The sequence below is a fragment of the Brienomyrus brachyistius genome, chromosome 18 (genome assembly GCF_023856365.1).
Source record: "Brienomyrus brachyistius isolate T26 chromosome 18, BBRACH_0.4, whole genome shotgun sequence".
Taxonomy (NCBI): Eukaryota; Metazoa; Chordata; class Actinopteri; order Osteoglossiformes; family Mormyridae; genus Brienomyrus; species Brienomyrus brachyistius.
In genome coordinates this window covers 11,432,121-11,554,121 of record NC_064550.1, presented here as the reverse complement: position 1 = coordinate 11,554,121, position 122,001 = coordinate 11,432,121, and the positions used below count along the sequence as shown (strand labels likewise).

At 46.6% G+C, this 122,001-nt stretch overlaps 5 protein-coding genes across 14 annotated transcripts; 1 reads left to right on the top strand and 4 right to left on the bottom strand.

Moving 5' to 3' along the window:
• Positions 1 to 10,674: 10,674 nt before the first annotated feature.
• On the bottom strand, positions 10,675 to 33,362 carry LOC125712760 (ephrin-B3-like). Of its 2 annotated transcripts, XM_048983178.1 has the most exons (5): positions 32,288 to 33,360; positions 22,748 to 23,043; positions 14,896 to 14,988; positions 13,412 to 13,477; positions 10,675 to 12,758 (listed from the first exon to the last, which is right to left on the bottom strand). In XM_048983178.1, the coding sequence occupies exons 1-5, from the start codon at positions 32,407 to 32,409 to the stop codon at positions 12,340 to 12,342; spliced, it is 996 nt and encodes a 331-aa protein (XP_048839135.1). In that variant the 5' UTR covers positions 32,410 to 33,360; the 3' UTR covers positions 10,675 to 12,339. The 2 variants fall into 2 exon arrangements, with proteins under 2 accessions (XP_048839135.1, XP_048839136.1); XM_048983179.1 differs by lacking the exon at positions 13,412 to 13,477 and having other exon boundaries at positions 32,288 to 33,362.
• A 1,358-nt stretch (positions 33,363 to 34,720) lies between these two features.
• Positions 34,721 to 48,834, bottom strand: LOC125712755 (GRB10-interacting GYF protein 1-like). 5 transcript variants are annotated; one of them, XM_048983167.1, is made up of 27 exons: positions 48,589 to 48,834; positions 46,001 to 46,351; positions 45,722 to 45,784; positions 45,399 to 45,528; positions 45,206 to 45,301; positions 45,006 to 45,120; positions 44,109 to 44,217; positions 43,768 to 43,958; positions 43,464 to 43,687; positions 43,227 to 43,341; positions 42,998 to 43,144; positions 42,772 to 42,908; positions 42,499 to 42,658; positions 42,240 to 42,406; positions 42,003 to 42,157; positions 41,772 to 41,872; positions 41,567 to 41,637; positions 41,367 to 41,477; positions 41,118 to 41,276; positions 40,824 to 41,023; positions 40,372 to 40,529; positions 40,033 to 40,196; positions 39,563 to 39,607; positions 39,078 to 39,222; positions 38,495 to 38,679; positions 36,400 to 36,492; positions 34,721 to 36,235 (listed from the first exon to the last, which is right to left on the bottom strand). In XM_048983167.1, the coding sequence occupies exons 3-25, from the start codon at positions 45,754 to 45,756 to the stop codon at positions 38,615 to 38,617; spliced, it is 3,000 nt and encodes a 999-aa protein (XP_048839124.1). In that variant the 5' UTR covers positions 45,757 to 45,784; positions 46,001 to 46,351; positions 48,589 to 48,834; the 3' UTR covers positions 34,721 to 36,235; positions 36,400 to 36,492; positions 38,495 to 38,614. The 5 variants fall into 5 exon arrangements, with proteins under 5 accessions (XP_048839124.1, XP_048839123.1, XP_048839125.1 ...); XM_048983166.1 differs by having other exon boundaries at positions 36,400 to 38,679; XM_048983168.1 differs by having other exon boundaries at positions 36,400 to 38,679; positions 41,118 to 41,273.
• A 93-nt stretch (positions 48,835 to 48,927) lies between these two features.
• pop7 (POP7 homolog, ribonuclease P/MRP subunit) lies at positions 48,928 to 51,930 on the top strand. 3 transcript variants are annotated; one of them, XM_048983209.1, is made up of 2 exons: positions 48,928 to 49,408; positions 50,856 to 51,930. In XM_048983209.1, the coding sequence occupies exons 1-2, from the start codon at positions 49,310 to 49,312 to the stop codon at positions 51,285 to 51,287; spliced, it is 531 nt and encodes a 176-aa protein (XP_048839166.1). In that variant the 5' UTR covers positions 48,928 to 49,309; the 3' UTR covers positions 51,288 to 51,930. The 3 variants fall into 3 exon arrangements, with proteins under 3 accessions (XP_048839166.1, XP_048839167.1, XP_048839168.1); XM_048983210.1 differs by having other exon boundaries at positions 48,941 to 49,408; positions 50,852 to 51,930; XM_048983211.1 differs by lacking the exon at positions 48,928 to 49,408 and adding an exon at positions 49,429 to 50,514 and having other exon boundaries at positions 50,852 to 51,930.
• A 2,273-nt stretch (positions 51,931 to 54,203) lies between these two features.
• On the bottom strand, positions 54,204 to 61,872 carry LOC125712775 (erythropoietin-like). 2 transcript variants are annotated; one of them, XM_048983207.1, is made up of 5 exons: positions 61,558 to 61,872; positions 58,060 to 58,190; positions 57,876 to 57,962; positions 56,965 to 57,129; positions 54,204 to 55,714 (listed from the first exon to the last, which is right to left on the bottom strand). In XM_048983207.1, exons 1-5 carry the CDS (start codon positions 61,574 to 61,576, stop codon positions 55,571 to 55,573), a joined length of 546 nt encoding a protein of 181 aa, XP_048839164.1. In that variant the 5' UTR covers positions 61,577 to 61,872; the 3' UTR covers positions 54,204 to 55,570. The 2 variants fall into 2 exon arrangements, with proteins under 2 accessions (XP_048839164.1, XP_048839165.1); XM_048983208.1 differs by lacking the exon at positions 61,558 to 61,872 and adding an exon at positions 59,770 to 59,844.
• Positions 61,873 to 70,206: 8,334 nt separating this feature from the next.
• LOC125712757 (neuroligin-2-like) lies at positions 70,207 to 116,797 on the bottom strand. 2 transcript variants are annotated; one of them, XM_048983171.1, is made up of 10 exons: positions 115,949 to 116,797; positions 102,028 to 102,871; positions 95,748 to 95,801; positions 92,454 to 92,603; positions 79,635 to 79,820; positions 78,933 to 79,204; positions 77,762 to 77,915; positions 76,050 to 76,079; positions 75,588 to 75,954; positions 70,207 to 74,728 (listed from the first exon to the last, which is right to left on the bottom strand). In XM_048983171.1, exons 2-10 carry the CDS (start codon positions 102,518 to 102,520, stop codon positions 73,885 to 73,887), a joined length of 2,550 nt encoding a protein of 849 aa, XP_048839128.1. In that variant the 5' UTR covers positions 102,521 to 102,871; positions 115,949 to 116,797; the 3' UTR covers positions 70,207 to 73,884. The 2 variants fall into 2 exon arrangements, with proteins under 2 accessions (XP_048839128.1, XP_048839129.1); XM_048983172.1 differs by lacking the exon at positions 76,050 to 76,079.
• Between the last annotated feature and the right edge of the window lie 5,204 nt (positions 116,798 to 122,001).

The following is a 122,001-nucleotide window of genomic DNA, read 5'->3' as shown; positions in this document are numbered from 1 at the left end:
ATGTGCTCCACATCCACCACATTCTCACTTCATTTCATTATTTATCTACATCAGCCTTTCATCTAATGACACTTTTTTTTTTATCTAGTGCAAAATATACATTTTCGCTCACTGCTTTGGCAACAGAGATTATTTGTTATGCTAATACAGTCCCTTGAATTCAAATTAAAATTGTTAAAGCACTATTTAAAGCAGTAAACGCAAGAAATCGGGGCTCATCAGATTAGAATATCGTGTGTTGTTGTTATTTAATGCTCACGCAGGCATCCTTACGTGTGTGTGTATAATTTCAGCTGCTATGTATAAATTGCTTCAGCAGCCCCCACCCTCCCCCTCCCCCCCCCCGTCTTGAACTGAAATGAAACATTTCTCGGTGAGTTTCACATTCCCGGCGTGACACTCTTTGCATGTTTCTCTTTCTCACCCAGACGGCTAAAAGCTTCACAAGCTCACAGACGCGCACACGCGTGTTCTCATACAACCCTCCGTGACTGATTCATACACTTAAAAACAATTTTCCCGGGCTGTTGTTCGATTGCCTTTTCTTCAGGGGTCAGGATGATACAGTCAGATTTCATGGATGATTCTCTCCGGACAATTACCTATGAAGGGTCTTAAAATTATTGGCCGGAGAAAACATGAAAATACATGAAAATATAGCAACCAGAAATATTGCGACCAGCGGACGAATGGTCAGCACTGTTGGTTTCCGGTACTTCAGCGTGCTGACTGCTTCTTCAGCTTTGTGCTGGCACGTGTTCATGTGCTGTAATTAATCACAACAGAGTGTGTTTAACTTAACGATCATTGTGCCGTTTCAATAACGACAATATACAGAAGAGAGAGGAAACAGACAGACAGGATGATAGTCATTCTGAAAGGTAAGCAGACAGACACACAGAGTTGCGTAAACAAATACAAACAGAGAATGTCTGTCAGCTGGCAGTGTGACTCTGGCTCAGGCTCCAGAAACGGGGGTCGATGACCTTCTCATAACCCCCCCCCCCCCCATCATCTAATATTCATGAAGCAGATTTGTCTCATTAACTATTAACCAGCTCCAAGTGGCTAGGAAGACACCCCCACACTGAGCCAGCCTGTCTGGCTGTGGTCTGCTAGGTGTGTGTGTGTGTGTCATGCCATCTGTCTGCTCCTCTTAGCATTTTCGTGCGTGAGTGTGCGCGTGTGTTTGTATGTAAGTGTGGCTTGGGCTGTCAGAACACGGGCGGAAAGCCAGTAGGTGAAGGTCTGTCGTCATGGCAACGCCGAAAGCGCGCACCGAGGGTGCTTTGCAACTACTACTGCCACCCCCGTTACCAATTACCTAATTACTAATTGCCAAATGAATGTAATTATCCAAACCACAGGCAGCCGTGTGCCGCGCTGCCTGCCGTACCCGCCCACTGGCTTAGCAATCAAGGTGATGATGAAGGAGATGATGAAGGAGATGATGAAGGAGATGATGTGGCAGACTGTGGAAAACCTAGCAGGACTGAGGCTGTTATTAAGCACATTTGTGTCCCAGCAGCTGCGTTCGATTCATGATGCAAACTCACATGGGACAGATGGGTGAGGGAATCGCAGGCGCCTCCCTGTTTCTGAAGGGGCTTAGACCCAATGTCTGTGGGTACCTACCGGTGAGGGTCTCTATGATGGTGCCAAGCAGGTCCTCCAAGCCTGTGTGCCAGAAATCTCTGCCACCCCTAACCTGCTGTACCCAGGAAACCAATAACATAGTGACTAGCCCTAACCCCGATGTAGCTGGAAATGCAATACCATGGTGACCTTCACTAGCCCTAACCCAGTGTAGCTGACCCTAATTTAACACACTGGAGAAAGAACTGACTGCTAACCAGTGCTACTGGTAACCTGCAGTACTCGGTAAAACGATGTGACATGTGCTATCCTAGCTGGGGGTGCCCGGTAAATTGAAAAACTAAAAATACCAAAGTGCCTAGTTGTCATCCTCTTTCGAATATGGGGATTTGCGGTTAAAATCAGCATGTAACCTGAGAGCCACTGACAAGTCCGCAGACAGACAGCAGCACAGACCTGTGTCTATGTTAGCGGGTTATTTCTGCTATGGCAGGGTGGATACTTTTTACTGCAGCGAATCGAGGTAATTCCCATGCTCAAGGCTACAACAGCAGGACCCCCTTGGAGATAAATGGCGGCCTACAGGTCACAGGTGCATGTCCTCAACCTCCATGTTAGCCGCTTCCTGTCCTCACTGCGTCACGTCTGTACGGTTCTCTGAAATCCCCTGGATGCTGTGCAGTGCCTCTTCATGATCTATCCACCTCTAAACTCTACAGCCCAACTTGTAGCCTGCTAGCTTGTGACTGGCGCTAGTAGCAGAGTCTGGAAAAGCCAGCATTGCTTTGCCTCTTTTGTCAGACAGATGGATGGACACACAGTTGCCAGGGCTACCAAGCTATTGTGCGTCCGGTTGCCAGGTGACTGATTGTGGTAGAAACCCCAGTGTGAGGCTCTGAGTATCTGATATAAATCTTCTACTCACTGGTTCCTGTCTTTCCAAAAACAAGACAAAGAGAAGCCCTCCTGAGAATGAAAGATGGATACAGATCTCCATCACAAATGGTCAAAATTATAACAAGGGAGAGACACTTGCTCACTGGTAATAGCAGAATTTTGTCCACAGTTTTGTTGGCTTGACATTTTATTTTATTCTGGATGCAAAAGCTGCACCTAGAACAAAGCCAGCGTCAACATCGCTTTTCAAACAAATTTCAGCATCGGCTGCTTTCATATGAATAATTGTGGGTTTATCGCTTCATTGTTGACGTATTTTCATTATTTTAAATTTCCTCTGTGTTCTTTGGAGAGCTGCAGTACCAGGAGGGAACGGAGGAAAGAACGGATGTCATAGAGGGACATATATTGTTGACGAAGGTCCTTTTTCAAACACAATTGACCGAGTGATGGAGGGTGTATCTGAGGTCCCGTCCTGCTTTCCTTGTCACAAGAGGAATGATGGAGAAGATGGATGAAAGGGGATGAAAATGGATTATTCCAGTGACGGGATAATCTACCCAGTTACCAAATCAGTAGTAGGACATAGCTAGAACATCGTCGCTTTCTCTCTTCCTCTCCCTTTCTCCATCTTCTTTTATCTGACTCTCTTTCCCGTCATCACGCTGCCTCCTCAGCTGTAGGTACCCAGGCCCCCGGGCTGATTAGAGATACGATGACCCCCTTTTTTCTGTGCTATAACAGGCAGCTCCGCACCTCTGGGGACCCGGCAGGAACAATGGAAGGAAGTGGGGCAGCCAGTATTCGGAGAAGCGAGACCAACCTCAGAGCGAGACCTTTCTTTTCACCTCTGCCACACTGCCTGGATTTCTGGCAGAAGAAGGCTTGGTGGGTGCAGGAACCCGTTGTTGAAACTGGGGACAGATTGATGTGGGCAACAAGTGCTGCAGTACCGTGATTGTCCAGCAGGGAGTGCAATGAGCCGCTGCAGAGAAGGACGCAGAGAACTCAAGACCAGGGGTATCCAGTCCTGGTCCCATAGGGCCACAGAACAGCCCACTTTTCCAGCTCTCTGTCAACCATAAACAACCTTAGGACAGAGCAAGAACCCAAAGTATTTCTGTTAGATAATGCAGAGCTTCAACAAAGACCATCCCTAACCCAAACCACACACATGGTCTGGTTTCACCAGAGCTTTGCGTTAAGCCCAACTTATCAACTAAGCTGTGTCTTGGTGTACTTGCTCGGTAAACTGGGTTAGCGCTTGGACATGTAGGACAGCAGTGCATATTTTGACATAGATGCAAAGAGACACTCAATCAGCTGCATCTCCCCCAATGTGAAGACATGAGCTTCCAGTCAGGTGCGCCTGTGTCACGGTGGATATTAAATACATGGACAGACTAATCAGATGGACAACGTTCACAAACACAGACATATCAGACAGACTGACAGTGTTTACGCGGACAGACATTAGTACTAAACACATGCCACTGAAGTTACTGCAATTTGAACACGAAAACATACATGAAATACATGGGTAACACAAAGAATACGACCTCACATACAAGAACACACAGGCAACACAAAAAAGCTAATTTTATCAAATATGCAGATCAAAACAAAAATGCAACAACCACACACTCACACATTTGTAATCATATCGTTGTGGGGACTCTTCATTCATTTCTTTGACAAAAACCCTAATCCAAACAATGACACCCTTAACCCCCTACCCAGCCCTAAGCTTAACCATAAGTAACCAAACAAAATACAAGACTTTTGGCATTTTTAGTTTTTTGATTGCATACACAGATTTTTATAAAATTGAGTCAAAATAATAGGACTCTATTGCATTGTGGGGACATTTGGTCACCACAATGTAATATATACATAACCCCCCCGCACCCCCACCCCGCCACATACACACACACATATGCACACTACTAAAGTGGCTGGTGTCCACAGGCATGCCTGGATCGATATAGACTGTCTGTGATGCACTGTTTGGCTCCTCCCCCTCACTCCCATTTCATAAGGTGTGTGTGTGTCTGTGTGTGTGTCTGTATAGTTTGTCTGTATAGTTTGTCTGTTGGCAGAAAAATGTCAACCTTTATGTACCAAGTGGTGAAATACAGAAGATAAGCTGAAAATTGCGATCTGGCTCAGGATCAATTTACTGTACAAAAGTTGTGAAACCGACTCCTTCATATCCTTTATTTTTTTTTTAGAATAACTAAAACGAGAGGGAAATGGAGGAAAGAATGCAAGTAAAAGAAGAGAAATAGAGGAGAGGGAGAGAAGAGGAAGGAGGCCTCCATGGCCAAAGTCGGAACAGCTTATGTCAATTGACTTGTTGAACTTCAGTGGACTCTCAACAAACCGTGACATTTAAAAACCGGAGTGCTTCATTGGGCAGAAAGCGGCATGGTATTTAAAAGCCAAAATATTTGATTGGATGGGGAGCAGCATGATATTTAAAAGCTGAAGCGTTTCATTAGACAGGGAGCCATGTGGCAGACTGCTGGATTGGATGCTGTGTTCCTCGGGCGCGTAGGTGCAGGCGATGGAAAGACACTATTCATGGCATCTTGGAAAAGGAACTACAACAGGTGACTGACATGCAAGCAAAGTGAGCCGAAGACACATTCGCACACATTCCCAAGCAAAGTCAAAACAAAGACAAACACACACCCAAAGTACCAGTAACCCCCCCCTCCCCTCAATGTCGGGCTCATGCCAGAGCCAGCTGGGAGGGTCATACTGGAGGTGTGCTTCCTGACAGGAGTCGGGGGGGGGGGGTGTGGGATACCTCCCGTGGACAATGCAGGTCAAGGATGTTTATTCATCCACATGGCCCTGCTGCACACCTAGATCTGCGTCCGCCTGCCCCCCAAAAAACCATTCTGGACGAATCAAAGTCAGTTTCAATCAGTGGCAGCTAAACAGCAGAAGAGAAAAATCTGAGAAATTGCTAATCACTGCCCTGTAATGCAATAAGGTAGCACTTTACTTAAGGCCATGTTTATAGTAATTTATAAAGACATTCATAATCCATTTATAATACATTCATAAAGCATTATAAACATAGCTATGAATTTTTATAAAAAGTAATAATGCACTATAGATACCTTCATAATGCAGTACAAACCATCCTTAATTTTTATAGCGACCATTATAATGCACTATGAAGGTATCTATAGTGCATTATAGATGAGAGCTTCATAAAGCATTCATAATGCATAATAAACATGGCTATAATGCGTTATGCCTTTTGATAAATATTTATGGTATATGTTCATAATGCTTTATGAATACATGTCTATTTGTTCTGAATATGTTTATAAATTACTAAAAATGTGGCCTTTAGTAGTGTTACCTCAAATACTTTTATATTCAGTAATGTATGCATGCATGTATGAGTGTGTATATAGTGTATATATATAGTATACATTGCTATGAAACTCTGACCTGGTCTATATGTATGTATTATGGTATATGTTCCTACAGGTCTCCTGAGTGTTAGATAAATGGAGAAATGGCAAACAGGTATATGGCTCCGGCTGATCTTCCTGTTATCTTTCTCCCATTTCTTTTTCCTTTGTTCCCCGAGACACTGCACTGCAGGTCTTCCATTAGGAGCGAGGTCTGACATCTTAATACAGTAGAGCTGTGTTACGCTAATCACTCCTGGTGCTAATAATTACTCACAGGCCTGAGGCCACGAACGATCGCTCCTCCTGTAGTTAATTAAAGAGACACTGTGGCAAGGGCTTCTGTTGTCTCCCTTACTCTGGGGTGATAAAGAGGTGAACAGATACGGGACACAAAGGAGCAGCATGGCTACACCGATACTACACCTCAGACAATGCATCCCACTATACTCTTACTGAACTTCAGTAACTATATTTCACTACACTACAGCTCAGTCCCTACACTTTACTGCACTAATACTATAGTTAACGCACTGCATTCTACTACACAAAGGCAAAAGGTCACAACATCTCATCGTGCAGATTTCTAGAATGGTCCTGCAGTTCAGTCACTTTATATAGAAAGGAGAGATAATTATTATATTTAGCTATACTATAATTAAAGTTCTGTCACTATACCCTATTGATACTCCAGCCAGTACACTTTACTACAGAGATACTACAGCTCAGACACTACAATCTACTATACCTTACTACAGCCAAAATTATTGTACTCTCCTTTAATGCACTGACACTGCAGCTCAGTCAGTAGATTTCACTCTTCTCCATATTTCTACTCCTTATCTGATCACTTACTGCTCTTTACTACACTGATACTACAGCCATGGCATGATGTCCCGTTTATAACTAAACTGCATTCCAGATGGTGGAGTGGATGGAGTGCATTTTCCTTCAAGGAACGTACACTGCCATGCCACTGCCTCTTCTCCTGCATAGCGAGTCAGGGGTCACTGACTGGCACTGACAGATTCTCAGATACCCCGATTCTCCTGAGGGGCCTCTTCCCAAGGTGGCACTTTCTCTCACTCACTTGCTCCGTCTAACTCTCTCCCCCCCCCCCCTTCTCCATCTTTCTCCCTGCCTCACACACACACACACACACATACACACCCATACACAGGCAATTAACTCTTCCCCCTGCACATTCCCTGGGGTGTCAGAGGAAATCAGGTTTTTATGACGGAATTGTGTGTGCGCGTGTAAAAGCGAGATGAGATTTAGTGAGTTATGGGTGAACGATGGAGTGGATGACTGGTATGCAGCCTCCCAGGGTTCCGCACACAGTCAAAATGCTTCTGTTCTGTAGACAAACCTCGGTTTGGAGCACATCTTACTCTCATTAGATTCCAGAGATAACAATGAATTAGAAACAAAGCGAGCTCACAACATTATTCCCTCTCTCTCTGTGGCTGGAATAAACACGATGTCATCGCTTCCACTCAGCAGAATAAGCACAGAGCTGCAGCATCTGGTGATACTGCACAGTTTTGTATGATCTGCTTGGATGTGCTTGTATGGAGGTGAAACCCAAGGCCCATATAAAGAACTCGTTTTCCTCCACAAAGGAGTTTTGGTTAAAATATATTTTAAGTGTAAATATAATCTTAGCGTACCATTTTGTACAAATGATTGCATAAATAAACATATAATTAATAGCCTTCAAACGATGACATTGATATTTATTAGTAACGCATGACGTTATTGTCTTGTCCCAAGACCGTGGTGCTTATTGAGTGGTTCTGTAGCACAAGCGAGGCGGACACTTATGCTATTCCCAGCAACGGGGAATAAATGCAGTGTGGATGTGGAGAGGAACCAGGAAGAAGATGTAGAAAGCAGACGGCCTTTGGTGACCCACTTCCTGCTGTGCTGACCTTGCTGTCCATGTCTCACGCTTCATCAGACAGAAAAACCACCTCCCTGAAAATTCACATACTCTGGTGTTGTCTAGTTTGCCTCTCATCTTATCATCAAAGTCTCCGCTACGTTTGTATGCAATAAAGCTGAATCGGTCTCATCCTCTGCCACACGGACGCTTTGATCATAGTTATACATCATACACATATCTATATGTTCCCTTTAATAAACCCACAAGCAAAGTTTTCTGGTCAGAGTATGTGTGACTGATGTTGTACTGTTGGTCCTCCGCGTTGACTTTCTGGTTACTGCTTACGGAAAGGCGCTGAGGGTGATGTAATCCCTCACAGTGCTGCGAATGCATGTGTTTGGCGCTAAATGGTCACGGTACGCTTGAATAAATGAAGACTAAACCAACACTCCAGCTAACACCTGTCTGTCTCCCCTCCCATGCACACAGACATGGATGACTGCTTCCTTTGTCTGTTTTAGTTTATCGGGTCATCTTTCGGAGGCAACCTTCCCCCACTGCTTATTCAGTGGGGGCCTCACGAATACTTTCTCAAAGCTAAGGGGTTAAAGGTCATGCTGACACAATATAAAATGTGTGTGTGTGTTGTTGGGGGGGGGTGTATTTTTAGTGGTAAGGAGGTAGAGACTGTTGTCCTGAGAAACCAGCCCCTATTGGTCAGAGCGCTAACAAAACCTACTCTTCTCAGTGTCTCAAGTCCGCACGTGAACAAAATCGCCCCTCTAAGTTTATGAAAACACACCAGAAGAAGCTCCTTGTTTGTTCAGCACTGTAGGCTTAGCTTAGCAGCATGCCATGCAGCGCTGCGGGGTTAGCTTAGCAGCAATAGCAGCATGCCATGCAGCGCTGCAGGGTTAGCTTAGCAGCAATAGCAGCATGTCATGCAGCGCTGCGGGGTTAGCTTAGCAGCATTAGCAGCATGCCATGCAGCACTGCGGGATTAAGCTTAGCAGCATTAGCAGCCTGACATTCAGTTCTGCGGGGTTAGCTTAGCAGCAATAGCAGCATGCCATGCAGCGCTGCGGGGTTAGCTTAGCAGCATTAGCAGCATGCCATGCAGCACTGCGGGATTAGCTCAGCAGCATTAGCAGCCTGACATTCAGCGCTGCGGGGTTAGCTTAGTAGCATTAGCAGCCTGACATTCAGCGCTGCGGGGTTAGCTTAGTAGGCATTAGCAGCCTGACATTCAGCACTGCGGGGTTAGCTTAGCAGCAATAGCAGCCTGACATTCAGCGCTGCGGGGTTAGCTTATCAGTATTAGCAGCATGCCATGCAGCGCTGCCGGGTTAGCTTAGCTTAGCAGCATTAGCAGCATGGAATTCAATGCTGTGTGGATAGCTTAGCAGCTCACAGGGTCTATGCTCCTCAAGAGTAGTGTCTCTGGGCAGGTGACTGACCTATAAAGAGCAGTGGAGAGGAGGACTTGCAGATTAATCTCAACAGGAAAGTTAATACTGTCCTACAGCCCAAGGCTAGTGATTGCCATAATGTGCGTGCATGTGCTATTCAGTCATAACAGAATGGGTGACAGTAACAACTCAATTAGTAGAACTGCCTCAATTAGCAGAAGCGATACCCTGCAGCAGTCCCCCTTCCGTGAAGAGGACACACCCCCTCTTTTAATGAGCCCCACCCACAGTGATCAAGACACACCCCTCTCTAGCACTGCCCTGTCCATAGGCCATTCCTGTGTGGGTGGAACACGCCCCTCTTAGGTAGTCCATCTTTCAGCCCCATTGCCAGCAATGCCCAGTCACTCATTCGCCCACACACAGTGACACATTCTCCCAGTGTTAAGTGCTGCTCCTTTTGAAACGACGGTGACTACATGGAAAATCTCAGCACGAATCAGCAGCTGAGCACTGGAACAGGTCAACCCCCAGAAGCTTTTACATGTATTGATCTGATGCTTTTATCCAAAGCCACTTAAAGTAAGAGGGAAGGGTTAAAAAAATTATGTGCACTTGGTGGGAATTGAACCCACAACCTTTGCATTCTTAGCTACAGAAGTTGCACAAGAGCTGAAGTGAAAATCGCTGTTCTCCGTTTAGCAGACAGCCAGCCGCCACACGAGAAACTTCCCGTTCCAGCGTTGCGGCAAACGTGCTGTACAGACATCGACGGTGCTGCTACACTTATCCTGCATGTGCAGATTAAGCACCAGACAAGTGAAAAAGTAAATATTAATGTGGGGAGCGATTAGAAGGCACGCTACGTGCTGTCCTGTTATAGAAGGCAGCACGGAGGGAGACTGAGAGAGAGACTGAAGAGAGACATGAATGGAGAGGAGAGACAAGAGAAAGTGAAGCACAAAGATAAAGGGATAAATAACAAGAGATGGAGAGATGAGATATAGTAGAAAAGAGACGTCATTTGGCCGAGAGTCTGGTGATGCTGCCTCCACTTGTTGCCTAGCAACTGCAAACAGTCCACAGAAGAGACGGTCATCTGATAAAACAAATTAAAGTGGACGCCGAAACAGGCGTGTCTTTCCTTTAGTGGGTGAAATAATGAAGGGAAAAGAACAAGAACGACAGTGGGAACAGGAGCAGCAGCTGGGGGATATTAAGATTCAGATGGGTGTCTGAGCTCGTGCGCACGTGCGTTCACACGCGCACACCACACACACAGACACACACACGGGGCCAGAAGGCACACGCATGTGCACACATGCAGCCAGAAAAATCACACACGCACACAAGCACAGCTACAAATCACTCACAGACGCAGGTAGAGCTCACCCACAAACACATGAGTGGATAGCAAATCCAGAAATCACACACACAAGTTTCAGGCCAATAGGTTTTCAAACAAGTCTGTTTATGTGATTTTCCAGGAATATACTAACTTTTTTTTTTTTTTTTTTAAATCTCTTTTCCAAAGGGTTGGTGAGGCTGAGAGAGAAAACGTTACATGAAACATGGAAACCATCTTAAAGTGTATAAGAGCACAGCAACACGTACTTGGCGTCTCCTGCCACATCCCTCACGCGCTACGCGGCGAACACGATCACACAGACCACAGCGGCGGGGAAGAAGCTACACGTTCCGCCTTTTTTCCTAGCCCTGCCAGACTGAAATTAAACACTTCGAAATGCAACTCTGACACTCCAACACTAGCGGTGACACGAAAGGTTATGTGCAATAATCCGAACGGCTCCACTCGGGCCCCCTCACCCTGACGCGAAGTGGGAGAATGGCAGTGCCGAGTGTTTCGCTGACCCAATTAAGCAGGTAAGAGAGGACATGCAGAGATCCACATGTGGGACATGTTGGGGCTGGAAAGGTGTATTCACACCTGAATGGCATTGGTGTGCCCCCTCCCCTTGCCCAATCTTCTCTCCCCGACACATCTGTAACCTCAAATTTCCATCTGTAGTGGAGGATTCTGGGTAGGTAGATGTTTTCCCACACTGCTGGCCCTTGCTCCTCCCATGCTAGTCGTTTTATCTGTGGGCCCTCAAGGCAGAGAAGGCAGCATCAGAGGGAGTGTTCAAGCATGTCTGTGCTCGTCTGGCCCTGCGTGGGTGCAGACGGGTATGAACGTGAAGTGTGCAGGTGAGAATCTATTACAAACATATCCTAGCATCTCACAAATCTCCCACAAAGCATCTGCAGAGCCAAGTCCCACCTTCTCTCCACCATGGAGCTCTTTCCCCAACTCTTCCCTCCAACATGGTCTGGTCGAATCCCTCTCATGCATCGTTTAATGGTGGGACGACCCTGTCGTGAACCTCCCTGACTGTGAACACTACAAAAGCTGTATCGCTGCACAGAGAACCAGAGAACATACAGGAGGCGAGTCTGGCAATTAACATCGATTAACAAAAAAAAAAATTATAAAAAACAACTAAACAAAACTGAATGGAGATCCAGCCAGTAACATTCACCAGCTGAGAAAAATGTATGCAAATGACAGCTACTTACTCAAACAGTTCAAACAACAACAGAAAATACAAGGAGTTACTTAAACTGTAATTTTAAGTGTGACCTCTGCGGTGATTGATCTTCTTCTTGATTCAGAACAGTCTAACCTGCGCTTCTGCGGCAGGCATGCGCCTTGCGCCATTGGTGCTATGGCATGGGATCAGTTCGGGATCTTTTACTGGCGACGGGAACAAACACACGGCAGATCCAGCGGATCACGCCTCATGTGGCTTCAACCCAACGAGACCCTGGAGATCCCTGTCCCGAAAGTCTGCTGCAGAAGTGGTGAGGACTGAAAACCCAGCGCTGGGCCGGGTCTTGCTACTAAGTCCCACTACTGGTTAGGACCCAGTGGTCAACATCTGGTGCAGACATAAGATCGTAATCGCCAGCCTCTGTCTGGAGGCCCAAAAAGAAACATCAGGAGCAAGAGGCCCCGCCTTCCTGACCCAATGGCCCTGATGGGCCGACCAATGGGGCGGGGAGCAGGGTACAGTGGGCTGGGCGAGAGGCGCACGACCCGCAAGAGGCCCTGCCCTCATACTTTGTAGTAGATGTTAGCAGGGTTCTGGGGCGGCATCTCCTGCACGATGTAGACGGGGTGGCCGTAGTCGCCGCTCACTTTCTCATAGTGTGGGCAGTAGGCCGAGTCCGAGGCTCGCAGAGGGATGATGATGTCGCTGGGCTCCGAGCCGTTGTTGTTGCCGGCGGCCATGGCGCCGCCCCCGCGCTTGGGGCTGGCCAGAGAGGAGAGGGAGAGCGGGGGGTGCCGCGACTCCGAGGGCTTGCTGCGGCGCCTCCGGTAGCACACCACGCACAGCACCGCCGAGGCCAGCAGCACGCAGGCAGAGCCGCCGGCCGCCCCCGCGATCAGAGCCACGTTGGAGTGAGACAGCGGGCCGTTCTCGCCCTCGCCCTCGGTGGCTCCCTCCGCGAGGCTGGAGTTCCCCGGTGCACCTGGAGGCATTTGAACACGACTCAGACAGGGTTCCCCCGGACAAAAGGATTACATCCATGCCTACTCAGCGTATTCACAGTTCCGGGGACTTAAACCTATAGCCTCTTCATCGCTCTGCACTCCTCAGACCTTATCAGAGACCAGTCTGCCACCTCTTTCCACTTCTCTTCCTCTCCCTCTCTTGCAGCCTCCTCTTCCTCCCTCCTGTGCCCTCCCCCGCCCCTGTTTTTCCATCCACCCTGTCTCTTCCTCCCCTTTCTCCTCCCTGCATCCCTTGCGTCTTGCTCCATTTCCTTTTACCCATAATCCTCCAGTGCCGGTCCAGAAGGAGCCGCTCTCTTCTCCCTGTTAAGCAGCGGGCGTAACCTGACCCGCTTCGGAGAAGCCACCGCTATGTACGGACGCGGTGACACTGGGAGTACTGCGGGTGGCTCGCTGGCAGAGCGCCACACGTGCCCGGGTACGCCGACACCGCTCGAGATGCTGCCGTTCTACCTCCATCCTCCCCTCTCTCTTCCCTTCTCTCCACCCCTCCTGCACTAATCTCAGGAGAGCTGGTTCAGACCCAGCCTGAGCGTGAGAGCGTTTCTATTCCTGTCTCTATCCGGGACAGAAAGGGGGGGGTGGTGGCACAGGAAGATGGCTGTCCTACCTGGTTTCCTGCTGTAAGGCTGACCTGAGTCTGGTTTAGCAGGCTTGGGGGGCAGTCCATACGGGTCTATGGGGGTACAAAATGGGGGGGGGGGCATCAAAACTGACCCCATACACAGTAAATTACACTGGAAGGCCCCAACCGTGAATCTGCTCCCGGGGAGTAATCAGTGTTTATATCACTCTCCTGCACCCTTCGTCTTAATGACTCTAACATTAGCATTAATGCGTTACCTTAATTCTCTGCATTACTAAACAAGTAGGCCATGGGTACATTGTCTTATGTGCACCTGGAAGTCTGAGAGCGAGGATGTCAGATGAGATGAGAGGCGGAAATGAGAGGCAAAGACATTTCTGAGAAATTCAAAACACTGGCGTGGAACAGACGCGCATCATCCAGCGGCTTCTAAAACACCTACTGACTCTGTTCTGCTATGATGCAACAAGAGAGAAACAGACAACCCCGTTGCACCATGTGACATCACAGGTGTAACAGATACTGGTGTAACAGACACTGGTGTAACAGACACTGGTGTAACAGACGTGTGACATTAGAGAGAAGGATATATCACGTGTATTATTGTTATTGTCATTATTTATTGTGCGTGCTTGATGAGCCGTGCGATGTCAAACATCACAGACACTCTACATCATATCACGTCCCATCGCACACATAACCGACAGACGCGCATCCTTACGAAGCCGTTTCACATCAGGAAGGTAACGTCACAGATGCAACAGGCACAATCAGACGCGAGCCTCACTGCCGCACTCCACACACGCTCAAAGGTACTGCATACCGTTGCTCATTTTGTATCTCGACATTTCTGCTGAGATGCTGATTACATGCTGGACTAATAAAGACCGACAGTAATGAGAGACATTCATACGAGGACACTGTGGATGGAGGACTGTGTGTTACCCTCACTTTTCTCACTAATTATATTGTTCTGCTCTACTGTGATGATCTATTAGACAGACCAGTTATTTTTTACACATTCTGCTAAACTTCCAGGCCAAAGTCTCCACAATGATTCACCACTAATCATGCGGCTAACTGTTTGTCTACATCCATGTGCTAAAAATTTCATATTTATATACCTGTCTTAATATTTTATTTACTAATGTTAATAATGCTGATACTTTATTGATCTCTGTGGGGAAACTCTCTTTTCACCTACCAATCTTGCTCTCCATGACACACAGACACATATGTAGGTGAGATCAAGCTTGGCAGCGAAGGGCAGCCACCCCTAACACCACCTATGGGGTTTGAAGGCCTTGCTCAAAGGCCCGCAGAAGTGACTATTCTGCCGTGGCCGGGTTCGAACCGGCGATTACTTCGCCTTTACACTATGACCAAGGTAAGCGAGATTTCAGCTCCAATCATCATACTTCTGAAGCCGCCAACAAAAGAAGCTTCAGCTTTTCCGTGTTTTTTTTTTTAACCCGTCTGTGACAGGACAGGAAGGTGGAGATACTTACTCTGTCCCACTTTGAGCACCACCTTCATCCCTCGCGTGAGACACACTCCACCCCTCATGCTGTCCAGGCCCTGCCTCGTTCCATCAGAAGTGGCTGAGGGGAAGAGAGGAAGACAGACAGAAAACAGCCAGTCAGCCATCAGCTTCGGAACAACAGCGTCATCACAGCACAGAAGTGGTCAAAACAGAAAGACACGACAGTGGGGGGGGGGGGGGGGGTGACTAGCCAGCCAATCACGTAACTTCCTCGTGTGCATAAACAGTTACCCTCACAGGTTTAATTTATCAAAACACAGCTCCAGATGGTACGTCGGAGCCCTATTCAAGCTGTGCACTTAATTACTGCAGCAAAAAGTCACTGAAGTCTCTACCCAATGACATTCTCCACTGCAGCACTGAACTGCTGCTGGATAACCAGTGCAAATCCATCCCATTAACGCCGGGTAACCAGTACAGCTTCAGCACTGCCACTGCCCCCCGCCCACGTAAAATGCCCCGCGTGTATTTTTAAATGAAATAAGCCCCATTTTACATAGCATATGGAATATAATACAACTAATGAAAAACCCAGTGCATGATCAAATATTAATGAAATATTAATGAAAATAAGACCAAAACAACAAACAAGATTAATTTTCTTTGGTCACCCTGTATCCCTCGGGCTACGGCGAGGCGATGGAAATTGAGCAATTTAAATTTTGATAATTTAATAACTTAAGAAAAATATCAAGAAAAAAATACGGGAAATTTACTTTCGCACTGTAAAGTAAGAGCATCTCTTCCCCCTCCTCTCTTTTCTTGCACCTCCTGCTCTTTGTGGTGCAGAACAGGCCCTCGGCTCCAGGCCCCCCTGTGTATGTGATGCCCCCCCCCCCCCCCCCCATCTCCACACTGATTCAGGCAGAACCAGGCTGTTTATTAATTGTTATGTGTCAAGATAATTGCATGCAGAGCAGAAAGCGATAATTTGCAGAGAAGACGTCTCACGCGAGACATTAATGGCTGCTTACAAGCACAGGCTGACGGCGGACTCTGCGGATTCAGGGGACTAGAGAAGACGGTAGAAGGACAGAGGGACGTGGCAAAGACCAGCAGTGCAGCAGATCTGAGCGGAGGGGGGTGAGCAAATGTGAGATGTGGAGCGATGTGGAAACGACTGAGCACGGTTTTTGCTTATGGATGTGCCTTGCGTGCAGCGCCGTCAAGGAGCCCAGCGAAGGCGTGTCGGAGAGCGGCATGCTGGGAGATTCTGACACAGTCCTGTGTTATTCAGAAGACCTGCTTATACAGCAGGTGCAGCATTCACACTTGACAGACATTTTGTGTAGAGCAGATATACCTCCACTCACACGGTCGGCATTTGCTGAAGCAGCTCACTGCCCCGACAAGGGATTTGATGGTACCCCTGTTCCCTACCCACAATGCCCTAGATACAGCAGTGGCGATAGGGCATTCACAGACATTGCTCTTTTTGTGCAGGCGTCTGAACACTCAAGTGTTGTGTATTCGGGGCCCTAAACTTGCTCAAAGAAAAGGCCTGGAAGTAAAAGGGTCTATGTGGAGTAATTAACAGCCTCATTGCAAGAGTGGTCACTCCCCAGGCCACAGCAGAACAAGTCAGTTGCTGGCTCTCTGCTCCTCCAATCCGGCACGCTCCCGGGGTGCCACTCCATCCAACCAAGGTCAACCGCTCAGGCATCTGAGTGACAGCCGTGCATTTACATACCGCTGAAAAGCATGCTGGGTATTCAACTGAAGGTCAAGCCACCATAAGAGGGACCTGTTTGCCTTGTTACAGAGTCTAACCCACACAGACACATTAAAGAAAAATACAGGTTGGCAGGAGAAAACATGTAGGTCGGTCATTTAGGTGCTGGAAGGAATCCACACTTTCGTCACAGATGAAGGTATCAGGGTCGGCGTCCTTCTCCTGCCAGCGTTTGCCTACACAGGTGGCCCTTGGTGTGCTTCCTCATTGCTCGAGGCAAAGAAAAGGGAAATACGAAACAGACCAAGGCAGCTCCCTAGCTCAGCCTCTCTGAGCTGTATGTTATGCTAAAAGGCTGCCCCCCCCCCCCCCCCTTCGCAATCGGCTCTTGTTTCCTCTCTGGCGGATGTGAAACCGTGGCCAAAACTTGGTGTTTTGCCATTAAGTATCACAAACAGACAAGCTGAAACATCACAAACTTTTCAGAGAGGAAACACAAGAGGACAAACAAAAGCCAGAAGCCAGGGGGGGTGAGTCACCGTTGAAAGGGGGTGGGGGACGGGGGACTCTGTAATCCCGAATCTACGGCCTCCCGCGTGCTGCCAGAGCTCTCCCTGCCCCCTCTCGCATAAAGCGTCCCGTCCCATTCCACGGGGTCCTGCTCCATCAAGGTGCCGGCTGATGCCACCGCTCTGAACTTGGAGTGGAGATAGAGGAGTCCCATTGACCTACATAAGGATCGTCACCACTGTCCACCAGACCAGAGCCTTAAAAAAAAAAAAAGGAGAGCTGAGAGAGAGGACAGGACAAGGGCAGGTACGGTACCCGGCGTCAGTGTGGAGAAAAGTGGAGTGTTCAGCAGAGAGCAGAACAAACTCACACTCAGTAAGCAGAAAGAAGCTCTGGGTCCTGACCTGCCAGCTGCCGAATGGGAAGATGGAGGTGGGACAAATGCAGCAGAATGAGTTACTGCAGGTCTCTCTCTCTCTCTCTCTCTCTCTCTCTCTCACTCACTCAAACACACGAACAGGAAGCAGGATGTAGATAACCCCACGCTATCTGATACCTCGAGACATCAAGATGACATTCTCGCCTGGGCAATATAAATTCAATCACGCGATATACAACAACCCATATAAAACCCACAATCCCGCCCAGCCCCACCCACACTCTACCCACAACTAGGACAGATCAGAGGAGGACGGGGGGACAGAACATGACGGGGAACAAGATGCGACAAATCCTGTGTAGCCCTTTAAAAGTTCGTTTTCCTTCTAAATACCACTTTGACTGATGTGATATTATCACGCCATCCCTAAGCCTTCTGTCAACATGTTACACTTTCACATAATCACGCAGCAGTGTTTTAATGAAAATATCTGCAATTTCCGATTACTGAGTGGCTTATGATCAATCGCCCCACCCCTTTCTTAACCACTATGCCACCTATTGGCCAAGCATGTACATGCAACAAGATGCCACTTTCCACAATAAAAGTGTTAAAAAAAACCCTACAGATGCACCTTTTATGATCACAGTGCTGGATGATGCCGGCCTTAGTGGCGTCGATACTATAACGATACCGTCGGCAATAAAAGTCACCAAATTTGGGGAAAGAAGCTGACAGGGGCCAGTAAAATCTGAAGTGAGGAGAGTTTGAGGAGAGCCAGTGTGTGCAGGAGTGTGGTGTTGTTCCTTTATATGCGTGAGATGTTCGCTCATGAATCGATACCGGGAATTATCCTCATTTAATGACGCCAAGAGCGTCAGCGGAGTGTGAAACATGATTTCAGTAAATGACCATCTGGCTGCAATCATCAGTGCCTTTTATTCATCATCACTTCCTCCCCTCCCTGCTCCGTCTCTACATCCATCTCTCTCTGTCCTCCTTTTTACATTACTCCTCCCCCCTTTTCTATCCCTCTTTCCTTCTCTCTCCTTTTCCCAATCACTCCCTCTTCCTCTCTATTAATAAAACAGCTGCTAACCCCCCCCCCCCCCATAATCCCAAACACAATCATTTCCATGCCCCCCACACACACACACATTTCTATGGGCAAAACCCTAATCCCAACAATGACATCCTTAACCCCCACCCAGCCCTAACCTTAACCATAAGTAACCAAACAAAATACAAGACTTTTGGTATTTTTAGTGTTTTGATTGCGTTCACTGATTTTTATAAAACTGAGCTTACTGAAAATATGGTCCCCCACAGCGTCAAATTAACAGGTTTTTATCACATTGTGGGGACTTAACCCAAGCCACGTGAAATGGAACTTTGCTGGCTCATATGGGCCGCTGTGTGGCTCAGACAGGATCACAGGTAGATGCTTCTCTGCCCAATTAGTCTGGGCCTCATGCCGCATGACATTTAGTGGGAAGATTAAGAACACACGCCCCCACGCTCCGCACACACACCCCCACGCTCCGCCCACACACCCCCACGTTGCACACACACGCCCCCACGCTCCGCACACACACCCCCCATGTTCTGCACACACGCCCCCACGCTCCGCACACACACCCCCACGCTCCGCACACACACCCCCACGCTCCGCACACACACCCCCACGCTCCGCCCACACACCCCCACGTTGCACACACACGCCCCCACGCTCCGCACACACACCCCCCATGTTCTGCACACACGCCCCCACGCTCCGCACACACACCCCCCACGCTCCGCACACACACCCCCACGCTCCGCACACACACCCCCCATGTTCTGCACACACGCCCCCACGCTCCGCACACACACCCCCACGCTCCGCACACACACCCCCCATGTTCTGCACACACGCCCCCACGCTCCGCACACAAACCCCCCATGTTCCGCACACACACCCCCCATGTTCCGCACACACGCCCCCACGTTGCACACACACCCCCCCACGCTCCGCACACACACCCCCCATGTTCCGCACACACACCCCCCACGTTGCACACACACCCCCCATGTTCCGCACACACACCCCCATGTTGCACACACACCCCCCACGCTCCACACACACACCCACGTTGCACACACACCCCCCACGCTCCGCACACACACCCCCACGTTGCACACACACCCCCACGTTGCACACACACCCCCCATGTTCCGCACACACACCCCCACGTTGCACACACACCCCCCATGTTCCGCACACACACCCCCACGTTGCACACACACCCCCCACGCTCCGCACACACACCCCCACGTTGCACACACACCCCCCATGTTCCGCACACACACCCCCACGTTGCACACACACGCCCCCACGCTCCGCACACACACCCCCACGTTGCACACACACCCCCCACGCTCCGCACACACACCCCCACGTTGCACACACACCCCCACGTTGCACACACACGCCCCCACGCTCCGCACACACACCCCCACGTTGCACACACACCCCCACGTTGCACACACACCCCCCACGCTCCGCACACACACCCCCACGTTGCACACACACCCCCCACGCTCCGCACACACACCCCCACGTTGCACACACACCCCCCACGTTGCACACACACCCCCACGTTGCACACACACACCCCCCATGTTCCGCACACACACGCCCCCCACGCTCCGCACACACACCCCCCATGTTCTGCACACACGCCCCCACGCTCCGCACACACACCCCCCATGTTCTGCACACACGCCCCCACGCTCCGCACACACACCCCCACATTGCACACACACGCCCCCATGCTCCGGACGCACTCCCCCCACACTACATAAGGGTCTCTCTCTTGCCATCATCTACCCCCCCCCCAGTGGATACTATAACCACTTTCACTCCTTCCTCTCACTCCTCCCCCCTCACACCACATCAGTCTCACCCCAGGGGTATTTTTTCCTTCCTCTTGCCGCCGGTGTGACGGTCACCAAGAGCGTAACAGTGCCTCTCCGCACGCGTCAAATGTCCAGTGTGCTGTCGGCACGCACTTAAAGACACGGGCAGGTGATATTTAAATACACAAACCAGGCCTCCCTGATACACACCTCACCTGGCGTGCCGTTACAAAACACACACAGATGCAAAAACAGATCCATAGGCACTCATTCATCCATGGCGGCACGCAAAACCACTCTCACCGGGCACAAACTGTCCGATAACCCCCCCGCCCCCTCGGTGGAGCGCCTAACACAACACGAGAGGCACCCAAAGAAGAGGGAAGAGCTGCACGGCATGCAGGGACCCCCACCATCTGCCCCCCGGAGCTTTATACTCACTGAAAAGCACAGCAGATGAATGCAAACGCACATTAGCTCGCGGTTGCACATCACGGTTGACATGTACTCACACCACCATCGTGAATACAGGTACGTGTTCACCTAAAACACACTGCTCTCATTCAGCAGGTCACCGTGTGACGGGATGCCGACGTTCGACGCTGCGCTCGTACACGTCACATGGCAAAGACAAAGACAATGTTCATACCCCAAAAGGCTGCTTACCGACTGTCATTTCAACTTAACCTTGATAAATAAAATATCAGACACTATTGAATTATTGAAACCTTCCAGATTTCTCTAAACAGCCAGCATGAAAGGCAGCATCTCTCTCTCTCTCACACACACACACACACACACACACACGCACATGTAGGGTATACCTATCCTTGTGGGGCTCACTCATTCACTTCTATGGGAAAAATGCTAACGCTAACTATGACAACCTTAACCCCCACCCTGCCCTAACCATAACCATAAGTAACCAAGCAAAATACAAGAGTTTTTGCATTTTTAGTTTTTTCATAGCAATCACTGATTTCTATAAAATAGAGTTTTATCCTGTTAAGGGGACATTGTCTCCCCTTAAGGATAGGTATACCCGCTCTCTCTCTCACACACACACACACACACACACACACTAACCATAATTCCCATCATGACACCCATAACCCTGACCCAGCCCTAACCTTAACCATAAGTAACAAAACAAAATTTCCACACTTCCAAACTGAAAAAAATGTCCTCAGAAGGCCAAAATGACTGGTGTTTCTCACATTGTGGGGACATTTGGTCCCCACAATGTTATGTATACATAACACAGACAAACACACAGTCCTGTGATCACACGATACGCTATCCGCCATTCAGCCATCTAAATAATTCACGGAGCCTGTTTGCTTTGATAATGACGGCATCGGACCCGAATCGCGTTTTGGGTAAATTCCGGTTGAGCCCTCCCATGGAAACAGGAGCAGCCAGTTCCGCCGATGCCGCCCGCACCTGTTCTGACCCCCCCGGCACGTGAAGGTGCTCTACACTACGCTGGAATCGCTTTGTGCCGAAATGAGGGAATCTGGAGACTCCCTCTCCTCCGCTTGTGTTTCAGCTCATTAATGCTGTACAGAATAAATGAACAAATGGCAAGTTAGGTTAATTACCAGTAATTTCCCAGAGGGGGAGTTTCATTAACGTACATGTGCACACGCACACACACACACACATGCATGCACGCACACACACACACACACACGCACGCACACACACACACGCACACACACATGCATGCATGCACACACACACACACACACGCACGCACACACACATGCACGCACACATACACACACACACACACACAAATACTGGTACTGATGCTATTTCCCTCCGACACTTTTTTCTTTTTTGAATCTCATCAACAAGAAGGCATCTCTGGTGCCATTTTGGTATCTAACATCTACCCACTGACACACACCACAAAGGAAGACACCCAGTTCACCCATCCACATGGGTTAGTTCACATAGGAACACCAACCAGATGGGTTAGTTTACACTGGAACACCATCCACACTCAAACATCCAAACTTGGCTTGAGGAGCTTCTGGTTTGCATTATCTCTTATGTTCTCACAGCAATGCTGCTCATTTTCTTTTAGAAAATTGAGGTTTATATTGTAGGGACCAGAAAGATGTCCCCGCAAGCTGAAACATAACAGATTTTATCGCATTGTAGGAACATTTGGTCCCCATAATGTGATAAATACAACCCCCCCCCCCCACACACACACACACACGTGCATGTGATCCCAAGACTAGGCATCTCCCATTCAGCTATCGAAATAATTCACGGAGTCTGTTTGCTTTGATGGTGACACCATCGGACCCGACTCGTGTTTTGGGTTAGTTCCAGTTGAGCCCTCACCTATGATGTAGTAATCCTGCATGGTCTTGAACTCATGCCCCCACAGGTTTGGCGAAAATTCCTGGAACTTGATGGTGAAGCGCGTATCGCTGCTGGGCTTGTCGCAGGTGAGCAGCAGGTTGGGGGGGCCAGTCACCTCGCAGTGGTCTGCTTGCTCTCGCGACGACAGCAGGTACAGCTTATAGTATTCATACTCTGCCGGCGCCAGCGGTCCAGGACGGTCCGAACCCGGGCATATGAGGTCCAGTCGGTCTCCAATCTGCGGATACAGAATGTATCCCCGGCTGTCTGTAAACCTGCGGGAAGATGATGCCAAGTGAGTGGGACTTTACTGCCGCACCAATGATATCCCATAACACAGCACACTAGGATGCGAAATAGGGTTCCCCAGATCGCGGTGCTACATACCGTTCATACGTAACATACGTGGACAGGCAGGACAAGTGCAGAAAATACGACACTGACACACAATGTAAAAGCAAACAGTGATAGAAGCAGCCAGAACACATGAGTGTGATGTAGGTGTAGCTGCTGCGTTCAAATCCCAGAATGCACTCATACATTGTAGCACTTCCCTCTACTGTAAGTCGCTTTAGATACAAGTGTCAGGTAAGTGAATAAAAAGGTAAAATAAAGGTATATAATAAATCCATCCATCCATTTTCCAAACCGCTTTTTCTACTGGGTCGTGGGGGGTCCGGAGCCTATCCCGGAAGCAATAGGCACGAGGCTGTGTGCGGGAACAACCCAGGATGGGGGGCCAGCCCATCGCAGGGCACACTCACATACCAGTCACGCACATATGCACACCCACAGGCAATTTAGCAACTCCAATTAGCCTCAGCATGTTTTTGGACTGTGGGGGGAAACCGGAGTACCTGGAGGAAACCCCACGACGACATGGGGAGAACATGCAAACTCCACACACATGTAACCCAGGCGGAGACTTGAGCCCGGGTTCCAGAGGTGTGAGGCAACAGTGCTAACCACTGCACCACCATGCCACCCCGTATATAATAAATACCAGAGACAAATAATGAGTGTTGGTAACAGTGGCAGTGACTGTGCAACGGCAATAATAAGACAAAGTGCTGGTAGACGGCAGAGTCAATGTAAAGTGGAAATCTGTGGGGAGGGGGGCGGAGAGGTCAGGACCTTGGAAATCGCGGAGTCTTCCTCAGCATAAGGAATCCTGTTCCCCTGACCTTCAGAGACGCGTGACGCTCAATATTTACCCAAAGTTCTGTTCTCCTCACACTGGGTGAAACTGAGAGCTTGACATTTTGAAGGAGCTCTCTTCATCTTGCTTTCATTGGAGCCGAGAGTGTGATATTTACCCCAAGGCAATACTGAGGGCTGCAGATAGACAAAGACCTCGCAGACCGACATGGCTGTGTACGGCCGCCTCATCAGGGCGCTCTCAAGGGAGCGCACCGCCCACAAAGCACGCCTCACGTTTTTGACTATGGGCTCTCAACATGCGGTGGGGACCTTTCTGGAACGATCAACCACCTGATGGCATTGGGATCTGTGTGCGCTTGTCAGTCACACACACACACACACACACATACACACGCACTGGAGTCTGGAGTATCAAATAGCGCCTTTTGTTGACGGGCACTCTGCTGTGACTGAGAGAAACTGCCAACATTCCTATCAACCGTGAGCACGGTGGGGGGGGGGGGGTGCATGGATGGGCGGGATCTCCTACTGCAGGAAATGGGAGAGCCAGGACATAAATAGAAGGCATGTGACAGTCAGCCACTGCGGGGGAGCCTCCCCAAATGTGCGCACGTACACGTGTGTTTATCGCTGATGCCGCTGCCACGACTAAGGCTCACACATGGTCTGTTTAACCACCAACTTGGGGTGCATCTCCCCTGTGAATCCAAAAGCCCTGCCCGCCAAGAACCGAGCAAACGCTGCAAATTTAGCATGTAAACACGGCTGTTTGATTCAGCAGCCAATCCCCTGGTGTGCCCAGGCGAGAAACGGCCTCTCGGGCACTCTCGCTCACGTGTGCACGCTCATGGCCGGGGGAGAGCAGGGCCCATGCCAACAGGGCCACCCGGTACCCCAGAGCGGGCCAGCATGGGGGGTCTAGCCCCTCTCCTGTCACAGCCTAATCCTGTCTGCTAATCTGTTTGTGCGGGAAGGAGAGTGTGTACATGGGGAGTTTGGCCATTCATGCTCCAAAATCGTCTGGTGATCGTCTCACATCATTGTGAATATTATTATCACCACTCCATCCATCCATCCATCCATCCATCCATCCATCCATCCATCCATCCATCCATCCATCCATCCAACCATAGGAAAAGTTTGATATTGGGGCACACACATAAGTTAATAATAATTTAAATACAAAGGTCTATTTATTGGGGAGGGAAAATGTAACCAAATTAAATATAGGAGGGTCGGTCGGTCAGTCGCTGTGCATGCAGTATACAGGCTAGCTGTTCCATAGACACATACAAACACAAGTTATGGGCAACTGAGAGATCTAGTCATCCCAAGTGCTTCATTTGGGCTGCAGGAGAAGACTGGAGGACCAATCAGAACAGCACAGTCTCCCTTTCACACAGCTGGATATTCTACTCAAGCCCAGTGGTATGGTATTGAATGCATCTGGCCAGCAGTGCCTCAGCCCTTTTGCACGGGGGGGTCGTATAAATTTTGGTAGACACATTCTTACCACGCCTGTGAGCCCACAGACCGTCCCCGATCAACCTTGAGAAGTATAAATATTACCCCCCCCCACCCCCACAAGCACCCAGACACTTTTCTGTTAAATCACACACCATAAATTTTTTTCAAAGGTTTCTAAGATTCTTTTATTAGCTCATGACTGATGAAACTGGCGCACAACCCCGGCCCGTCAGGGCACAGTGTCTGTTCCCGTCTCACGCAGACGCCCGCCGCAGCTCTGCCACCGTCCGGGCTGACGGAGACGCAGACTTTCAACTCTTCAGATCCTTCCACGTCTACGAGCAAACAGACGGGGAAACCGCCACCAGACAAAGGAGGGATCAGAACTGCGCGTAAGTGCCGCGAAAACGAGCGCAGGAATGAAACTTCTGGGCCCTCAGGAAAACAGCCTTGGGGGAGCAGTGGAGTCAGACAAACAGGCATCATCGCAGTAATTAAAAATGAAAAAGGTCTAAAAATACAATTTCCCCTTTGTTTGTGGAAACAGCACTTCGGAAGAGCGCTATTCCCGGCTCCTGTTTCCCCCACTGTTCTCTCTCCCTAAAATGAATGCATTTGTATTCTTCACCACATGTACCAGCAGCCGTTGGGCTTCCACAGCCATGGCGGACGCTGTAGAGCGCTGGGCGGAGTCAGCGCCAGGGTGGGGCTGAGCTCCCCGTCACCCGCCAACTCCAGGCTCATTCTGCTCCTTACGTGGCAGACAGAGGTACAGCTGCAGGCTTTGTAATGGCAACAACGGATAGGAGTGCCAGGAGCAATGGCTCCTGATTACCGCCCCCTACAGGACAGACCCCAGCACAACCAGACAGACTGGAAGACATACAGTCAGATTATAACCTGCAATGAAACGAACGGAAAGATCATTCTGCCGTCAGACACTGAATAACTTCTCAGTCCCTTTTCATGAGTTTTACATCATCCATCCATGTACTTTCTATGCCCGCTATGCTGCATCGTGGGGAATCTAGAACCTTTTACAGAAGCTACGGGGTCAGCGCCGGGAAAACCCAGGATGGTTTGTCATTCTTACCTACGGACAGTTTGGTAACTCCAGTTCACCTTAGAGTGTTTTTGGACTGTGAGTGGGGAGGGGGGGGGGTAACCGGAGCACCTGGAAGAAACCCCACATGGACACGGGGAGAATATGCACACATGGACATGTAGAGCTGGGGCGGACATTCAACCCCCCCAGAAGTGTGAAGCAACAGTACTAACCACTGCCCCAGCACCGTTTCCTGGCTAAAACATCAGCCTTCACTTTTTGAGTCATGCCAGTGTAGACTCACGTTCTTCTCCAGTGCTACGTTCACGACGGACGGCACCTACGCGCACGCCATCACGCATTACTCCGCACCTCCCTAAACAGGCCAGCGATTAGCGTCTCCTTTAGCCCACCCAGGTACAGTCACGCTAACCTTCCTAACGCCCTTTGCAGCGGCCAGCCGACGATGTGAAAATCACGTCACGCTTATGTTGGGCCCGATTCCGAGACACTGATAGGAGAACCAATGAAAAATTAAACAGGCTGAGTGCCACCCCAGCTGCACACCTAACTTGCCCCCGTGCCAGGACTTCCTGTCCAGTGTGGGCGCTCCATCCCCGCCGCTGGCCCGTCTGCCGTTGCTAAGCTACTCGCTGTCGATTTGAATTTGAATCTAATCGCTATCGGCCCATTCGGGAAAACGCCCTGGCTCGCTCCAGGCTCCATGTGACTGCGGAGGACGCTAAAGACTCCCCAGTCGGCGCTGACCCCTGCGCTCGCACGCAAACAGAGTGATATTTAGGGTATTGCTGGCGACAGAGTGTTGGCACGGAGCACGGAGCACAGACTCTGCCTGTACGGCTGCCTTCGCTGAAACGCTGTGCCAGAATGGCTCCGGTCGCCGGCCCGGCTCATGAATATTCACGGGCAAATGCTCTCCCATGAATATTCATGAGCAGAGGCTCCGCTGATGGATTTTCTTTCAGAGTGACTGGCAGCTACAACAATGCGAGATGATTAGAATCAAACATGAAATGGTCTCAGGACTAAATGATACTGGGAGGGTGGCGGCAGTCTTGGGATGGAGACCTCGCGTACAGGCAGGCCGGGACGGACCTCTCATGCGGGGGACAGCGAAGGGGAGATGGAAACAGATCCACTCAAACAGAAACGGACACATGGAGACCTCTCAAACGCCCGAGAAAGCCCACACAGCTGCAACGTCCCCCAGTCGCCATGCTTGACATGATCATGCGTGGTCCAGTGGCCGCTGGTCCGGGCCAAGCCACCCCTCCCCCCGGGCAGACAGGGGAAAAGGCACGGAGAGGATGCAGACACAATCTGCGGAGACAGAAATAGCTCATGCCGGCAATGTCAGGCAGGGGAACGATGGGCAGGGTGCTCCACAGAGCGGGTCGGAACCCTCGCGGATCCCCGGGACCTATTCACACGCTAGCGAGTGGATGGACATGGACGCATGTGACTCATACACACGGCTTCTCGGCACGAGGCAGCCGGCGGAGCGAGACCCGGCGACTGTGTCACGGCGAACAGCAACACCGCAAAGCGGGGGTTAGGCAAACCTCAGCACTACGGCTGGGCGACGTCCACGAGAACATTATGTGATATTTCAATTTTAATATCATTGATAATATCGAGCTGTCCAACAACCCCCTACACAGACAGCACATGTTTTTTAGTCAAAAGAAAAATGTGAAAACATGGGGGGGGGGGGGGGGGACGATATATGGGTAATCTGCTAAACTGCCCACGTTGAACCTTGCCTACTTGGGGAGGGGGGTGCTGATCAGCGGGGCTGATCATCGATTTTTAGTCTCGGTGGAAGTCAATCGATCGGCGGGCTGGATTTAATCACGATTGAAAAAACATGTTGTCTAAAACCGTGGTTCAAAAACTTTTTTTCCGCTGTGTAACATCTTAGAAAGCATTATGCTCTCCGTGTATCAATGAAAAACCTATAAATGCAGAGGGGAGGAATAGACGTGTACCACCGTAATGGCTGATGGCTGATGTTTAAGGCCAGGGGCTGCTGAAGCAGGGCTTGTGACAGGATTCCCACAATAAGCCTATAAAACCTCCCCCAATCAGCAAAATCTAGTGAAGGGGACCCCCTCCCCTCCCCTCCCCTCACCGCCCAGGTCAGAAAAAAGGGCCCACGGGTCAATGGCGCTGTCTTTTTGGGGGTCGTGTGGTTGAAAGGTTTGAGAATCCATAGCCTACACAGGGGCGTTGCTAGAGATTTTGGGCCCCATGGCAGCATGTCATAATCACATTGGGCCCTCAACCCTAATATCGTACCCTTGAAGCTACATACACTGATACCTTTATGTACCAGACATGGAGTTACGAAAATAATATGCATTTAACTGTATCGGAAACGCGGGTTAGAAGGCTCAACTGAAATCATAAATCATAAATGTTGCTCTGTGTGTCGCCTAAGCTTACTTCCTCGATAATTGGCGATAATTGTCGATCGTTCGGTCACGGTCAGATACCGACACCGGGTTACTTGTCTGATATCGCCACGTACGGATAATACCGCCCTGTCGCACGATCCTACATGGCACAGCATGTCCACACACACCACCCGCATTAACAGAAACTTTTGCAACTTTCCTCACCAGTGAAAAGGGCTTAAATCCATCCTTCTGATTTCCACAGTCATCCCTCTCTCCCCCTCATCCATCACTCTTCCTCAAAGAGCTCAGTGCATCTTGTAATAAGCTAGAAATGCAGGGAGGGGCTGGCAAGCGCGATCGGTCTCCCAGGAGAGGATGCGGGATTCAGGCTTTGTTAGAGAAGTCTAACAGGGTTTAGGAGAATGATTAGCCTGATCCCTGAACTGAGAAGACACATCATCCGCAAATCAAAACTCATATTTTCTCAGCACACCCATGTGTCTGTATATGTGTGTGTGTGGGGGGTACAGTTTGGTAGAGAAAAACTTGCGTAAAATATCTTTAACCACTTACCAGGAGACACCACTGGTCTTACACATCAAGAGTGACCCTCTGCAAACACTAGTGGAGACCAGGCATAATCAACTAAGCTGCCTCAGAGCAATTAACGGGTTAACGCAGTGTTTCTCAACCTGGTCCTCGGGGACCCCCAGAGCTGGGAGGGAGCAAAAATGTGGACAGTCTGGCAGGGAGCTGGGTGGGAGCAAAAATGTGGACAGTCTGGCAGGGAGCTGGGTGGGAGCAAAAATGTGGACAGTCTGGGGGATCCTTGAGGACCGAGTTGAGAAACACTGGTCTAACTGATCATCCAGTTCAGTAACTAGTGGAACGTTCAACACAAGCAGGTTTCAGAACAAGACAGTACGCCTAGTGAGATCTAAACAAAACAAAATGCATCTCCCAGAATTAAACTACAAAAACCAGATTATCTGTTAAAAAAATCCAGTTATCTCTTGCAAATTCCTCAAGAAATTTTAAAAAGACAGGATATCTATAATCAAAAGCATTGCAGACGCAGAGCTGACAGAACTGGTCATTAACAATCGGATTTAAAAATCAAAAGAAATGAAGGAATGTGACAAAAAAAAAAGAATCTATAACTTGGGAACACAAGGAACAAGAAAAGCATGACAAAGTTGTTTATGTTGCAAACAAACGGACATTTGGCATTAAGAGACGGAACGCGGGAGGTATTTGGTGTCACGAAGAAAGCCTGCTCTACCACATGGGGGCTAAGGAGGCCGACATTCAGATTCCTGACCTCCCAGACCTGTAACTGTCAAAACAGCCGAGACAGAGGAACACACGGCCCTGAAGGCGCGTAGCCTGATGATATCTCACAGGTGCTGCACGTTCCCGTCGGCAACCATCAGAAGCGCCCCGGCGTGCCGGCCTGGCGCTGGGCGTCTTGTCGCGTTTCCGTCTTTATTGTGGAAACTCGCAAAGCGAAAACAGACCCGTCGGGCGAAAAACGAGCGGGGCGAGATCCGGCCGGTTTACGACGCGGGGCGCAGACTAAGTGACTCCATCTGTGGTGGGAGAATGGTTCTACTCCCCCCCCCCCAACAGACAAAGGAGGTGGAGAGGCCTGAGAATGCTAAGACAAAGAAGGACGTAAAAAAAAAAAGGGGGGGGGGGTGGCAGGATAAGAAGGGCGCATGTCCTGCAGAACACCACCGACCACCTGCTAACAAAAGCGCCACCTGCTAGGGGCTAAAAAAAACCAGTAGACCCAGAACCTCCAACCGAAACTGCGGAGATCCACCTACAAGAGGAGGCCTGCCTCCCTGCAGCGAACCCAGCTGAGCAAATAAGCAAACTTACGACAAGTCAGGTGTTAGAGAACGCTCGATTAGCACCCCCCCGAGGTGTCCCTCCTAAATCCCAAAACAGGCTTCCAACTCATGTGCAAATGACCTACTCCGCATTCAACCCCCCACTGTGCCCAACACGCGCCTCTAAATGGGAGTGTGAGGTCTTTACACCACGACCACATCTCTCTTGCAGCTCCAGTCCCCTTATGGGATTTTCTTTCTTTCTTCCTTTGACTTCTAAAATGTTTTAATTTGAAACACTTACCCTACTTAATCGGCCTTTTATCTGCAACCAATTAGCTGCCGGTACATTAATTATTGAAATGCTGGGGATTAATTTTTAATGCATGTTGGGGTGGTGGGGGGGTGGTGGGTTGTACTACAATGTGCCCCAAAGTGCAGGGCAGAAGCACTCGGGTTGTCCTGTCGCCCGGCGGAGGGACGTGGAGAACAGATCGCGCGCGTTTGGTTGTCGACGACGTGCAAAGTGCTGCATGACTTCAAGGGGACATCGCAGTGATATCTTACCGAGTAACATGCCATAAGGGGGGCAGGAATCACTCAGACATGACCAGGTCAGGAGTCCAAAGCCATGAAGATGGCGTGAAATGCACGCAGACTTCAAGAACATGATGCACATCCACGCAGTGGTCTCCACACTCTAGGGCTGACCTACATCCCTCATCTAGAATCTCGCATTCTCGTTTCCCGCTTCCTGCGGATTCGTTCGGCGCTGTCGCGGTTCGGAAGCACAGCCGTTGCTATCGGACGGTTCGTGGCGAGTGGGTCCATGTGTGACAGAACCACGCACAGTCACCCTGTTTTTTCCAATCGCTCACAGCTCACCACATAAGACGCACTGCATTACTGCCAACCTGGCGCTACAGTGGACAACTCCCAAGGGTGCCGTCTGCCTGGTTCAGCGGCCGAAGAAATCAAAAGCATACCCATGATGCTAAGAAGTCCGAGGCATGACGATGTGGAGTGTGATTGTGCATCGCACACTTTTTTCCAAAGTACAGACAGTAGATGTTATGGAGAGATAAGATCAAAGGCTATTCCTGTCCCTGTGGGAACTAAGATTCCCTCGAGTGTCCCTTAACCTGGTCCTTCACCTACAACCTCTCTAGGCAAGCAGGGTGCATCTGTCCGTGAGACCTTGTAAAACCTTCTGGCTTAAAGGCAGTTCATCAAACGCACCCAAAAGTAGATTTACGGATAAAGCAGACAATGCATTTCGAACATTCAAATACTTGGTGTCAAATTCACGCCTCCGGGACTAAACTGCTGTACTTTGTGAATAATGCGTCCAAAAGCACATCACCGCACAAAGTACCCACATCGGAGTCCAAATTCGGACCCGACAGAACAGATGATAAACGCATTTAATGGGTTGTTTTTCGGAAATATTTTATGGAACCTGAACAGGATCAATACTTTGTCCGACGTTTGTACACGGGTAGGAAGAGATTTTGAAGGTGTACGTGTTCAATAAATAGAAACACTTCCGTAGGTACCTTACGGGTACCGTGTATGCAAGTGCAGCGCTCACCTTTTGTTCAGTGAATTCCAGTATATGGGCTCCATGTTGGTGGCCGAGATGCCCAGTATATCCATAAGGAACACGGCTAGGAGACTCAGGTTACTTGCGCCATGTCGAGCCGGCGTCGCCATCCCCGGATCGCGGCTCCCCTAATCGGGGCAGTTCGGACTGGGGCAGATTCAGACAAAGTGCCCCACCAGCGGACCGCAGTTTGCAATGATATGAAGAAAATGCGGCGACTGCGAAAGATTTTATTAATAAAGAGAATATTTTATGGAGCTGTCCAAACCCTGGAAAAAGGCATGATTTAAGTTTGACCTCCCTGGCGGTAGGAGAAGCGTGGATCCTGGATGAACACGCAGTGTCTTCAGCGCCGAGATTTCGCGAAACGGGCTCTTTGCTGCGCCTTGCACAAACTCATTTGTGAGTTCGGGATTTAATTCAGTCTCGTTTGTGGGGGAAATGGGGGCGAACAGGTCTTTCTCGTTTACAAAACACTCTTCTTAAGTGTTGTACCTTTGTCCCTCCTCGGGTTCAGCTCGACTCCTCTATTTCTCGTCACACTCGTCTTTCTTATGGATGTGCAGATATACACAAAGTGTGCAAACAAAAAGCACTGGTTGTGATGCGGGCTGTTTTCACACCCTTTCTGGGTACTTCCAACTCTTATTTTTGTTTAGTCTTTACATTTCGCCTCTTCGCAAATATCCGACCGGTCCCTTCTGCTGGAAAGTCGATTGTTTTACTTTTTACGCCCCTATAAAAGGGCGATCGTAAATATTTACAAATCTGAATACAGATGTAGAGATCATCGGCGAAAAGCGGGGTTAAAACACCGCCAAGTTAAAAGACCATCATTATTTTTAAAAAGCAAAATACCGTAATCGCAAAATAATTTCCCATAACGGGGCTTTAAGCAGATGCTCATGGGGTGATCTCCGGCCCCCCCAACACACGCTCTCCCTCGGCGTCTTCGCCTTCAGATCCCCGCACTTGAGGAGCGCTCCGGGTACATGACGGTCCAGCGGCTTGAATGAGGAAAGGGGGAGGGAGATTCGTAAAGGAGCTGGGAGGAGGGAGTGAGAGGTGTGAGAGTGTGTGTGTGTGTGTGAGTGTGAGCCCTTAAAAAGGGGAGGGGGTACGAAACCGGCTCCTGTCTTCGGCGGAAACACTTTCCCTCCGCGTGCTTTTAAATGACAGTGTCACGTGTATGTTTAAATTCCTCATTATCCCCATTTTGCCCCCTCCAACCTCCCTTCACCCCTTCTCCTCTGGAGGAGAGCCTTGGCCCCCGGGACCCCGAGCGCTGCACTTCGGCACTCAGTCCACCGCCGTTCTTCCTGTCGGGTTGCCACACACACACACACACACACACACACACACACACACACACACACACACACACACACACACACACAGACCACGAACGACGGAATCACGTTTGGAAAACCCGACTTCATTACAAAAGAAAGGCTAGGGCGCCCCCAGCGGAGCCGCGCCGCAAGGACAGCGCCAACTTCACCCGTTACAAAAGGAACAGACGTGCACGCGGAGTCTTCACCGCGTGCTGATGGAAAGGAGGGAGGTCGTATCCTTTCCAGGTTTACTTCTGGGGCTGCGCCACCTTGGTATCGCCGTGTATAACTGGTGTTTAGACAGGGACCGGGGAGTCTGACGCAGCACCGGACCACACAAGTCCGTTTACATCTAGGTGTCGGACTGTTGTTCCTTCACATAGAAATGCCACAGGCAGCCGGGATGCTAGACGAAGAGCCGCCAGTGCGACCGCCGTGCGGCCGGGGGCGGCGCTTTGGCACGAACGTACTAACTACATTATTCAAAGTATCGTTGTACCACTGCTTGAAATTGGGTGTCAGCGATGTGGCGGTCGATCAATACACCATCACTTAAGGGCGGGTATTTATTCAATTAATACCAACAATTTGATATATTTGAAATACTAATTTACTTTTCAAAATCTGTGCGTTTTATTTCATTTCACATAAAGCACACAATATTATCGGTAGTATTCTTCACTGGAGTCGTAATGCAAATTGGGGCCATTGCAATGCAACAGCTGTGAGTACAGGGCCAAAGAATCTACAGTAGTTCTGACGTTACCGTCTGCTCGCACCCCAACCCAAACAGAATATTAACGTCTCTGCTGGAAACCACATCGTGTTGAATTCCCAAAATCATTTGTAGTCCCATCCAGAAGCACAGATCAAATCCTGAACTCCGCCAACCTATAAAACTCGTGCACGACTGTTGAAGTAAAACCCAGCCTCAAACTAGCCAGCGGGATCCGGCGAGCCACATTAGAATTGTAAAGGAAGAGATCAGCTGAGGACACGGTCATGTGTCTCAACAGGCGCTGCATTGGGAAGAGGACCATAATAACGAGACTTGGCTTCCGCACAGCAGCTACAAACACAAGCCAGGTTTATGCTTAAATCATTTTATTGTTTTACATTTTTGTTCTCAAACTATTTAACTGTAGGTTGTTCATTTTGTTTTCCGTGTTATTTGTGTTCCATCTTTAAAACCCTCATAGGGTTTATAAGTCAATGGAGATGAGCAGACAGATTTTTTTTGGGGGGGCGGGTGTTAATATCAGAATGTATTCTGAATTTTCTTTCTGTAAAATTCACGTCTTTTGCCACAAGGCACCTCAGAACCACACAATTCCACTCCAATTCCACAATAACACCATTTCAGCACCACAGCAAACTGCAATTGTAGGAAGAGTCCAGTCTCACGATAATTCCGACGGAATTGAAATGGAATTGTTCAGACCTTAAAATGGTCGCAGCAGAAGCTCAGAAGGAACGAGACAATTTTTTTCTGACATGGCAAGAAAGAAAAAAAAACACACACAGAAAACAGTGCCGAGGGCAGAGTGGGCATCTTTAAACAAGCAAGGAAGCAATACACAACCCTGAAAGAATCCAGAATGCTAACAGATCCCCACACCCCTCCCCCCCCAACACACTGCTGCCCAACCATCACTAAAACCCCCGCAACTTTATAAAAAAAAAAAAAAAAAAAAAAAACAAATGCTTAAAATAAACAAGTATCCACAGGAACAAATGCTAAACAGAAAGGAAATTATTCACATTCAAATGAAGACAGACAGAGATGATGTACTTCCCCGATACAGAAGACAGTTTTTCTATACCAAACACTGAAGGGATGCAAATGGAAGTGGGCAGCGCCTGAGGCTTCTGCTAAAAGACTTGGGGCTCCCCATCCTATGGAGAAGACGCTCTCACACACACCCTCCTGTTTGAGCTCCCCGCAACGCCATCAGTATGAAGGCCGAGCCCGACGTGGCCATCACCCCCCCCAAGATCTCAGTGAGCTCAAACCCAGTCGGGACCGGACCGCCCAGGGGTTGGTGGGTAGCACAGCCACACAACTGCCTTTTGAAAAGCGAGAGCCCACATAGGAGTTTACAGAATTAGACGGCCCTTCCTGAATGGACCTGCATCGGCACTGCGTAAGCCAGCGTGTAACACAGTATGCAGATGCATTTGTAAAAGGGACAGAGCAACATGCCATGTTTCACTTCAGAAACAAGCCTTTACACGTGTGTGTGAGAATCAGGACCAAGGCTGTTTCTATACAGTTAAGGCAAGTCAACCAAATTAAATCACTATCACTCCTCCCCTTCCAACTAAACAAAAAAAATTACATTATTTACAAATACAAGCTGGTGCCAGGAACCAGAGTCTCGTTTTGAGACCGAGCATTGTGCGAGTCCTCTACGGTAGGGGGCGCAGTCAGTCTGCCCTGCCCCCCCCAGTACAACTGGGGTAACAGACTGCAGGGTTTGACATGATGTGCTCCCCCCAGGGATATTCTGCCTGAGCTTTTCTACATAGTCTCAGCCCCATTCCAAGGCCGCCTTTTTGGGTAGAAGCACCACTCTCTCCAGAAGGCAGAACTGCTGCAGACCTGTAGTCAAGACGACAGAAGCTCAGTACAAATGAAAACAATTATTTCCAGACAATCTAAAGCATTCAGCAATGCTGAAGATGATGAATTAGGCCTAAACTTCTCCAGCTGCATAGCAGAGGGAGGCATCCAGGAAGCAGATCAGCCAAGACGGCGATTCTCACCTGGCATGATGTCCCAGTAAGGTCCTCACTTCAGACAGTCTTCTGCAGCCTGCTGTTCACTGGTTCTCAGGAGGAAGCTGAGGTTCTGATAGTCTGAAATGATGTGACAGACGGGGTGGGGGCTGTTCCAGTCTTTTGCTGCCCCCATAAAACACATTTACCTTACATGCCCCCCCCCCCCCCTCCTCAACCGCCCACATTCAGCGTATGTGTGCTATGGTCTGTAAGTAAGCAGCGTCAGGTGTGGTCGCTGTCCTTTGGGGGGTGCTGCTGGGTACCATCCCCCAGCACTGAGCCTCAGAGGATTTCTTCCCTTTCCGCAAGCTGGCCGAGGGCACAGAGAAGCTGGCAGTCTGACCGGGGGCATCTATCTGAGCTGGGCAGACTCATTATGAAAAAGGCAGAAAGCTGCTCCGAAGCTCAGGAACCGGCCATTCATACTCCCAGCTGTCCGTCAGCTGGCAGAGGTGGAGAAAACTTCCTTGCTTCTAATGTTCTTTAGTTTCTTTCAAATAAAAAAAGGTGGGTAACAAGTTAAATTTAAAAAAAAAAGAAAAAAAAAAGATAAAGCAAAAAAGAAAAATGGGAAAAAAAAGTAATGTGGGTGAAGTACCAAAGGTTCCTTTGCTCATTTAGGGAGACAAACCCTCCTGTACTAAGCAACTTCTCAAACCACAGAAAGAAAAAAAAAAAAAACAGCAAATAAATAAATGACACAATGAACGGCCACCCCACCCTAAATTCTCCATATGAGCTTAATGAGAAACAGATCCTTTAAGTTCCACACGAGGGCCAGATCTCCTCATGATCGCTGGGTGGAGTTTTGTCTGTACATCCAACTCCGCCTGTCTCATCTCCAATTCACGACGTCTCAGAAGAAACAAAAATGCACCAACTGAAACTGATGTGTGTAAACAAGTAGGACTCCCCTAAGAGGGTGGGTGGGGTGGGGGGGGCCCTGTGGCCCGGGCTCGCGGTCCCGCTCCCCCAGCCCATGGGTTCCGGTATCGCAGAGACTCGTCCTACAGCCTGCGGTCTGGACAGTTCGCTTCTGCATCTTGTTGCTCCCCTCTTGCCTCCCCACACTCTTGTCTCTTTTGGAATACATTCAGCATCACAAAAACATATGCATTTATCAGAGGCCATGAAATGAAAACAAAAACAAGGTAGCAGCCCTGAAAGTACCCCGTCTCAGGCCAATACTTTCAATACCTTGCCAAAGCACTGTCCTGCCTGGCGGCAAACCAAACCACCATGCGTTTTTAGGCACGGCCACACTCTCACACACTCACACTCACTTTTGCATGGTTCTTTGAATTAACATGAAGCACAGACCGACAGCAATACAAAATTTGTTACACAACGATTTGAGGGAAACGGGGACACACACTTGCACACCCTGGAGTGGCAGTCACAGGAAAGTTAAAGGGAGAGCACAGTTGCCACCTACTGGCATACAGCAGCACTACAGCACCAAGGAACAGGTGAATGCGGGAACTGGCGGTGCATCAGCTACTACACCTCCTCCCACCACCCAGTATCTATCGCATACATACACTTCAAGAACTCAGAGATTTTCATCTGAACACAATGAAAATGGCCTTGTACTGTACATGATCTCGGTGAGCAAAAACGAAAGAAAAAGTAAAGTTAACGCACTCTCTCGTAAACATGCGCGCACACACAACAAAAATATCCATCTCTACATCTAATAAATTTAGTCAGATGTTTTTTTTTTAACACAAGTGCAAATCTTCAAGTTTTTAAATTCAGCATTTTATAGCTTGAACTTTGATAGAAACTTAAAAAAAAAAAAAAAACAAATCAAAAATAAAAACAGTGTAGAATCTGCTTTCTGACAAGTAGGAAAATGCCTCTACTGGAGTCACTCGTCTGCATTCCAGTTGCTGCGTGCCCATGTGTGTATATTCATATAGTGTGAGTATATACACACACCGACATACACACGCACACACACACACCACACACACTCACTCACTCACTCGCTCGCTCGCATGCAGGCAGGTGACCTGCACACGCAGAGTCCCATAATCAATCTCCACAGGATAAAGTGCGTCATTTTAAGGTGCTTTACTGTATTAAGTGCCAGCCTTGGTCCAGGAACAGGAGAGGGCCGCTGGTCCCCTCTGCCCTAGCTGTGCACACGCCTGGCCAGTGTGCTTGACTGAAGGCCTCGGGAACATATTGCTCTGGGTCAGTATTCTTCTACTGGCTCCATCTCGCTGAAACTTAGATGGTCTCCGCCATGGAACGAATATCCTGGGGTGGGGAGCAGGCAAAATAGCATGAGGATCAGCCAAAGACTGACCACTTCTATGGAACACAGCATTACGTACAAACGTTCCAGCGTTAATCTCGGCGTTTCTGGCCCAGAGGCCACGGTGCCGTTTAACCAGAAGATGCAACGCAAGACAAAAAGCCAAACGGGTTTTGTAGAGGAACATGCTGTGTTGATGGTGCCGAGACCATGGCAGGCCTCTTCACTAGCCCCTGGCAGGCCTCTTCACTAGCCCCTGGCAGGCCTCTTCACTAGCCCCTGGCAGGCCTCTTCACTAGCCCCTGGCAGGCCTCTTCACTAGCCCCTGGCAGGCCTCTTCACTAGCCCCTGGCAGGCCTCACATGCAAATCACGAGGGCCAGTGGTAACTGCGAACCCACCTAAAATGCTGGGGTCCGACTGCAACATCATGGGCGGTTTCTTCCTCATCTTGGCTCCCTGGCTGTCGTACAGCCCCCCCTTCCCCACGTGGGCTGACTGGAACATGGACTGCAGGGCGCTAGAGCTGACACCCCGCATGGAGTCCTGGGGGAAGGGAGGTGATGTGTTTATTACCCAAACTGTGACTTTTACCCTTAATGGCCCGTAATGATCTTAAAGGTCTAGGTCAGTGTCTCAGGGACCCCCAGACAGTCACTGGGAGGGAGCAGAAATGTGGACTGTCGGGGGGGGGGGGGAGGGGTCGCCGAGGACTGGGCTGGGAAACACTGATCGAGGCCGATGAGAAACTATAAAACAGTGAAGGCAAAGACGACAGATGGGAAACCTTCCTAAACAGCGGACTGAAAGGGTACATTGCTTAAAATCTGAGCTACTTGGATATTAAATACCCAGATAAGTGAGATGGCTGGAGAGGGTGACTTGCCTGCAGCGGGAAGTTCATAGCCAGTCCTGCCAACTCCTTGGAAAGCTGAAGAGATAGAGAAAGACTTAATACCAGGGGGGGGGGGAATTAATCAATATGCATTCTTGACCGTCCTTTTGTCCTCAAGATCGTTTGATATCATCTTTTGCTGAAGTTCAGCTCCAATGCTCAAAAACAGAGGTACAACATACGGTTAAAATCCCCGGATGTTCTAGCCCAGCCTCAAATTTCAAAGCATGCATCGGCTGCAACGAGACCAATCCCATGATTCATTGTGCTGTAACTTTGTACTTGGGAGGGAAGTTAGTAAGTTAGCTCAGGCTAAGAACACAAGTACGTCCTTCGTGTTCTTGGTATTGATAAACATGCCAAGATCAGTAACCTCCCCCAAAAAAGCAGCACGTGCGACATGTGACCTAAGCAGCCCCACAGACTCCGCCCCCTGCCAGCTACGCCCCAGTCACCCTCACCTGCTGCTGCTGCCTCTGGTGGTTGGCTTTCTGTTTGGCACGGCGCTCCAGGAACTGTTTGGCGAACTCTTTGGCTTCGACGGTGTCTCCCAGGAAGGAGCGGATGCAGTCGTGAACTTCATACGGAGACTCCACCTCCTTCAGGTACGCCACAATGGTGGCAACTTCACAGGAGAACACACAGAACAGACGGTCATGAGACCCTCCAAAAAGCATGCAGAAACAGCCAGAGGACAAGTCTTCCGGCCCTGAACGAGGACCAGAACCTTCAATGGAGACGGTGTGCATGCGTGCATTTGCGTTGCACAGAGAGTCTGAGGCACCAACAGTGGACATTACCGTCGAGGGAGGAGGAGGTGCTCGTGCTGGCACTGAGCGCGTGCAGCATCTGTTCGCACCACGTGGTGAAGCCGTCCTGCGGCTTCATACCCTGCAGCAGCTTCAGCAGCTTCTCTTCCTCCTCTGTGCGCTTTCGCCGGGCCATCAGATAAGGCTCGCTGCACATATTTATATAATGGACTCACCATTCATTTCTATGGGCAGACCTGTCATGGCAACCTTAACCCAGCCGTAACCTTAACCATAACTAACCAAACATAACACGAGACTTAAGGCTATTTTAGATTTTTGATTGCGTTCACAGACTTTTATAAAATTTAGGTTTATAATTGTGGGGACTAGAAAAAACTAGCTGAAGAGTAACAGGTTTTATCACCTTATGGGGACATTTCCTCCCCGCAGAGTGGTGAATACCAGCCCGCACACACACAGGGTGAGCAGACGCGGCGTACCTGATTGGTGGGCTGCTGCGGCTGTTCTTCAGGCCCAGGCTGCGCAGGCCTGTCTGATTTTTGACGGCCTCTTCCCAGAGACCAATCCCGCTGCCGCCCCCTGATTTGCCCTCCAGGCCCGTCCCGGTCCACAGGCCCCCAGCAGTGTCACCCCACTGCCCCCCCATCGCTCCGGAGCTACCCACTGACAGTGGCCCGTGCTGGCGGGAGAGAGGAAGAGCAGGTGTCAGGCGTGGGAGGGGAGATAAAGTGAGGGGTGTCGGTGTGCCCCCTCTGACGAGCCCCCCTGCTCACCCGCTCCCTCTGCTGCTTGTGCAGCTGCCGTTCGGCCTCCTGCTGCAGCTGTTTGGACAGGACCGCCGCCATAGCCCCCGAGCCAGCCCACCCCGGGACCCCCTGCTGCTGGGTCTGCTGGAACAGTTTGAGGATCAGCTCCTGCTGCTGACGGCACTGCTGAAGAGCGACAGGCACATTCAGCTTTATCTGCACAGTGCCCTCCGGTGAGGAAGGGGCTTCCGCCTCTCCCAGCCACATCCGCCTCACCTGCTTCCTCCGGAACATCTCCTCTTCCTCGCGCCTCTTCTTCTCCTCTCTATGCTTCCGTTCCTCCTCATCCCGCTTTGCCCTGAGCTCTGCATCGCGTCGCTCCTGGAGCTGACGGCAGACGGTGGGTCACATCGTCGACATCCCATAACAAAACACCCGCGGCATAAAATTTCCCAGCAGGGGGCGCCATAACTCACCTTCTGCAGCTGGTCGAGAGTTGGACCCTGAGTTGAATTCATGGTTAAGTCCCATAAACTGGCTTCACCGCCTACAGATGTTGGTGAGGATATCAGGGCATGACTATAGAAACGTGGGACAGTCCATTCAAGACAAACGCTACTAAGGAAAGCGGAGGAAAGCTAAAGGACGGGGAATGACCCCTCTGGTGTCGTGACACTCTACCGGACTGCTGTGAAGCTGAGGTATGCATTTCCCACAGAGATCCTGCCTCCGGCATGGACATGGACCTGCTGACCAGAGGCATCGCAGCCGGCTCACTGCACCTGCGGGAGGAAGGGGGCGGGGTCAGGGAGTACGGGCCAGGCCAACGCGGCCAGGCCAACGCGGCTTGCTTCTTGTTAGGCTCCTATTGCCTCCTAGATAGCGAAGGGCCACCTGGAGGAGGCACACTACCTGTTAATGAGGTGGAAGAGCTGTTGCTGCTGCTGCTGTTGTTGTTGGTGCTGTTGCTGTTGCTGCTGTTGCTGCTGCTGCTGCTGGAGCTGCTGGTACAGGGCTGCCGCCGCCAGCTCCTGCTGCTTCTTCAGCCGCTCCTGGTCCAAGTTGCCCTATTGGACAGACTTGGGTTACCGAGTAGCAGAGACCAGGACACACATCTGGGACAGTGAGGCGGGGAGGGGGCTGCCTCACCAGCAGGGGGGGCGGGGAAGGCCCCGGGGCAAAAGGAACGCGCCCCCACATCTTGATGACGTCGCCGAGGAGCTGGAAGCCCTCGTCGCAGCCGCGCTTCACCAGCAGGCCCATGCTGAAGTAGCCTGCCTGAAACCACTCCGACATCTCCTGTGTGGTGAAAGGTCCTGCGGGAACATAGCAGGAACGTCAAAGCTTCAGAGTACAGAAGCCGGTCCGGAACATGGGTTCCCGCTTACACACGTGTGGGTGTGTGTACCCTGGATCTCAGCCTGTGGGTCCTTGTAGAACCATTTCATGGCTGCCTCGTGAGATAGCGGCAGGGCGGCTGCAGTGTTGCCCCTGTCCTGCAAGGTCTGCGTGAAGCTCTCCTCATCCAGGGAGCTGTCCTGCAAAGATGCCACCATTTTCTCTGCTTCCTGTAAACACACAGACACACAATGGGGGATTCCATCAGAGCTGTTGGCAGAGGGTAGGCTTCTCAGTAAGGCCCACCCAAGAAAATGTCAGACTAAAGGCTGGCCAGCTGTACCTGCTGCAGGTGCTTCAGGCCCTCCTCGTCTTCAGTATCACCCCCTAGTGGCAGGAGGTGTGTAGCAGCAGAAGAGGAGGAGGAGCCAGAGGCAGCACTAGGACTCAGCTGGGCAGCTTGGGTACCAGGCACACTCGCTGCGGAATAGCGGGCAAAATGTCAAAGCATCGGGGAAAACAAAAAATGCCCAATGAAGCCACACCTCCCTCGAACAACCTTCACATACCTTCGTTCAGTTTCAAGCTGGCTGAGCTGGGGGGGTTGTGGGCTGTCTGTGGTTCCACGGGGTCTGCAGAAGGCTGGAAGGCGGAAGTGGGTGGAGTCATGGACTGCCCCTCCTCCTCATTCCCTGCACCTGCCTTCTTCGTTTCTGCTGGCATTGGAGACAGAACGTCACGACTCTGGCATACCTCACTTCCACACCCCAAAATGTTTACCAGCAATGGTTTTCTCACTTGTCTCTTCACTGCTGTCCTTCCGCTCCCTCTGCACATCTTTTTCTCTTTCACTCTCTCCTCCACCATCCTCTTTTTCCAGGTCCTGCTCCTCTGGGATAGGCTCCTTAGGGCTCTTTAGATGGGAGAGAGGTATAAAGCTGAAGTGGAACCTAAAGGCAGGGTCCGAATACATAGCCTAAAGGCAGATCCCAAAGGCAGAGCCCAACTGAGGAGCCAGAAGGTGGAGCCGCCCACCTTGATTGGCAGGAAGGCCCCTGAGGAATCAAAGGTGCCCATTTCTCCTTCCTCCTCATCCGTGCACCATTCAGGAAGCCCGTCTCTCTCCTCGTCTGGCCCGTCACCACTAGATCTCCGGCGCCCCCCTTCTAAAGGCTCCCGGAAATCGAAGTCAAACTTCTTCCGCCGGCTGTCTCCAGAGCCGCTGTGCTCGCGCCAGCCTGCTGAGCGAGGACCCCCATCTGCGAGACCAAACACATATTAGCATGTGACTGGCTACAGGCCACCGAGCAGAAACCCCCCATCTCCCAAACCTGCGTACCATCTCTGCGGACCCCAGCCTGCCTCCAGCTGCCCCCGCACTCGCCCTCTTCATCTTCTTGCTCCTCCCGCAGTGTGCGCCAGTTCTCGCTGTCAGAGCGCGTGTAATCCTTCCTGGGAGCCGGACTCGCTTCCTCAAAGCCGGCACGAACTCCATCCCTCCGCAAGGGTTTTTCGAAGCGCCGCTCGCCCCTGTGCAAAGACACGAGACGGGCGGCCTCCTGCACATCAGCGCTATGTTGCGCCTAAAGTCCCAACCCAGACCGGAGGCCAGGAACAGGAGGGAAAGAAAACACGGAGGTAGAAGAAAGAACGACGTGGAGTGGAGAGAGAAGAGCTCACCTGTCATCCCAGCTTTGGCTGCGGTTCATCTCCCTCGCGCTGCGACCGAACCCCAGTTCGCCGTCCTCAGGACCTCTTTGGTAAAACCCACTTTCACCTCTCCCTCGGCCTAAAAGAGAAACATGCACAAGGTTCTCTGCTACTCATGTTACGTGACACCCCTCCTTCATAAGCTCCTCCATGCATTCAGGTAGCCGCCCCCGTAACCTTATGGCCGGGACAGAGAGGATGAGCAGAAGCTTCTGTCTCCAGGCCAATAGGATCATTAACACCACCAATTAAACACTTAAATAAGCTATAACTGCAACCTGCGTTTTAAATATTTTCTTGAATATTTTTATACCTTTTCATCCATTTCATACCATTTCATCCACATGTGTGTGGAGTTTGCATGTTCTACCCGTGTCGTTTCCTCCAGGTACTCCGGTTTCCCCCCACAGTCCAAAAACATGCTGAGGCTAATTGGAGTTGCTAAATTGCCCGTAGGTGTGCATGTGAGTGAATGGTGTGTGAGTGTGCACTGCAATGGGCTGGCCCCCCATCCTGGGTTGTACCCTGCCTTGTGCCCACTGCTTCCAGGATAGGCTCCGGATCCCCCGCGATTCAGTAGGATAAGCGGTTTGGAAAATGGATGGATGGATGGAGTACTTATCTTGCTAACCCATATTATCAGAGCATGGCTCAGCAGGCTTTGTGTCTGTGATTGGAAGGTTACCAGTTTGAGCCCTGGGCACAAGTGACAGGTCTGTAGCCCCCTGAGCAACTTAAAGTAGAGTGAGGGATTTATGTGGGATCTGGGATTTAAACCCACAACCTTTGTATTGTTAGCAGACGTTCCTACTTGTTGAGCTACATGAGCACCCCCCACCCTCAGCCCCAGCAGCTGCTGCTGCTCACCTCGGCTGCCTCGCGTGCTCCCTCGCCCCCTGGCCACACCTGCTGGTGCAGCTCCGCTCCCCTTTCCCATCAGCCTCAGCACGGCCACGCTGTTCACCGACATGGAGAAGTTCCTCTGTAAAGAGCGAGGGGATGCAAGGTGAGGAACGCTTCTGCAGTGTGACCTTTACATAGGTTCTTGTAGGACCACATGAACTGACCTGCTCCTCCTCAGTCAGAGGCACCAAGGCCAGTGGTTGAAGAGGTTCATCCTTCAGAATAGCAGCAAACTCTTTGTCCTGCATGTCTTCAGGAACCTGCGTCACATGCAAACACAAACAGAGCCTGCTAACGCACCGCGCTACCCAACAGTATCATGGCACCTCCTCGTCAGTCAGGGACTGGCCTACTCACCTTGTTGTCCTTGACATAAAGTGCTAACATCTCCTCCCGGCCGTAACGGTACTCGGCCAGCTTATACTTTGGCATGGCGGGCGAAGGGGGCGGGGACGTAACACTCCCCCCACTGGACAGCGCACGGAGCCTAATGTGCCAGCAGGGGGAAGCGGGACTCAATTTCACCCTCAGAGTAACTTTTACTACGACCAGTCACATTTACATACCCACTGAACAGACAACTAGCTTACGAAATATCCAGTCACTAAGTAAACAGCAGAAATATTACAGACCCCAGTTTTGCAGGAATTCAAAACCATTACCGGCGAGGAAGGACTCACCATTCTGGGCCAAAGTTCAGTGTCTCAGCAGTCATATTCCCTTGTCCACAGGGCACAAAGTGTCTACAGGCAAAAGTGAAGCATTACTGTTACCCATTGGACCGCACAGTGGCACATAAAGTCACATAAATCAAACAGTCGCCTTAAGGTGCAACAGCAGTGTCCCCAACTTGGGATTAACTGCATCAACAGAGCAACCAGCCTGCTAAGTGTCAAAGGCCAGGTAACCTGCCCCCTACTGTCCCAGTAACATAGACCCACTGGTGACATCACACTCACCTTGTCCAGAGGAAAGGACCGAGTTGAATTGGGCTGACTCAGGTCAGGCCAGGGTGCGCAGCTGCGGAGCCTATAGGCACTGCTAGTTCTCTGACAAAAAAAGTAGAGCTGCCTCAGTCAGGGAGCTAGAAATGGACGGACTGGGGGGAGGAATTTATCACCAAAACCACCAGCCCAAAATATAGGGGAGAAAAAAAACCCCAAAATACTATAATACTAATGATACTGAAAAGAGTCACAGTAATATAATCCGCTTAATGAAAGATCAAAAGAGTGGTAACGCTGATGAGCAGGGGCCAACCACTCTGTTGTGCTGAACTGTGCTCTTCTGTGGAGATTTCCCTCCAACTCCTGCAGGGGGTGACAAAGAGGCACCTTTAATTTCTTAAAAATGTATGAACTTGTCCCTCTCTGCACTGAAGGTTTCTTCTCCTATTATACCCTCTGATTTTCCGGCATAAGGTGCAAAGACTTGTGTACAGACACTCATCGTTGCACTGCCGTGCAAGAACACGGACACATCTCGACGGAATGGACCTGGTGGGCAAATGTCATGTTACACGCAAAGACGCAGAAAGGCAGGCCATGTGGAGCGGGCACTTATCGAACCATAAGTGCGGACAGATTTCCATAGCAAGCTATTAGTCCTGGGAAAGACACATATAGGAGAGGCGAGAAAACAAGACAGAATATTACTGACATCCCAAGACTTCGAAAAACTCAAGTAAATGCGCTTCAATCTGATGTTTTGCTCAAAAGGCTTAGAGTAACGTTAGTCATATTGGTGTTGCATTGTTCTATAAACTGCACAAAAGACCTGTGCACTGGGTTCCATTATTCAGATGTTTTGTGTACTTCTACATTAGTCAGTCAAATATAAGGGCGTGAGACTCTCGAGTGACAAGCAATGTGCTTTGCATCTTGTATTTGTTTTAAAAAAAATGTACAGTCAGCCTTGCAACCTTTCAGAATAACAACAATGCAGCACTGCAAGTAAAGGACATAACTAGTGTTCTTCTACATATTCCTAAAATTACAACAAGACAAAGGTTTGTGTCTTTATCTGAAGGTTATTACACATTTTACATTCAAACTCATATATGGGAAAAATTGTACAAATCCAAAATACAGTACGAGAAAGGATTTAAAGAATGCACTCAAATTAGCCCTGAGAGACACCTCCAAAACCAGAGCAGGTGGAAATATTCAGTCACTACTAAAATTCTGTTGAAACCTTTGAGATCCTGGCTCTTACGCGCTGGGAGGCTTGAAAGCACAATCACAACTCCAGACAATCCATGCTGTGGTACTGGGGCTTTAAGTCTTCATCCACTTAAACATTGCAAAGTAAACTCCACGGAAACAAAATGGCTTAGTAATACATGCTGATATTCTAACTGGGAAAACACTGCAGCCTTATGAAAACAGTATGTGGACTGAGGACGGCTCTTATGAAAGTTGTGCCCAGTCAAGAGAGAGAGGGGGTCAGCAAACAGGCTGCGTGCATTGAAACTCCCACACCTGCTATCTGAGGCTGAACACACATCTAATGTGCAGAACCTGGGTCTCCAAGGCAAGAACAACGACAAGAAACATTTCACAGCAAACACCAGATCCAAACTGGCAACAACACATGTACGAGGTATTAAACTCCTTGAGAAAATGCTCTTAAGGAAAAAATTGTAAACTGTTGTAAACATTAAGTGGTGAACGACAGGTCAACACATTTCTGACAGCATATATAAAAATGCTGAAGCACCCGCAAAGTTGGCGCGTGGCACGACTTGGCGGTCATCATCGCAATGTGTTACGTGGCTATGTCAGACAAACAAATCTACTCAGTATAATTCCCATGCAGATGAGTGTTCAAAGGTCATAATACTGCCCGAATCTAGTACATACGCCAGCCTACTTCACTGTATTGTGCAGTTAAATAAGGATAAGTAGCAGGGTGACCAACTTCAGGCGGCACCATCTACACCTCTGTAGGTGGTCTTCATGGCGTAGAGCAATTTAATAATTTAAGCCGCTTGGTCATCGAGTGCGTGCAAATCTGCTGATTACAGCTACTAGACCTCAGAAGCGCAAAATTAGTTCTAAAGCGACGTTGGTTACCAAATAAAACACTAAGACGGCAACGGCAAGACGGCTAGAAATCAGGCGGACATGATACACGTCAGACCAGGTCGGACATATTGATCACTAAGCCTAACCAGCTGCACAGTCGAAACAAATAGCTCAGCCCAAGGCGAACAACTCAGTGATAATGCTTACAAAAGCGCATCGCGCAGTCTAACACGGACAGTTCAAATATCCAAGCTGTACAGATACGGATAGTGCGGCGAAAGGGGCGGGGTGTCGGTGTGGTCGCTGCAGCCCCGCCCCCCTTGAAGCTCAGCGGCCAAACCCACAACTCTAGACCGCTGCGTTTGGGCCTTAACAGGGTACATAAACGACTACAATGTAACGGAATGTAATCACTGTAATCCACCAGACACACGGCGTCCACCTCGATACCATGCATTTCAATTGATCTGTTGCATTATTAATAAATTCTGCAGCACATAACCAGCAAATGCGGCGCTTACCTTAATACTGCTAACGGTAGTTAGCTAACGAACCAGCTAGCGTTAGCGAGCTATAAAAAACAGTCGTCCTTTTACACTGAATCTTCTTTCTTGGATAGCTCTTTTTAGTCGTGTCACACTATCATCCTGAATGTTTTGTAACGTTAACTAACCATGCGGCGCGCTGTATTTATTTATTCATTTACTCGGTGGTGCGTGTTTATATGAAGTCTCGCTTCACTTGTTTGTGTTTCAAAAATGGCTACCTAACTCGCATCACGTGACGGGGGAACCAACGGGAGCGCCGTTCACTGTTTTGGGAGTGACCCCATTCACATGACGAGAGAGACCAACGGGAACGCGGCTCACTGTTTTGGGTGGTGACCCTATTCACGTGACATTCTTCTGGCCATACACCATTTCATTTAAGATACTTCTCTTTCAAATTATCGTGAATGTCTTAATGTTAGGGCTGCTGATTGCTGGAATGCATTCCGGAATTTAATTAACGTACTATATTGTAATACAAACAGTTTTAGTTTCAATGCTCCGCTTCACTACTTGGGACATAAATACCTGGACAGCATTCGATTAACTTTGGGTACCAACATGCCTTAGTGAGGCTTGACCAGTATAATAACGACAGCATTTATTACAGTTTATAACTACGCTTAATCCAGAACCCTTAACGTTCTCGCCCAGCCAAGTCCTTTGAGACTCGACAGCCCCGCTTCCTTGACCCATGCGTTTGCTTCCGGTTTCACATGTGCTGTCAGCCCGATATCTTCCGTTTTATGCGAACCGCAGGAGGTACACTGGTGCCGGAGTTGAACGCAACCGGGTGGGTGGTTTCTGTTTGTGTGTGAAACTTAATATAACATTAAATCTGCGAAGATTTGGTGATATAGCTGGCTTGTACGTACCTCAACTTAAGAATTGTATGTTTCATTGGCTGCGTGTCACGCCGGAGATAGCTAACGAAATGGTGGCTCCTCTTGAGCGTGGATTTTTATTTAAGTGATGTGGAATAGGAACAAACTCCGGACCCCTTGAGTTAGACAGTTGAAGTAGCCGTCCATCGCCAAAGTACGGCATGGTGGCATATTGGCTGTTGTCTGGAAGCACAAATGTTCCAATTAAGCCTCCAAAACCAAGATGATGAGCATGAAACTAAACGGGGTTTGCATGTATTTTTAAACGTATATATAGCAGAAGTATGGAAAAGTCATATCCGCTGTTTTCTGAAAATAGACCAAAATGTAATATTATGGGTATTAGAGTTCTGTGTGTTTTCGAGAACTAGGCAAGTCGATGGATAGAAGTTGGCAGATGAGACTCACGGTCTATCGGTCTGTCGACGTCCTTATTCTCGTCTATCATCATGAGACAGAGAAAGTGGTCAAAATGAGTTTTCTCTACAGCTTGCTGGACACACTTTTAGTAACAGGATGTGGAATTTGGTGATCTGCTGGAACTTTAAAAGATTCACTGTTCCTTTGGATTAAGACAAGTCAGCTGAGGTGGTCCAGGCATCAAATAAGGGTGTCAGCCCGGTTGGTCTGTGGTTCTGAGGATGAACCACTGGGGGAGAGGCTGTGAGACAGACCCATGACATTCTGGTGGGGTTAAATCTACCAGCTGATTTGGGATCGCCCAGGGATACCCTAAAGGAATTTTGAAGGAGAAGCAGTTTTGAAGATGGGTGACTATTTTACAATTCATGGTAGTCAGAATCGGCTATATTCTTCATTTTGAAAAATCCCATTAATCTAAATGTATGATTAAAAAAATTCACTAGTAGGTATGGAATATGCATCTCACTTTAGTTCCTACATCCAGAGATGCTTCTTAAAGGAAATCCGTGATTTTTATTGTGCACTAGCAGGTATTCCTGACAGTCATACAACTTCCTGTTGGTGTTACAGCTCTGGGCCACACTGACATCTAGTGAGTGTTTCTAAGTATTGTCACTACTGTTCCCAATGTGTCTACTATAGAGTAGGGTGGGGGGGAGGGGTACATGGCGTTAGTTCTTAAAGAAGGTATTCTGCTAATTTTAATGAATGATAAAAAGCTTAACCACTTTTGATTAAAATATCCAGCTCTGTTCTTGAGTTTAGAGTAAGATTTTTTCTTTAGTAACTATATGTGACCCATCACCACGAAATGAGTCTTATGGGTGAAATTCTACAAGTGCGACTTGACTCATTTCATGGCGACAGGTCACATATGAGAAACCATTGTGCTAAATCTGACAGCTGGAGATCCTGCTTTCTTCTTCCAGGCAGATGTCAGAGACCAGTGACAAAGTGTCCCAGCCTCAGGCAGGCACGGCTGCAGCAGATATGGACCCTGTGGAGTTCACCTTGCGCAAGCGGCTGCCCCGAAAGCTCCCACGACGCCGGAATGATGTCTATGTCAACATGAAGACTGATTTCCGTGCACAGCTAGCCCGCTGCCAGAAGCTGCTTGATGCGGCCGGATCAGGCCACAGGGAGATATATATCCACGGCCTGGGCTTAGCTATCAGCCGTGCCATCAACATTGCATTGCAGCTCCAAGCCTGCAGCCAGGGGGCACTGCAGTTGGCTGCAAACACCTCCACTGTGGAGCTGGTGGATGACCTTGAGCCAGATGACCCAGATGAGGGAGAAGTCCTGACCCGCACCCGCAACAATTCTGCCATCCACATTAAAGTGTTTTATCCGGACCCACAGTGACAGCTGAGCTCCATTGGAGGCCAGGGGTCCCTTGCCTGTGTTTAAAGTCCACTAATGATGGTCAAAAACAACACCTCATTAACTATTTGTGGCATTTCTTCATCCCATGAGATGGTGCTCTTGAGGCATGTTTTATTTGCTTTTATTTTAACAGATAGCACCATCTAGTGGGGTCAAAATATACCGCAAATGGTTCATGAAGTGTCATTTTTGCTATCACTGTGCACCAATGAGTTGAGGAGATCCTAAGAATTCTGGTAGATACCGGAGTCATACGCTTGTCACAAGGTCAGTCTGTGCCATTTCCAGGTTCTGTCTTTTGTTTTAATGGTTTCAGTCCTATAGCTTTTCATGTTTTTGGTGAATTTTGTGCCGTTGGGCCTCCTGGCCTGTGTAAAATGTACTTTGTGAAGGGAGATTAAATAAGCTGAAAATAATTACAGGTGTAATTTTGTACCTTGGGGCAACTACCTTAATGTATTTTTTGCTGACAGTTCTCAAACATACTGGTCAGTTGTGGTAGCAGGATGTGTCAATAGAAGCTTCTTGAATCTTTGTGGCTATTGTTTATCTAAAATTGGAATGTATGCATGGTTTTCATGTTAAATCTCTGTGAATTAAAGTTAATAAGATTCAAAACTGATGTAGATTTCCTGTTAATTTTTCAAGAAAATACAAGTTTGTAAGTATGTTCTGTGTAAATGTATTTCCTTGACAAATACTTGAGGCGTTGAGATTGCAGTGTCACAGATTGACCTGTAGAGGGCAGAAAGTCCTGTTATTTTCAGTTGACTCAGTGCTCTCCCTGCAAAAAATACTAGAAGTTTTTTTTATTTTATTTTATTTTGGACGTTACCAGTCTGTCACTGGATGAAATAAACCTGACAAGAAATAAGATTACAGGTGTTTTAATGTCCTGGAACATTAAAATGTGGTGGGACAGCATGGGAGGTGAATGCACTTTGGCACATGTGCTTTACTCACACGTCCATACGGTGGCAGAAGGTAGTGAGGGACTTTGGCTTTTATGATTTTAACAGGGGCATGTCTGAAGGCAGACTTCCCCAAATCCAGTCCTGGAAGGCCAGAATCCAGCACAGTTAGCATATTTCCCCATTCAAACATCTAAACCAGCTAATTATCAGGTTTAGTAGGTGTGGGGGAATCTGCAAACTGTGTTGGATTCTGGCCCATCAGGACCAGAACTGAGGAACACACAATCTGGTGCAGACACTCCTCAGTTAATGACCAAGTTCTGTTCCTAGAGTTACGTAGTTTACTTAGAGTCTCGTACTTTGTTAAGCGAATTGGTCGATAAGGGAAGAGCTGCCTCTTACAGATTCTGCAAGCATACTGTCTTGGTGGTGGGTTTCTGTAAACCATCATTAGATGTTATTTTAATGTCATTTTCCCACCATTTATAACATCCATCCATCCATTTTCCAAACCGCTTATCCTACTGGATCGCGGGGGGTCCGGAGCCTATCCTGGAAGCAATGGGCATGAGGCAGGGAACAACCCAGGATGGGGGGCCAGCCCATCGCAGGGCACACTCATACACCATTCACTCACACATGCACACCTACGGGCAATTTAGCAAGTCCAATCAGCCTCACCATGTTTTTGGACTGTGGGGGGAAATCGGAGTACCATTTATAACATTTTTAGTAAATTTGTTTATACATTTGCGTACTGTAATAAACTGATGAAATCAGCTCTAATACACATTACTTAGGTTTGCTTACTCTAAATAAAGGTCATTGTTTATATTTATTCTGAATAATGAAAAGGTCTAAAGCAGGGGAGTCCAATCTTATCTGCAAAGGGTCGGTGTGTTTGTGGGTTTTCGTTGCAACTCCCTAATTACATTACTTACTAGAGGACTGATTGGCTGAAGAGTCCTCACACCTGGGTGTGAACAGCTGACCTACAGGTTACCCCAAAAACCCGCACACACCGGGCCTTTGCGGATAAGGTTGGACACCCCTGGTCTAAAGGAAAGTCCAACTTGATCACTCTGTTTTAATTTGCGAAATTACTTGATGCTGAGATGCCTCGCTGCTGTTTCCACAACCAAAGTTCTTGTATAGGGTACAATACCGACTGGTCAGAGCTGGTTGTAAGTCCGCGCGGTTGTTAAACAGGCAGGTCGTTAAGTGAGGAGTGGCTGAAGTGTATTGCGGTATTTTCCAATCTGGTTTTCGGAGAGCCCCAAACAGTCCACGTTTTTGCTTCCTCCCAGCTCTGGCAGGGTTGGGAAACACTGGTGTGAGACACTTATATTCTCGTAATCTTTACCATACCAGTACATTAACTGTGTGTATGTTGGGGGGGGGGGCTACTTTTTATTCTCATCTCTCATCTTTCTGTCCTCCACCTAAATGCAAATGAGTCAAATGAGCTGCAGCACACTGGTATTCTGCTCCCACCCTGATTATTACTGGAATGGAACCTTAGTAGAATGCACAGGTAATTTTGTAAGGAGTGCAATTGCACCCTCTACTGGTCAAATGAAAAAGCTATTTGAACATGTTCGAATAATGTGGCTTGTGTTATATCCATCCATCCATCCATCCATCCATCCATCCATCCATCCGTTTTCCAAACCGCTTATCCTACTGAGCCGCGGGGGGTCTGAAGCAATGGGCACGAGGCAGGGAACAACCCAGGATGGGGGGCCAGCCCATCACAGGGCACACTCACACACCATTCACACTTACGCGCAATTTGGTAACTACAATTAGCCTCAGCATGTTTTTGGACTGTGGGGGGAAACCGGAGTACCCGGAGGAAACCCCACGACGACATGGGGAGAACATGCAAACTCCACACACATGTGACCCAGGCAGAGACTCAAACCTGGGTCCCAGAGGTGTGAGGGAACAGTGCTAACCACTGCACCACCATGCCGCCCCTTGTGTTATATCAATTTGTAGAAATAATTTATTTAAAATGTGTTTACTCTTTTTGCGTGGAGCTCAGCTTGGCATGGCCTTCAATGAATGCCTGCTTATGCTCTGTCACCTTCGACCCCCTGGGAGAAAAGCCTTGAGCTGCCTGTGGTAGAATGGATTGTGGATTTCTTACAAAAAGTTTGAAACAGTTTTACTGCACTTTTTATACAGAGTATGATACGTATATTATACGGACTGGGTTGGGCTTGGGGGGTGCTGGCGCCATCCCCTTATCATTCAATTTGGGGGATTAGAGGCAGATGATCCCCACAAATGTGTAAAGTGCTAAATTCTGAAGGAAAAAATAAATCAAACAGTAAACAAAACTGTACACCTCTTAAATAAATGTATCCTAGTAAAAACAAATAGTCATTTATAAAGTAAATTGGCAACAAAGTTAGGCCTATCCTTTCCTAGGCGTGAGCTCGGTTAGGGTTATGAGGCCTTCCCGTCCTTCCAGGGAGAGGCAGGCTACGACAATCAGGGCATTCAGGTGAGAGAAGGCGCACGCGGTACACATACCGACACTTTAGCAAAACACCATTGTAACAGTACATACAAATATCAATGATTTGCAATAATGCCTGCTTCTCTCTCACATACAGTCAACTCATGTAACCCCAAGCTTTACAGAAATATAGAAAAATAAAGATTATTATTAAAATTTATATAAAAATAACTCTAAAAACAAAACACACAAGTACAGAGTACAGACGTAAGAAACCATGGTAAAAGTGATGCTAGATAAACACATCACAAGATAGCTGAGCTTCAGGGCAAATGAGCTTTAGAACAGAGTTTGAAGGCAGCTGATGTTCAGAACAGCTGAGCTTAATGGCAACTGAGCTTCGGGACAGCTGAGCTTCAGAACAGTTTAGTTTCTTAGCAACTGAGATTCAGGACAGCTGAGCATCAAGGCAACTGAGCTTCAGAACAAATTAGTTTCATGGCAACTGAGGTTCAGAACAACTGAGCTTCGGAACAGTTTAGTTTCTTAGCAACTGAGGTTCAGGACAGCTGAGCGTCAAGGCAACTGAGCTTCGGAACAAATTAGTTTCATGGCAACTGAGGTTCAGGACAGCTGAGCTTCGGAACAGTTTAGTTTTCATGGCAACTGAGGTCTGGAACAGCTGGATGTCAAGGCAACTAAGCTTCAGAACAGCTTCAAGACAGGACATATCAGGTACTGTCTGTACTCTCCCAAGTTCCCATCTCAAAATGTAATCATTTGTCCCATGCAGCGAGAGATGGGGGAAGAGAACCTTCCTGAATTTGGCCAGTCACTGGCTGCCCCATTCATATCCAGTCCAAGCCTACAGAAGCTCCAGGTCAGCGATGTTCTTGATGGCAGGCTGGCGCGCGGCTCAGAAGGAGGTGCACTTTGCCTCGCAGGAAGTTGGTATGGACACGGAAGAGTTCTGGCAAGGAGGACACGTCCCAAGTGTCCCACGTTCTGGAGGAGGGGGACCAATCCTACCAAAGAGACACACGGTCAGCATAACACAGCCTGCACTCAGATGCCGATCACATGGAGCCAGGCAAAAGCACACAGTACTGAGAAAGAGGCCAACAGAGGGCAGGGTTAATGGCTAATCTGGCGCCGGCCGTTTGTTCAGCCGCTGCTTTTCCTGGAACCACCGCCCGCTTTCTGGGGGCCAGTTCCGCAAACGTGCCGCCTAGCGTCCCCGCTCGACAGCCGAGTGACCCGTGACAGCACAGCGCGCGGTCTCACGCGCCCGCCCGCGCGCCCCAGTGTCCGCTGGGCCCATTCCAGCTCAGCTGCTGGGAGGTGTGGACTGATCTTCACTCCCTGATTGATGTTCTACATTATTCCAAAGAGCCTGTTATTAAGGTACATTTACCATGACACTCAGACTCTTCAGCGCATTCCCAAAAACATCAACTGGACAGATGTACTATACAGTGCAGACCGGTGCGATTCTCCATCACGATCACTGGCTACCGCATGACCTATGACCTATGACCTCTCACCCATCCTGCTTCCACTTCTATCACTCCTTGTATTCTATGGGTCTTTTCGAAGCTCGTGGATCAGTTTGTCATATAAAGAAATTTCAGGGACTGGGTTGAGCTTGGGTGGTGCTGGCAAAATCCCCTTATCATTCGCGGGGGAGTAGAGGCAGATCATCCCCACAAATGTGTAAATTTGTGAATAACACTTAGGAACCTTCTAAAGTAATATTATAAAATAACAGCCTGCAAGCCTCAGCAATAACAAATAATAAGTCTATTTATTACCAATGTCTAAACAAACAGTACTATACTATACACTTTGTCATTTCCTATCTAGACCTTTTTATATAATATACAATAATATCTAAATTCAAATGAAAATTGGCAGCACAGAAAAGTTTGAAATGGTATTGTGGAAAACGTGAGTTTGCACGGTTACAGACAGCTAACTGGCGACTGGGGCGAGCTGCAGTGACAATGATGGGGGAGTCCTCAAGCCAAGACGTTTAATATTAAAGATATAGCATGCAGCAAATATTACGTATCACTAATATAAAAATATTCTCGTTTAAATGTTTACGGCCAATAACCAAACCCGTGAATGTCAAAAGCACGAATGGGAAGGGGTTACTGTAGTTTATTTTTGGAAGTTAAGCAACCCCTTTGTCCCCAGTGTTCCACAGCCTGCTGGAAGACTGGCCAAAGACCAGTACCAGTCAGTTGACTGGGGGTCGGGACCCCAAACTCACCTGCATGTCGAGACTGCGGATCACCTGTTTGATGCTATGAATGTTGTCGTAGCTGCTGTCCAGGAGGCCGATGAGAGCTGTGTCAGAGACGGACGCCTTCGCTCTGTCGATTGCTTTCCCCAATAGCCGCAGTCCTTCCTGAACCTCCTGGGTTTGCTCCTGGACCTGTTTGTAATGAACACAGCCCAGATTAGCTTGACAGCACCTGCCTTGCACCCCTAGCCTCCAAGATATGCTCTGGATTGTTGTGACACTGAATAAAACAAGAGGGTACAGAAAATGGCTGAATATAACATTATGCCACAGGGCTAAACGCGTAACTCCAAAAACCTAAATCATCGAAAGGGTACGCTAATTTACCCAGCTCCCACTTAACTCATGGGATAGTTGCGGCCAGTGTGGTGGCTCTGTAGGCTAAGCTTCTGTGCTCGTGATCGGAAGGTTGTGGGTTTGAGACCCTGACTGACCCTGTGCTGTGTCCCCTTCCCAAGCTTAGTCTGTTTTGTATGTCTGTCTCATGGAGAGCAAGATAAGGTTGGTGAAAAGAGAATCTCCCCATGAAGAATTAATAAAGTCATCAATATTCTATTGGGAGAGCTCAGCATGTGGCTCAGAAGGTTAAACCTCTGTGCCTGTGACCAAAAGCTCACGGGTTCAAGCCCAGCCTTGGCATATCTATGGTCCCTTAATCCCCAGGTCCCTGGGCACTGCAATAGGTGACTGCCCTTCACAGCCGGCTTGCTCTCACCTACAGAGAGGTGGGGATGGGGGTGTAAAGGCAGTTTTATATAGTATCAATTAATATTATTTAGGGCCCCGTTTGTTGTTATCATGTGGCCCTTGGTTCTCTGCAGTATAACAGTTTTGCACTTTCAGTTAAGTCTTTCTGGACGGGGGGGAGGGAGACTCACATCTTTCCTTTCCCAGGCGGCGAAGTCGACACTGGTCCGTGGAACAGTAAGCAACTCGGACAAGCGGCATCTGTCCCGGCACGTCCCCTTCAGAGGGAGAGAAGACGATGGCATCATGCCTTTAACTCTGCAGCGCTAAAGACCTACGGGGGACTCGGGGCGTCTGTGGGGTCAATGGCCTTACCATAGCAACCTCAGTGTCATGGGACTCCCGGATGAAGCGTTCCAGGACAAGTGGGTCACAGATGGGCCTCAATGCAGCGGGCGATCCTGGCCGGGTCCAGTCCAGCACCATTAGCAGCACGGTGACAAGTCCTATCAAAGGAGAATCAACAGGCACTGTTCATTTACACTCATATTCAATAACCCATGCTTTAGTCTTGGCAGTAGGGACTGCCAACTAGCCAATGATACAACACCCATCGTAATAGCAGTGTCATTCAATGCATCACGATGCATCACGATATTGCCATCGTGTCCTGGTGGGTAACGCTCTCATATTAAAATAATGCAACTTCTAAAATTTAAAACAGGCAAATTTAATTAACAGGCAGTAACAGCCATTAACTACCAAGGATGAGCTGGTATCTTGAATGAGGCTGTTCCACACTTTACCTCCTGATTGCATTAGCTATTTCTTTGTCTGTACATAAAATGCCCAATTCTGTTTTTAAAAATACGAAGAAAAAAAAATGTAAACGTATAGAATTAAATAATTGACTTGTACGTTAACATTTTGAAGACCAACACTTCACTGCACTTGGCACCCGCTATGTAAACAGCATATTTTTAATCAGCAGATGCTAAAAACATGTTTGTTAAATGTCAGTGCTGGTGTTAAACAGTATTGCAACAAATTAATAACTCGAGGAAAAGGTTCAAAATATCTATTAAAAAATCGTGACTGAATTGTGATATAATGATTAATTTCTGTATTGATATCGCTCTGCTTTACACGATTATGAACATGCACGTTGTTTCCCATAAGACACAAACACATCCGCTCGGTATCAGAGACCTGATCACTACTTATCTTCTTTATTTCTAATAATCTTTTCAGCACATAGATCTTCATATATCTGTCATATTTCACAGACACATACTAGCCTGTACACCATGGTACGGTCTAAATATCCCATCTCTGTGCCAACCTGCTGCATCTCTGTTCCTCATAAATATTCACATGTTTATATGTTACACGTATGACCATGTCATGGCATTTTTTTTTTTTAGCATCTTTGGGTGATCGTGAACTGTGGACCACGTTATTAACTGTATGAATGCTTGACACACCGCACACGTACACATGTCACATATCTTCATATGTATAGACACGACATATCCATGGGGTGTTCGGGTTTTCGCTGCAACTCAGATTACTAATTAGAGGACTGATTGGCTGAAGAGTCCTCACACCTGGGTTTGAACAGCTGACCTAAAGGTTATCCCGAAATCCTGCGTGCACACTGGCCATCTGTGGATAAGACTACCTACCCAGTACACCATGCCCATTCACATGCTACAAAAAGTGAAGCATGCAACGTCAGTGGTTTCACCCAATCTATCTGTACACCACACAAAAAAAAAAAAACAAAACACTCATTTGCACCCATATATTCCAGCAGCCACGTTTGCAGACACGAGTATCATTGGGATGTCTCATGATATGCGTAACAGAAATAGCCTCAGGCAAAGGCGCGTGGTTACATGGCTGACTGCGTACTTTTGCACCGGTGCAGCACCGAGAAGGAGAGAGAACATGCCACTCGCCATGTGGCCATCCAGCGGCTTCAGACAGGCCAATACGTGCTGTGCAGCAAAGCCAGGACTTTGGCTGGAGCTTAAAGGTAAAAGGGCAGCTTGGATGGCGGCTTCCTGCCAGCATTTTATTTACCTTCTCACCTCCGTGGGCTGTATTTAGCACTGGAGTACGTCCAGGGTGAGTCAGCCACAAGCAGTGCAATGTGGAGATGCTTCCAGAGCTTCCCCCGGGGCTTTGCCTGGCACTATGTATAGTGTACAATGTATGCCTTCGTGTTGGATGAGTTTGCCGGCAGGTCAATCGCAAATTAATACATGGCACAAGTGTTTGATGACATTCCATCCTGTTGGAAGACCTTTCGTTTGTTTTCCCAATGTTTACAAGGGGTTTCACAACGGCGAACATTTCTCACTACCCATCGACTCCAGCGACATTGTACTGCAGTACAAAGAGAATGACCATCTACGGCAGGGGTGCTCATTCGTGCTCCTGGAGGTCGACCCCCCTGCAGAGCTTAGGGTGCAGCCCAAATTTAACACACCCTTCAGTAGCATCTTGTTAGCAGAGCCAGCGAGGCTGACGCTACCATCTGCAGGGTGGTAGATGGGCAGGCGCAGGAATGAACAGCCCTGCTCTACGGGTTTTTGAGGCAAGAAAAATTATCCTGAGAAACTGGACTTCAGTTACCTGGGTTAGCATGCAAGGACAGCGACAGTCAGAAAATATGAAGCTAAATTCTATGTGGCCAGATGTTCCAAACTGAAACCACATTTTAGAATGAGTTACAATTAAAATATTACACAACATCTAATCCTCTGATACTCCTACACAAATTAACAACGGAAATTTAATGCAATACACCAGCTGAAACAATGTAAAACAAACCTGGACTGGCTTCAAACGATCTAAATTTTAGGAAAGAGCGATTCAAGCTTAAGTGCCAGGTCAAAAAGGTATATATAAAAAAAGATTTAGCGGGACAAAACCATGCTTTAATAAAGCTTACATTATGGACGCAGCATGCGGTGTGAATAAGGTGTTAACCACAAGACCCTGAAAGACTTTTCGTCCCCTTGGCACGCTCCACGTGCTTCGCTCTTTTAGCGATCAGCAGGGTTGCCAACTCTCACGCATCCTCACGCTTTCAGACTGTCACGCAAGAAATCATACGGCTAATCTATATTATCTAAAAACATTTTACGAAGCTATACAATTGATGCATACACGTAAATGCGTGTGCATGTGCCTACATACTTGTCTCGAATCGAAAATCTCATTCCAGCTAATTGACCGAAGCTGGCAACCCTGTAGCAGGAACGAGGTCGCTTTTCGGACACGTGCTACGCTCAGTGTAACAGCACACCAGATAACCCAAACGAATTAAACGTTTTTAATGATCTCTGACTCGTGCAAACAGTGCATGGTTTTACATGTGCATTTTTAGATTTTATAGACCTTTTATTTACGGTATTCAATCACATTTGTCCATTTACCGTTTCAGTATTTGCATCCCTTAAGTAACATGTGTACCACCATCGTAAAAAAGGCGCAAGTTTTTCCACAAGCAACCGAAACCATCGGAGGAGAGGAGGTGCGCTTTAGATAATCTGTAAAAAATGCGACTTTGGGACGGGATACGTTTCGACTCGAGGCACCAGGTATCCCTCGGTACATAGGCGCGCACTACCGAGACCGCTACCGAAGCGGTTTACAGCATCGAATCTCTCCAGGCGTCCGTAGATAAGAGAAGAGAGATAAGGAACCGACTTAACTATCTCTTTTCGGTTAGGCGATAAAGATGTAAGCGGACGGACCAACTTGATTGCTGCATAAAGACTGCAGCCAGGCGCGCGCCCTAATCGCCCTTGGGACAGACAGCAAAGCGGATATATGACAGCACTATTCTCTCGGTCCACTCACCCCATGTCGTAATCCGCATAGCCCCTTGCAGGCTCTGCGTCCCTAGCCCATCGGCCCGTCTAAAGCCTTATTACTTGCAACTAGAGTTTTTTTATGCATTGCAGTTTTGGCTCTTGTCCGGTAGGTGCTCCGGCATGCGTTCTGTTTGATCCTTGGTCATGACTGTGAACCAGAATGGTCTTGCGACGGATCGGGTGAGTCTAATTCCTCCAGTCCTTCCCCGCCAGTTAAGTCGGCGAAAAGGGCTGGACCCACATGCACGGCCGTGCAGATCTTTGGGGTTTTGTGTGCGGAGCCAAAAATGCTGCACGCCTGAGTGCACTTTCAGGTAAGCGCGGGTGGTACTTGATAAATCTTATTTGCGCTCTTTCAAAAATACCGCAAAAAAACATGTCTATTGAGTCAAATTCCAGATATAAAATATATGAAATTATCGCAAGATTTGTATTCCTGATAAATAATGATTCATTAGTATATCTATATATCTGTTAATGGGCTACTTACTGGCTTTCATTCATTGACACCAAAGCCAGCGTAGATTAGAAGGCAGGGCGTTGAAAGAATGAATCTGTCATTACAGCTGGTTTTTGTACCCTTGTAAGGGGCTTTGGAAATATGTGATACTAAGCGGATATTCCCGGCACCCGTAACCGCACGTGTGTGACGTCCGCCTTTGAACTTGTGACTTTTATAAACTTGTGACTCATACTGAAAGTACATTGATAAACGTATCGTCATATATTGGCGGTCCTTGACAGTATTTCTAGTAGGTGGACGTGCGTCTAAAACGCATTCCATTTCGGGACTTTGTAAAACACGTAACGGGAATAAAGCTAAACTTGCTTAATGTCCTAAAAACCACACATGAAAACTTTTTTTTCGTTTGAAAGAAATTTGAGAGAGGATTCAGTGAACAGAATTTTAGTTTTCTTTAACTAAAGGAATTTCGGTGAATTAAGTCATGTTATGCTGTTTCATTATAATGGCCGGTTTCTAAAGGGTGGGGAATGTGTGCTTTATCATTTTGTAACTACAATTGGAAATACACAGTGTTTATAATCAATAAGCGTGAAAAACTTGATTTTGACATGAATCTTTTTTTAAGTGTTAACGGTTTTGCATTGTCTTTTATGGCATCGTAGGAGGAACAGAAGGATAAATCGTAAATTAACTGATCATACCACAGAATCTATTTAAATGTTAAATGTAAATCGTTTACGGTGTCGAAAGTCATTGCCATGTACAGGAATGTAGTACATAACGAAAGTAGAAAGTATCACATTTGCAGGATCTATTAAAGGATTCCGCATTTTTACGATTTTTTTTAAATTTGCCTTTTCACGGTTAATAAGCGAGCAGATCCTTTCTGTATGGAAGAATACGCTATGGCTGTTCTTCAGCGTTACATTTTCACACGAGTCACGCCGGCTGGGGCATCAGGATGACCAAAAACACAAACACTCATATTTTCTTCACAAAGTAAAAGTCCTCTGTTTTTAGAAAACCCAATGTTTACTCTGAAAGTTGTAAGAGGTGTGCGTGTGTGTGTCTGTAAACCTCAGATTCTCCATTCACCTCACTGCCCTCGATCACAGAGATGCTGTTTACTCAGTCCTGAGCGCTTTGTGTGTGTGTGTGTGTGTGTGTGTGTGTGTGTGTGTGTGCGCGCGCGCGCGTGCTTGCTTTGTACCGGTCCGGTGGACAAGGTACGTGCAGGATGGCATGCTTTGCTTCTAGGTGGGTGTCTGGTGCAGAGATCAGAGGGGTTAGGAGTTCAGTGGAATCACACAGGATAGCGAGGGTGGGAGGCAGAGACCAAGAGTGAGAAAAGGTGAACATATTAGAGGCTATGTTAAGTATAATATGCAGTTAACAATATGGTGTCAAAATACAACAAAGAAAGGCAAGGTCAAAGAGAAATGGAAAAAAAAATACTTTTAACTATTATCAGTATTTGACCGCTATCGAGATAAATTTAGGAAAAACACATTAATGCCGCCATCTAGCGGCCAATACTAGTAAGCCTCGGATGGATCCGTCACAGTCATTGAAAGGACGCAGAAATGGAGCTTAGCTTTTGTCTCATTGATTAGACATGTTCACCTCTATCAGTCAAATCCACAGTAAGAAATGGGTTCGATAAGCATTCTGAAGCCTCGTATGTAAACCGCTCACATTGATGATTATATGTGCACCGGTGCAGGCAAACTGAGCTCAAGTTTTACGGTCGTCGCTAGAGAAGCTTCACAAATTTTGCGGAAGTCGCAAGGGTATAATCCTTTAGGATATGAGGAACTGTTTTTTAAAAGAAGTGCTAACTCATTTGAGATCTGTGCTACATCTGTTTTTGGAGTGGGGTCTGCTCTCAGTTACTAGCAAACCACTAAATATGGTTTATAAAGTAATCTACACATGACAGGCAGAATAAAAGAAGGAAATGGAAAAGCAGAAACAGTACAAGTAATTTAGTTTATAGTTTATTTATTAATTGAAGGATGAGCTATTTCAAATCCCTAACTGAAGTCCAATTATAGGTTGTCGAGTGCTAAAAGTCTGTGTACAGATAGATGGATTTACTTGAAACTGATTAAACTTTAGCGATGTCAGAAGCAGATTTAGAAAATTTCTGGGGTGTTGAAGAGCATGAGGCTATGATTCCACAAGAGAAAAATTCTACCAGAAAATTAGTTATGAACTGTAAAGTCAGAAGTGGAAAGTTCAGGTTCAGAAAGTACAAATACAGACCCAGATTTTGTTTCAACCAGCTAGTTGAGTACTGGGACTGTGACTCTTTATACCAGGGGTGGGGAACCTGTTCCATGGTGGGGCGGTGCGGGTTCAGCCAATAATAAAGCAATGGTTCTGAACTCCAGTCCTGGGGACCCACTGTTATTGGCTGATTGAGAGGTCATCCCAAAAACCCAGACCAGCCCTTTGTGGAACAGCTTCCCCACCCTACATTATACTCAACTGGTTGGTTGAAACAAAATCTTGGCCTGGATATGTACTTTCTGAACCAGAACTCTCCACTTCTGGTCACGTGTCTTTAATTTCCCCTTCTTTCTGCTGTGGAGGCTTCACATGCATGTTTAGAAGTAAGAATTTTACGAGCTGTGGTACATTGAGCGAAACAAAATACAAGAACACATTAAAAGCGTTTCAGAGGAACCGGCAGAAATTCAGGATCCACTGGGACAGCGAAGGGGTGGGCACTCAGGTTGTGTGTTGGAGGTACTTTGGGAGAAGCGACAGGGTGATGCCGGTCTTGTGGAAGATCTTCAAATAGACAGGGACATTTATTGTACTGGTGAGGCAGGTTTCCTGGTCTTGCGTGGAGAGTTCGTGGACAATGTTGCCTTCCTTAAAAATTCTTTGCCGGAATGGAAATATATGTTTCTAGTAGCCTAATAAATTTTTTTTGGCATAATTTTTTTTGCATCTGTATTTTCTATCTTAAAAAATTGTAATATATAAATGATAAATATTTGTATTGTATATATTTGTTATATTAAATTATTAAAGTGAAAAGTGCTCTTGTATCGGAATCTGTATCGTTATCGGCAGTTGTGTATCGGAATTGGATCAGAACTGCAAAAATGTGGATTGGCCCATTCCTAATTTAGACGGACTCTAGCATATGCAAGTTAAACTAATCGTGATGACCAGATTATTTGCAAGGCAAGGCACATGAGAATGAGCTGGGCTTTGGTTGAATGTGCCTGTATGGGCTCAGACGACAGCCTGATCTCAGATCCCTTTGGTCAAACAGTGAGATCATGCAATGGAATTTGCCGTTTTCAGCTGAGCTGCTTCTGGGTACGTAACCTTCTCATCCAGAATTTGCAGATATTTAATTCTCTGGTTTAAATTAGCCTCTAGGTTTAAAAGGCAGAGTTGTGGCTTTGAGGCTGGGAATCTGTGCCAGTAACTGGAAGGTTTAAATCCTGTGAATGCCAGGAGTGATACTATTCCGTTCAGCCCTTGAGCCAGGCCCTTACCCCATGATTGCTTTGTTCTGGGTATGATGTTCATCTCCTTCCTGCCCTGTAGTAATTCTTGCACATGAAAATTTCTTTGAAAAGGATGCAGCTGCCTGGATCATCATTTGAGTAAGCATACAGTAACGTGGATCAATGATTATTGATCCTGTGTGGGGTGCAGTAAACCCGGTTATCGATTGGGTTATCATTCAGTAACCCGGGTTATTGATTGGGTAGGAATGCATTAATCGGGGTTGTTAATCAGGGCTGGTATGTGACACACCAGGTTAGGACTCTGGGTAACATTTTACTGGGCACAGAAACTTAGAAGTAACCCAGTTACTACTGAAGTACAAATCAACAACTAATGTAGTAGCTACTTGACATAAAAGATGCATCACGATTCATTAACAATGAACAAACGTAAGACCAGCTTGTGTTATTCATTACTCGTTCATTCAGTCGTTCACAAAGGTTTACAGAATTAACAGATATAGTAACAAATATGGTAACTGCTTGAAATAAAAGATGTATCATATCATTGTTCAACACATCCCTGGAGGCCTCAGTGTGTAGATGCTTCATCTTACCCATAGCTCACACATGTTGGGCAGTTTGACTGGTTGGTCACTCCTGTCCTTCGTAAAGGACTAAGCATGGGATATAGAGGGTGATGTTTTGCGACTTGTCCACAGATCAGATGCAGGCCGTCTGTGCCTGTACAGAAAGTGCTTACAGGCTTTGATGGAGAGCCTCATGCTGGGATTTGTGGGAGGGTAACATGAAGTGAGGACGAACAGCAGAGCTGGGAGATGGAAGGACTCGCGATCTGTACATGAGAACGTCTGTGCGTGAGGAAGGAGTGAGAGAGAAAAAACGAGCCAGCAACTAGGAGGTGGGCTGCTTTAGACTCCGTCTGTCACTGAAGTAAGTAAAATGATAAGGTTAATATGAATAGCCAGTGTGTGAGTGTGTTCTGTGATGGGTTTAGCCCCCCCATCCTGGGTTCTTTCCTGCCTTGCACCCATAGGCTTTGGACCCCTCCGACTCTGAATAGGATAAGTGGTTACAGAAAATGGATGCTTTCTAACCCAAAATAACAGCCATTCGAATTACCTCCTATGATAGCGTTTATAGTATAAATATAATTATGTCTTGTATTTTTTTTTATTCTATAATGTTTTTCCACAGATTATCAGTGGAATTGAGGAGTCCAAGCGGTCAGCATGACTACCCCTGCATGCCAAAATCTGCTGAAATATCCAAATATTCTGAACTGGAGTGTTGGCAGTATATCCAGATCAGAATTAGTCAGCTATTCAGTTCAGGAAAGTGGCACGAAGTTGTAGGTCAATTTGCAGTCGATCCTGATAAATTCACTGCAATATGAGGGACCAAACTCCATGAGTTTAGTCCATACTGTGTAGTCATCCATCCTTCTTCTAGCTGCGTAGCCAGAGCAGGGTCACCGGTATTTCCTCACATGGCCAAACACTCACCTGCAAAACCAGGGAAAATACTAACCAAGCGCAGAACAAATCTGTCAGCACATCACACAGAACCAATACGATGCAAAGTGGCTGGATTTGCGTGGAGCGCTAAATACAAAAGGAATACCAAGCATGCAGATGATGAGCAATGACAGGATTAGTGAAAGCAGCCTGTCGATGAAAGTGACAGTGTAATAAGTAACCAATAATCTAACACCTTATTACAGCATTGGCAAGAAGTTATTATGTTATTGGTTCAGGAAATGTATCTCTTTACTGCCCGTTTATTACGTTATCGACTTGTATTACATTACGAATGGAAAAATTACAATGTTGTTGGCAGTTATTACATTACTGGCTGCTATACATCTCTTTATATACAAGAGATTTGGCTCATCATGAATAAAAAACTATGACAAAGGAGACCTGAACTGTTGAGCAGTTCAAATCCTATATCAGGCAAGAATGGAACAACATCCATCCATTTTCCAAACTGCTTATCCTACTGGGTCGCGGGGGGTCTGGAGCCTATCCCGGAAGCAATGGGCATGAGGCAGGGAACAACCCAGGATGGGGGGCCAGCCCATCGCAGGGCACACTCACACACCATTCACTCACACATGCACACCTATGGGCAATTTAGCAACTCCAATTAGTCTCAGCATGTTTTTAGACTGTGGGGGAAACCAGAGTACCCGGAGGAAACCACGCGACGACATGGGGAGAACATGCAAACTCCACATACGTGACCCAGGCAGAGACTCGAACCCGGGTCCCAGAGGTGTGAGGCAACAGTGCTAACCACTGCGCCACCATGCCGCCCTGAACGGAACATTTCACTTTCAAAACTCCAGTAATTTTTCTCCTCAGTTCACAAACATCTTCAGTGTTGTTAAAAGAAGAGGTGATGCAACACAGTGGTAAACATGCCCCTGTCCCAACTTTTTTGAAACATGTTATTGGCATCAAATTCAAATTGAGCATATATTTGTCATACAACAATAAAATTTCTCAAATTCAACCTTTAATATGTTCTCTCTGTTCTATTTCCAGTTAAATCTGGGTTTATATGATTGCACTGCACTGCATTCTGTTTTTATATTTTACACAGCGTCCCAGCTTTTCTGGAAATAGGGCTATAATTACATTTGTATTGTGTTGTTGGTGTTATAAGTTTATTTGATCAATTTATTTGTATATTTTTTTAATGTAAAAATACATATATTTTTTATTTTACATTTTTTAGTACTTTTACATCAGAGACGTCCTAAGGTGCTTTACATGGTTGTGTTGTGATACATTACAACATCATTACGACAATGAAACAATCAAGGAAAAGCAATACAAAGTAATTGTATTTATTGCATTTGTATTTATGTGTAGCACTACAGGGGACCCAAAGCAAAGAGCATTTCAAGACACTGTACTTTTTCATGGATGTGTTGACAATGAAGAATGTCTGAGCCTCGAGTCCTTACAGAAACGGAGCAGATCTGGCTGCACATGCTCAGTGACCACAGGACGGCGGGTGCATTTGGTTGTGAGACTAAACGAGTTTGGTTTTGATGGCGACAAGGCTAGAGTGGAATGAATTCAGCAGTCGTACAGTAAACTGGGCATGAATTCACCAGAGAAACTCAATAGGGTATGAATTGTAAAGTAGAGCTGAACAGCGACAGAGAGTGAGAGTTATGCAGTCCAGCCCATGACTGATTACTGTCACTTCTTGCCCACCTTGATAGAGGCAGAAAAACAGCTGACATTTCACTGCTGAGCAAAGGTGTCATTGTTCACCACCCGAAACAAGGCTTCTTATCAAAAGCCAGCATACCCAGGACAGCGATCCTCTGACTTGTGTATATGGTGCTGTTTTTCTCATGCAGAATGTCAGTCTGCTTACATTCGCTAACGACAAGAACATCTCTGTTAGCCTGACAGGTCATTCATCAAGTATTTACTCACAATCCCTGGGTCTCCCTGCCGCTGCACCATTAAGAAAAATGTCAAACTAACTAGGTGGCATGATGGAACAGTGGTTAGCACTGTAACCTCATATCTCTGGGACCAGGGTTTGAGTCTGTTGCCTGGCTTCGTGTGTGGCGTGTACATGGTCTCCCTGTGTCATTGTGGGGTTTTGTACTCCAGTTTCCCCCCCCCCCCACAGTCCAAAAAATATGCTGAGCTTGGTTGGAGTTAGAAATCTGCCCACAGGTGTACTTTTGTGCCCTGTGATGGGTTGGTGCCCTTCCTGGGTTGGTCCCTGGCTTGTGCCTGTAGCCTCTGGACCCCCCGACCCTGAATATGACAAGTGAATGAGCTAATAACAAGTGGATGAATTGCCAAGCTTTATTAATGGGAACAATGGTATAAGTTCCTTCATGTAAACTAAGTAACTGAATAAATCATAAAAAAAATTGCATATTGCATGAGTGTTTGAACATATGACCTGAATCTTCTTCAGTATTAAAATAACGTATCTTGAAATGTGTTCCAGACCATTGGACAGTGGGTGTAGAAAATGGATTATTGGTTATACTTTACGAAAGATCAGCGTGCATCTGTGTTGTTTTTGACCCCTTTTTATACTGAAGTGCATATAAGGACACTGATCTATCCTCATTAGAGTCCAGGTTTCCACGTTAATGACAAATCAGTAAAAGGCAGAACCAGCACTTAGCCTATGAACCTGTAATGTTCCCCATATTCAAGTTCTCCGGTTTTAAATAAATCCAGAGAAACTCTGATTAAAAAGAGCCAAAACGTCATGTTTGCTTTCATTTATTGAATTTGTCATCTGTCTTTAATTGCGTTTTCTCATAATAGTAGGTTTGTTTTTGTTCTTCAGGTGATGGATGCACTTTCATTCTGAATGCTGGTAGAGGCAAACATGGTTTACTCAGATTTATTCAAGTTTTGTGAGCAGTGTGATAGGTCTACATTCTGGCCAATAGCCTGTCAGGTGTGCATGCTGTGCTGACTGGGGTGCCGGCTGACCAGCCCTGAATGCAGGTCACTCATGCAGATGCTTAGCTGTTTTGATGCAATGCTCTCCGTCCACATCCATAACTGGATAGAAGGAAATGCAGAAAGTGCAGAAAAATGCAGTTTACCTTGCATGAGTCGAGTCCGTGATCTTAATGACAAGTCAATAAAAGGCAGAATCAGCAGTTAGCCTGTGAACGTCCTTTAATGTTCCCCGAATTGTTTACACAGCATACAGTGTGTAATAAAGAAATATCACCGTAATTCAATTTTTACATTACATTTCAGTATTTAGTCTTTTAACCCATTATTGACATGTTTCTTTGACTCAAGTTCTGGATCTTTTGAGTAAACTGAAAGAAAATAGCATTATCTCAGTATGTGTAATACTGTATTCTTTGGCAGCCCAATCTTAACTTTTTACGTTAACTGTAATTGTTTTTGTAATTGCATGTAGAACAGCTGTTATGTACCGAGTTGGTGACTGTGTGTCACAGCTGCTCTTTAACACTACATCCTTGTCCACTTTCACTGTATATTTCTCTCTTCCAGGTATTTGCTTCAAATGTTTTTAACCTTCGTGAGAATGCAGTCTGTCTCCCTTCACACTGTACAGTATATCTGCAAATCAGATTACGATATACAGTGGGATTTTTCAGACTCTTGGAAACATAATATGGCAAGGAAAGCTAGGGAACTGGGGAAATGCAAAACACAAAGTTACCTCTGTGTGTTTTTAGCGATGGATTGAAAAATAAATATATATATATATATATGTGACCACAAATGTTAAGAAAACGTATTATTTTCTAAATATGTTTGTTTAATATAAATCAGTTATGATTACAGTACTTGTCTCTTCTTTTTACAACTCAGTGAAGACCATAAGCTTTTCTACAAGATGGGAGATGTTGACAACTCATAGACACACAGACACACACACACTCCCACACACAGTGTTCATCTTCACGGCCACTAGGGGGAGTTCTGCTGGAGTTTCCTCCACATATGGGCCCAGATTGGACACTTTGCCACCCAATAAGATCAGCATGACCACTGTCTGAGACAATGATGCGCTCAGTCAATGATACTGGTGGCACAAAACACAATCTGAGCGAATGACCAGTTTTCTCGAAACAACCCCGCTACAACCTGGACAACGGTACAATCCAGGAACACTGATCCGATGAAATGACACTACATCACCATTTCCCAACTAAGTACAAATGCTTCCTAAGATATAAAATTCAAAATATGAAAAATATATTTTCAGTTTGTACATAGTATAGTGCATACACCAGAAAATATATAAATTATTGTCAGTAATAATACGTATACACAGTCAAATATGTTTAAATTATATATACTTTAATGTACATTGACAATTTAGCTTATTTTTATTACAATTATAAAAATGGCAATAATTTAAATATTTTGTTAAGTATGCAGTGTATTTTTATGGATGTCAGCATACATTTTTTTTTACTATATTTACAGTTAATAGTAATACAGCAAAGTGTTCTCTGATAATATCTTCCTCTTCCTTCATTGTCTGTGACTGGCTGCCTGGTTGCTCGTTCCCTCTTTCATTCAAAACTAAATATTTGATTAAACCCCCTTGGTGTGAAGACCTGTTTTGGTGTTAACAATGTCGAAACTTGATAAATACTCCAAACATATTAAAAGCATGCACACACCACAGATGAACAAAACAGCGTAACAGCTTTAAACTTCAGACCCCTTGAGCAGTTCTACTCCCCGAGATGAAACGGAACGGGACGACGACAGACGCCACCGCTGGACTCCACGCGCTAAGTGTTCCAGCGATTTGCTCAAGAACTAAACAAGAAACTTCATATTTACAAATCAAACGCCTGTTTTCCCAGACTATAAAAATGTATGCTGAACGATCTGTTGTCTTTGTCCTCTCATCCTGTTCGCTCCGTCGTATTCCGTAACGACGGTTGACAGCGTTTCTTGTATGTTCTTCATAATCGAGTGTGATGCGCAATAAAAAGGTGCAAAAAAAAAAATGTTGGTCTTTTGTTCCTGTTTCTGGCTTTTCCGGCACGTAACATTCTTTCCAATTCCAAACTTGTTGACGGATCAGGCTGTTACGGCGTCTGACTGTGGAAACGATTAGACGTAGATGAAGAAGCCCATTTGTTAACGCCGCTTCAGGAAGATTCATCTTCGGGTTTAATTTGAGAGCTCAGTGTGACGCCCCCGCTCGCCGCCAGTATGAGCCATGCTGCTGAGCGGCCGGGGCTGTGCCGCGGCAGCTCCACGGTGCCCCCACTTCGCTCCTACGTAGCCCAGAAAGTGCATCATCAATAGCCGGAAAAGCACAATACAAACCCCTCACTTAATCTCTGCACTACCCCTGGACACACCAAATCTGTCAACCACTGGAAGATTTAAAATAAACATTTAAAAGAAAATAATACAGAAACTTATAAATTTATAATACTGTGTGGAATCCCACACACCACAGTGGTGTATCGCGGTATCACACTTAGCATCCCCGTGCAACACAGGGACAGAGGAGACCTTGAGTACTTATTCAGGCAGCAGTAGTTACACCTCCAACACAGTGACTGCTAGTCCTTTTATACTTAAACAGTATAATACAGTGAACACTTGTTTAGTAATACTCAAAGAGTACCTCATTTTTCAAAATCCAGATATTCAAAATGGCAGCTTCTTGTCCTATAATAAGACTGACAACTCATTATGAAGTACTCAGACCTCAGATAAGTTGGCATATTCAAAATGCCATAATGCATGGGCTACTCATCCTGCAATACTCAAACTGCTGGCATGCCGACTACAAATTCTACAATACTCATACCTTCCCTGTAAATGCTGAATATAATTTCTTTATAGCCATGTACTGTTTTGTACACGACCTTCAGAATATACCTGCAGAAAGCTGAGTTATTTCTAAAATTTCTGCGCTTAAGAAAAAAGTGTGATGCCAGACATACATAACAAGACCAAGTTGCCAGGTTGGCATTAAATCAGAAACATACTGCAACTAAAGTAATAAGCAGTGAAGAATCACAGAAAGAGTAACATGATTTATCAACTTCATATTCTGAATAGCTTTTAGGATCTAGCATTTTTGCATTGTTGCTGTTGAAGTATCTACACAGGGAAAAGGTCTTAGAATATTTTGATGAAATGCTGCAGGTTCAGCTAAGATACATTTTCTTTTCCATAAATAAAAAAGACATATTTTAAGACGCGATTATTTTTCCTACTGCCATTTAATCTGCATCTTAGAATCAGTTAGGGGGAAAATGATGTTTTTTTCTCGATTAATATCCATTAGAAATAAATTCTGAACAAAAAGATGGGAGAGAGAGCCTTTGTTTCATACAACAGTAAAAATGCGCTTTTTTTAATCATTCCTGTGTGCTTTTAGTCCAAAGAAGGATGTGAGCTTCAAACCAGTGACCAAGGTTTAAGTTCAAAATAAGAACACATCACCTCCTGCCTAGTATTTATTGTAAAAACATGGTCTATGATGTTGATGAGGTAAGCGACAGATTGGGGAACACAGATAACATTTAAACGGGGTGAAAAAAGACAGATACAGAAGCAGATGGATACTGAAATGTATGAATGAAGGCAAGAGATGTTGAAGTCCAGGTGAAGGTCTCCTATTAGCTCATCGTGGCATCTGTTTTCTTACAGTACCAGTGACACAGCCCTCTACAGGCTGCCATCCAGACAGGTAGGGAAAGGGAATATATTGTCAGAGGGAGAAAAGGGAGCACTCCCAAAAGTTTTAAAGAATAGAGAGAGAGAGAAAAAAAATATGGGCACCCTGGCATAGTTCCACAGAGCTCCAGCAGGTGGCAGCATAGGACCTACACGCGGGTAGTTGAATGGGGATGAGGCAGGGCATTGTTGTGCCCTACGGGCCCAGGGAAGGTACTAAAAGCATGCAGTGGTTGCATGACCGCGATGGTGCTGGGTGTCATAGTGATGGTGCTGGGAGTCATCGTGATGGTGTTTGGGGCCATGAGGGGTACGTCGTCTGGGGCCCGCCGCAATGCCCGGGTGTAGTCCGGTGGACCAGCTGGCCTCAATGGTTCGCGGCCCAGCTGCGCGTCTATTTCCACCTGCTGCTGCTGCTTCATCTGCAGAGTGGACATGAGCTCTTCCTCGCGCCCGTGAGCCAGGTCGTTAGCTGGCCCGCGCTGGGGCGATGGCCGACGCCCCCCGACTCCACCCACCCCACCCGCCCGTCGCGACAGCAGCTCATGCCTCCGGTCCCGCTTGTAGTAGAGAGCTGCAAAAGCCAACACGTTGAGGAAGAGGAGCGAGGCCCCCACAGCAACGGTCACGCTCAGTTCTGTGGAATAGTCTCGCGTGTCTACAGGGAACAGTGTTATTGGTGGCCGCTCCGAGCCCTCGGGTTCGGGGTCCATGGGCACCGTAGGTGTGGTCCGGGGAAACTCCAAGGGGGACTGGTGGGTAGTGGTGCTGGTCGAGCCAAAGATCTCCTCGTGAAGGCTGTGTAGGTGGGGCACCAGCTCTAACCAGAAGGCCACCTTGTTGGCGCGGTAGTTGTCCCGAACCCGGGGCTTCAGTCCAATGTGCAAGTACTGCTTGTCCTTGGAGTTAAACTTGGTCCAGATGACCTCCTCGAAGCGGTTGGGCTTGGTGTGGATGAACTTGGTGTCCTGTGGTACTGGCAGGTTGGGGTCTCTGTGCAGGTCATGCAAACAAAGAAGAATCCAGAATCAGGAATAACTAACGTAATCAGAGAAAAGCGAATGTATAATGGAGGAACACCGTGCGTACACTCAGGGAGAATGACACTAGATGGCCAGAAGAATGTGGACACCAGCTTGTGCAACATCTCATTCTGAAACCAAGGATTTTGCCATTTGTCGATATAATAGCCTCTACTCTTCCGACTAGGCTTTCCATTAGATGCTGCAACATCGCTTGAGGTTTTCTCTGCCATTCAGATTGGATGCTGATGTTGCGTTATGAGGTCCCTGTCTGCAAGCTTGTGTGATCTGCCACTTCATAATTGAACTTGCTCCCAGACATTTTCGATCTCGACAATCACTTCACTAGTGGTTGACCAGGGCAGATCTAGCAGGGTTGAAATGTGCCAAAACTGACTTGTTGGAGAGATGGCGTCCTGTGATGGGGCAAAGTGGAAAGTCTATAATGTCTCCTGTAAAGGCACCACCGCCAGTTCTGCTGCAAATGTTTGTTGCAGGAGTTTGTGTGACTATTATTATATTACGCACCTATCTCAGCAATGGATGTGGTTTAATTAGGCATTCCCCTAATTAATAGGGGTGTCCACATACGTTTGGCCAAGCAGTCTATATGTATACTTAGGCTAATTTAGATGTGTAACAAGAGGAAACTTAACATGTACTCATGGAAAACTGGAAGTGCAACGAGGCCAATTTCAGGCTCAGAAATCCACCTGTTTATTTATTCTTAAAATGGATGTATGCAAAAACCGTTAAATAAGTTCTCTTGTAGCATTTTCTGGCTGGAAAAAAAAATGTCCTGGCCCATTTGACCCGGACTGTAAACTGACCCCGTCTTGGCGAAGTTGGTCCAGTATGTCATGACTACGGCACTCAGCATGACGTCGTTCTTGGAGAAGTTGCAGGGGAAAAGGTCAGTGGCACCCACCATGGGGATACCAAACACATAGGGGATCTCATCCCCGTGGGCCGCGTCAGCCCACTCGGGCCTCGATTCCGTCTGGCAGTGATGGTAGAAGGTGTAGAAGTAGACAGGTGACTGGAAGTCGGCGTACAGCTTGGCTGTGGCCACCGCCGGCGCCACCCACTGGTGGTCGGTGAACAGGGCCAGCAGGGTCTTGCGGCGCATCTCGCCGTTGTCGCGGTCTGCCCAGTCCGTGTACATGAACTTGATGGTTTCCCTCAGGATGTCCTTACCTGGAGAGACACAGGGACACAGGGGTTGGCCTGTGGGTCCTCTGTGCGAGGGCGGCAGCCGGCAGAGAGAGAGAGAGAGAGAGACCGCCTCCTACCTATACAGCACAGGGCGTGTGCCCTTTTACCTGGAGAGAGAGAGAGAGCGAGTGAGACTTTACCCAAGCAACATGCACACACATACCTGTACAAGCAGGACACAGATCATGCCAACACACAATAAGGAGATATGTACTATATGTACAATGATATTTGGATATCTTGTGCAGAATGCATACTCAGAAGATATCTAATATACTGTGTACAATACACAGTGAAAATATACAAAATATACTGTTTACAATACAATGTCAAGAGAAATCCAATATACTAGTGATGGACAAATGAAGCATCATGAACCATTTGCTGTATTTTCCGACACCACTAGATGGTGCTCTCTATTCAAAAATGGCTCAATTCATGCCCCAAAGCAATCCAAGAGCGCCATCTACTGGGATAAAAAAAATACAGGAAATGGTTCATGAAGTTACTGTACACTGCACACAACATATAGTCAGTAGAAACGATATACTGTGTAGGATATAGAGGAGGTATCTAATGAAACATGCAGCATACAGGGCACATACACTGACAAAGTATGCATGCAGTATAATGGACTGCAGTAAACCAGATCTCTTGTAATGCATAACAAGAGCTCTGGTCATGTGGCCGGTTTCTCTCGGAGTCACGAGAAGCCGACAAGACGCAAACTGGGAGAATAATGTGAGGAGGTGCTGCAAGGTTGTTTCCTCCACAAAGCCATTTGGCATGGTGACCCAGTTTTCAACCTGCCCTCCAGTCTCTCACATAGACCCCAGCTGACAGGCAGACCCCTGTCAGAATCACCATCTCAGATTAACACGCCACTGGCACATTTTACACAGTGTGCTGGGCTATAGGTTTGGACCTGAAGTTAAGAGAGCTGGAGTTGCAGGGTTGAACCCTGTGCTGAAAGCTATTGAGGTCACTGTGCCCAAAGAGGTCAAGCATAAATGCAAAGCTCAGAATGCACACTCAGTCACCATTTTGTTAGGTACACCTCACTAGTACCAGCTATGACCCACTTTTGCCTCCAGATCCTCTTCAAGGGGAGACATTATGTTCACTGGATCCCTTCTGCGCAACACTGTTGTGCTGAGCTGTTATTTTTCCACTTCTTATTAACTTTATCAAGTCTGGCCACACAGAGGTCCTCTGACCTCTCATTAAGATGGTGTTTTCACCCACAAAACTACCGCTGACTGGATGCTTTTTGTTTATTAAACCATGTTCTGAAAGCCCTAGACATTACGTGAAAATCCCAGGAAGATGGCGGGCTCTAAAATTCTGGAACCAACATGTCTGTCATACCACATTCAAAATCGCTTAGATCACACATCTTAGCCGTGCTAATCCTTAGCCAAGCAGTAAGGGAACCCCTTGATCCTGCTCGTGTGTTGTATATATTGAGCTATAACCGCACAATTCCCTGTTAGGAGGAGCAGCCAGCTTGCGTTTACAAGCAGATGTACCTAATAAAGTGGCCGCTATGCATACAAGGCACTACAAGCATGCTTCTGCAGCACTTCAAAACCATGCAGCATTAATGTTGTAGTCATACAAGATCTGAAAGGAACATTTTTTGACGCCATTGCTGTCAGAGCTGGTTGACAGCTCTAGACAAAACAAACCATGCACACAGTGCATGCCCTCTCTAGAAGTCTCCCAGAACCACTTATGCTCCTACCCCCGAATCCAGTTCCTTTATACCAGGCAAACTGGAAAAGCTTACCGACGGGGTAGCCGTAGAGGTTGTCCACAAAATTGGAGATGGTGTAATCGAACGTCGCTGCCGAGATTCCATCCTCGCCTTCGGTGTCATCTACAAACTTGAGTCCCTCGCCCTGGTTCACGCCAATCAGGATGTCATAGTTGAGAAACTCCCCCTAGTGGTATGAACAAAATGCTTTTATTACAAAGATTATATGTAAAACAGGATCAGGGCTCCTTTAAATGGCACATGTACAAACAGTGACAAATACTAAATGAAAAAAGACCTGGATACTAAAATAAGTATCACATTTTATTTTATGTTTTGGCTTTGGTCCTTTAACGTTTTAGGTTTATATAGCTTGATATTTTACTGGAACATGAACTGGATTGAACCTTAATGTTTCAAAATACATCAGAAGTATATTATGATACCAGAAGCTTGTCCATATATTTGGGGAATCTGCCTGGCTGGCTGCAATGATCTCTAGTACGTCTAATTAGTTCAATTAGGGCCAGCTGGACTTTTAATTATCTATTGACAGGGAGGATCTCTTTCCACAGAAAAGAAGAACTAGCGAAATTCAGCCCTGTTCTGTGGCCTGTCTTTAACCGACTCAGACATTCTGCTAAAACAATATATTAATGTCAATGTGAAAAAGCAAAGTGTAACAGTAAGACCAGTTTAAAATATTTTACTGCATTGAAAAGATCTTAATGAAACAGACACACGTGTGTAATACTAAAATTGTCCCAAATAAAACGGAATGCTCTAAATATCAAGAGGCTGCAAAGACACAAGTCAGAAACCCTAAAGATGAGCTTGTTTCGGTTTTGTAGGGAGCAGACGGTCAGACACTTCAAAGGGCTGTCGGTATGGCTTGCATTTCGATCAGTTTTTTACAGAGTTGACTCTGTAACCCACGTACTCTGAATCTGTACCAGCTATGCGTCATCGAGATGCTGCTCAGTACAGCATTAATGAGGGGGTGAGTTAATGTTACGGCAGCTGGGTCAGGTTGCCTTGGTACTGGAGCAAGACAGCGGCACTGACAGGAACTGCACGGCAGAAACAGACAGGAAGTACAGGAAGGGGAAACAGGAACATTCAGGGAACAGCGCTGAAGAAAAGAAAGAAGACGATAGAAAAGAGAAACGGCAGCTCAGCTGAAACCAAGGCAGGTGGACCGGACCTGCTGCATCAGTATCTCCGGATCATCCGGCACTACGTCGCCATCCACGACGGGCCCAAAGGCGATGTGGTAGCGGGCTGGCTGGATGTCCTGGTCCACCAGTTCCCGGATGCTCTTCTTCCGCAGACATTCCACCATGTCGGCCGTGTCCTGACTCAGCCCGCCGCAGCCCACCTTATGCGCCAGGATTCGGGCATACTTCAGTGGCTGGTAATTCACTGACCAGCTGGAGATCGCTGAGCCGCTCTGGGCTATCGCCCTCTGGAAAAGACCTGCAGAGAGTCCAGGAGCCCACACTGAGGGGAAGGCAACTTACATGCCAGGATCCCCCAATTTCGGTCCTGGAGGGCCAGTTTGCGACGCAGTTTGCAGATTTCTCTGCTTAGACATAACTACTGAACTTTAGCTGATTAGGATTCGTTTGATCCATCCAGGGTTGACATATTGGTTAAATGCAGACGACACATTTCGTTGTTGTGCACTGTATGCTGTGGTGTGTCAACAATGACAATTAATCACTATCACTTTCAGTCTAATGCCAATTAAGATCATATTCTGAGGGCACTGATGATGGAAAGGATCCATGTAAACACTAACCCCGTCCCTAACTCTCAGTTTCTCTTGCTGTTACATAAGTAAGGGTGGGAAAGGATACAGCAGGTGGTCTTTCCTCACTCCTCCCCAGACCCCCCACCCCCTCACCTTCAGAGTGATGGGACAGGACCAGTAGGTTGACAGAGGAAGCCCCAGCCCCAGAGCCAAAGATTGTAATCCTCTCAGGGTCTCCACCAAAGTGCTTGATGTTTTCGTTGAGCCAGCGCAAAGCCTGGATCTGATCGAGGAGCCCGTAGTTGCCCTTGGCTGCCTGATCTCCCGTGCTTAGGAAGCCTGGGAAGGGGGCGGGGCCAGGAGGAAGGGGTGGAGCCAGGGGAAGGGGGTGGAGAGAGAGGAGAGTCGTACATACAGATAGACTCTTCCTTGTTTGCATGTGTTTACCGACGAAAGCTTGTGACCAAAAGACATTTCAAATGTCCCTGATAAAATGCAAATTCAGGCAAATGACTCAAGTGTGATATCCTACAAAGGCCGCATCAGTCATTTCCAGTACATTTGTTAGTTCAACACAAAGCACTGGCAGACAAAAAGGGCAAAATTCAAAAGTGATGAAATGTTAAACACACACACACACACACACACACACACACACACACACACTCTGACACAACAGCGCTGTGCTCTGTTGTCATAGGGTTTGACAAAGCTACCAGGATGACGAATTTCTATACCGGGGCCCTTGATTCATTGCTCTATAGGGAAATTAAATCAATGTAAATCAAACTGTTGTTGCAGCTACATTCAGATGAATCAGTAAGACAGAGCTTACAGTATACATTACAGTGTACTATATAATGAATGTGGACAATTTAGCACACCGTGCTTTGATTTATTGCAATGTAATTAAAATATGCAGATGACATGATGAATAAAAGAGCATTTTAAATTCTCTCCGTTGCAAATTGAATAATATTAGTGTTGTATGTAGTGGATGACTTGTACAGACGGTTTCCAGAATGAGCCCGGAGATAATGAGACCTTAATGACCGGGGAAGCTGGATTTCTATCCCGTCTTTAAAGCCCAGGGAGAACATTTGGATCCCTCTGGCCTATTCTTCAGGTGAACAGTGTGTGCACCCATATGGCTGGAAGCGAGAAGATGTCCTTCTGTATAAGTGTGTGTGAGGGTTTGAACAATTCCCCAGTGAAATGTGCTGTGAATTGATCTGGTGAACCCCGAGAACTCTTTGTTATACTTCAGTAATACTTGCACTTTTATTGAGTTGCCGCTAGTTTTATTTTACTTCCAGTATTAAAAATGCGCATTTTTATTTAGATATTACTATAGATACCTTCATAATACAATACAAACCATCCTTAAAGCTTATACTGACCATTATAATGCATTATGAAGGTATCTGTAGTGCATTATAGATGAGAGCTTCATTGGAGCTTATGAAGTATTCTAATCAACACTATAATGCCTTATGACTGTCAATAGAAGATGCTGTAATACTTTATTCATTTTTATAACAACCATTACAATGCATTATCTATAATGTATTATAGATGACAGTTTCAAGTAAAGTCTTACCATTTTTACCTGCATTGCATGTTTCTTTTATTTCTGTAATGCACATTGAATGACCTCTGTGTATGATAATGTCCCGTATAAATAAACTTGCCTCGCCTTAACTCCTATGAGACACAGACAGGAGAGATTCAAACGCTGAATGGCTTGACAGATAAAGCTTCCGAAGTCGGAACTGATTGGCTGGGCTCCAAGCGAAGCCTCCCTTTTGGACCTGGATTCAGTGATGCAGAATTCTTTTGTGGAGTTTGTACCTTTGAATCTCTGAATCATCAAGGTGATTTTCTGCTTCGCTCTCCACCAATCAACAAAGATTCCACGTCTGTTTATCTTACTATACCGGGAGGCAAGCAGCAAAGCTGCCAAGAATGACAGGCATTATATACTAGGTCGCAATTAAGTCCTGCTTCCTGTTTTTCATTTCTGCTATGATCTGCTTAATTAGCGTTTCTCAAACCGGTCCTCGGGGACCCTCAGCGGTCCACATTTTCGCTCCACCCCAGTTCCCCACTGGTAGTAAAAATATGGACTGGTTGGCAGGGAGTTGGGAGGGAGAAAAAACGTGGACTGTCTGGGGGTTCCCTAGGACCGGACCGGGTTGAGAAACACTGAGCAAAATTACCCTCTCATCCTTCCTCTTGATTTGGATCCTGGTCACTGTCCCCGCTGTTTAGACCCGAAGATTGACTGTCCCCATAGAAACAGTCACGCTGAGGTTACGCCTGAACGGCGCCGGCTGTGGATGTGAACGTGGAGTGGGTGATGCTGGCTCAGAACCGGCATTGAGACACACGGCTGTGAGCCAATTATAAAGCTCTAGCCACAAGGCGTTTGGCTTGGAAAGTGAGTAATGGGAGGGGAGGAAGCACCTGAAGGATGTGGCACGGTGGGGTCTATGAGGAGAGCGAGTGTGCCGTTTACGCAATTCCCCTGGCAACGCGGCACATGGCATTTATAAAGGGTCCCTCCTGTTTCGTGTGTCAGTTCACATTTAAAACACAGAATCCATAAACAACACAGATTTAACGGGAGACTAAAGCAAACTCTTCTCACCAAATATGTAGAAACCCTGTGGGATATGACGGTCGGAGGTGGACAGAAAGTAAAAATCCAGACCAAGATGTTGTTTCAACCAACCAATTGAGACTAAAGATTCACAGTCACAGAGTGCTGAAATGGTCAGTTGAAACAAAATTTTGATCCGGACTTTTACATTCTGGACCTGAACTATCTACCGTTGATGACGGTGGGCTGGAGCGGTGGGGTACCTCTGTCCTAGCGGGGATCTGGGTTTGACAGTCCAGCATGGTGTCAAATGCGATGTGCTGGGGTAAAAACGAGGTGAAGGCAGCGTCACGGTGACAAAGGAGAGAGAAGCGGCTCAGCAGCCGAATAAAAAGGAACAGCTGCTCGGTTGGTGCTCAGGGGACAGCAGTGGTTAAAAAAAGCCAAACACGACGCTGACAGAGCAAATGTGGGCAGCCAGGCCGCGTCAAGACACGGACGCTGCTCCCGTCGCCCGTACCCCGTCAATGGTACAAGCGCTTGCTAACGATGATTCCCCATAAAGCCCTGAACTCGCACAAGGTGTGAAAGTGCTGAGCCCGGTGGGACCGAGACTGCCTCACATTGGTGCAGCAGTCGCCCGGATGACAGCAGGCCGCTGCTGCGATTGGTTGGATGAGCAAACACTGCTTCTCTGATTGGCTCCGCGGGACGTCTACATCTGTCGAACATGCACAGCGGGGTTGGCAGTCTTCTTTCCACCAGCCAAATTGGTCTTTCATTCGTATGAACGAAGCGTCTCTCACACCTCTGATTGCACATCATTTTCTTCCTAAATGTATTTCATACCAGGAATGCAGGATTTATATAAAAGCCGAGTCACCATATTCAACAATTATTCTCTACTGAATAATTCATGCTTTAAATTTGACCTGACGACTTGACTACTCTGTTAATTTCATTCAAGAGGACGAGGGCATGAGTTTAGCTTCTATTCTTCCTTATTGATAGATAGATATTTTTTCTACGCTCTGGAGTTAAATCAATCAGTGCACCTGGCAGCTCTCTCCAGTACATTCCCTGGAAGGAGGCAGACACAGGATGAGTGTACGGGCAGCCCTCGGTAAGTAGGGACATACAGCAGCCCGCAACTCAGGCCGGAGCGAGTGGAGCGACTGTGCTCTTACCCCGTGCCCCCCCACGCCCCATCCCCCAGGCTCTGCCTGCCATTGGCATTAACCCAGCTGATGCAGTCGGGTGCAGTTGCCTGGCAACAACCCAAAGCCAAATGTGCATGTGCATCTAGAGAAACCAAAGCGACAGGGAAACCAAATTGGTCCCACACCTTCTTCTCTGGATTGGTGTGTCTCAGTCCTCCTGTTTCTTCCAGATAATTCCAACCCATGCGTCCACCTTTCCTCTTTGCATATATATATATATATATATATATATATATATATATATATATATTTTTTTTTTAATTCCAGCCATATTAAAATCTATTTATTTTGTTTTAATGTGTTTTAATGTCTGTCTTCTTCTGCCATGTCCTTGCATTTGCTTTATTCACCTTAGTGCAGGGTTTCCCAATCCGGTCCCTGAGGAAACATGGACCGTCTGGGGGTCCCTGAGGACCGGATCGGGAAACCCTACCTTAGCGAACTGTCTAAATGGGTTCACTTAATAAGTGAAGAAAAAGTGGATGACATTGCTTTCCTTCAGGAACTCAGAAAGAAAAAAAAGAGATGAAATAATCAATTTCTCACTCTTTCCCTTGGTCTCCATCCAGCCCCCCCCCCGCCCCCCATGTCCTCTGTGTTTAGCCTCATTTCTGCATTAGTGCAGAGAGATGGACTCAGTGAGGCTAATGGAAGCTCATCCCATAAACATTTTTATTTTATGCGTCATAGTTTCACTTATTATTAATTTACTATGCGCACAGTTTGACAAAACGAATGACTGCAAATGTTGTAACACAGCGCAGGGTTCAGTGCATTCTGGGTAGAAGAGCCCGTGTCAGACCGAGGGAAGCTCAGTCAGTAAAATGCTCGTTAAAAAATTACTACAAGCAATCTGACAGAAAATCTTTCAGTGGAAGAGAATCTCGAACTAACAAAGACCCACAGAGATTGATGCAAACGTCTTCCTGTTAAAAGGTGCCTGCATCCGCCTATTTGATTTCTCTAATGTTCATAATGAGTCAGCAAGAGAGAGTGAAAGAAAGGGTGTAAGAGAAAGAAATGACATTAGAGTTTCACTAGTAGCAGATATTCCAGACCAGCTCTGACCTGCTGAACTGGAACCTTTCGCGCAAACGCTGCCAGAACTGGTTCCTGGCAGGACGGTGGCATGGGGCGCAAAATCTAACAAGACGAATAGCACAATATACCGAGAAAAACACAGATTCCAGAAAATACACATCACCTTATAACATTCGATGAGGGAATAGCGGGCATCAGACTCCATACTTCACACCGTGCAGCTAATGAGAATGCAGGCATATTTCTATGGAATAATACATTCAATAAAATAAATATTGCTTTTAGAATCAGTCCAAGATATATGATCATGCCAAGTCATTCTACCCTAACAATGCATATACTGATAAATTGCGAAGGCAATGCATCTTTTTAAATCCGCAAAACAGAATAAAATAAAATAACACATTAGGGTGTGTTTGGTAAGAGTCTTACCACATACAGTATCACAGCCGGTCACACTCTCAGCTGTCAGTTAATTTAATGCGAACATGTGGCAAGGTTAGCGGCCAAACCCGAAAACCAAAGCCGGCACCAAAGAAGCAGCCCGTGCACTGACTGCTACGCAGTAGCACTGCTCATCCAGTGCCCTCCTGGGACAACGACCGCAGAAACACGAGCAGCAACAACACACCTGTAACCCCAACAGTTCAAACACTGATATTCCAACTAGTAAAGGGTCCAGCAGCAACATTTTACTGGAGCTGGGGACCAGAGCACATGGTCTTCCAGCAGAACGAAGCAGCGAAAAGATGCCTGTGTGCTTCAGACGCAGACTCGATGAAAGGGGACCTAGCGCAGGCACGGCCATTACTGTTTACGTCTGCTTACCCATTCAGCAAAAATGTATGACATGGTGATTGTTCCAGTGATTAAACATGTACACTGGATATTCCAGTTAAGCCACGAAACGCAGCAAAGACAATTACAGAATCTGTGCGGGAATGAGAACAATAAAAAGGCTTAATGTAACGATTTATGTAGAGTTAAACTTTTTTCAGGGCGTGGGCCTGTGATTCATAACTAGTGCCCTTAAAGTCGAAGACCAAAGGAAAACAAAGGCATGTGCAGCCTGTTACTCGCGCACAAATACCTCCACGTACACAAACAATACTCACAAAGAAGCAATTCTTAAGTCAATTCTAAAAGTACAGGTGAAGTACTAACAATATGTAATGGGAGGTGGGAGGGATTTTAACTTGGGGGATGAGGGACTAACCAAAGGCTGGTAAATAAGTACCCTGCCTTGGCTCTGGGGGGCCGCAGTACCTCAGACAATGAGCTCCTCATAGACGGGCAACTTCAGCTCATAACCAGGCACTTAGTAATAAGGAAGTGTGATGAAATATTGATCTCCGGCAGCCATGTTGCATCATGCCGCAGGAGGGCTTATTGGTAAATGCATCAAACAGAAAGGGCAATCAAGCTAATTCTCCTCTGGCAATAACATACAAGCCGACGGGGGAGGGGGGGGGCTACTGAGAGGTATTGGGGAGGTGGGTATCAGGTCTAAAAGCCCTAACTTGATATTGGCAGAAGGTCTCAGTGCTCGCACATCCACTGAACCAAAGGGTTGCCAGCTATTGTGGTGATGACTCACTGCTGTCAGGGAGATCAATAAGGTCACCCCCATTACATCAGCACGCATGTATCTGTGGGGCAGAGAGGGAGTCGATGGACAGCGCCCCCTATGGGACATGAAGCACCACCCTCAGGACTTGGAGAAGGATGGACTGACTCCTTTACAGTCATGTGCATTGATGTGCCCAGATTAAAAATGCTTTAGTAGCCATAAAAATTTGTCATTGAGCTACACACGGTGGTACATTGGTTACAGACACATATGTGAAAATTAAAGGAGCTGACGAAAGGGACCGACTGGTGCAGGATTTAACACATTAACATCACCGGTGAAATTAGGACTTTAAATTGATAACTCACATCAGATGTGTCCTATTCCACCTCTGATATTAATGCCATACCGCTCTTCAAAAAAAGCCTTATGCATTATTTGGAAGGAGAAGAAAGAAAGAGAGTATTGATATTGGGTGGTGAAATGAATTGTGGACACACCTCTCTCTGAATGTAATTGAATGGAAGTAAGAGAGCAGGAGAGACCAAGTGAGAGAACCGATCACACCTATGAGGGTACACTAGTGGGGATTCCACAAGAAAATGTTTTGATTTGGGCAAAGCACCCAATTGTTCTGAGTAAAGAATGGTTGTTATCTACAGAATTAAAGGTGTTAAAGAAACTTGATATGTGGTACTGAACCTCGATTTATTTATGAAGCAAAAATCTAGGCTTTCATACTACTCAGTTCTTTACTGTTGTTACTGTTGTCTAGAGCAGTGATTCCCAATTCGGTCCTTGGGGACCCACAGATAGTCCACGTTTTTGGCAACTGGGAGGAAGCAGAAATGTGGACTGTCTGGCAGGGAGCTCGGAGGGAGCAGAAATGTGGACTGTCTGGCATGGAGCTCAGAGGGAGCAAAAATGTGCACTGTCTGGCAGGGAGCTCGGAGGGAGCAGAAATGTGGACTGTCTGGCATGGAGCTCGGAGGGAGCAGAAATGTGGACCGGCTGTGGGTCTCCGAGGACCGGATTGGGAAGCACTGGCCTATAAGTATAGTACACTTTCACCGTGTGATATCTTGCCAAAGTAAGATTAGGCTGCCACACTACATGGTGAGATTTGCCTAAGATCGATTCTCTTGGATAACTGCCGTCAGTAATGAGGCACCCAACATCAACATTTTAAAAAGATTTAACAAATACCGCTTTGTACGTTTCAAACCGTCGGAGGCAAATCAAATGAAAGAACAAAGCAGAATGGGCAATAAATTAGGGTGATCAGATAATCCATGTCAGGGAGGACATTTTGAGCTGGGACAGGATTTGTAAACTACCACTTCAATTAAAAGGACCTGGATTTCACTTAATCACTGAGTTCTTACTGTGTGCTGATTGGTCCGTCTCCTATAAACATGCTAATAATCACTAATGTTAATGTGAAGCGGCCGGATGAGCCTTTCGATCAAGGTAACAAACTAGTCAAAGCAAGAAGGACTGAACTAATTAGCCAAGCACCGGAGCCTACATGCTATGAAAGCAATGAAAATAGCTCGCAGGGTAGCGTTACCTCTCACAAGTTAAGCCCAGCCTAGATCTCACTCACAAAGGGGAAAACAGGAGGAAGGTGAACAAAAACCTCTCCGCTGGTTTACTGGCCAAAATCTCATCCAGGGTGTCCCCTGACTCCTGCCTTCTGTCTCCTGGGACAGACTTCAAGCTCATAGTTACATTGCATTGGATAAACGGCTATAGAAAATGTACTGATCTCCACATTTGTGGCAGTTATTCAGAGAGGGTAATATAAGAAGCTGTGTATCGACGTCTGACTATTACGAGCACCTTATAGTGCTTTGTGGTCTTTACTGGGTTCTTTAATGTCTGTTTCAATGATTCATTTGTTGATTATCTGTTAAATGTTTTAACAACTCAAGTGCTGACCATTTTCATGGGAATAAAGCCCTCACTGAATTCAAATTTGACAGATATTGAGAGAATATATAAAGAGAAAACGGAACAATTGAGACAGACGGAGAGAACGTGGAAGGTGAGACAGGCAGATAAGTTCACACAAAAAAAGCAATACCAAGCTAATACGAAGTAATATGATTTAAAAGACTGTTAGAGACTCAGATGGTCATGATAGGAGACGCTGGTTAAGAGCTTTGACATGTCTGAACAGAGGAAGGGCAGTGAGAGTCGGAGGATAAGCTGTTCTGAGAGAGGAGGGTGTGGGACTCTGGGAAGAAAGCTGGGGAACATTTGTAGTGAAGTCTCCGTGAAGTCAATACCGAATGTTCACATGAAGTATCATGCCCATAATTCAGAATTTATACTAGAAATTCCAGTATTTATCTTATCATTATTTTTACAGTCTTTACATTGGTCACTTAACAGAGGTCATTTATATTACCGTTATTCATTGCATTACAATGGAAATACTTAAGCGATTAGTTATCGTTAGGAAATATTTACCAGATGTACTTCCAGTAAATCTGGGCAAGGGGCAGAGAATGAGGAAACAAGATAGTAACAGAAGATAAAGAGGATTCCTCTACTGGGCTGTGTGGTCGCCCTCATCCTTATTTTTTCGATGACGGTTACAGTCAGCTTCTGCACTTCGTGAATATTCTTTACGAGTGAGGCTGCCAAGTCCATCAAAAACACCCTGCAAAGATTTCAGTAACTGAGGGATGTCATAAAGTGGCCTGCTGCAGTGATTCTGGAAGGTACCGCTGGAAAAACCATGTGGATATCCATCTTCTAGCTACTTAACCTGGTCAAAGTCACAGGGGGGCTTGGAGCCTATCCCAGGCAGAAGAGTGCGCAAGGCTGAGGTAGACCCTGCCCATGGCTGGGCAAGCCCTCACATTCAACACCACACCCTGCAGGCAATTTGGAGATGTCTGTTAGCCTAACTGCATGTTTAAGTACTGTGAGAAAAAACCTCAACGGCATTGCAGAAATACGCATATATACGCTGCCAGTCAAAAGTTTGGACACACTTACCCATAGAAAGGTTTATTTGTACTAATCTCTACATTTTATAATATTTTATAAAGACATCAAAACTATTAAATAATATATTGAATTAAGCACGGACAAAAAAAGAGTATTAAAGAAAAAAAATATGCAGATTGGGACTCAAAAGGTTGCTGGTTCAAATCCCACTGTTGGCAGAGTGATGCCACCATTGGGTCCTTGAGCGAGGCCCTTAACCCCAGTTTCTCCAGGAACTGGGTGACCCTACTGTCTCCTCAATGCCAATTACATGAGGTGGCCTCCTGGGATGCTTTTCCAGCTGTCCATTAGGAAGACCCACAAATGCTGGTCAAACTCCTCTCAAACAATCAGGTGACCAGGTCATGTGATACAACACAATCACTCTTCCTTGTAGGCGGCTTGCCGTGTCCAAGCTTTTGACTGGTACCGTATATTATTTGACCAACATGCAGTTTTTGCAGCCACACAACTTAGGTACATTACCAAAGAAGCGTGGAGGCAGTTCCTCGAAAATCCTGAAATCTTAATGAAACCATCAACATATACTGTGGATTTACAGCCCAGCTGCACAATTTTTAATTAGTTAATCTGACAGAGCAGCTGCCTGTTACTGTGAGAAGCTCCCAGATGTATGTGAAGAAAACAGAGCAAAAAATCAGAGACTCTGAACTCCGAAACAAAACACAGTCACGTCAGTGACCTGCTAAATTAACCGCCGATGCAAATTCCGAACGCAGAATTTCTGGGGCATGAAAAAGCAGAAATAAAAATGTATCAAAATGAAACCCCAGTTATCCCCCATTAAATGCTAAATTAATGAGTTGCATAGCAACACATCCCTACAAGAAATGTTCTCTCCCTATGCTCAGCAGGTTCACTGCCCCTACTTCTTCTCCCTTGTTAGGTTCTAAGGTTTGACAATCACTTAATGATGCAGGTGATTATCTTATTCTGAGTAACGCTGATTTTGGCTCCAGTCCACCCCCACTGACAGATGCCCAACCGCAACCCTAAACCAGAACAGGAGCACCACAGTGAAGGAGCACTGAGCTCTGGTCAGTCCAAACAGCAACCTTCTGCTTAATGATCCACACCTGCTTAATCTACCTAATTAATCTCCCAGTGCTGAAGCATTCCATTAAAATTAACTTTTATTCAAGTCAAAGTAATGGTGTTTAAATGACAAAGGACATGCACCGTGTGTATGATAAAAAAACATATTTCCTCTTTATAAACAAAAGCGACAGGCCATGAAAAAGTTAAGCAATTATGAATGTGTACACATATTGGCAGACACATATATCATAATTAATGTATCATTCTACCCAGGGTGTACTTCTGTACTGGGCCTTATGCTGCCTGGAATAGGTCTCCCTTCTCGGCCCCACGATCCTGACCAGTATAAACGGCTGGAAGATGAATGGAAAAATGACCGTGCGCTATGAAAACTGGTAAAAAAAAACTAAACAAAAAAAAAGCAATCAATCTTAGAACACACTGGCGCTATAAAACACCTACAGAATACAGCTCCTCTTGCTCACACATTGCAGATTTCAGGTTGCGAATTTCAGATGGTTGTCTCATTGATATGAAAAATATTAGTAACACTCTTAACATGACATGAAGGGACTTTTATGAACATGCCAGGCAAGTGAGCCTGGAGTTCTACTAGCATGAAAGTGCTGTTTTATCTCGTTGCCACATTGGACACTATATGACCCACTAGTTGTTTGAACAGGGATTTGGGTTTTCCCTCTCTGAACTCAGTACAACAACGTCTTTATCTTCCTGCCAGGATTCATTAGTATTGTTTTTTTTTTATTATTTAGGCAGTTTAACTGAAGCTTTGATACATTTGTTCCCATTTATATTACAGTATATTTTAATATCGGTACCTTTAAGAGAGGTAACACAGCAAGGGCACAGTCTTCAAATTGCTGTGTCCTCCAGCACCCTACTGCCTGCTACCTGGACCTTGGCTGATGTTCCTGGTCAGTCAATGCTTCTTTCTTGTTTTTGTTCTGCATGAATGGCTGCATTGGGCTTTATGTAATGATCACTCGGTCCTTCACAGTATACAGAAACACTGGGTTTACCTTAATGCCCACTGGGACCTTCACAATTCAGAGTGACACAGATCTTTACTTAATTATCACTCGGTCCATCATTTAAATGAAGACATAGATTTATTTATTTTTTTTCAACCAATGTTCAAAAACCCTTTCAAATAACAGAGAGGCACTGAAGATTACCTAATGATAACTGAGTACTTCACAGAGACACACATCTTTCGCTAATGATCACTGGATCTTTCACAGTGCAGGGAGATATGCGTCTTTTCTTATTCAGGGTACTAATAAACCAGGCCTGACCTTTGCAATGTAATTGAGTTGTTTCCTAAAGAGTCAATAGTCAATAGACAAACAAATAATTACATTCAGTGTAATGTTAAGAATTGTTCTGTCTTGTGTGAATTTCTTCGGCGAAAATAAAGGTAATAAGGTGTTAAAATGAATCAGTAACCAAGCACCTCAGTGTGGATCACCAATACAAGCATAGGCCCCAATGACTCTTTCCAAGGCCTACTAACACATACACACATACATAAACATATAAAAAACATGTTGGTCTATTTCTGGCTCTAATGCTAACTTTAGTGAATTGTGGACGACTTTATAATGCCGGTTTGCTGATTCTCTCTACTACTCCTCGACATTAGACAGCCGTCTAAAACTCTGTCCTACTTTTGTGCTCTAGTTTATCCAAAAGATGTTCTGATAGGTTGGGGTTTGGGGTAGCTGCAATGATGCTTCTACATCACACAACAAACCAATGACCAGATACACCACAAAGCTACAGTACACAGACCCACATAATATGGCTTCAAAGACACACACTTACTCTCACACATATGCACTTACACACAAAGAAAATCTCATAAATATATGGATTTATTCGCATAAAGTAATCTGCAAAGGACACAAAGACCATATTTACAGTTATTTGCTAAGAAAAAAAGACTAACATAAGAATATGTGCAAATTAAGAGTAATACAATAAAAACAAACAGGAATTTCTTCTTTTCTCCAAAGAGTTACTGATATCTAGTTGGATGGCTAGATGAACACCGCTTCAGTTCCCAAACCTCTCCTCAGGGGCACCTCAGTCATTCCATGCCTTTGTTACATTTCACCACCAGCTTGCTTAGTTAGTTCATTTCATTAGCTATATAACTTAATGAGGTACTGATTAGCCAAACATGGTGTGCTAGTGGTCAAGTAAAAAAACACAGTTTGCTGCAAACACCAGGGTGGCTCTACGAGAGGTTTTGAAATGGCTAAACTGACGCACTTCGACAGATATAATGTTATATAGTTTACACTTTTAATATATAGTTTTACACTAACAAGAAGATCATTTAAACATCGACTAGCAACGATTCCTACACAGTACTGTACATGCACACTACACAGTACTCTAACTGCACACACTGATGCCACGCACTCACACACCTGCAAAAGCGGAGGTGTACTCACCGAGCACGCCCAGCCGATAGTTCATTGTAACCAGGATAACGTTGCCGAACGCAGCCAAGACGCTGGCGTCAAACATGTTCCCCGTGCCTTCCATGTAGGAGCCACCGTGGATGAACAGCATGACGGGCTTTTTCCTGCGGTCGCGGATGTCTGCTCACGCATACAGAGACATACGCACACATACATAATGCAGAAGTCCCACACGCACGCCCACATGAGACAGGAAAGGAAAAGGCACAAACTGTGAGCTACAGTCCCTATATAAACAAACCACGAGAGAAGCTGAAACAGAGTCGAAAATGTGATACAGCACTCAGTATGTGTCTCCACCAGGTAGCTGAACAAGTAACACAAAAGCCAGGCCGAGTGGAATCGCAACTAAAAAGCCCAGTATCTGTGCGTCCCACTGAACTCTGGGAAGTGGGCGGGGCATTGTGAGGCAGGAAAAACATATGGTGGAACAATATGTTAAAAATATAATCATATGTGCATGCAAACATACACGCAGATAGACAGAGGCACCTGTAGGTCTCCATGGCAATTGCTTTGCTCAGACTCGCTCTCTACAATAAAACCACAATGCCCATTCCATCACACTGACTCACACACTTTGGGTTGCCATGGAGACAAGCCTCACTCACACACAAGCCAACCCCCCCCCCCCACACACACACACACACATTGGTACCTGCAATGCTGCAGATTACACAGGCATTTGCATACACAAAACAGAACCCACGCACACGCATGCACACACTTTTAGGTGCCGTAAAACATTCATGTGTAAATATATAACACTCCCCCCCTTGCCAGCAATAGTGTTCTGTCCCAGAGTCTGATATCCTTCTCCTACCATAGTGCTGCCCCCCAAAATAAACCATTTCCGTATTATTCCATTATTTATCTATTTAAACTTCACCCATTTTTCGCTCTTTAGCTTTAGTTGGCTATGACTCTCTTTCCTTGAACCTTCTACATTGGTTGCAAGTGATTAAAAAAGCTGTATTAATGGGTTGGAACCAACTGGACCCTATAAATGGAGGGGGGGATGTGTAACCCTTTGGGGGAGGGTCTGCCTGCATACCCTTATCTGTGATGCTAAGGTTTGTCAGCCAACACCCATCTAGTAGTTTTTGGGGGTTGTACTTACAAAAAAATGTTCTGAGGGCAAAAGGAAAAATGATTGGTTCAGAGAGATAACCAATCAGATTGTAGCGGGGGTGGGTCTAAGCAACTAGAGGACATAGGACCAAGACATCTGATTGACTTCTCAAAGATGTCTAAGTATGTGAAGGCTCTAGTATGCCATCACATACTAGAGCCATCTAGTATGTGAAGGCACAAAACGGTGTACATTATTGTAAGATAATAGCACCTGCAGAGAAAATAAACAATGCAACCAGGATTAATATGAGAACTGCATTGTGTTAAAGCCCTCCACAGCTCTCCAGGTGGGCAGGAAATCACAGGAACCCATGGGACGGCAGGTTGAGGGGACAGAGATGGATGAGCGGAAGAGGAATAGCACGTGGCTGCTTGCCACAAGAGATGCCTCCAATACGCTTGGTCCTGTTCTTCTGCTTCTTGTTATATAGAGAAGACTGTTTGTTCCTAAGCTTCACAATACATGATTGCAAGAGATGGAGGACTCAGCACCAGAGCCAGGAAATCCAGAGAGAGTCAAGTACTAAAGATGGAGAGAGACCATCAGTAAAGTCACAGAGAGCTTAATATTAAGGATGGAGAAAGAACAGTACTAGAGTCAGACAGAGCAGAGTAACAAAGATGGAAAAAGCTCAGGACTAAAGGCCAATGGAAATAAGTGCTAAAGATGGAAAAAACTCTGGACTAAAGGCCAACAGAAATACGTACTAAAGATGGAAAAAGTTTAGGACTAAAGTCATAGAGAGCTGAGTACTAAAGATGTAAAAAGCTTAGGACTAAAGTCATAGAGAGCTGAGTACTAAAGATGGAAAAAGCTCAGGACTAAAGTCATAGAGAGCTGAGTACTAAAGATGGAAAAAGCTCAGGACTAAAGTCACAGAGAGCTGAGCACTAAAGATGAAAAAAGCTCAGGATTAAAGTCATAGAGAGCTGAGTACTAAAGATGGAAAAAGCTCAGGACTAAAGTCACAGAGAGCTGAGCACTAAAGATGAAAAAAGCTTAGGACTAAAGTCACAGAGAGCTGAGCACTAAAGATGACACTATGATCTGAACTATGTTCTGTATCACACTGTGTAAATATGATCAGAACTATGTTCAGTGTGTCTGTATTCATTAAAGATGATATGATCAGAGGCCTCTCCACCCTGTACATTGATCTGTAACATGTTTAAGTGCCTCCTCAGGCATCACCATTGCTCTTAATTAGGGCCCAACTAAGGGTTGGAATGGAGGACATAGCTGTCTTCTTCTTCACAGATCTGTGCTCTGAGTTTCGGTTCATTAGGTATCATATCTTACGCCCCTCAAGCGGCCAATTGGGTCTGAAAAACTCCCACTCGTTTAGAGACAACAGCTTAAAAAATGTTCCCTCTTCCCAGCCAAGATAACCAAGTAAAAAAAAAAACACATAGAAAAGCAGGGTCCTGCTTAGGTTTGGCATATCTGCACTTTGTATCAATGCTATGCTCCTGATTCCACACAGTCAAAAGCATAAAAGGTCTGGCTTTTTTTTTTTGGTCCGTTGCTGTGGTTTCCAACTTTCTCCTGTCACAAGGCACATCTATTTGCAAGATAGAATGGAGGGATTTTGAAAAGTAAGGTGAATAAACCACAGAAGTATACGATTGTTTGATAATCTCTCGGCAAGAAAAACCTGAGGAACCACCAACGGTGGAATGGTGTTCTTTTTTAACCCCGAGTACCGTAATATACATCCTGAATGATCAGCAGACACTCTGGATATTGATGGAGCCTGGAAGGATGATGCCCTGGTCTGCTTGGGTAGTGATGCTGCTCCACACAGACAGAGATGCTGAGATTTGTGGTTCTGATACTGAGCCGAACCAAAGATCTCCCACAAAGTTACGTGATGAGTGACCCTCACAGGCTAGAATTAGGGGAGACTCACAGACTCACGGAGGCTGTAAAGTGTACAGATGAAGGCTCTCTGATCCCCTAAACATGAGCAGATCGAGTCTTTTAAATATCAGCTGAAATATGACAGATGCGTGTAAACACCGTGTCATTCTAAATATTCACCTTGATCTTTTCTTTTTATCTTGCATGGTTCCCAGAAAAACCGAAAAGGTGAAAGCAGAAAACATTAAAAAAACATGCAACAAGAATACCTTCATCTCTGGGCCTGTTCATTGAAGACTCATCGTGTTTTTTTGTGAGAGGTCCTAGGGATCAGAAAACGGGGGGGGGGGGGGGGGGGGGGGGGGGGGAGAAGAGAGGAATTTCAAATTAAGATTAAGATATTAAGAAAAAATGCAAAAAAATAAATGAAAAAGTAGACGTCAAAAAGCTAAGTAATTAGAAAACTGAACCAGACTAAAAAGACCTTCTATTCATTTTCTGGAACTTCTCACCCTATTCAGGGTCACAGAGTAAATCCTGGAGGCTACATGTGCATCACAGGGAACAATTCAGGCACCAGCCCATCACCAGGCACACATGCCACACCTCCGGACAATTAGGTAACTGCAATTCACCTCGGTATGTTTTTGGGCCGTGGGTAGGGGGAAACGGAAACCCAGAGTTCCCAGAGGAAACCCCATGGCATCACGGGGAGAACATGCAAACTCCACACACATGTAGCCATGTGCTGAGACTCAAACCCTGGCCCCAGAAGTGTGAGACAAGAGTGTTAACCACTGAGCTACCATGCCACCCCAAACGCACAAACAAAAGACAGAAATCAAAATGAATCAAGTAGCTCTCTGTCCTCTCCGCCTACACAAACATCAGGCCGCCTCGTGACAGCCTTGGCTGAAGGTTGTTTTGTCACCTACAGGACCGTGGAAAAGAAACGGACCGTGTGATGCCAACACTTCTCAGGAGCCTCGAGTACCGTGGGCAATGGGATCGCAAAACACAAAGTGACGCCTGATCACACAAGCGTCACATGTATCGGGACTGAGACACAGGCGGAGATCACAGGAATGCCCCCCCCCCCCCCCCCCCCCCCCTTTGGCTCCTCCTGTCGTTCATCACAAATCAAGCAGGGACACCGACTTAGACTGGTAGTGGCGCGTTCTGTGTTTGTAGTCACGCCGGCCAGCCTGGGAGTGAAGGAGCTGGCAACAGCAAGAGGAGCGACTTGCCCAGCGGCATTTACAAGAACAAAGGCTTCATCTACTGAGATCTTGTCACACTCGGTATCTTTATTGGAAAGGCACAGCCACGGCCCGGCCAGCGAGTGTGGGAGGCTGCCACGTGTCGCCATGACGATGGCAAGACCATCACCTCGCCGCGACCAGCGGATAAGGCCTGAACAGGATCTCTCGGCTCTGTCCTGTAATCCCCGGTGGCAGGTGGAGACAAGGGGTGCAGCGGCTGAGGAACTAGACCGATCATCGCCTGTACTAATGGACGACGTGTGAAGGTGTAGGCTAAGTAAGCTATCTATTCAGGTAAAGCTAAGCTATACGGGGTCTAATACCACTTAACGTGATGCAGTGACTTCCCTGAATGGGATGGATGCTCATGGAGGACTCGTACACAATGGTCTGCCCCCCCCTCCCTTAACACCACCCTAATGTATGTTCAGACAGTGGAACAAAAAACCATGGTTTCCATGGCTACCAGCAAATGCACTGTAATGTTAAAAAAAAAAAAAAAATCAATGCTAACAGCATTTCCTGCCATGCTTCTCTCAGTCCGGTGGCAGTAAGATTTGCTTAATCTTCCCAGGAGGCCACACGCATAGCAGGAAGGAGACACGGTGCCCTCCCCAGTAGATGGAGGTAGATGACCATTAGGGCTGCCCGCATTAATACTGCTCCGCTGCTGAGAGGCACTCTGGAAGAGCTAGCAGGCCTTAATGCAGTTAGTGGTCACTGCACAAAGGCTCTCTGCTGCCGGCCAACATCGCTTACCAGTGGGAGGCCGGGAATACCCACCAGACCTGAACAAAAACACAATCATGGGTACAACCACGAACACCAGTCCAGAACAAGGTCTGGCTTCGAGGTCCACTGGGGGGCGAGGTGGCCATCCATCCATCCATCCATCCATCTATCCATTTTCCAAACCGCTTATCCTACTGGGTCGCGGGGAGTCCGGAGCCTATCCCGGAAGCAATGGGCACGAGGCAGGGAACAACCCAGGATGGGCAGCCAGCCCATCGCAGGGCACACTCACACACCATTCACTCTCACATGCACTCCTATGGGCAATTTAGCAACTCCAATTAGCCTCAGCATGTTTTTGGACTGTGGGGGAAAAACCGGAGTACCCGGAGGAAACCCCACGATGACATGGGGAGAACATGCAAACTCCGCACACATGTGACCCAGGCGGAGACTCGAACCCGGGTCCCAGAGGTGTGAGGCAACAGTGCTAACCACTGCACCACCATGCGGGGTGGCCATGTCAGGCTTTATAAGCCTAAGCTCCTCATATGTGATGACGATACAACCATGGCTAAAAACATGCTTCGATATCAGTTCCAGATTCATTTCTGCCCAAATTCATGATGTAATGAAGCGCTGTTCACACATTGAAAAGTAGGATTACTCCATGTATTAAAGTAAGCAGGTTGCGTTTGCTAAAAACTTGCACTTTAATTTGGATATGAAGACAGAGCATTTTTAACAAGACCTGCAACTGGTCTCATGATGGATATTGTACCATGAAAGACTGTGAAAACAACTTGGAAAGAGGCCCTGAAAGTCATAAGAAGTACTTTTCCTTGCAAGGTTTTGAGCAGAACGAGTCATCCAGATCAGCTGAGTATAAAGAGTCACAGAATTCTTGGTCTGGACTTTTACTCTCTGGACCTAAACTAGCCAACTCTGCTTTACAACATCTCTCCTTCACGGGCTTCATGGTCTGGGTTTTGTGTGCCTGCTCACACACAAACGGGTCACCCTGCCATGACACTTGACCCACTCCAGGTCAGCCGTGGCGCCTGGGAAGTCTCCATGCCACTAAATAGCCGACAAAGACATTTCCAGAAGACGGCTCACTGCAGACCAATGCACAAAAGCCCTGTCTTAAAGGAGTCGACACCGGCTGCATTACACTCATCGCATCAGTCTTACTTTCAGAAGCATTAAACCGTGCAGTAGGACCTGTGTGTGGAAATAGTGGCGCTTTAATCAGAAGCTTCCCGGAGGCTCTTGCTGGGTCCCACCCATTCACCTATGGCTCCTACCTCCTAGCACTTAGCCGCTAACACTTCGCAACTGGCGCTCAGATCAGCCCTTAATTACAATGTTCCCATCCGCCCCCCAGCTCTCTGCATAACCCATCACGCTGCAACACCCCTGCAGCCTGAAATATGAGTTTTAATACAACTCTGGGGCTGGGAGATCGTGTAGCACCAGCCATAAACATGATGGATTCCCAGGGACTGCCAGTGTAGAACAAGAGTTAAAGCAGATTCTGCTACCATACAGACTTACCATGTTGCATGTGTGTCATGGTACAGACTCGCCTAGTTAAATGCATGTATGAATTATACATACATAAAATTCCACCACTGCACATTCTGTCTTTGAACTCATTTATGCATTTGAATATATAATAAAATCTTAAAGGCGTTGGGTGAGAAAGTGAAAAAAACCTATAGCTGTCTCGTTTTTAGTTTGCTGACTAAGTTGTTTTTCTGCCAGCTTCCAAGCTCTGCTATATAAAACTCGTATAATTACCTGAACCATAGGACCGGCAATTATCATTCTTAAGGACTGTAATAATTGAAAGATGTTTTTCTTTCCTTTTTTTAACTGCTCGGCTTTCTGTTATGTTCTCAGTGGAGAATCAGTGGAATGTGGTAAATGACATTTTTACACCGATGATCAATTTCCTCATTTGTGAAATTTCTTCATCCATCTCACCCCCCTCACATCAAACCCTAAAGTGCACTGAGGAAGGAGGGATAGTGGAGATGGAAAGAGAGAGAAAGGAAGAGTAGTGCAGAAAGGGAGGGGGGAAAAAAAGCAATGGAACGACAGAAATAGAGAGTGAGGAAACTGGGGGGGGGGGGGAACGGAGGGGAGGATGGATGGAAGAGGGGTAGAAAAAAGGGAGGGAGTGAGAGGACTGAGAATGAACAAGAGTGCGAAGGGAGGAGAGAAGGATTAAAGACGAAAATAATGATAAGGGAAGACAGAAAAATTGCGAAGAAGGAAATGAAAGTTATTCATAACAAAGAAAATACTGAGGCAGAGAGAAGGAGCTGTGAAGGAAGATGAAAGGGATAAAGAAAAACAGAACGAGAAACAGTCAAAGAGAAGGAAGGCTTGGGATATTAAATGAGACTCCAGGGCAATTCATACTTTCAAAAAAAACAAATAAAAAAAAAAACACAAGAGCCAAATTTATCCTGTTTGTCTGCTTCAGCACATAATGGAGAGTAGCACGAGTACTACAGCTAATTGGAAATATGAATTTTGTACCTCACCGGAGAGAAAATTAAACAATAGGCTGATCTATGCTGACTGTACATGCAAAAGCTAAATACTGTATATTTCCATACAAAGCAAAACACACGATGAATGCTTATAAGTAACTGGATGCTGTCGGAATGACAATAATGTATTCCCTTAATGGCCCTGTCACCCTTTCCCCCATCTAATCTCTACTCCTCCTACACCCCCAAGCAATACATTCTCTAGCCTCACTACACACTCTCCCTACCTCCCTAAAACAATCCTAATTAATAGCCCAACTTTGTGTGACATGCCTCAATGCAATCAGGTTTACCAATTCTGAATCTCTGGCTATCCTTTCATGTGCCGCCACTAAGTGACATTGCTCCAAAGTGTCTGCAAAGTTTGAAAAAGATCAATCAAAAACTTTTTGAGTTATTGCACTAATGAGAAAGTGTCTGTAGAGGCGGTGGACTGGTCCCTAAACAATCTGGGGAACAGAATAACCCTGCTCCCTGTACAGATGCCTGTGTGCTATTGTGCAGCCGTAAGACGACTGTTAAGCACCTAACATGTTTCTATGACAGTGAGGGCATGATATGTGATGTGATGTAGCTGATCTGTACTGACCTCTGTTGTCAATTGTCATTGTCCTCTAACAGATACATAGTTATGCATTTATTTATTGGTCTAACCAATAATTTTACACAAACTAACAGTTTCTACACTTGTAAAAATGCATTGTTATTTGCTAAAACGTAAATACTAAATAATAATAATAAATAGGAGTCCAAGAGCACTCCTTCCTGGGATATAACCAGACAAAACTAACTAAATATACCCACTGTCTCAAACTGCACAAAATGCCCTATTCCTCAGAATTACCCCCACATACCTGAAAAACCGATTCCTTAGAACAGGGCTATTGAAATCACGGTCCTCAAGGACTGAGAATTTTCCAGCCTTCACCTGTGAGCCTGGTGTGAAACCTCTGTGGCCAATCAGAATCCGTACTTACTAAACTAACTACCTGGGAGAACTGAAAACAATAGCTGGATTTGGATCTGAGGGTCAGATTTGAAGAGCCCCGCCTTAGGGGTTGCCTTCATATGAAACTATCTACACCTGCTCCATTACCCACAATTACTCTCATCTCAGTTTACTGTTACCTCCAGCTAAACTACGCTTACTTCTCGCTGTGACTCGCAGCATTTGGCAGTCGTAAGACGTTTTCTATAGCCTTTTTGCTGATTTCCCGTGAAATTGTTAATAAAGAAAACCAGAATCTCCTGAATGCCAGAATGCATGTGTGAGAAGAGCTGAAAGGCAAGCTGGCGGCGAGCACGTCCTGCAGGTTACATGTGAAAGCTCTCACGCTGCTCACAAGCGAGCGTTTCACAACTTTCCACCACCATAACCCTCACGCCAAATCCTCAGCTGAAAATAAAGCACAGATTGCATAACAAACAGCAAGCGCTAAAGCAAGTGTCAGATTTAGCAAGTACTTTTGCATCTCCAGAGCCATTTTTCTTCCGGCAGCATCACAGGCGAAGTGTCCCATGAGTCATACGTGATACCTTCAGTCACCAAATATGGTGAACAGCTTCCTCATGGGAAAAGTTCTGATCATTTTTTTTTAACAAAATAAAGAGCAGAAAACCATTTAACAAAAAAAGAAAAACAAAACTGAAAAAAAGGCTTATATATAGAAAAAAAAGTCAAGAGGAGTTTGGGGATTTATATCTAGAGAGCAAACTCCCTCTAAAATATTACTGTGATATGCTGCAGATGCTATATGGTTTCCTAAAGGAACATCATACAGACTGTACCCAACTTACAGCTGGATTTCGTTACGTCAAAATGGAGGTATGTCGGAATAGGATAATGCGCAGTCACTGCCCGAAATTTATTTGTACATACATCTACTTAATTAAAAAAGCTTTGTCGTATGTGTGAGTCATCGTAAGTCGCATGTAAGTTGAAGTTTCAGATCTCTGGCTATAGAAATACCACCAAGAGTGGCCGGACTCACCGTCCTCTGTGGGCACGTAGATGTTCAGGTAGAGACAGTCCTCGCTCTGGTTCTGGATGTATCCGGCCACCACGTCCAGGTTGTCAGTGAACCAGATTGGCAGCATTATCTCGGGCAGCACGCCTTGGATGTTCTGTGGGCACACCGGGGCAAAGTGCGTGGCGTTGCGAATATCCTGCCAGGAGCCCGGTGCCTCGGGAGGTTGGAAGCGACGCCCCCCGGTGGGAGGGGTGGCGTACGGCACGCCCAGGTACTGTTCCACAGGGCCCAGAACCTCGCTGTGCAGCTCCTTGCGTATGCCGCGCAGCTTGCCGTAATTGGTGGTGATGATCGGGTGTTTCGCGCCGCCGCTGTCTGCCTTTTGGCCTGAAGTGAGCGCCAGTCGGAGCGCCAGTCCCAGCAGCCAGAGCAAACAGGTGCTTGACGTTCGGCACGGCCATGACACCGCTACAGCCGTGCCCCGCGTGCGCCCCAGCACCGGGAACGCGTGCATGTCCCGCCGGCACGCTCAGATAAGCACGACTCAAAAAGAACGACAAGGCAAATGTAACGGGAAAAAAGGCGGCGGGCTTTTGAAAATTAAGAATGACAGAAGAGAGGAGGAACTGGATAGATGCACCTGGGAAGTGTGAAGAAGAGGAGGGACGGGCCTGATGTTTTCTCCTTCAGTTGGACCTCCACGCCAAGCATGCCCTGGGCATCACAGAGGTCTCAGAAAGAGAGCAGGACAGGGCAGATCCAGCGGAGGCATTCCGAAAGGTTCCATCCTCCTGCACGGCCCCCCCGTGATCGCGCTGGCCCAGGCACCATGCCCCCTCCCCCTGCGGACAGACAGCCTACACAGCTGCGGAGGGGAAACACAGTCGCGGATCAGTGGTAACCCTTTCTCCCAAAGTTACACATTCTCTGTGCCTTTTTTTTCAATTAATGTTTTTGTTCCCCACCGAAGAATGATGGCTAATTAACATTAAAAATCAGAGCGCAAAAAACACATAGGATTGCTCAGCATCACGACAACGTTACACGTCAGATGCAGCCACTAGAATTAAAGTTAAGGGGTGGAACTGAAGGCTTCTGTCTAGCTGTCACTAGCGATCGATAGGCCTGTGCTGTTTCAGGGGAATAGGGCAATGTAAGCAAGAAGCCCATATGACAAAGAGCTATTAAAACAGGTCCTGCTCACTGTAAACAGCGGCACAGGAGACATGGTCTCCTGGGAGGACACTGGTAAGCTAGGAACATAAACTGGAACTTAGCTTCAACAGAGAGCGTCCCTGAGTAATGAATCAACTCTGCAGGGGGCAAAATTCCATAGGGAGGAACGGAAAACGCTCCAGAAAACCTCTATTGTAGCTACAGCACCATCTCATTCATCAAAGCACGGCACTGTAGGGAGATTTCATTTTAGAGGGAATCTGTACCTTCTCTCCCCATAATAACACAGACGTGATTAATGTTGATGGAGGGAATGTGTTGACCGAGATCCTGACTCTGAGCCAGTGAGCAATTTCACTTTTTTTTTTTTTTTTTTTACACAATGAATCAATGAATGAATTTTTTTCCCCCAATGATGAACACAAAAGTGACATCCTGCTGGAACAGAAAGTACAAATGTGAAGAACTCCAGGTGAGCAGGGTAGCAGACAGCTGGGAGGAATCTCATGGGATATTATATCTCCATCTGTTTATGTTTGCCTTTCTCAACTTGGGGTCCTTTTATAAATCCAACCCTGTCCAGATCCAGAAAGCAGTTTTTGACTTTTCTCCTTCCTCTGAGTGAAAGTTCACCTGCCATCTAAACTTCGACCTCAACCATGCCGTTGTCCATTAACTCCTCGATGAACTCCTGGTATGACTTCACCGCCTGCGTCTTTATCGTCTCTTGATTGGCTGGCGTGTTTTCTAGCTCTGCCTACACATCTAATCCTAAGATCAACACAAATACGGAAACACCCCGTTCACGACCTGCTCACCTCCGACGGACATCCGACGCCTGCTACTGTGACTCCTGTGTCCAGGTTCACAGATGGCCTCAGAGCAAATGTGTGCTTCTGATGTGAGACTGCTGCACCGGAGCCTTTCTTGGTGGGTGGGCTGTAATCATGTTTGATGAATAAGCATTCACCGGCAAGCAATCCCATCACGCCTCTGGCAGGACAGGCGTGCGGCTGGATACGTATGATAATCAGCTTCTTCATCTTATAAAGAGGGTGATATCTCAATCACAGCTGAATAGAGCTATGAAAAGGCTTGGACACCTATTATTTAATACAAACTAACTTGTATGGGAAAAGTCCCATTTTATCAGATCTGAATCCTGCCTTATACTTGTAATTACAAAGCATACACTTCCAGCTCTGCAAAAATGACTCAGTACTCATCTGGAATTGAACTACAAATGAATGCTAGTAATTTAATTGCTGGCAAAAGAAATGGTCAGACATGCCTGACACTGTTTCCCAGCAGCAAAGAAAATACTGGAGGAAATCCCATTTCTGTGCATCAGTTGCAGGTCTTGCCTGCATTTGATGGTTTTTCCCAGGCTTGCTTCCTCTAGGTAAGTGGGTGTACAAGTCATAGGTCTTTCTTACTCCTGACGGTCATTCCCAGGCTTGCATCTAACTAGTAAGAAGATGCACCAGTTACGGGTCTTTGTGCTCCTAAGAGTCTTTCCCAGGCATGTGCGCTGCTGGTGAGGAAGCGTACTAGTTACTGGCACAGCAGAGTACTCAGAGGGGAGATCCCTCTGTGAGTGCAGTTCCTGGTGAGTAGCACTGCAACCCGGTCACTGGGCATCCCCATCTCGATTAGTCATGCTTCTGCCCCCTCAGCTTGCAGCAGCAGAGGTCTGCTGTGTTCTGCGCAGAGCGGTAGACTTTCAGCATGCATAATGATTATGCAAAAACTGCATTTAAAAAATTTCACACGGCTGAGGTTTACATATTGAGATGCAGGGGGCAGCTAGAAATTCTGGGCCTCCAGACATAATGTCACCTTGGGTCCCCTGCAAGGGTTGGTACTTAACGGCGGTAGGCGTATTGCTGGATTGGTCACTGTAATAGGGCTTTCCTAATGCTGGATTGGTCATTAAGAAAGGGCTGTCCTAATGCATGATTGGTCATTAAGAAAGGGCTGTCCTAATGCATGATTGGTCATTAAGACAGGGTTGTCCTAATGTATGATTGGTCACTGTTACAGGGCTGTCCTAATGTATGATTGGTCACTGTTACAGGGCTGTCCTAATGCATGATTGGTCACTGTGATAGGGCTGTCCTAATGCATGATTGGTCACTGTGACAGGGCTGTCCTAATGCATGATTGGTCACTGTTACAGGGCTGTCCTAATGCATGATTGGTCACTGTTACAGGGCTGTCCTAATGCTGGATTGGTCATTAAGACAGGGCTGTCCTTATGCATGATTGGTCATTAAGACAGGGTTGTCCTAATGCATGATTGGTCACTGTTACAGGGCCGTCCTAATGCATGATTGGTCACTGTTACAGGGCTCTCCTAATGCATGATTGGTCACTGTTACAGGGCTCTCCTAATGCATGATTGGTCACTGTTACTGGGCTGTCCTAATGCATGACTGGTCATTAAGACAGGGTTGTCCTAATGCATGATTGGTCACTGTTACTGGGCTGTCCTAATGCTGTATTGGTCATTGTTACAGGGACGTCCTAATGCATGATTGGTCATTAAGACAGGGTTGTCCTAATGCATGATTGGTCACTGTTACTGGGCTGTCCTAATGCATGATTGGTCATTGTTACAGGGTTGTCCTAATGCATGATTGGTCACTGTTACAGGGCCGTCCTAATGCATGATTGGTCACTGTTACAGGGCTCTCCTAATGCCCCTCCAATGCCCCTGCTTGCCTATACAGGTAGATATACAGAGTGTACACAGCAGTACTCACAGACAGACAGGCAGACCAACAGACAGGCAGACAGACAGGTAGCCAGAAACATACAGACAGACAAACCAACAGACAGGCAGACAGACAGACAGGCAGACAGAGATACAGACAGACCGACAGATAAACAGACAGACAGACAGAAAAGCAGACCAACATACAGATAGAGACACACACGCACACACATAGGCGTGTAATTATATACTCTCCATTCATTTCTAGGAGGAAAACTCTAATCCCAACAATGACAACCTTACCTCCTACCCAGCCTTAACCATAAGTAACCAAACAAAATGTTTACTTTTTTGATTGCATTCACAGATCTTTGTGGCGACCTGAAAAATGGTCCCCACAATGTCAAAACAGCAGTTTTTATCACACCGGTGACACATTCGAAAACTTCTCAGCATGACACTCGCTGGAAATGCTCCGATATCCGATTTAGTCATAATATCACTCTTCCAAAAAAAAGCAGATCCCTAGGCAGAGTCACATCAGACACCATCACAGTTTCATTAAGATTCAGCTATTTCTGACACACACAAATTTCCCATAAGAGCTAAATTTATCTGGAAGAGCCACCAAAATATGGACAATGCCATTTCCCATTTCATCTTTCTGAATCTATGTCTTGAGAACAGTCAGAGGAATGCGTGCATTGGTAGGAGAAGGTCTATACAACATGTTTACCTTCATCTGTTACACATCTGTGTGTGGGTGTGGGTCCTCGTATGTGCGGGTCCTTGTATGTGCGGGTCCTTGTATGTGTGGGTCCTTGTATGTGTGGGTCCTCGTATGTGTGGGTCCTTGTATGTGTGGGTCCTCGTATGTGCGGGTCCTCGTATGTGCGGGTCCTCGTATGTGCGGGTCCTCGTATGTATGACCTCACACACAATGTTTTCGGGCCTCCCCCTCTGTCAGAATGATGGACAGTCTTCGCATTTTTCTGTCAAATTTAAGTAAACCGTCCATTTCGGTTCCTCATTCAGGAGACGAGAGAAATCTGCTCACTTCATTTAACACAGACAATGTCAGGCCATGGAAATAATAACCAAGAGTAAATACAATGGACTTCAGTGTGATTGGCAGAGGAGCACAGCGCTGTGCGCCAATGGAATGCGCCAGGTGTAAACATGTGACTGACCATGTGACTGACATGATTGGGCCCCTGGGCGGGCCCTCGCTCCCACGCATGAGAACCCAAGTATCTGCTCACACGTCATGCTGGCCAAATACCCATCTCAGGATGCCTCTGCTCCTTATTTCAGAGAGGGAGCTGAAAAAAAGACACGGTCAGTACTTTGCTCTGACTTTGGGCAAAGATGAATGGAAAATGCTATTTCCCCGTCATTATCCCCGTAGCTCTGGAATTATCAGAACCATTCTAATCCTGTATTAGTCACTATGATGAGACCTTCATTCTGGATTAATATCACCATCACACCTTTCTAAATCTATATTAATTACTGGATCAATTGATTCTTCCTAATTCTGGCTTGTTCACCATGACAGAGCCCTCCTTATTACTACGAGAGTACCATATTTATTTTTGATTAATATCATTGCCACACATCCAAACTAACGCTGGATTGGTCACTGTGACAAGGCTGTCCTGATGTTGGATTGGTCACTGTGACAGCGCTGTCCTAATGCTTGATTGGTCACGAAGACAGGGCTGTCCTAATGCCCTAATGCTTGATTGGTCACTAAGACAGGGCTGTCCTAATGCCCTAATGCTTGATTGGTCACTAAGACAGGGCTGTCCTAATGTTGGATTGGTCACTGCGACAGTTTTCTCCTAATTCTGAACCAGACAGAGCCACTTGCATTACTTGATATAGTCTGTATGTGCAGAAATGCTAGACACCAAGAGATACACGACACAGGTGCAGTTCCCACTGTCCAACACAAATCCATATATTTATACACACACACACACACACACACACACACACACACACACACACACACACAAGGTCTATAAAAGGTATTCACTTCCTTTGGACTTTCCCATGTTTTACTATTTTACAACATTAAATCATGGTGGACGTAATTACGTGCTGACACAGAAAAACAGATAAAAAGTTTCCTTAAAATCAAAGTGAAAACAAATTTCCACAAAGTGACGATGCTGCTTTAATAGACCAAAACCATCACTGATGCAATCAACTGGCTTTAGGAGTCACATAATCAGTTAAACTGAAATCGCCGGTGTGTAGTCAAGGTGTTTCAAGTGATAATAGCATAAATACACTTATACCTGGAAATTTCTGGCAAAAAAATATGCCCTGAGAACGACGGAACAGTGCAAACAACTCTGTGACAGTGTTACTGAAAAGTCCTGGCTAAGGGATGGATACAGAAGAGAATATCTATCAGAGTATAGTGCAGTAAATTATTTAAAATAGGAAACAATATGACACAACTGTAAACAACTGCACAAAGATGGATTTCTTCAAAAATGGAGTGACCATGCCATGAGGGAACCAGTGAGAAAGGCCATCAAGAGACCGATGACAGCAACTGCGAAGGAAAGGCAAGCTTCAGTGCATGTGACGTCTGTTGCCTGGGTATTTCACCAGCAGCAGCTCTATGGGAGAGAAGCAAAGAGTAATTCACCAAGAGTCTCCCAGAAGGCATTTGGGAGCCTCTGAAATCAAGTGGAAGAAGGTTCCGCGGTCTGATGAGACCAAAATTGAGCTATTTGGCCTTCATACTAAACAGCACACTGCTGACCCAGCGTGAAGCACGGCAATACTGTGGGAATGCTTCTCTGGCCCGCGAGGATCGTCAAGGAACAGGGTAAGAAGAATGCAGTGAAATGAATGCCGCAAAAGAAATGCGACCGTCCCCATGACACCTGACAGAGCCTGAGCAAAGACAGACCATTCCGCACAGACTCAGTGCAGTAATCGCTACCAAATGGGGCCCTACTAAATACTAACCGCCAAATACAGACACTCCTCGGCCCACGTTATGATATCTCGACTTTACGATAAATTACATGGGATATTCAACATTTTATTATGAAACAGTCATTGTGATCATGATTGTGCCCAACCGTAGGGTGTTAGTGTTGTAGCATGTTTTAAGGTAGGCTAGGCTAGGCTATGATATTTGTTAGGTTAGGTGTGCTGTATCAAAATGCATTGTTGTCTTACGACTGGTCTATCGGAACGTAACCACATCATAACCATATGCAATCAATTTATTTTGCATTTTATATTTGCTATGAATTTAGATCATTTTGTGGAGATTTGCTTCTACATTGATACTGTTATATGTTAAATTGATAACTGTTAGTCCATGTCAAAAAAGCTGAATTAAATCTGTGTGATTCATTGCTGTAAAACAATACAACATGGAATAAGTCCAAGGGGTGGGGGGGGGGGTGAATATATTTATAGGCATTGGATCCACAGCTTACTCTTTCTTTGCAAGGACAAGGGTGGTTAAACTTTATGTACGCTAATTTCAATAAAAAATGCAACATAATATTTTAGGCAAGAAGTTTTTCAGCTGTGATAAGTACTGTTGATGCATTGCGCCCAATGATGTATGCACGAGAAGCATATTAAAATGCATATGTCTCTAACCTCCTTTTTTTCATTTTTCTACACAACGGCTCCTACAAAGCCCTACGCATCGATCATCAGCCTTCCTCTACCCCCCGCTTGCTGTCTCTGTCATTCAGGTAGAATTTTGCAGGGGTGGACATTTCAGGTCCAGAAAGTAAAAACTCAAACCAGGATTTTCTTTCAATCAACCAGTTGAGTATAAAGTGTCACACTCACATAGTACTCAACTGGTTGGTTGAAACAAAATCCTGGTTTGGATTTTTACTTTCTGGACCTGAAATGTCTGCCTCTGGCATTTAGTATTCCACTTCCAGGGTTGGAGGTACAAATTCTGCTCCTTTTCATCATATGTGGAGTTTGCATGTTGTCTCCATGTTGGGTGGAGTTATCCAGGTACTTCAGATCTCTCCTGCATTCCAAAAACAGGAGGTTTGGTGAACTGGCATCTCACAATTGTCCATCGTACATCCCTGAGTCTTCATACCTTCTGATGCACCGGTATGTCATCCAGATTGTTCCCCCTCCTCTGCCCTAGGGCACTGTTTCCCAATCTGGTCCTTGTATGTGTGGCAGTCCATATTTTTGCTCCCTCCCAGCTGTTGGTAGGGGAGCAAAATGTGGACCGTCTGACTGGGAGCTGAGAGGGAGCAAAAATGTCGAGCGTCAGTAAGTCCCCAAGGACTGGGTTTGGAAACCGCTCTAGTGGGATAATATTTTGGTCCCAGGTTACAGAGAGTGTAAATGCTGCATAATATGGAGAGTCTAATTAGATTATTTACTGGCCCCATTTTATAGAAGGTAGCTTTAAATGCTGTATTATATGAATTGAGTGCGTGGTGGGGTCATTCCCTACCCCTCAGGTTACTCTAATTGTAAATACTTGGGATGCTAATGGTTCATATTAACCTGTGTGCACTAACACAAAAGGTAACCTCTTAATATCTAAGAAGGCGACAGAAACAAGGCCAGATGGCTGTTATTTTCGTTCCGTTCTTTTCTCCCTGTTCTTTGCACATCTCACCAAGATGTGAGGCTTGATCTCCGCCTCTTCAGTCTCTGTCTTCATCTCATCGTAACGTCTTTCGTGATTCGTCTCATTTAAAAGAGAAAGGACTGTAACGGCTGTTTCCCTCTCTTTTGTCTTTATCGTACCCCCCCCTCCATTCTCTAGATCTTTCTCGGCATCTCAGAGGAAGGCAGACAGATGGATGGTGTAGAAAGCCGAAGCATAATGACCAAAAGGAGAGCAGGAGAAGAGGACGTGGGTGAAGGGAAAAGTTGCCGAGAAAAAGAGGAAGCCTCACCGCAGAAGTCATCAGCATGAATCGATATGCATTTCGTTTCCTTTTTTTCCATTTGTCAATGGGTTCAGCATCTCATCTCTCAGACCCAAAGAAGAAGATCTCAAGGGTTTTAAAAAGGCAGTCAAGCTCGTGGAAATTTTACAGAATTATGCCCAACTTTCACAAAACAGCCACTAAAATTCCACTAAAAAAGGAGTGGAAACAATCATTCAATGTCGTAATTATTTAAGGAAATGAGAGTGTATTGGTGTCTCTTCCTGCACTCAATGCTACCAAACTGAGCGACCAATGCAGGGTGTTATATATTATTATATATTATCCCATTAGGAACAACTGCTCCCTCTTCTCCTGTGATTTGGGCCCTGGGCTCCAGCTTAATTCTGACCCCTGAGTAGTTAAGCTAGACAAATGTATGTACAGGTCTGCCCAATACGTACAATATATGTTCTGATTTAATATAAATGGGAACTGTCGGATCTTCAATATAGATGGATTAGACAAATCTCGGACGAGTGTGAAATGAGATGAGACTCGGTGAAGTTTAAAGTCAGTGCCGTTACACATTATTACACAGGGACAAACATCAATAAAGGTGAATGAGGCAAGACTCGCTGGAAAATATAGTCAGTGCCGTTACACATTATTACAGACCGGCAAACACCAATAAAGATAAACGATACGAAAATCAGCAGGGAGTGCAAAGTCAGCACCGTTACGCATTATTACAGAGCAACAAACACCGATAATGAGACAGGACTCAGATGAGTATAGATCTTTATGCTTTGTTGCATTTTGAGTTTTGGTGTGGGATGGGGGACAAGCTTAGTATATCCTCAGTGATATCAGGAAAACATCCACCACATTTAAGGGGTGATGGAGCTGAACCTGAGATTAGGCTGCTTCCTTTTGCTAGGGCTGGGATATAAAGGTCCTGCTTATCTCCTTGCTTCTCTTTATTATGTAATATTACAGCGTCACACCCGGAATCAGTGGTAAAGGCACAGCAGAATAACGTTACTTCAAATCAAACGTGAACTGTGCTTCTTCTCCCCTCGCTTCCAGATATGGAGATACCATTCAGCGCTTTTTAACATTTTGAGGACTGAAATACATTGCCGCCGCGCTGTTGACAAGAGACCGTGCAGACTACATCTACCGGTTGCCCTGGCAACACAGGTGGTTGATCTCCCGGTTTCCTGTTTGGCACAAACTGTACAAAAAAAGGCTGAACTGCGTAAAATATTTCACCTGTCCTGCACGCTGACGCGAGATAAATAGCTTGGCCTTTGTGAGACACGACAACAGACCCCTACTTGAATACCCGGCCGACAATGAAGACATTTACAGAATCTAACTTATTGCTTATTTCTTTCCTGGCTTTATTCATGCGTTATCAACAGAATTAAATGAAGAAAAACTGAAAACCAGTCCAGTTAATGCAGTGTATTAAAATGGAACTCGTGCAAACACTGTGTGTATACAGACAGCCTCTCAATGCCTCACGTCTTGGCGGTGTGTTTATGAGCGAAAATGGCTGTCCTGTTAATTCTGAACACAGGTAGGAGTTGGGGGGGGGGGGGGGGGGGGCGGGGGGTTGGGGACACATCCTGGTAAATTATGCGAGGCTTTCAGCATGGAGCTGTCCAGAAGCTGGAGGTTCTGAAAGACCTGAAGCATCCTACAGCACAAACGGTCTGCCAACGTCGCTGTCAGTGATATATAGCTGCAAACAGCATAGTGCATGTTTTTTATACATATGCTTCATATTTGGTATGTGGAGTCTTACATGTCAGAAAAGCCACATCATAATAAAACAATTTAACGGCTAGGTAACTGCACGTTTCCCCTTTCCACTGTGATAATAAACCTCTTTAAACAGCTAACGAAAAGAGCTTAGCGATTTATAACCTGACTAGTTAGTGTAGTACCAGACTAGCATCATAGCAACCCTGTCTCATGTAAAACATTCCTGTGTCCTGGATGTCTGGTGCAAAGAAACAGACTGAGAAGTCAACACGCCTTTTTCTGTGATCAGATTTTTTCACCCACACATTTGATAGGCAGGCCATCTGCTGACTGGAGGGGGCTGCAAACGGCTGAGGTGTAAGTCAGCTGAACCGAACAGAGGATATATAGTATCCGACATCTGGAGTCATTTGTGTGCATGATCATTCCTTTATTGCAAGGTGCCTCTTAGAAGCAAGGCCGGTCAATCCAATAGGTGACATAGGTGGCTGCCTAGGGCAACATCCTATGAGGGGTGCCGACTGGCCGGCGAATTTCACTTTGCACCAAACAGGAGGCACTGCGGTGATGCTTGCCTAGGGTGTCACTTGTGCTATGGCTGATTCTGCTGGGGAAGTAAAAACTTTACTAATGATGATATTCTACAAACTCAGAAGGGCCAATTGATGCATTTGTGCTGCACTACATTTACCAGATATGGTCTTGCAATCGATCACCTCATACGGCATTTAGTCACTTCCTAAAACACAGAAGTAAACATATGGATCCTGATACTTGGTTGTTGAACAATTAACCTTGAATGGCATTCCCAGGATCCAAGCCCACAACCCGCAGGTGCTAGTCAGGTGCTATATGCAGCACTGGGGGGCGTAGATTGAAATCTTGGGCCCTCCCACCATGGTTGCTGCTTTCAATCTGAAGAAATTTGGTGGATAGAATTTGCCAACAGGGGGGGCTTGCAGAACAGAGGTATAGTGCATGCCAAGTAGATAAATTATAATTTTTCATATTCAGGGGCCCTAATAAAGATCTTGGTCCCCCCTGAATCTGCCAGGGAATCCATGCCCATTGAACATCCCTAGCAGCACTCAATGAAGTTTGGATTTGATCTTATCTGCCCCACATGCTTATCCTCTCCACTCCATTTTAAAACCTCTGTCCGTAATGTGTCTGTTTTCCTGCTTGTCTTGTCTTTCCGTCTTTCTCTGCTTTCATCCACACGTCCTGAGGGAAAACTTCCGCTTCCATGTTTGCATTCAGCTATACTGCCAGCGAAAACCGATCCCTCATCTGTGGCTGCGGCCGAGCCCAGCTGTGAACTCGGTGTCCAAACGAATGAATAATTAAACGATGCATTCCAAAACATCATTTGCACTACCCTAGGTTTTTTCTTTTTTTTTTTTTTTGGGGGGGGGGGGGGTAGGATTCACATCACATTTCCTTGAAGGGACATTATCAGCATTGCCTCTGAAAGCCAAAAAAGTTGCCGGTAAGCCTGCTGACTCTACAAAACCCAGAGTGTAAATCCAAACCAAGGCCCCTGTGTGGGTAGAGCGGTTCCTGCCAGAGGGTACTTATGACTCTCTTGTCAGCTGAGTGGGATCCACATGAAAGTGTCTGTATGTTTCCAAGCGGTGCTCGCAGAATAGTGTGGCGGACACACTGACTCCACCTTCACCAAAAGTGTCAGTCCCACTAATGTTGATGTGAAGACGAACAAGCCCCACGCAAGGCCTGATGTAGCTTGTTATTAATACACATCATCTGACTGAGCTTGTAGCAATGTAGAGTTACAGAACAGACCAATCAGACGAGGTGTGGTCATACATGGACAAATCAGTGGATAGGGCCGACAAGGAGGTGTGGTCATACATGGACAAATCAGTGGACAGGGCCGACAAGGAGGTGTGGTCATACATGGACAAATCAGTGGACAGGGTCAAGTAGGTGTGCTACAGCATATCATTATTGTCTTTGATGATGAAACTAAAAGTTCTATTTGTCGGACGTTGAGGTAAGCCTATATAGAACAAGAGCATTATAAATGTACAAGGGAGAGGATCTGGGAAAGCGGGACTGCATTTACTCTACTGCCCCTTGTGGCCAGGAATAACCAGTGCAATAGTGCTGTTGTGATCCACAATGGGGCTCAATAAAATTCTAATTAAGGATAAGAGGTGCAGAAATGTATGTTTTCTTGTATGGAAGCCCAGTCAGTCCCTTATGGTTTCAAAGTTTAATTGAGCATAAGCACCACCCAACGACAGCACGCATCCATCTCATTTACAAGTTCAGAGACTCCTGGCCCTAAACTGGTATCCAGCAGCGCAGGACTGGAGAGGGATGGTCCTAAATAGACCAGTCTCACTAGACATGTTATTACAATTTTAATTGCCCAGGTTGTGTTGTGAAGTGTTGATAATTGTTCAGTGTATAACATGACTTTAGCCAAAGCTGGGGAGGCCGTTCAAAGTCGCCATAAATAAAGAACTACTGGGTGCCCCCCCCCCCCACCCACGTCCCACTTCTCAGGGCAACATAATGCACTTCCTCCTTCCCCAGGTTAGTGACTGCGTACGAAACAGGGCAGGACTCTCCCAGGAGACGACAAGGCGGTCCCAGCTGGGACGTGTCCCAAAAGCACAGGTGTGTGTGTGTGCGGGGGGGGGGGGGGGGGTGGGGGGGTGGGGGGGCATCCAGGCACTCGCCGGCCCTACGCCCCGTAGCTGGGCCGACCTCTGGCAGCGTGGGAACAGAGCCGCTCTTGTGAGCCCTGAATCGCACCATTCAGAGGGCCCCGGTCTCCCAGCCGTGCATATCAATGTCGCTGGGACCAGACGTCCAATGCAGACACACACACGCCGGCACCGCACACCTACGCTCGCCTTCGATGCAGGCACACGGCCGACGCATGCATGCGTGTGCGTGCTGCGAGGGTCAAGCAATGATATCCCCCCTTGTCATATTTTTGTTTTTTTTTCCTGCTCTTACATAAATGTGATGAAACATTAAGACATTAAATGGGTGGGGGTGGCTTTGGAGGAGGGGGGCTATACTAATGCTCACAGTGGAAACTGAAACTATTATTGCTGATGAGAAATACAAAAAAATCCATGCACACTCACACAAACAATCCGCATAAGGTGGGTCTTCATTGTGCCCATTGAACCGGACACTGGCATCCTGCCCCTAAGACCACCATAACAGAGATATCATGCATAAAAAAAATGCCTGATGGACGAACAAACACTGCAGTCACTGGGTCCGTGTGAAACCGGGACGGACCATTAAGACGGGGATGCTCCGGTAAAAATGGTCCGATGGAGGATGAAGCTCATAACTTATACAGAAAGCTCATCCAGGATAAAGCACTCACCCAGCGTCGGCGTCAGATAGAGCCGCTTTATGTACGGGTGTGATTATTCGCCTTCGCCCGCCGAATGCGCTTCAGACAGTCACTCCCGCAGCATCCTCTCCATCGCATCTCCGAGGCTTGGAGACATCGCTGCTCCCCTCCTCCGTCCGTTTTCTCGCCTCCTACCCCGAAGACGCTTCTTGTTCCTCTGCACACCAGCCGACAGCTAAATCACCACATTTTTACACCGGGTGACAGCTGGCGGAATATAAATAAAATAAAATAAAAAAGCGGTTCTGCACAGAAGCGTGCATTAATCACCCCCCCTCCTTGACTACACGCCCCCCCCCCCCAACCTTTGCGATGGTGGAGAAATTCACGAAGTAACCCAATTAATTAATTAAGCGAGTCCGCACGATGCAGGTGCCTGTCTTCTCTAAACCAACGTTTTCCCAACGCATCTTCTGCTGTTGTAGGTCCTCATCTTCGGCTTACAGTTATTAATTTTGTATTAGTAGCGTTTCCATAGGAATCAACCCCTACGTCCAAAGATAGCACCCCCCACACCCCCTCCCGCCAGCCGTCTGCGATGCCGCCGGTTTCTGCTTCTTCCGACGGAGCCGAAATGAATCCTAATGCTGCTTCTCAACAGGCAGACTATTTCATTTAGTGGGATCCGGGGATGCCCCACTCCCTTTCTGCTCCTGTGCGTGTGTGTGACACTCCTCTTCCTCGCACACTGATTTCGGTTCAGCTGCTCCCAAGCTTCATGTGACACATGGCATACGGTGCTCCTGTCTGGCCGCCTCCGGAGCAGCCCATCGCATGGACCTGCTTGCTCTGAGCTTTCTTTCTTCCTCGCACCAAGTCTCTCTCGTCTAGGAGATCCGCATCAAGGTGACGTCAGAAGAAGTTAAAGCGGTACAAACCTGCTATGTTCGCCTTCAACCAAACGACAAGCCCCAGTTATTTTCGTTCGCTTCTTTGATTTTGCGATTCACACGTGGATAATAGTAATGAGGTAGGAATGATTTTTGAAACTGCCAATTAAAAAAAAAAAAAAAAAACCCGCAATTACTATCTGAGGAGAAGCTTGAAAGTACAAAGTGTCCAGGATTCATGTCTTAAACCTTGTACAGTTATCACTCAATTAGCGACTGATTTACACCTTTCCTTTTGTCCAGATAACGATTCCAGCGCACAGTGATAGTCGAAGACCAGAACTCTAGGAAGTGCTACAGTATTTTGTAAAATATAATTTCAGGAGTATAAAATGTGTACTTTGCCTATGAGATTGTTGTTGACATGCATGGTGAAGCGGTTTATGGATTGTCAAACACTCATTGCCTTTGATCCCATTGACTGTGTTATTCTGTGATAAAAAACTGTGCTGTATTTCAGACGGGGACGTTTTTCCACAGGGCATGGTGGTGCAGTGGTTAGTACTGTTGCCTCACGCCTCTGGGACCCGGGTTCAAGTCTCCGCCTGGGTTACATGTGTGTGGAGTACCCCTCTGCGTACTCCGGTTTCCCCGACAGTCCAAAAACATGCTGAGGCTGAGTTGCTAAATTGCCTGTAGGCATGCATGTGTGAGTGAATGGTGTGTGAGTGTGCCCTGCGATGGGCTGGCCCCCCATCCTGGCTTGTTCCCTGCCTCGTGCCCATTGCTTCCGGGATAGGCTCCGGACCCCCCGCGACCCAGTAGGATAAGCGGTTTGTAAAATGGATGGATGGAAGTCCACATGAGCTTATAAGGGTGAATGTGGCAGATGGATGGGTTGAGGGACAGTAGGGTTGAGGAACAGAGGATTTGGGGTCCGTCAAGTTGTGCAAGAGCAATAGAGGCCCACGGGCTGAAGGAGTTTGGTTCCTGTGTCTCGTATTTGGTTAGCAAGCGTCAACCACAACCTTAGGACAGCAGGAAGGACTCTCTCCCGGCCGGCCCCCACGGCACCGATACAGCAGAAAGAGTCAGTTCTCCGCAAAACCGCAGCGTGAAGCAAAGGTTCTGCATCCCTCTGGAGACTGAGTACAGAGTGCTATTGATCGCCTGCCTCTCTCAAGCCCCATCTGACCGCAGCCACCAGCCTAGAGTGCACTTTCTGTGGTGCTTATAAGGCATCCGTGCGTCAGACACTTTGGCACCAGCCATCTTAGTGGCCAACGCCTCCGGATGTGACCAGTAGGCCTCCGGTTTAGGCCTTTGGGTAAGAGCAGCCTCCATTTATCACATATACTTACGAGACGTCAGGGTTACTTGTATTGAGCTGCTTCCCTGCACTGCTCAGTCGTGTCACTGTGACTCACACACGTGTACATGCACAAGCACTTGTGTACAAAGCGATGTTGTAGAGCAGGATATTTTATTCGAGCGATTCAGGTTAGGATGCCGCTGGAAAATGATGCAGGACAATCGAAACCATAAGAAACAGACTCATGAACAGCTTCTACCGCAGAGCTGTTGCCTCTGCAAAGACGCCATTACCGTTGGTTAAGAGCAGGACTCACTGAGGACTAAGAGCCGCTGTTGCACTATGTTCTGTATTTTAGTATTTAAGAATTTTTATTTAATTCTGTTTACAGAAAACTTGTGTATTATGCTCCCTTGGCAAAAGTGCCAAGCAAAATTTAAGTGATTTAATTACAATGACATAAATCAATCACTAAATCAATAAATCAATAAATCAATCAATAAATAAATCTATCTATCTATCTATCTATCTATCTATCTATCTATCTATCTATCTATCTATCTATCTATCTATCTATCTATCTTTGAATCAACTGCTAGTGTCTTTATGGATTTAAATACTTATGTGACCCAAGCAACATTGAAAAATAGTTAGGAAATATTTTGAGAACGTCAATGAAAATTATGAATATAGTTATCAAGTCCATGCTTTGTCAGAGCTCGTTGTTTTGTTGTGTAACTCCTGCTCCAGTCCTGCTTATACGCTTGTAACCGGGGCTGTGCCTTCTAACCCAAACCCTGGCCACACTGATGCCTAGTTGACTCCTAGACAGCTGTATGTTTGTAATATGCGATTTTTCTCAGATGTACGTTGCTTTGGACAAAAGCATCTGCTAAATGTGTCAAATGTAAAATCAAGGCAACCTAGCTTTGGAACATATCTGTTTGCCAAGCAGACACACACAAACACACACACACACGAACACACACACACACACACACACGTACCAGTGCATTCACGTATGCACGCACAAGTACACATAAAGCCATACACCCATAAAATCCTGACGCGCACATTCGTAAATGCATACACTGTGCTGCATGCATATAAACGCCACATACAGAAGTGAAAAGGGATATATGCGTTAAGCCGTGACATATTTCTGTTGTTGCCAGCTGTAAAATTACATGAGGATCTATAGATGTCAAAGGACTGTGTGTATAAGCAGAATGGTAGAAAAGTGCCCTCTACTGGACACCTGTAGCAGTGCGGGTGAACGTGCAGCAGCACTGTGTTGCACCACTGCACAGTCCGGCCGAGCTCCTCGCTAACGATGTTCATTAAAATTTGTGAAAATGATCATTGAAATAATAGTAAAAATGAATCAATCCCTATGGCTACAAAATTGCTCAATCACTGAAAATGATTTAGTAGGAGCTGATTGCCTGAAAAAAAATTAAGGCGCAAAACCAGTTTTTTTTTACATGATTATTTAAAGCAGAGTAACTAGGCCGAAAGCAGCAGATTATCTTCAGGCCTGAGACCCTGGTTCAAACTGTAATGGTGGGATACTTGTGATGGCTGGTTTCTTCTGCACAGATTTTGGCTGTTATGCTACAGCGAGTGTCTGGTTCGTGCCTCTCCATCCGTATATCTGTATCCAGCTGTCTTTTGTTGGTTTCATGCAGTTAAATCATTTATACAGCGCAGCGAGCCCGACTTCCCTTTGTACACCTTAACTCTTCACAGGATATTGTTTTAGAGAAAGAGTTTGGTGTTTAATGCTGCCTGACAGCCAGTACCATCCTGGGGTCTCAAGTGGGAGGGGGCATAAGGTCAGGAATGAACCTTGTCACGCTCCCTACAGGCCTGTTCGCGCCATCTTGCTTTAGCATGTTGGCGTGTTAGCATGTTAGGGAGTGGCCTGTGTTACAAGGTCGGCATCGCGCTAACACACAAACGAGCTAACATGCTAATGTGCTAACACGCTAAAGGTGTAGGAAGGAAGCCAGTCAGCTTGTCACAGAGGGCAAAGACACACAGAGATGGTGAGATTCATAGACTGCGGGATGAATTCGTGGGTGTAAATGACAGGGGCGTGGCGGGGGGGGGGGGGGGGGTGTAATAATGCCACTGAGGAGGAGGGGCCTTACAGTTGCTAGGAGCGGAGACGTCTTATTATGTCACAACGGTGGCTGTCAAAACCAGCAAATACAACCCCTAGTTGGGACATGTATACTGCTATTTTTGGTATGTATCTTTCCCTTAAAATGAATGTAAAACAGTCATTTAACAGACCTAAACTAAAAATCTCGGGGGACCATTCCCCTGGACCCCCCTAAATGGGTGGAGAGCTCAACCCCCACGTCCCAATGTATAACCCAAAGTCACGCCCTTGGATAAATTGCAGCTGAATCAATCTGAGCGATGGCTTGGGGGAGGGGGGTAGTATGCTGCATCACTCTTTCAGAACTGGGGGTACACAGCGGAGATTTTATGTTCTTTCTCTGTTGCATCGGTACTCTGGTTTCCTCCTGCAATCCAATGACATGCAGCTAGGCTGTTGTCTGTAAGTTGTCCACAATGAGTGCTTCTCCGTATACGTGCTTTGTGGTGGACCGACGTCCCATCCAGTGTGCTCCTCAGCCTTGTGCTCTTAGACTTCCTTCAATCCTGACCTGGAGAAATGGTTAGAAGCTAAACGAATAGATCTGGGCTACAGCTGGGTCAGTTGTCCAGCAGAGGGGAGCCGCCTCTTCCATAAATCCTCCATAAAACTGTCAGAACTGAAAAACCTCCAAGCGATTTAAACAAAACACATACCTTCCAAATGACTAATCCACAGTCTCCGCCCCTGGCAACTGTCAGGCCCCGCCTCCTCCACAAACCGCAAGTCCAACAGGTTCTGGCGGAGTGCTCTGCTTAAAGATCTGTCCCTGTGACATGACAAGCTTGTCACGTCAAGCCAGAGGCACTTTTCACAGCTTTCCAAACAAGGACATTTCCACGCCCAATTAATGAGAATGCAGAAGTGAATCACTGGTCTGTATCGTAATGTTTGCTTTCCAACTCATGGTTAGTGTCCTGTTTGTTACTATAGTGCATCCACCTGTGTAATAACAATACTGTTTACACACACAGTCCTCTACCACCCTTCAATGTCGAACAGCATGTGTCCGTTTCAGCTCTGGACATCCATACGATGTTGAGGGTTGTGATAACTTTGCCAGTTTGCCAGTAGCAGTTTGTTTTGGGGGTTGTATTTGAAGGGTTTTATGTATATAGGGGTTTACGTTTGGGGTTCATGTTTAAAAACTGGTTGAGGTGACAGTTGTGTTTCAAAATGGAAAAAGTGGGCAGATTATGAATAATAATAATAAATAATAAAATAGACTACTCCATGCAAGACCGCACAATGGCAGCTGGTCTGCTTTTTCTATACATGTCCCGTAGACAGACACAACTCCATATACTATTCAGCGAATGGAAAAATATGTGATTCGGTGATGTAACCAAATGCAATCATCCGAAGCAAATGACTCACCAATCACGGCTCCTCTCTCATCGCCAAACTGGTTCCTTTTTATCTCGGTCCCACAGAAACTGGTTGGGCTGGTGTGTGTGTCTGAGTGTGCATTTCAGTGGAATAAATTTCATTTGTAATATAGGGAATACTCATATTTCATAACATATGAAGCAAGGCAGTGATGACTGTAAAGTTCCTCATTTCTAGTGTTTTAATCACGTCATATGGAACAATGGAGTTAATCGTTAGCACAACCCTGTTAGTAAAATGCTTAAACTTGGGTTTAACTATGATGGAAAATGGAATTACCTCATTAGACAGACAGACTGGTGTGGTTATGATGGTTCCCGATGAA

Bases quoted from the DNA above. Each gene is read 5' to 3' on its own strand.
- LOC125712755 (XM_048983166.1), bottom strand. From the start codon at position 45,756: ATGACTGCTGAGACACTGAACTTTGGCCCAGAATG. The intron at 44,218-45,005 runs GTGAGCAGCAGC...TTTCTCTTTTAG, and splicing joins GAGCACGCGAGGCAGCCGAG to GCCGAGGGAGAGGTGAAAGT. The intron at 38,680-39,077 runs GTGGGTTCGCAG...TCCCCACCCCAG, and splicing joins GTCGGACCCCAGCATTTTAG to GATATTCGTTCCATGGCGGA.
- LOC125712760 (XM_048983178.1), bottom strand. From the start codon at position 32,409: ATGGCGACGCCGGCTCGACATGGCGCAAGTAACCTGAGTCTCCTAGCC. The intron at 23,044-32,287 runs GTGAGCGCTGCA...ATCTTCCCGCAG, and splicing joins TGGAATTCACTGAACAAAAG to GTTTACAGACAGCCGGGGAT. The intron at 14,989-22,747 runs GTGAGGGCTCAA...TCTTCCCCTCAG, and splicing joins GCAGGATTACTACATCATAG to CCACTTCTGATGGAACGAGG.
- LOC125712757 (XM_048983171.1), bottom strand. From the start codon at position 102,520: ATGCACGCGTTCCCGGTGCTGGGGCGCACGCGGGGCACGGCTGTAGCG. The intron at 79,821-92,453 runs GTGAGTACACCT...CCCCCTTCCCAG, and splicing joins CTATCGGCTGGGCGTGCTCG to GCTTCCTAAGCACGGGAGAT. The intron at 79,205-79,634 runs GTGAGGGGGTGG...GACTCTCTGCAG, and splicing joins CCTGTCCCATCACTCTGAAG to GTCTTTTCCAGAGGGCGATA.
- pop7 (XM_048983209.1), top strand. From the start codon at position 49,310: ATGCGTTTGCTTCCGGTTTCACATGTGCTGTCAGCCCGATATCTTCCG. The intron at 49,409-50,855 runs GTGGGTGGTTTC...TCTTCCAGGCAG, and splicing joins CCGGAGTTGAACGCAACCGG to ATGTCAGAGACCAGTGACAA.
- LOC125712775 (XM_048983207.1), bottom strand. The intron at 57,963-58,059 runs GTAAGGCCATTG...CTCCCTCTGAAG, and splicing joins ATGACACTGAGGTTGCTATG to GGGACGTGCCGGGACAGATG. The intron at 55,715-56,964 runs GTGAGTTTGGGG...TCTCTTTGGTAG, and splicing joins TCCGCAGTCTCGACATGCAG to GATTGGTCCCCCTCCTCCAG.